Here is a 144,179-nt window from a genome sequence, read left to right as displayed (position 1 = left end):
GGGTCTCTTCCAACCTGCTTATTCTATGATTTTATGATTCTATGAAATGCTTTTGCAATTCTGTTTCTTATGGAGGATGTGTGAGGCTCTAGGCTAGTCAATGCTTTGTATTGAGTGTGAAAGTTTACTGTAAAAGGCTTTTACTAAAGTTACTGTCATGCCTTAGTTACACTAAACTTCAAGTGAAAAGCAGTCTTGATTACTTCATGCTTCCTGTGTCTGTAGGTGCTCACCTGGCCCTTTAGTATAGTCCGAGTGGAGATGCTTCACAAAATGTATCTCAGGCTTGTCGCTGGTATTCAACCAAAAACAGTTTTAAGAAAGAAAACTGCTATTCCTTGCAAATGATTGCCAGGGGATTTATAACGCTAGTATGTTTGAGCCTAAATCATCTTGATTGAGAGCAGAGACTGAACTGTTTTTCTGCACGCACCAGATCATTTGAAACAAGAAAACTGGCTATAGCTGTTCTACTTTTGTGGACCGGCTGTTTATTAGTGCAAGAAAGGCGGACTATGCCACTGCTTTGAACACACAAATGCAGTGTGGATGTTGATTGTCACATGCAAACTGTGAAACGTGAGAAAAGCTACAGTGCTGTGTCACCAAAGGAAAATACATCCTTCCTCAGCGATCCTTTAGAGATACAGGCTAACATGTATCATGAAGCAAAACTGAGTTTCAAGTAACAGGGGCTGTTAAGGGGTGCATGGGAGCCTCTTGGTGGTAAATCCATGTAAGTGTACCTTCTGGTGGAGTTTGGCACAAAATATGCTTTCTGTGTCTGAAATGGAGTCAGGACCAACATGTTGCCTGAAAAAAACTAGTCGCTCACCTGATTCTCATTCAGACTTGAGGGACCTGTCTCGTAAGTTTTTCTTCCCTCTCTCAGGAGACAAAAATGCATGAATTTGTTTTTAGAGACATGTAATTTCTCAATGCCTTCAAATGCCTCCCCATGAGTCTCAAATGTTCCTTTCCTTTACCATGACCAATCTCCAGTAAGATTGTGATGTGATATTGAACACTGAAGCTTTCTTGTCCTGAGGAAATATGGGAAAAGTAAGGTCAAGCAAAATGGAGATATTTTTTAACCTGATGAAATGCAATGCCTTATGCTATGTGAAAATATTCTTGTTGATACCTTTTCCAGAGAAAAAAAAAAGCAGAATGAATCAGGAAAGCCACTCTAAGAAAATATTAGTCAGTATGCAGCACAAAAGGTGGTTTGCTTTCTTTTTCTTCTATGTTTGGATTGAACTTGTCTTGTAGAAAGCCATATTTTCTCCCAGATGATATAATCAGCTCTCACTCATGTGGGGAAATATTCTCCTGATAGAGAAAAAGTGATTCCCTACATGTATGGATGACTCTATGGCTAGAAGAGTAGGGACTGCAAGGTTTTTTTTCAGTTTCTACTTCTGAGGTGCCTCAAGAGTATATTATTCATTAAGGGGATAAATTCACAGTGAAAAACTCAGCTAGAATAAAAATGCTATAGACAAATTAAAAAATGGCAAATACTGTCTACCCTGTCAGTTCTAATCCAGATTTTATTAGCTAGTTTATCTGTTCTGCTCTCATTAATTCTTTTTGAACACATCCTTTTCTCTCTTCATTTTGCACTTTTCCTGAGTACACTGTGCTGCAACAAGCAAGGACTACTCAGCAGATGTTTCTGCTTTGCAAACTCTGGCATTCCATATTGGTTGTTTCTTGACAACTAGAAATGAGACTGAAATGAAACATCCTGACTGGGATGTTTCATTCTTCTCACATGAGCTTTGGGAGCACCATGGAATAACATCTAATCAGTACTAATTCCTGCAGCTTGTACTAACATTAATTACTCAACTTCGGGGACAGAACGTACCCTTAGCAAAATTGCAGATGATGCTAAGTTGGGGAATGCTTAACATCCTGAACAGCAAAGTTAGAATCCAAAGAAACTTGAGTATTGGGCTAACAGGAACTTCATGAAATGCAGGAAGGGGAGTGCAAAGCTCTGCACCTAGGGAGGAATAACACCAGGCATTAATGCAAGCTGGGAACAGGACCTAGGAGTTACAGCAGATGCCAAGTCATGAGTCAGTGCAAACAATGCAAACTACGTAGTAGGCAATGTCAGGAGCAATGCAGTCAGGAGTCCAAGGGGAAGTGATAATTTGACACTAGTGAAGTCAACAACGAAACTCTAGTTCCAAGTTTGTGGTCTCTGCAGCCCAAGAGGGAATGAGAGAGACTAGAGAGGGTCAACTAGAGGACTAATAGGATGATAAGGGACCTGGAGCAAAGACCTACAAGGAGAGGTGGGGTAGCTGGGTTAGCCTAGTCTGGTGAAGAGACTAGAATTCAAACTAATGGCATACAGCTACTTGGTTGGGACCTCCAGAGATTCCTGAGACAAACACTTCTCAACAGTGGCAGATGGTCTAATAAGGACGAAGAGTAACATGTTGCAGCTGATTCAGCTTAGAGGTTAGAAAAAACTTCTCTACTGGGAGGGTGGTGCAGCACTGGAACAGGTTACTTAAAGAAGTCAGGGTCTGTCTCTCTTTGGAAGTTCTCAGGACTCAGCTAGGCAAAGCAACAGCTGACCTGATGTAGTGCTTTCAATAGCCCTACTTCTCATGGGAGACAGGACCAGAGCATCCAGAAATCCCTTCCAATTATTGTATGAATTTTAGGGATGCAGTAAGCCAATCTAAGAGGATCCTGTTGCAGCCAAACTTTAACTGAACAGCCTATGGTTATGAAGTGTTACTGAGAAGTGAACTGTGTCTTCAAGTACAATAGGGAAAATGTTATCTCAAATCATGCTTCACGTGTTATAAAGCTGCAATACAGTACATGATTCCCAGATGAGTTTAACATAAGACAAATCTTCCTACTGGCTTCTGCCTCAGTTCTAGAAGTCTTTTAGCACATGCCAAGTATGGACTTTTAAGCCTTTGCAACTATCTGTCGTTTGATTAAAGTCCAAAAGTATGTGCATAACCCTTTGATGAATAAAAGCATTTGTGAATCCTTAGCTGGCTTCTGGTGCTTGTTCAATTCCTGAGGTACCTCAGCTGTGGCTAACTCTGAAGAATTAAATCAGACAAACTGAATGCACATTTTACACTGTGCACATCTGTGTCCCATAGTCATGTTACAGGTCCACAAAATAGCATATCTGTCTTCCAAGTGAAATTTCCATGAAAACACAAGCTGCTCCCATGTACTTATGAGTGCAGTCCTTCCCAGAAGGAAAACCCCTCAACATATGCAAAAGACATAACTATTTCAGTGTTTGCAAAGTCCACCCAACAGTCCCTTGCAAAATCCGCCCTAAAACAGCTGAGAGACACTTTTAAAGTAGAACTTGCAAGAAGTTCATCATGTTCTTTACTTCTTCATCAGATTTGTGCTTTGTTGCACTAAAAAGAAGCATGTCATCACTCTGGTTGACTCATTTTTCATAGGACTGATTAACTTGCTGTCACACAGCCAAAGATACTTTTTCACAGTATCTCATGTCAGCATGAGCGAAAATTGTGGAGCCTCAATTCAATGTGTGATTCAGGCCTGTGGAGACCTTAGCTAAGTTGCTTTTGAGTAACCCTGTACAAAACATGGGAGGAGAGCACTATCTGTTGAGACACTCTCTTTTGACTGCAGCATTTAGAGGATATGTATATCCATAAATGAGTATGTTTATGTGAGTTTAAAATCTCTTAAAACTTAGATCCACACTGGGAATTTCAATGTACTTTTTCAGAATTGTTTTGGCTTTCTCTTCTTGTTTTCATAATGCTTTTTTTTTTGTATGTGTGTACTTTTCTGGTACTTTTATTCCATGGCAATAGTGTTTCCATCTAGTGCAGAACAACTCCTTGCTATATTCAAACACCATTATATGACCATTGCTTTCTAATAGGCTTGAAAGCATTGCAAGATCTCGTTTTCAGCTGAGAACAGGCAAATTAATGACACTTTCATTTGAGAAAGACTTCTTATCAGCAGAGAGGGAAAAACTACGATAAACATTACATGTATGTAACACAAAGGGAAGTTACAAGGTTCTGCTGAAAGATTGTCTTGTCTCCTTTCAAAAATATAGTACTTTGAGGTTAAAAGGTTTCCTGATTTGAACTTTAGCTTCAGAAATATGTAGAGTTCTGTGTTTTATTAACCCCAAAATCTCCTGCAAGTCTTTCAGCCAGCATCTTGTTGTCCGGTATTATATCTTTGGATTCAGTCATCATAATTTGCTTAGTGCAACCAAGTTTGCATTACTGTAATAGGAATTACTTTGTCCAGGAAAGAAAGAATAACAAAGTTCAAGTACCCTGACTTTTTGTTTTATCTTCACTCATGCTTTAATTTCCATATCAATTATATATTATAGGAAGCCAGAGACAGAATTAGTGTCAAGAGAAACCAGAAAGAAAAAAATTGCTTAAACATGCAAGATTCTCCAGAGTCAGCTCATTTGGCCATTATACTAACTACATTTGTACAAGGTTCTTTTTGTCTCATCAGTTTATCCTGAAGCTGTGATTTAGTAAAATGAAAGAATGGAAAAGTACCACAAGCTGTAGTGGATGTGTGTACAAAACACTCATTTGTGCCTTTTCTGAAGCTATTATATTGTCCTGTTCTCAGCCGAATGGACAATGTATGGGGCTTGGGCACTGTTTTATATCTCTGCAACTGCTCTCTGTGCAGTGATAGTACTCATTCCTGCCTCCTATACTGTTATAAAACAAGTAGCTAATCTGTGACAGAGGTAGTATGAATAGGAAAAACATCTGCAACCGTTGTGAGTCTCAGCAGTTACCCCTCAAAAGCACTCATGGCTGGACGCTTCAGAAAGGTTTAGATCAACATTTAAAATAGATGCAGTTACTCACCTTTTTAAGAGAGACAGCATGTGTTTTGAAAAGAAGTCATCTGTTAAACAGCAAGCAAGCAAGCATTTTTAAAAAATGTTTGGGCCTAGGCTTCCATTGAGTAATGGTGTTATTCTCTGTGAAGCTCCTGGTCTTTTTAAATTGTATAATTGCATTAATATAAAGCTATATGCAAATACCATTAGGAGACTGCTATGGGAAATACAGCTTATTTTTAAACACTCACTTACTATTGATATGAATACTTGGTGCCAGAAACACATTTTGGAGTCAGGATAAGCATAAAGACCCATAAGCAAGTTTAGAAAGAGAGGCTGGAACTGAGGATAATATTCAGATCCAGATTGTAAACACCTACATCAGAAATCTGAAAGAGATATCTCCATGTGAGTTGGAGGTGTAATCAGAAGAGAACAGTGTTTTATTTAGCTGTCATTTTTTTGTGACTATTTAACCAAGAGAAACTCCTTTAAGGTACCTGAAGTATAATCTTTGCACTAGCAAATATGACACAGGACACAAGGGAATCCTGTACTCTTCTAGAACAGCACTATGGGCTGATAGGCAGATAAATGTATGAACCCTAGATCTCTGGTGACTGTGTTAGGTGTTCAGACATCCAGACCACAGGTGAATACATACAGGTAATCCTCCAGTTTTCTGAATTTGAGTGGAATGAATAATCCAAGTGAATAGTCTTCACTGAAGTTGACAGTGGGTACAAGGCCATTTTAAATATATGCCTAAAGATCCATAAAAATTGTTCCTGAATTGTTGGACTTTTTGGTGAGGTGTTAATAGTCATTGTGATCAAAAATCTGAGCTAACAGTTGTGCAAGAGTATCCCTTCATCACAGAGCTCAGAGGGCTCTTTTGTGAAAGTCCTTGGCTTTTGTTCAGTGACTTCTTAATGGACCTCTCATATTTGGTGACTTACTAGACTATTTTGACTTGTATAGGAATAAGCTTAAGTGCTTACAAGTTTTCTTTGGTCTGAGTACATTACAATGTTCTCTTCTTTGATGTCTCTTAGAAATACCCTGGGAGTAGACTCTCTTCAGAGAGGCAGCTTTCTGGGGTTCAATTATGTCCTGCATGTATGTGGACACACGAGGTTGTTGTTGTTCTCCAGAGCGCAATACCTGTAGGCAGTCTGTTTAAAAGTTAATTTTTCCAGAAACTCAGAGTATTAGATGATTCTTACATAGTGACAAAGTTTACACTTCCAGCTGTGTGGAAGACTCATAGACCTAGGGAAAACAATGAAACATCTGAGTTTCTAACCTTACACTGAGTTCTTTGGACTAAGTACAGATGCTTCAGCATCTCTATAATTCCTCCTGTGCACGTTTTTTGTATAGCACATTTTTTTTCCTCCCTGAGTATTCCCCAGTGTATAAAACCAAATTCCTTGCCAGCTGAAACTGATGAATTTAATCCTGTGAGGTTTTTTTCAGATAACCTTAGTGTTTTTAAAGTGGCCTCTGAAAAGTCTTCTTATCTGTTGGATCTCAAAGTAAAAGAATCTGCAGTCAGGGGCAGATATCCTAATCATATTCCCATGTAGTTTTTCAGAGGCTTAAAACTCTGTCATAACCTGCTGAACTGTTTGCTCCCTTTCTCACTTGATGTCACCATGATATTCTGGCATTTGAATTGCTTATTCAAATGTCAGTGATGTTCAAAGAGTTAGTGAAGAAGAAAACAGACTCACACTGAGAAAGCATACATTAGGCACCAGGTACGATTCAGCCTGGCCCTTGTTCCTGATCTATATCTCATTGAAGAATACTGTGTTAAATCTCCAGTTTATAGAAGCTTTCAGTATTATGCAGATTTCATCAAAGCAATGGTAATTCACACTATGTGAGGGCCTGGTTGTGTCTAGATTTAAAAAAATAGCTTAGCAAACAAGTGCAATGAATGCAGAGGATTATCAAATAACCCATATTACATGTCTCACTAGTATCTGAAATGCTTGTGTACTTCTCTTTGAGGTAATAACTCCCATTTCAATTTTGGTTTCTTCATCCTACCTGCTGTGTTATTACCTTTTTCCAGAAAATTACCTTGCAGCAGAAGACCACAGTGTCTTGGGTGAAACCGTCGATGGGCAGAAACTGCAATCGGGACATTTTTAAGGGGAGATGAAATTATGCAGCTTTCTGTAGAAAGAGCAAACAAATTTTAGTCTGGTTGGTGCTTATCTATTTTTGCAAGTACATCACTTTGGAAAGAGACTTGCTCAGCTAATCTATAGCTGTCATGGAAATGTAATTTTTCCTTCCTCCAAACCAATAACAGGCACCTGGCAAGCTTGCTTGTGCACCCATGCATTCAAGTCTAGCAGTTTCCATGGAAACCCATCAAACTGTCGCATCAGTTTTCTAACATGCTGCCACTTCACAAACACAGGACAAGCTGTTTTGCACAAAACTCTTGTATAATGCTATTTTGTTTTCTCTCTGAAGACAATTCAGTGAGACTAAATGTTTGCAGACTGCAAGAATTGCTTCTTATTCTGACTAAACCAGCTCATCTCTACAAGAATATGCAGGTGAGGCTTTCACAAACTCACTGAAAAATATGTTCTAGGCTATTCAACCCCACCTCTAGATGAGAAAAAGGAAAAGATATTTTTAAAATATAAATATATTTATACAGTGATTTCATTAATACACTACCTGTGGTTTTGATTCCTTTCCAGGAAGATATTTCAGTCCCAAACTCAAGATGCCAGACATAACTTCCTCTTTTGAAAGATTCCCATGCTAACTTTTAAGTTAGTTTGATAAATTTATTAAGAACGTTATTTCTGTGAGAACAGGAAATGAGACTGTCCATTCTATGGCTTGAGGCCCATCTGATGACTAAAAACAGTGGGGCTTCTTTGATGAGGAATAATTTGGATTTCAGGCTGTGTCCTAATAAAGATTTCAGAGGAGCTTCAGAATCTCAGAGGTTCAGAATCTGGTAGTATCTCATCAAAACTATTCAGAGATGTAGGTTTCAGATGTGATACAACACACATCCTCTTAGGTTTTCCATTTGAGTAAAACTCGTGTCATATACTCTGCCATGCAATTTAACATCCATTTATCATTCAGCCAGTAGTATGATTTTCCAGTGGTCAAATGCCCTGATATGACCAGTACTCATTTTTAAAAATTATTCCTGATTCTTAGGAGCTGTCAGCTCCTGTAACTGAGGAGTATGTTACAGGACAGGTTGTCTTTTTAACAATATCAAGCCTTTTTCTGCATTTGTTTCTTCCCTGTGCAGTACTGTTTTATTGATAACAGCAGTTGGCCCTCATTTAAACTGGAGAAGCATCAAACACTGTGAATTCATCTTGTGGAACAGCAAAAAATAGTTAATGGTACATATGAGAAGAAGTTCAAAGAAAAGGTTCAAAGGAAAGGACAATTAGTTGGCAGGAACTGTAGAATTAATGCGCAGAGAAAATTGCAAGAACCGTCTTATCCAGTGAAAATTTATAATGGAGATTAGATAGAACTAGTAACTAAAGCGACATAAATGCCCATTTATCAAGAAACATCTTTCAGATGAGGAAACATGAGAATGAATAGTGCATACAGTAAAAGATTGAATAAATTTAACATTGGCCTAGTTAATGGAAAAGTTTGTCTATGCTATTTCACATTAATTTAATGTTAATGTGCCTATTTAACAACAAATTATATTAAACATTTTCCTATTTAATGTTAATTGAAAATACCTCAGATAGTATTCAATGTCTATTATTGTTGAAAAAAATCACCATCAAAGCCCTAGAAACATAATTAAACGCCACAAACCACAAAGGATACACTGAGATGATACTGCTGTGGCTGTAAACAGAGTAATACTATTTTCTTCCCCTACTTTTTTTTTTTTTTTGATTTCTGGTTGGGCACATGTAGAAAGTAGTAGTGGTAAAGAAAGGGATTCTGGTTTGACCAGCACCTTTCCCAGATTAAAGCCTGTACTTGCCTTCTGACTCTCTGGGGCAGATGCCACTGGCCTGCCAATAAAAACTACAGGAATAAACTCTTAATTTGCATTCCCTATTTGTCTGGCTCTATGATTATATACCCAAAATGTGTCTTGTGGGTTCCAGAGTGCTTGTGAACTGTACAAAGGTGCTCAGCACCTGACAGCCTCTCCTGACAGGTACCTATGGTGCTCAGTGCTCTAGGAAATAAGCTTCATTTTAGATCCAGCATCTAGCTACTTGAGATGATGTTGTCTGTCCACTTAAGGTGTGTTGCTTGTACCACATGAACTGTGTGTACAGCCTGTTCATAAATTATCTTTGTCCCTTCCCTTATGCATGTACATGCACAGAGTAAGAAACATATGTAACTTATGAAGATGGGTTCATAAAGTAAAATATTTTCATATGCCTAGTACAGTTGCTTCGTTATTTACAAGTGGTCTGCCAGTCTAGCTATTTAATCTGCTCCTGATGTCAGGGTCTTCTTACCACCCTCAGTCTTGCTATATTTCTTTTCTACCATTCTGTTCTAGAGGATTTGTGACTCCAGTTTTGCACAAGGTATCATGGTTAAGTTTTCTTTGCATTGTCTGACTTGATTATTTCGAAAACTGCAATGAGTCAAGTATACTATTGCCTGTTTTTTAAGTGCTGGAGAAAAGATCTAATTGCTTTTTGTTGGTTGACTCAGGCACAGCTATTTCCTAAGCAATTTCTCTTCACCAGCAGAATAGTTTCCCACTGAGAATACACCCTTCTTATTGCAGAAACTTGTATTTTGGTGGGTCATAATTAATAACAGTGATGTTATTAATCTTCGCTGAATTTCTAACCTTTAAGGCAAAGAAAAGCATAATTTATAATGTTAAGGAATAAAATTACGGCCCACTCCTTCCCTCAGGGGAAATAGGTTTCCTACACAATTCACAATTGTTTCCCACAGTGGATATAGGCTGCAACAGGCTTTTAAAAAGGAAAGCTAACTGTGGAAGAGTGGATGGCAATATGGACGGCATTACTTTACTGTTTGCCTGATTGCTCTTGCACATAGGAAGCGAAGAATGGATTCAGGGATATGCTAATCGTAATGGGTCCGTATTGGACAGGAGCTACATGTGCCCATTGTGAGCACCACTGACGGATCATCCTGTTTCTGATTCTGCTGACACATAAACGTCCAGATACCTGGATCAATCTAAGGCATTGCACATGTCAAACTGTTGCTCTCCCAGTGCTTGCATTGATAATTCATCTTCTGCACTAAAATCTGACAAGCATAAAATTTTGAAAAGGCCAAGTTTGGGGTCTCTTGAGATGATTTTTGACCTCAGCTTTGACAGTGAATGAAAGAAATCACTAGCTGTATGCATTTTGTGAGTCCATTAAACAACTGAGGCCTGGCAAGTTGCCGTTGTTAGCAGGATTAGAAGGGTAGCAACCTTTCCATAGCTAATGGAAGCCATCATCAACATCAGAGGCTTAGCAAACACAGAAAAGCTCGTGTCACCACTGGGGCAGAATAAATACATGCAGAAATCCATTGAGGTATTGTGTGGACAAATAGGGCCCTTCCAAACTGGAAAGCCCATTGTTCTGAAATCATGAGGCCATGCGCTACTGGGGTCCTTGATCCCTGAGGTATCAGCATTTCAGAAGGAGACATGAAGCCTTTTATGAGGTTTGATTTATGTTCTTCCTCATGGTGACCTGAAATCTCTGAAATTTGAATTGCTGGTCTGGTGACTGTGGTGTCTTATCCAGCTGGAACAGGAAATAATCCCTACCTGAACATGACTTTGCAGGATCAAATTGAAAGGTTCAAGGAAATATTCCAGACCAACATTTACCTGAGGAACATCATAGCCAAAGATGACAGTAGGGAAGGAGGTACTTCTCCAGAGGGAAATCTGTGGGGTAATCCTCCTTGTGTTTCTCTGTTATTTGCAGAAGTGTTGTAATAGCACACCTTTCTTAACCCAACCTTTGCTTGCACAATCCTCTTTCCAGTCTGATCTCTCTGTCTCTCTGCCTGCTTTCAAAAAAGTTCTTACCAAAGATCTATATTTTACCATTTCTACTAGCAATAAATTGCACCTGTATACTCTTTCTCACACTAATGGGTAACTTACCATGAAAGGATCCAGTGCCAGTGATGATGTTTACTTATGCATTAAAGATGTCAGAATCTGTTTTTACATGTACACCAGAATAAGAATGTCCAATTAATTGAAGCTTAGGAAAAATGTAAGAACAAGAACTGTACATTAGAAAATGATCATGCCTAGGAGAGTAACCGCTCAGAAACTAACAGTAGAGATGTGGATTGGAGTCCTCTTTCCCTGTTTTACCTCCTTGATATTAGCCTTTATATGATAGCTACAGAAAGAAAAGGAGGTGTGGCTGTAGCAGGAATAATGCAAACTTGGTATCAGTAATGAAAGAGCTCTGTGCTCTTCCCTTCTGAGGGCAAGAGAGAGGGAGGCAGCAAAGACAGCAAAACTAAGAGAGATTGCATTTTAATAGGTGGAAATATACTAGTTTAGCACAGGAGAAATGGAGAAACTGAGATGAAAGCTGACTGAGATGCTGACAAAGCATATATAGCACAAAGTAACATTGCAATAGATTGGGGTTTTTTGTATTTGTTAACTTTTCTATTTTATTACAGCCGTGTTTTAAGGGAATTTGCTTGTAGTTCAGGTGAAGTGATAACACAGACTGAGTCATTTGATTTGTTGTCAGGTATTTCATCCTGAGAGGATATGGAGACCATGAAAAACCCTCTGGCATAATTGAATATTCTAAGAAATCCCTTGCTCACCAGTGCTGGTCAAATAATAACTGTATGCTCTTCTACCTAACCTGCCTGGGCTGATCAGAGCATCAGTGCAGCTAAGTTGCCTGTCACTTTCACCTACAGGAAAAGGTGCTTTTTACTTGTGCCACCAAAGAGCAAACACATCAGAATTGACTAGTAATCTTGCCAAAACCAAGTGAACTGAAAATTTATGAAGGTGCTTTTGACAATTTTTAGCTACTAATGTATACTTTGGCTATATCAATATAAATATTGTTTATTAATACAACCTTTCAGAATTTTGTGTAGCGGTTTGGTTTTATGTGTTGTTTTATGGTTTCACTAAGTCTTGCTTTCAGGCAACAGAGCAGGATTTACTTTCTTGAAGATAATTTCTCTCTTTCAGAGTTTGACTTAGTCTGTTTAGAAGAGGTAATAAAGCATTTGCAATGAAAAATAACATGACATGGGAAAGACAGAGCTGGAGTCTGAGTTGGTGCAGGACCATAGTCTGGTCTATTATTTTTTTCAGAGAGTCAGAGATCTTCTGGCCACATTTCCATGCTCCAAAAGTGCAGCATCTGGAGCAGCTCTGCCCATTAACCTCATCAGTCAGCAGTGCTGGCTCCTTCTGCCTGCTAGGAAGAAAAGACAAAAAGGGACTAGGGAAAGTAAGAAGAGAGGATGGGAAACTTCAGTCAAAGAAATTTAATTGATGACATTAGAAAAACCAATCTCAACGCAATTGGGAATTTTTCTGGAATTTCAGGCAATGTTGTCCTATTTTGTTCACTACCCAACTCCTGTTTTAACTCTACAGTATGTCAGTTTATTTTTTATTTATAACTTTTTAAACACACAGCTGTCTAAGCTAAACAAGTTCATCCTCTGAAATAGGCTATAGTTTATTGAGAATTGACTTGTGTGGTGCATAAATTATCACAGTCTTAGGCATTTGTGCCCTTTGAGCATCTTATGGCACATATAGTGGTAAAACTTCCACATCTTCAAAGTCATGAACTTATTCTGTATTGTCCTAGAATCATCTAGAACTAATCCGCAATGAAGATGATCTGTGATAGGAAGGGAGGGAGGGAGGGAGATGGAAGGAAGGAAGGAAGGAAGGAAGGAAGGAAGGAAGGAAGGAAGGAAGGAAGGAAGGAAGGAAGGAAGGAAGGAAGGAAGGAAAGATAAGATTAACTTTCACTATAGCAAGAGGCCTGATACAAAGAAAATATCTCATTTAGGGAAGAAAAGGAGCAAATTTTATTTACTGGGAAAAAACAATGAAAGAAACAGGCTTTTAGGAGGTGAGATAAAACTTTGGTCCAGTTGTGAGTTCTACTGTAACTTTATTTTCCCTTGGGAAGTACTGTTATGTAAGGTTAATCTTCTGATGATGTTGAACTGTACAAGGATCTTCGACAGTTTACTTAAAGTCTGTGGAAGAGTATAAAAAGACGGTTCAGAAAATGAGGTAAGTTTTGGGCAACACTGGGCTTCAGCACAGTTAACATCTGAAGATGTCAATTAAGTCTGTTTGGAAACTATAGTAAGAGTATGCTATAGTTTCTCTTAGAATCATGCCTTTAACATGATCCTTTTTGAAGACTTCTAGTGAATACGTTTTGGTCTGATTTAAGGCTGTTTGTAGTAATTTGTAGTCACCACTCTACCATTTGCTAACATTTTACACTCACATTACGTAAAGGGAGACAGTAAGCAAACACACATTTAGCTTCCTGTTTTTGAGTTGTGGGCGTGTGGAGAAATGCCCTATGCTGTGATGTGAATTATGTCAGTGATGTAAAAATGTTGTAAGTACATGGTATAAGTTTTTAGCTCTGAGGGTTTAAACTAATACTGCATCTATGGTGGTTGATTTCATTATTGTTAATAACAACTCTCAATGACAGTGGGAGGTGACAGAGGAAAAATATCAGTTTGATCTACACTGAATTTGCTCTACTTGCAAAAAAAATCCTGTCTCCTGTCTGAAGAGTTTCCAAACAATTACTAGTACTTTGCATTGGAGAGACGCGGTTTTCCTCTTCTGTAAAGAGGAGCACAGCAACTGCATATTGTCTCCAGGCCTTATGTGAGCAGGTGCAAAGTTTTACAGAAGAATCAGTTGTCGTTTTGCTCAAAGGAAGTGCATTGCTCTGCATTCTGCATGACACTGACCTCCTTCCCTCCCCAGGCACAAACTTCAGCACCAAGTTACTTTTGAGTTGGAGGCACTTTCTCATAGGATTCTTTACTTAAACCTGAGCTCAGCAACAACCAGTTAGTTCTCTTATATCTTTGGAGTTATCTGGTTTCAGTACTCTAGGATTTGGATCACTGGCATAGGTCATTTTTTTTAGTTCCTTCTAAAATAAATTGATAGGACTGGTGTGTTGTTACATTGACTTACTATATACATAAGGACTGCAAAAGTGTATGTCTGTGCCAGAGAGTAGGATCAAGGACTACACTAGAAATTGAAAGCTTAGCTCTTTTTTATTCATAAGTCATAAACCAATTTATCACTCACTAATTTTATAGATATTTGCAATTAAATTGGATCTTGCCTTCTCTGAACCCATCTCCTCCTTTTGCTGCATTCGAACTTCATTTTAGCTTCTAGTGAAGGAAAAATTATGCTGAGCTTGTGACATCCATAGCAACATATTATCTTGACATCAAATGGAGGGTCAAACAAGGTTATGTGCTGTATTGCAAGAAGAATAAGCTTTTACAGGAAGCCTGTCCAGTGAGGTAAACATTCCCATCACTATAGATTCCTTTAGGGGAGTGTTAGCCAGCATACATATGCCAGTACCTGTTCTGAGTGGTGCAAAGACTAAAGGAAAAGCAAAGGCCCTATATGATTCTACGGCACACCTCAAATATGTAGACTGAAGGTTGGGCTGCTGTGTCAGCTTGAGAGTTATATTTTTGAAACGTTTAAAAACCAAAATAATACATAATAAGTATTCTAGGAAAGCAGTACATTCTGCCCCGCAGAAAGCTTATTTGGATTTTTTTCTGACCTTGAAAACATCTAGTAGTCTGAACATTTCAGATGGCATTCCTGAGAGATGATTCCTTAAAGTATGAAGCACACTTTAAACCATAGATGTATTTAAGCCTGGAAGAATTTCTGCTTAACTGTGATGGATTCTCCATTCTTGAAAACTGTGACATTAAAAATGGTCATTCTTTCATAGAGGACACACTTGTCCAAACAGAAACGATTCACTCCTGAAAATCTCATACCCTGTGTTGTGCTGTTAGTCAGACTAGAGTGTCACAGTGGTGTGGTACCCTGGGATTATTTATGGATGTATCTGTAAGACATTGCTTGCTAAAGAATCAGCCACTTATTTTTGGGTTTGTTTTTTTTTCTTCAAGTAACTGTGCACTAAAAATAAATTATAATCATGAATTTATGGGGAAAAGTGGGAAAATATTTGTATTATTTTCCTTATGCAGCTATTTAGCTACAAATCAGAAGAGTGGATGAGAGAGCCAGGAAACTGTAGGCAAAAACTATCCCAGCCTGTTAAGTATATTGGGTGATGGATGCTTCTTGGTACTCACCATGCTGGAAGTCTTGGCAGCTCCCATCTGAGCAAATCACAGGCACAGACAGTAGTGGCACACACATCTTAGTTAAAGGATGAGGCAATACTTCTGCTGCTGTTTCAGCTTTGGGGAAGGGTTTCATTCCTCTGTTCTCCAGATAAAGCAATGGTTAAGGGACGTGAGGGCTGCGCTGCAAGCAGAGCAAGGGCTAGGAAGGAAAGTACGGGATTAAGTAGCTTCAAAGTCTCTTCCTGACACCAGCAACAAACTGAAGTTGTACAAAGTCCATGGTGTTGGTTCTGCTTCCTCACGTGCTACGGTTTGAGAAGAAGAGTCTGTTCCTTACAACATGCTTTTCCTAGTTGTGGCTGTGAGCAAAGAGTCACATGGGCCTTTTGCTGACATAGGAGTGCTTACATAGGCTGCAGAGGAGTTCTTTGCTTTTAAATTACTGCAAGGTGCATCCAGGATGGTCTAAAATTTGGCTTTTCATGTTTGAAAGCGCAGATGGACCCATGAAATCTTTCTAGTCTTTCTTATGCCCCAAAGTTTTGGCTAGGCAAGTTCTCTTGAATATCTGGAGTATTTCTGTTTGAGGAATGATGGCATTAAAAGCATAACTTCTTTGTTAATGTCAATTTATGGCCAGAGGAATTAAACTGTTGCTATTAAAGAGAATATGTAGGGCAGGAATTTATTTATGCACATTCAGAAAGAGCCTGAGGATCGGCCTAGTGGAAAAATAAATACTGGCAAGTTCTGAAATCTCAGAGTGAAAAATGCTATGACTAAACCAGTGATGATGCTGTTTTATGTAATGTCTCTTTCAGTAAAAAAGAAAGCAGGACTCATTTTCACATTGCACTACTTTTGCCTTCCCAGATGGCCTTTCTCAGAGAGCTGGAAAATTTACTTTTGCTAGAAATTATTACTGGGTTTGCATTTTGTTTGTTTTTAAAATCTTCAATATTGTGGAGAAAAGCCAAAATTCACAGCGAATATTTCCATCTCCTACGTGAGTATATTAATGGACACATATATTCATACTATTTTCTCACCCACCTACAACTATTTGCTCCCCCTCAAAAGCTGAAGTGTTTGAGTTACCAAGGAATTTAAGAGAATGCTTTGAGAATTCTGTTGAACAAACATATTTTTCAGTGATTTGAACTAGACTTTAAGGAAGAGAAGGGAAAAGAAAGAGCAAGAAGCTAAGAGAGAAAGACAGCAAAAACTAGCTATCCATCATCTATATCAGTCCAAGTGTTTTTTTTTTTAGAGCTCTTTAGTTCAATCACTACACTGACTTCAAAATTCTGATGTCATAAATTCCCTTAATTAGTCTTGGCACAATTTTTGTAGTCTTTTTTAGATCTTTTGTAGATCTTTTACAAGGCATTGTGGCATATCCTTAAGCTGAAAGTGCACTTAATAGTTACTGAGGGATGTGTCACAACATCTTAAAAAAAAATGTGTCTCTCTGGAAATCTACTTCCTGAAACATCTGTAGTACAACAAAGATCATAACAAGTCAAAGTTGTTTCTCAAATGCCATCCTCATTGTATCCTGATGGAGTGGTAGAATCATAGAATCATAGAATCACTAGGTTGGAAAGGACCCACTGGATCATCAAGTCCAACCATTCCCATCAATCGCTAAACCATGTCCCTGAGCATCTCATACACCTGTCTTTTAAACACCTCCAGGGAAGGTGACTCAACCACCTCCGTGGGCAGCCTGTTCCTGTGCCCAATGACCCTTTCTGTGAAATATTTTTTCCTGGTGATCTCTAGCTTCTGCATCAAGAAAATCACCTAAATTGATAGGGAATTGACATAGTTCAGAGGTGATGCAAGGAGACTGAGAAAATGAAGATGAATTTCAGGCACATCATGTGGTTTTACCTGATAATATTCAAATAACTCCACCTTATTATTTCTTGCATCTCTCAAGGAAGTTGAAGTTTCTTGCAAGTCTGACAGTAAGCAAGAATGAATACAGTTCATTTGTCAACGTGTCACTGACCTATGTCAAAGTAACCTGTAGAGTAGCTACAAGTTCCAGATTTATTTCTCTGGTGAGGAAGTGAAAGCAGTTTTATTGCAGATAAACTGACACTGGAAACAAGCTCTTCCTTTCCCTTGCAGCATTGCTATGGGCAGCAAGTGTTGGCCTGCCAATAAAACCCAGACAGGGACATTGCAGCCTTTGAAGAACCGCATGGGACTGAAAGTTTTAGTGCACAACAAATAAACAGACATAAACTATCAGATGCCATGAGATATTTTGCTGAAAATGTAAGCTACAAAGAGATGCATATTGACACAGTTTCACAAGCATTAACTTGTGTCCACACCTATGCATACATGCACACGTGTGTATATGGCAAACGTGCACATACCCCTAACTGCATGTAAAATGAAGCAAAGGTTTTTCTGTGCCACTGTAAACATAAATGTACAAAAGCTTATTTTTATGCTCAGAGTTTAATACCCACATAGGAAAGAAAAATTAGCCAAGTGCTAGCCTCATACATTTATCATGTCAGTATTAGGGGCAACTTATTAACCTTGGCAGAGGATTAAAAAGGAGGTTATTACATTATATGGACTTAGCAGTTCCCTAAAGAGAGAGAAAGTGAGGAGAAATTTAGCAAGCTCTTTCCCTGTATGTTCCTGTAATTTATGGTCTCCAGGAATGAAGAGGAGAGGTGGGAATAAGCGGGGACTTTTAGATCTCTTTCTTTTCCCCTGTGGCACATGCCATCCCCAAGACAAGTGTAAGTTTAATTATCAGCTCGCTCGAAGACTAGAGCTGTTTATCAGGAAAAATCTGTTTCCCATTCTTCCTACATTTGGTGGGAACAAAATACTCGTACTAGCTTTGTGACATATAGCACACTCAATTTAAAAGTGATCTTTTATTTTCTTTTCAAATGCCTTCTCTGTTAGCCCCATGCTCTTGACACTATCCACAGAGTAACAGCACGGTGATTGTTTTCTAAAATCCTCTTGAATTTTCATTAGATTTTGCTGGATCTTGTAATAAGCTATGACAAATTCCTTGAAACCCATGAGTATAAGTGCATTTATTTTGCTAAACTTTTTTTTGTTTGTCTAAGACTAATATTTCTTTAGTATCATACCTTGTAAAAGTATTAGAAGACACAGAGGGAGGTGACTTCATTTAATTATCGACTCTCTGCATGTAGAAACAATATTAAATTTCTCCCTGATATCACCAGTGAAAGAAAAAAGAAAGGTAGGAAGAAGATGGTGACTTCAGTCTTCCTCATTAAAACTTTTAAAGGAATTATAAGTTACATTAGCTTCAGTGTTAACAGAGTAGGTGAGTTGAAGGGTAAGAAGCCAGCCCAGTGAGCAGGCTGGGACTGCACAAGATACTGGGAGGGAACACGGCCGAGAGCAGTGACCACAATGGACTAAAGGGGTATTCCATAATATATCATGTTGTGCTCAGCAATAAAAGCTAGGGGAAGAAGATGGAAAAGAGGCATTTGGAGTCTTTTGGAGGCATTTGTATGTCTTCCCAAATAACTATTAAGCATGACGGAGCCCTGTTTTCCTGGAAATGACTAAACTGCCAATGGGAAGCAGTGAATAAATTCCTTATTTTGCTCTGCTTGCATGTGCAATGTTTGCATTACCTATTAAACTGTCTTTACCTCAAGCCACAAGTTTTCTTACTTTCCTTTTTTTTTTCCTAAGAAAAGCTTTATAAGTTTTTCTAACTTTCCTTCTGAATTTCTCCAGCATCCCACTGGGAAAGTGAGCGAGTGGCTGAGTGGGCCTGAGCTGCTAAATGGAGTTGATGCACAGCCGTGTTTTGGCATGACACAAAGCCCCAGGATTAATAATCATGTGCTCCCATACAAGTAAAAGCTATCTCTTTTGGGCTTAATATATTTGTCTTGAAGTATCATTTGTTTACAGCTGTTCAAAAAAGGATGCAAATAGGACCCTTTTTATACATGGCTGTAATTACATCTCACTAATATAGGCTTAAGTGCAAGTTGTGTGTAAAACAGAGATGAGCAACACCTTTCCTTTTCAGCAACTCCTTTTATTTTAGGGAAATAATTCCACATTTTGTTTGCTGGTGAGAACTGGAAGTTGGACCCTTCTCTGCCCTTCTCCTGAATTAACTGGGGATATAGCCCATGACAATGTAGGGGCATGTTGTCTTTAGAGGTGTTATGTACCTTGGCAATTCATTATCAGTTCATTAATCAATAAAGAGCTGACTTCTTATGCAAGACCGAATTTCTAAAATTTTCATGATTTCTTAATGAAAGAAACCTGAGAAAAGCCAGCCAAAGCCTGTTGGCTATTTGGGATTTGAATATACATAAATTTCCATTCACAACTGATGCAGTGATGCACTCTGCATGAAGAACAAAATCACAGGTTGTCCCTGAAATTATTTTTAGATGATTTGGAGGCTCCTGAGTTTGTTCTTTGATTGTGTACTTAGGACAATAAAAGCCCTGAGGGATCCTAGAGGGGGCATGTCTTGGATCTTTTGTGCTAACTAATTCAAAATGAAATGTCCTAACTGCTTGACTGGAGGTGTTCATTAAGTTTGAAAATTTTCTTAATAAGTTTGTGCTATTTATTTTTGCGTTTTTCTTTTGCTCAAAAATAAATACCTCATTAGTGTAGGATAGAGAATGTTATTTTAATAACTGTCAGATTTCTAGGAAATATATTGTTAAAGATATTCATTTCATAACAGAGATAATTTGGTGGGGTTTTATGTGTTCTTGGTTTTTTATTTGTTTGGGAGTTTGTTGTTGCTGTTTTGTTGTTGTTGTTGTGGGGGTTTTTTTGGCAGGATACTGCAGATTTGCCAAGATAGCACATCAGACTAAATGGACTTCTGGTCAAAGTGCACATGTGCATCAGCAGAGCTATCATTCAATCCTAAATCTTCTGGTAGGTTTAAGTGTAAGATTTTGCATAAGACAGTGTAGGAAGCAGTATATGGAAACCAATAGGGATGGAACAAAATAAAAAATGGGGATAGTAATTTTTCAGAAATGAGTAACAGTAGAGGCAAATCATGCCAGGTTAATTTAAATTAGTGTATTAGGAAGTTAGATAACTGGGAAAATTTAAAGACACAGGTCAGAAGAGCTTGGTCTGATCACAAAGCAGCTGATAAACTTATTTCATAACTAGCTTAGATTAATATAAAGCAATATTGTAACGTTTCACCACTTCATATAAGGTATATAATGAGATAGTATTATGTCAGTATTTAAAATGAAAGACAGACCATCACGTAGAAGGTGTTCTGCTTTTAATAAGCCTGCGCTCATGTAGTTTCTCATCTATCGATACTTTAAAAATATCTTTGTGAGTTTAGCTAGTGAATTTAGGTAACTTGGGTAAGATTTCCTGTCCTACTAAGTTAATTTATTTTGGAATAATGTTTACATTTCATTTATATAGTCCTTCATATCATCTGCGCTTTTCATTTTCCTTTAACAGCATAATTTTTGGCTGCATATCCTTTATGTCTCTGTGCAACAGGATATGTACAAAATACTGTTTACTTTTTTAGTCGTTGCACCACAGTTTCAAACAAAAAGTTCCTTTTATCTTTATTTTTGCCTGGGGTCAGTTCCTTGAACTCTCTTTATTCTCAGCTAATGTCAACATATGAGACAGACAGAACCTGTCTGGTTCAAATTCTCTTTTACTTAAATCTTATTTGTTGCATGTGCAAGGAATGTGTAGCATTGCCAAATGGTTAAACCCATACAGGCTGACATTATAGCTTTCCATGGGGAACTTACACTTGGGATGAAGCAAATTGCAGAGCAGCAGGGAACTGAACTTGGGTGCTCTCCATCCTGCACTGATCTTTGATCACAATCAGTCTGATTCTGGCAATATCTCAAAGAGGTCTGTCCTTTGATCTGGTGCAGAAGGAAAGCAAGTGTTAAAGCTTCGTGTATTTCCTCAAAATGTAATTCTTCTTTGATATTAATCTAGTCCCCCATATTTTAGTGATCAGGAGAGCAATGCTGGAGGAAATGAATTACTGGATTCCACCTCCCTCCTTATCTCATTCTGCCCAACAATTTATATAATGCTTAGAAACAGCAGCTTAAGGTTGCTTTAAATGGAGGGAAACCTATACTCATATTTTCAGTAAAAATTCATCACATTTCTCCCTAGGCCATCACCTCTTTTCTGTGAAAACCTGAAAAAAAGTGTCTGAACTAAACAGGATTTCTTTCATTCAGCTCAGTTGGAGATGAATCAAATGTTCTTCCAGTGCTGTTCTCCACTGACATCATAACAAATGCAAACTGGTAAGCTAGTAGCTCTATATGACTGTTTCCACTACCCTGTTGCCATCCCGCCTTTCACAGGATTGCCAGTAATTTACCCACAATTTGTATTCAGCCTAACTCATACACTGTCCATTTTCTGCAGCATCATCAATAACTGTTTTGGGGTATGTTTGTAAAGTGTTGCTCCAAGGAGTGCAAAAGAAGTACCACAGTAAAAGAATAAATAAAATAAAATCTCAATATATATGCTTATCTGTTATAGAAGCTAAAAAATGATGAAAAAGGGATGTTAAGCTCGAGGGCGGGACACACTGTGTTTTCACCCGGAATAGTCCTCATGCTGCCCTTTGAAGATTTACTTCATCTGGGAATTGTCTCCCTGCCTTCCCCAAGAGTCTGGATCAGAGCTGTTTGCCCTTGAAGGCTGCTTATGGTTAACAGGAGTTGTCCTCCCACACTCTTGATAATGGCTTCTGGTGAGGATGAGCGAATTAAAAAAACAAAAGCACTGGAAATGTCAGAAATATGCTTTTCCTTGTGGTATTTTAATGAAGTTGCAGATTATGGTAATCAAGAAAATTCCCACTCTGGAAAATAAAAGGGGTTTATGTTAATCTGCTGTGACACTGATTGTTTTCCTAGTGTGAAACAATGTTGTGCCTGTGTAGCTATGCAATAGGCCTGCAGGCTCAGAGTCAGGCTTGCAAAACAGTTGATAGAGTTACACTTGTCTGATGCAAGCTATCTAGATGCCTTTCACAGGCATTGTATTAAAGACCCTCCCTTTGACCACCACCTCAGGGAAGGTACAGCTCTGTGTTTTCTTTTTTGCACATGCAGTGGTTTATGAGTCAAAGAATGTATTATACCTTTTAAAACATGCAATTACAGTTAGTGATAATCTTCCTGTTGAAATATAATTTCATGGGTATGTTGTCTCTCTCCCTTAAACACTGCTTGCATAAGAGCTGTCTGTTTTTCATTTCTCATTGGCTTTTATTTAGAAACTTTGAAAGACATCAGATTTGGCTTTCATTATAGTTAAATCGTGAGATTGTTGGGTAATTTGGACAGAATTTTTTTAATTGTGGGATTTGAAATAAAATTCCCAAAGACCATCACTTTGAAATTTAGACTGTATAAGTCATCAGGAACATATTTCTATGAGAAGTGGAACTGTTTTACTGGGGAAGCCTAGACCAACCTGTAGTCACAACATTTGTGTATAGTATGAATATAGTGAACACATATATAGGTTCTAGTTTTTCTGGATGGGAAAGATAGCTGGTAGGTAATTAAGAACTAGAAATCTTTTTCCTTCAATTTTCTAAGTTGACTTTCTCTATGCAAGTAAGGGCAAATGTCCTTAGCCTTCCTATTTTCATCGTCTTTGTCATGATCCCTTTCCCTTTACTCAGTTCCTTCTGTCACATCTGCTGTGGAAGCCTTGTCTCCAGCTGGAAGGATGAGATGTATGGAAAATTTCCAAAGCTGAAAGTTGATGACAGCATAGGTGACTCAGATGAATAACAAACATAATTTTTTTTTAATATAGCTAAATGCAAAGTAATTTAGCTGGGGATGAAAATTGTAGACCATATTTATATAAGATGAAGGTTGTATTTTAAAAAGCATGATTGGGATAAAGAACTGAAGGAACAGTGTAGATAATCATTGCAACATGAGCTCTACGGATGATGTAGCAGCAAGACAAGAGTCTATGCATTCCTGCATTGTGTAAACAAAAATCAGAAGCAGAGTTGCTGTTACCACTATATATTGTGAGACTGTGAACAGCTTTTGTATTTAAATCCAAGTTATCTGAAAAGCAGGAGTTCTGGAAGTTTAGCCCTGGAAACCTCAGTAGCTTGATGGATCTGTGAAAGCTAAAGAACATAATGAATGTCAAACTAGCGTGCGACAAGTAGTGGTGCCACTCCCCTGGGTCATCATGGATTTGAATTTGAGTGGCTGGACTGAGTGTCTCATGGAGTGCCCTGGAGCTTGGGTACATCTTGGCACCTGGTGTGTTTGAGCCTCTTGAGGGTCCCAAGAAACAGCCACTTCCTCTCCCTGCTACCTCAGAGCTTCCATCCCATGGAAGAGCTGCAGTGAGGCCTGGGCATTTTTGCCCTTTTGGACATCCCCTCAGAAGGGCACTGAGGACGGGGATGCTTCTTACCAGGTCATGGCCCAAGCTCTGCAGGTGTCTGCCTTGCTGGATTTGGATCAAAGATTTAAACCTGAAATTTTCGTGAAAAGAGCGGTGCCAGGATAACTCTTTCACAGCATGTTATGAAGTACTGTTTTCTCAGTTTGGATCCACTGAACTTCTGTGAGTTACAGGAACTGCAACAACTCCAACTGGAGGCAATCAACGTAAAGCACTGCTATCTTAGTGATTAGGTCATACCCTTGAATTATGGGAGTTAAAGATTCAAGATCTGCTTCTTTGAACTGAGATAACTTGAACACGTGTCAGCCACTTCCCTCGAAAATACTTTCATTGTTGGTTTAATTCTGAGGCAGTTCAGAATCTCCTGTAAATCAATATGTTTCCATAGAAAGGTTTGACTATCACTGAGGAAAGGTGTTTCTAATAAAACTGTTTTCTCAATAAGCTCTATTTAATATTTTAAGAAAGTATATTAGTAAATTGAAATGTCTACAAAAGAATTAGAAGAAATACTGGATTCCTGGAAAATCTTTACAACAAAAACTCCTGATATTCAGTCTTTTTAGTTTATCTTTAAAGGTAAATGGTGCCTGCTCACAGCAGATAAGTGCCTATAAGAAGGGTAGATTTACTAGAAGACAACATTTTAACCTCCTGAAGGCATAAAAAAATGCAAAAAGGTTCTCATGGCAGGGAGCTGAAGCTACTCGAATTCAGAACAGAAATCAATGGCAAATGTTTAATGTAGGATAATCAGTCACTGAAGCACCTTTAAGAGAAATGGATTATATCTGCCAGAAAATGCTGTCATTAAACCAGGATTATTTTAAAACTGTCTCAAGATTCAGCAGGAAGTTTTTCTATAAAAAAAGTTTTAATTCAAGTGGAATTTCTGAACTTCCTGTAGGAATCACTTGAAGGTATGCCATGATCTGTCTTCTACAGAAGGTCAGGCTAGATGATGACATTGATCTTTTCTAGATGAAGTTTTGCAATTTCTTCTTCTGTCCTATAAGTTATTGTGAATGATAATAATAAAAAATATTAGGTTAAACAAAATGATTTCTCACCAGACATCCTGTCAAAATCTATTTAAATGAAACAAATCTTTCTTTTTTCATTCCTTTCCTTAAATTTTCCACTTACTATAATATAATATAGGTGATTTTTCAAAAATATTGCTTTCTTTTGACGTTTTCATGAAAATATTTCAATTATTCATCCTAAAACTTTGCCTTTATTCTTTCCCAGCTATAATTTTTCAGAAATGTTGGAGAAACAGCTTTGCCTGACTCAAATATATATATCTCATTCCAGCACTGAAAGAGCTTGTACCTTGTCATCTGAGCTCAAATGATAGGATTTTGAGAAAATATTCTGAACTCACTCTCTTCTACTTTTCCTTGAACTGAAGGGTACGCGTGCCCTGGGCTTACATAGCAGCTTTCTCCCTTGAAGATTTGCTAAGCAACAGTCCTAGTTCTACAGAGATTACAGGAAAAAAAGTAGATTCTTGATTATGTGGATGATCACTAATTATTCTTAATAAAGAGTAGCAAATTGCCATGAAAAGACAGGTAAATAGCTGATGGAGGCAAATTAGTATCAATCTGCCTCACTGCTGAATAGGGTTTTAGCTGGCTACAAGAGAACATCAATGTTGAATCTCTCTAGTTTCAGTGTTTATTTCTGCACAGGAAATAGATTATTCTGCTTAGTTTCACCCTCTTTTCACTGAGATTTTATAGGACAGTTCCAAAGGATACACAGAGATGTTTCCATGCAACTTTCCCCAAGATGACAAATAAAGGTTATAAGAAGAATTTAATGATAAAGGTATGATAATTTGTTTTCAAAATGTCTTTGTCTTTGTTTTCTACTAAGCATGCCATAGACGAGGGAAGTTCCCAGGAATACGGAGATGCGGTGCACCTAAAAACATAGAAATAGCATTCTGAAACCTCATCTGACATGCTTTCTTACTGTGTGGCTAAACTAACGCACTGTTAAAAAATACATTTCTTTCAAACGTTCCTTCATTTAGTGTAAAAAGAGAAGCTTGCAATTGGATTAATCTTCAAAGAAGGCTCAGTACATGCTCTGGTTTATCGGAGTCTCTGCCTGAAGTGTTGTTTCTAAAATAAATAATATCATCTAAAAAACCTTTCAGATGGAAAACTGCAGTGATCATTCTTCTCAAAAATTTGCATGCTGTGATTTCAGAAGAGAAAAAGGGTTCAGAATCCACCTCCATTTGTTTTGACATCCCATTTGAGATAGTCCTAAAGATGAACTGTGGTCTCATAACGCCCAAAACTTAGTTTTCAAGGAAGATTGCTGCCTATGAGGAAGAAAGTTCATGTCCAAATGCAGCCTCTTGCACAGTAAGAACACCACCACTGGCACCTCCATGACTTCAGAAGACTGCTGCTCTCAGTACAAGGCAAAAGCTTGCCACTAGGTCTTTTCTGAGGTGAAAGCTAAGGGATGGGAAGAGAAGAAAGAGAAAGGGTGGCAGGGCTGAGGAGGGCGTGGTGAGATCAACAACTTAATTTTACTTCAAAAAATAGTGCTAAGTGATGGAACCTGATTGGACTGATTATCTTAGCTACCAGGACTTTTGCTGTGTGTAATTCTTATTTGCTTCATTTGTGTATGTGGTTGCCTGGTAAATCAGGTTACAGAGCTGCATATGAAACATCCCTCTTCTAGGGCTACAGAGAAGAAACCCTTTGGGTCTTGATTTGCACAGCCTGAAGCACTGGACAGGTGGCAGAGCATCCTGGATGACAGACTGGGATCCCCCACTGGGAGATCCTCCTGAGAAATTCCTCTGTGGGAATGATTTATTATTGCAGTGCATTTCCTTCTGATTAAACAGCAGTCAACAATCATCTTCAGCTGCAGACACATTTGTAATGATGAATGTGTCATGAGGAGTATACTGCCTTCTTGGAGCACTCACAGAAAGCATAGTTTTTTTTCTAGGCTACTGCTGCAGCTGTTATGTTGGGTTTGAATTGCTCAAATATATGTCATGGATAGGAATGGACTTTCTGGGATGTGTTCAGATGCAGACCTTCAGAACATCTATCTACCTCATTAATGAACTCGGAGCCACAGAAGGAACTGGGCACTGCAATCCCAGACCTTTTGGTACATTCCCCTTCAGTGACGGGGCCCTGAGAAACTCACTTTGTAAGGAGCTGGGTGCCACGGAGAGGAAGGATTAAAAGCAGGCTTGCTGGGCAGGAGCTGTATTTTTTTTGTTACCTAGAGGCAATAAGGAAAAAAAGAGGGCTTAATAAAACTGAACACTTTCTTCTACTTTATATTATTGGATGCATCTTTGGCCCAGCTTGTTGCTTGTTTCTCAAACTTTAAGCAATACTTTAATGGTCTAGAAATGCTTGCTTACCTCTAGAAAAGTTTAGTTCACATCCCTGTCTGTCATGTCTATGAAGATTCAAGCATCCATCTTCCAGTCGGATCTGTAAGAGCAACTGATACAGCTAAAACCCTTCTGCTTCTTGGGTTAAGCAGAGCGACCACCTAACCTTGTGACTAGAGCACTAACAAAAATGGGGAAAAGTTAGCAGTGATAGTTGGCCCAGTTACTACCTCAGCATCCACCGATATTTGCTGCCCCGGCTTAGTATCCTAACACTAGCCATCCAGTGGCTAAATAGTAATTCTTTTTCTCAAGACTAATTTAAGTAGTTCTTGAAAAGTAGGAAAATTCAGACCAGGGGTATAAGGAGACACTGCTGACAGCCCTATCTCACTGCCAGAGTGGAGCATGTCTGGGAGACACCATCCTGCATCACTGCAGGGGCATAGGAGCCCAGTCTGACAGTTGCTGCCCAAGTGCCTTGGCCATAGGGGAGAACTGCTAAGGGTGGCTTGCAGTGCCCTGTTGGCTGTGTGGGCAACAGACCTCATCTGGCAGGTTTATTCCAAGAATGCATGTTGCTTCAGGCAAGCCAGCCAGCCAGAGGAATACTTGTTCATGAGTTTTTGAATCTCAGCAGAGCTTGGGAATGAACCAAGAGGCTCCCTGGTCAGTACTCTGTAGGCAGAGACAGGTCTAGCCATGCAGCTGCAACTATTTAGGCACTAGGGATTTTTTACCAGTCCTGTACTTAGTCCTCTACCTACAGTTCTATTACTGCACAGGAAGCCTGTGTCCAATACTTCCATACTCAAAGTCCTTGCTCAGCCACCATGTAAGTTCTTCCTAGTTCCTTTAATTAGAATATTTTCCTCTGGGTTTTTTTGTATGTGTGCCTCTCTGTCCTTAAGGCAAAAAGTATGAGTATGTTGGGTATGTTTTGACATCTTCCCATATTATACCCCTTAATGAAACTTCTGAACTATTTGTTTCTTTTGTAAAGCATTTATTAACTTCTTTCTTTCGTTGTGAACTAGTGATCTGAAGTCAATCACCTTTCTCTTCTCCTTCACCATTACAGTCTCAGCATGAGAAATGTGATGAAGTCATAATGGAAGTTGCTTTACACTACAGAACATAACTGGGACTACTTAAAATAACCTATTACTAAGAAAAACAACCAGGAAAAGAAACATTGTCTTGCTTTTTCCTGAATGTAAACTGTCATATCTATCCTGCTCTTTTTTACACTAGCCTTAAAATTAAGTGAATTTGCTCTGCATTTTATTACCCTTGCCTGTTTTACATACACAGATTTGGTGCACAAGATTTTGGGGCTTATTGGTCAGCAAACAGGGTTCAGACCTTACTGGAAGACAGCTGTAGATAATTTTTTGCTGTGTTTTGTTGTCCATGCTGCTTTCAGGCTGTTCTGTTTTCCTCTCTCACTCTTGAAGACCACACAGTTGTCCGTCCATATTGCAAAACAAGGAGGCACCTGGGGAACCAATGATTCTGTGCTGAATTGCCAATCCCCATCAGACAGTGCCCACAAGGGGCTCTGTAACCCTGCTGAAACCTCCTGATTAAGACACAGCAGCTGACGTTTAATTGCTTTGTGTGGGTTTTCAGTGAAACATCCTGAGAGTGTAATAACTTTTGCAATTGATGGCACTTCTTAGAGCCCTTCTTGTTATTTAATTGATTCCAGGATGGTGCTTGCTAAGAAAAATGCTGTTTGTTGGTGCTTGAGCTGTTTATTATCCATTAATAACCACGTGGGTGGACAGCTGTATTGTGCTGATCAATACACAGAGCTGTGCTCCTGAAGTAGGGGGGTGTGAGGATTTGGCATCCAGGTCATATATAGAGAGGAGAGCTACTTTCTTGCCTTACAAGTGTCCTTCCTGTCCTTGCTCAGCTGGCATAAACCCTTAGAGGAGTCCATTGTTCCCAGATGTCTGGAGAGGTACGTTTGCACAAGGTTGTGTGTTGGTACTGAGCCACCTTCTCCCAGTTGAGAAACAACAAATACAAATACAAAAGTATTGTTTTTCTGTGTTTTCCTAAGGTTTAAACCAGCAGATTTCTTTTTTAGTCTGCTCAAACCATGCTTACTGCACAATTACATTGAAAATAAATTATAAAATAAATCACAAAATAACTATGATCTACTAAGGAGATGGTAGCTAATTATACCTCAGGTTCTGTGCCTGCTTTTTTGTCACGTCCAGCAAGTCAACATCCTGGTCTTCAGGTTTTTCAATAAGACTGGAAAATATTTTCAGTTGTACATATGTCTGTGTATATGCATATGAACAAGACATGCAAATATTAGAGATATTGAAATATAATTTTCCAATTAATGTAAAACTAGGAAATTATTATTTTGTTTTGATTTTTTTTTAAGAATTCAAACAAAAACTTATTTCTACAACTTCCTGTGACATGAGAAATTTGAAAAATTTGTTTTCAAAATTGTGTGTTACGTGGTGCATGGCTGCCACTGATTTGTCATAACACCATAGAGAATTATAAGCAAAAAACAATGAATAAGCATTCAAATTATGTTAAATGAAATTTTCATTTTTGCAAAATTTTTCATTTTTTCAAAATTTTTCATTTCTAGTTCTGAATTGCTTTTCTGATGCTTATGTCACTGCAAGTATGATACTGCAAAAAAAAAAAATCACTTTCACTCTAGTGCCATTTCCTGATAAATGCATGTATGAGGTTTATTCATAAATTGTTACTGGGCTCATATTTGCTCTGAGTTGAAGGTTAGTTTTGAATTCATTTCAAATGAGCTGCTGACCTGATGAAAATCAGTAGAAATTAAAGATAAAAGTTAAAGCCCTCCCCACCTAAGTTCTGCATTTTTATCTAGGTCCTTCCTTTAAATGTATTACTTTGATGTAGTAGTAACCATCACCATTAACATATTTTGTGTCAACAGATTGTGATCACTTTAGCCACTGGGGAGCTAGAGGTGATTTCAAGACGGTGACCTAGAGATGAGAGGTACTTTATCTCATTAGAACATAATTAGGGCTGTCTGGGCCCCTGTGGAATTACTTTTCCATGATGAGGTCCATAACCTAATGGAAAAGAAGCCCATTGAGCCCATTGGAAGAGGTAACTTTGAACAGCATTCAAGAAGTAATATGGCAGGAGATAGGCTGTGCAACTGAAATTACTTTAAACCAGGATCTCTGGGCTTCTCCTGGAAAATGAACAACAAAGGGGGATTTTTTTTTTTAATTATTCAGTATATTTGTTTCTTATGCATCACAATCACAACTGAAATGCCCAGCAAAACAGGAAGAGCAGTGTATTTTATGGAATTGAATCAAGATCTGTTTGGTTCTTTTTTTCCCTTCTGCACAAATTGCAAAGTAGGAGAGGGGGGAGAGGATGGAAATGGAAAAAGTGCACGGATACTACTGTCTGTCCCTTCTTTACCCTTTGGGGCTTTGTCACATTAGGCTTTTGCAATCAGATTAGCAGTTTCCTTTGTAAGACTTCTCTCATTTCAGGTTAGTATTCATATGCCGTAATGTTATTGCAAAGTGACTTTCCTAGCACATTCACTAAGATGCATGTTAATAGGAAGTGATGGAGATGAGCTAACATGATGGGGTTGTCAGACAGTGTTAGCAGTGCAGTTCTGCTCTGCCCTTTCCATCTTGCATTTCACCAAGCTGAAGCATCAAGGATCGGAGCATATTTCTTTGTTCACTTCATATGAAGAACCTTTGTAGCGGATGAGGAGGGCAGCTCCCTGCCAGCTGTAACCACTGCAATCAGAGCAGGGAAAAAAGACTGTTCTCATATGCCCTTGGGAAATTCATCTCAAAGGTGGCTCTGCTGTGTTCAAGGACATACAGAGCTGGACATCACAGGATCAGCAGTAGCTGTTATAGGAACTAAATGTTCTCTCAGGGGACTGTAGGCTAAAGACACTCCCGAATGCAAAGCAAAGGTATAAGAACCAATTAATTTTGTTTTCTTCCTCCATGGAATTTGCAGTTTTGCATAATGGGAAGTTATTCTCTCCCTTACTCCCATGTCTAAGTTTTATTTCATCTCTGGCACAACCCATGTCAGGAGGAGTACATTTGAGATTGTGACTGTGACCAAAAGCAACTAAATAATCATTAAGTGGTATTTTTTTCCCCAGCATAATACCATTTGCTATAATTATTGTTACAGCTGCATCTATAAGGTCTAAGAAAAACTGAAACCCTGGGGCTGTGCACACCTGGGCTGGGAAGACTTTCATTTAACTGTAGCTGTTCAAAAGCAGATCTTCTGATCTAGTCCCCATGGCTCTCTGTATCAGTATAGGCAGAAACAACTGTATCCAATGATGCCAGCAACCCATTTAAATAAGGATTCTATTCTGGAGAAAATTATGTTTCTCCATCACCCCTAGGATGATGCCCTATTTTTGACAGATGAAGTGTAACAGGCCTCATCTTTATTTCTTGCTGTGGCTTCATAGTTCTTTGCAAACACTGTTGTTTTTCACTTTTCATTCCTTTACACTCTGAATTGCCTCTACACAGGGACTGATGCATATTTTAGCATTTATCTTTGAAAATGCATATTCATCCCTTTATAAATTGTTCCCATTTGCAGGGTCCAAAGTATTACAATTGCCTAAGTGTTCATAAAAATATAACCATGCTGATTGCCTGCTTCGGAGTATGACACAAGCGTGCCCAGGACACAAATCATTGTCATTTCTATCCTCTGTGAAATGCTATGGAAATGTCCTTGTTTTAGTATAGTGCATCACTTTGATGTCTTCTGCTCAAACCTGTGCATAGATCATACTGCCTCTCCCTACAAATTTACAATTAAGTGTTTGAGTAGTAGCACTGAGCTGACTTTTTAACCATCATCTATTTGTGGCTTTCTTATATACAGTTTCTCCAGGGGGTTGCCTGAGCAGGACTGATTCCAGTGCGCTGCCTGACATGTAGCCCTCCCCGATGTCCTGTACTTGGCCACCCAAAACACCCCCTCAGACAAAGTAGCAGTGTGAGAGGACAAAGTTTGGACAGGATTTTTGATCGACCAGGAGACAGATCTATTGCAAGCACAATCCTGAGAGGTATTTTCACTACTAAATGGCTCCCTGACAGCTGTGCACAGTTGTTTACGCAGTGATGGCAGATCAGGCCTCTTGAGTCCATTGCACAAGTGAAACTGGTAATGGGCAGTTGAATGAGAGAGAATTTTTCCTGTTCTCCCACAAAATCTTGGTGGACAGTCAATCTCTGACCAGTCTTGCTTTCTACCTAGCCAAGATTGGAAAAAAGCAAAGTATTTATTTTAAAAAGCCTTTTCATTTTTCATTAATTAAGGGCATTTGAACACTAAAAATGAGAGAACGCTTTTTTAAAGAAATGTTACAATAGCTTCATGGAGACAAATTTGATTTTTTTCCTAGAATATTACAAAAGCAGCCAATCCCTTGAAATTGACTGCTTCCTATTAAAAAAAAAGAAAAAAAAGCACTATATGGTGGAAATAAACTTTCACTGGAAACTTCCCAACCAACCCCTTTTTTTCGTAATTGTCTAGCTCATGCATTCTCCCTCCCATTCTGTCTCCTTTGTGTAAAATTACAGGGTTTTTTTCCCACTTGTATAATGGAGAATATACCAGTGAAAAATATACCAGTTTTAGTTTCTTTATTTTTTCTTTTTGGGAAGACAGCATAACAAAATCTGAATTTAATGTCCATATTTGAAATACCTTATTTATATTTTCTATAGAACATCTACTATATTAATAACTAAGCTTGTATACACTTAATTCTATTCTTGTCCTTACCTGTTGGCTCCTGGAAGGAAAGTTGAAGCCTAACCCTCCTGTTATAACACATGCAGTCAATGGCAGTAGCTTAGCTGTTAGTACATTAAATGACAGCCTGTCCCCAGGTGACCCAGGAGTATCTTAATTCCTTCCAAAGAATGTAATTTTTACAGAGGGAAGCTTTCGCTTCTTTGAGCTACTGGCACTTCTCAGTCTCCCCATTTTTAAGGGGGGCTGAGCTATATCTTCTGTGCTGGAGGATTTTAACTGCTTTGACCTTGCTCCCTATTTAGGCTTGCGTTTTAGCAGAAAGAATTTATGATGCTACAGATCCATTGTGTTCACATTCCCAGAAGATGATTTGATGCCCCTGCCACCAGTCGCTCTTCCATTTGGGAGTATTGCTTCTGTGCCATATGGATCTACTCACCTCTGCTCAGCCCTGCTCCTGAGTGTTTTTCAACTGCAGGCAAAATCACAGTAGAGATTATGGTGAGTATCAAGGAAAGTCTTTGGTTTCTAGACTTAAATGAATTAACACAAGAGCTGTTTGAGGCATTCCTCCTTGCCTCCTTCCCTCATTCACTGCTTCGCTTTTTGAAGCCAAAGGCTTTTCTTTCACAGTGATTTATTCAGCACCTTTAGCAAGCCTTTAATAAGAAAATGAAACCTGGAGAGCTAACTTAGAGACTTCAGAAACGGGAGAGGAAGAAAAAGACACAGGGAGGCAGGAAGGAGCAAGGGAGGAAAGGGATGGGGGTAAGAGGGAGAAATGATTGAGGGTGAAAGGAAAGGGGTATTTCAGTTTTTCTATTTCTTTGATATCATTCTTGCTGCTTTTATTTTTTCTCCCTGGTTCTGCTTGTTAGTAGAAATGAAGTTGGCAAGCTCCATTGAGAAGGCAGCAGCAAAGTCAATTTCCTAGTGCTGCCAAGTAGGTTCCCATGTCTAGACGATGCATACAGTGGTTGGCAAAAGGCCAGAAAGAGAGTTAATAGATTTACAAAATAGCAGCATTTCTCTGTATTGATATTCTCAGGGTGTTTCCAGAACTCAGAGAGAAGTAGGTAGTCACACTTTACAATTTTTCCTGCTAATAAAAGCCCTCAGAGGGAAGCACTTAATAAAAACACTTTTGGTCTGAGGCACATTGTCTAAAGATACCTCTCCAGAGGCGAGAAGGTAAGTATTATTAGGTATTGCATTAACTGTAAATATTACTGGCTGTACTTGCAGGCTAAGGTGGCAATTTTTATTGTCATGTACAAATGTACATGTACAGATAAAAAAAATGCATATGCTGGAAACAGGACTTCTTTTGACTCCGCAGGGGATTAAGTTTTGGCCTGCCATGCTGCATTTGAAGTAAGACTGGCAACTCCACCCATAAGGGGAGTAAAACCTTGTGTTTGCACAAACCTCTTCCATCTGTTAAAACTCTAACCACTGGCATTTTCAGGCCCCCCAAAACCATATGTTGGCAATTATAGGGTGGCATAGTGTGTGTGTGAGAGAATTATTTGAACTGTAGCAGTACACCAACAATCTGAATTACACATACAATCTGTGATATCGATGGTTAGCATAGTGGGATCTGAAACTGGTAATCTGTTCTTTGGTGTAATGAATAAGTAGATATAGACTGTGGCTTGGGAAAACAGAGCTCAGGTAACTCTTTGTGTCTCTATTGCAAACTTGACAAGTGTCTCTTGACCATCAGGTTCTACCTGTAAAAAAGAGGTAGTAGTATCTTCCCACTTTACAGTTTATCAGTAAAGTCTATGCTTTGCAGAGAGCAAGGGACTTAAATACAGAGCAGGAAAAGGAATATATTCAAACATTTAAATTTATCTGATTGTTTTGGGAAAAAGCCAGATGAAAGAGTGACTTTTCTAGCTTTCATTGTGGAAAGCTTATGGAAAGCAAGGTGGTAAAATGGCTGAAGGTGAGCTTGGTTTGAAGAAACAACAGAGTAGATGGCAGTATTAGGAAGTCTTAGAAAGAACAAAGATAGGTGTAAAGTTCTGAAAAGGTCAAAACAGCAAAACAACCTCAAGTACTATAATAATAAAGGAAAAACTTAAAAAGTAGTCAATATAGAGCACCTTATTAAAATGACTTCTTTCTGTTATGGAACAACTGAGCTGAAGTATTCTGATCCTGACAGATCTGATCCATCCACTGTACTCAACACTACCACTCCTCAATAACTTGTCAAATTGCTAGACTGGCTGTGCATCAAAACCCAGATTTACCTGGGCAGGAATGGTCACCAGTCAATATCACTGACTTTATCTGTTGCATGTGAACCCTGTCTCCTCCGGAGGTGAAGGTGAGACTATATCCTGAGACCCTGGGGAGCTGAAGGTATGGAAACTATGTTCTTTATTCTACTTCCAGATGCTCTCTGAGTATGCCATGCAGCTAGGTTTGCATTCATAAGGCAAAGGGATCTCAAAATATGTTTAGTTTTTAGTGATGTCATCTCTCCCCATAATTAACTAATTTTTTTTTCTGCTCTGACATAACAGGATGGCTGCAAAAGAGTCTTACCTATTCCCTTTTAATGCTTGGATGACAGAAATATCTGGAGCCCCTTGTCAAATTTCTGAAAGGACCTTGTAGTTTAAACTGAAATCTTCTGAAGGAAGCAGAGTCTCTGGGGGAGGTGAACTGAGAGAGGAACAGAAAAGCAGACAAAGTCTAGCAAAGTGGTACTCCAGACCTCTCTTGAACTTCATGCGTGCCAAGAAGGTTGGGGAAAAGAAAGTTAGAATTTTTCCCTTATTTACTACAGAAAGCCTCGTAGCCCTGTAGCTACTGCAGGGAAACTATTTTGCTCCAATTATTATCCCAGTTCACACAGGGTAGTTCATTCATTAAAAAGAAAAAATAAAGAGAGATACCACATACAAAAACATTTTTATTATTGTTATAATTAGCTGTTTAATGCAATGCTTTAACTAGGAGTACAACTCAGTAGAAGTACATACATATATATTGCATGTAATTTTAGTTGAGTCTTCAAGGTATTTCAAGCCTTCATCATCTCAGTCCTTCATGAATTCTTTTGGTGAAGTACCTTCTTCCTTCATCCTGCATAATTTATTTGAATGTTGCTGGATAACACAGATGTTTTTCTTCCAAACAGAGCACAACATTACACCCAAATTCCCAGTTAATATGACTTTATCAGGCTTTGCTTTCACTGTATGAATGTTGTGTATAATATGTATATATCTATAGAGCATATATAAATATATATCTATAATGTATATATAATCAAGTGGGTCAGCTTTTCATAGCTAACCATAAACTTGTGCTTATCTTATTTATATGAGATCAAATGTACAACATCAAGAATTTGACCATTCCCCAAGTTGTAAGATCCTCAGTTTTACCATATGATTTTGGATATCACATACATATAATGCATTCCCTTCCTTCTTGCAGTAGTATTTTCTTTTGAAGAAAAGAATGCAGTTGGCTTTTATTATAAATGAATAACAGGTTTTCCATAACCTTAAGTTAAAAAACTTCTCAAGAAGAGATGAGGTTCTTCCTCATACATAGAACTTGAAGAGTAATTGGACATTCACTGTAGATATATTTACATTATAACTTTATCTGAATAATATTACACATAATGTATTCATTTTTTTACATGGTCAAGATATGGTGTTGGTCATATTAAAACACACTATCTAAAGGTATTTACAAACTGCTAGCCTCTAATTTACCTACCACCTCTACTAAGTGGCACCAGAATTAAGGGATAAGATATAAAGTCTGGTTTTGGCAACCATGGCACTCTTACCAATGTTTTTATTATTACAACTATTACCACCATGATGTGCTTCAGAGAAGGGCTATCTTCAGACTGAAGGTGTAGAGATGGACTCCTAGTGGGGGGGAAATCTCCCTCCCTCCCTACAACCTGTATGATCTGGAGGAGCAGGAAAGCAATCCAACCACAGCCTGTATGCCCCTTCACAAATTAGGCCATGCAAGGCTTCTCCCCTCCATGCTTTCTTCAGTGCCATCAGGTGTGACAGTCCAAATGTTAAATATTCAGTGAATTCCTTCCTTCCAAAGACCACTGTAACATGGACTCTGATCATACTGCCTGATGAACCACCCACAGCTGCTTCTTCCAGAAAACCAGAGCACTTTGGGACATCTCAAAGTAAACAGTCCCTATGTGCTTCTTGGCGAGTAAGGTGAAACAAAACCAAACAAGATAGAAGAAACTCAGTATATCAATATGAAACAGAGTAGTTATCTAATGGCACTTTTCAGGTTATGCAGAGCTTTAGAAGGTGAAAAGACACCAGAATTTTTTGCCTTTATTTGGTTAATACTGGGATTAAATGTTTATAACAAATCTACCCAGTATCCTGAAATAAGAGGCCTTGGAGGACTGATTATGCTAGTGTAGCCCACTAATTCTGCAATGTAGCAATGTAGCAAGAAGCCATAGAGGGAGGACAGTAAAAATGTAGGAGAAATAATAGCATTGGTTGTGCTAAATGGTTCATGTCCAACTTAGCCTTGCTATAATTACATTCTTAAGCTTGGTTTCCCAGTGAATACCCTGCTAGTAAGTACAGGAAAGAAAAGGAATTCAAAGGAAGGCAGGGAACCTTAATATTGCACAGGGCATAAAATTAATCTGTGCATGTTGCTGCATTAGATTCCACTACAGGAATGTTCACTCTGCCATTATCCACTGTTCTTTCTAATATGGAGATGACAAAACTGGGGAAGATAATAATCGACCTGGCTTTGTTTTACACAAGGTTTTTTTTGTTTGTTATGTTTTGTTTGTTTTTTTTTTCTATTTACAATTTAAAACTCAAGCTTCTCACTCCACACAGCATTTTTGGCTTCAGTGGAGGGCAATTTGCATACTAGGCAATAAAGTATTGTTGCTGGGATTGAAGAGTTTGAATATCAGCATTCACAGTGCCTGAAATGCAATAAAAACTGCACACCTGTAGCTGAAATGCAGGCAACATGTTAAAGTGAGGAAGGAGGAAAGATTTTTGTCAAGTCTGACAGAAGAGTAAAGACAGGCAAAAAAACCCCAAACCAAAACAAAAAAAAAACCAAAAAAAATCAAACCCAAAAAAACCAAGAAAAGAAACCACAGCAATTTTTTAGGATCATCTTCTAGCTTCCTTCAGGGAAAGATTTTCTGTAAATTAAAAAAAAAGGCTTTTAAAAGTCCAGGCATTTCACTATGTCCAAAAAGAATAAAAGCAATGCTGTATAGAAGTCACATGCCTAGCAAGTCTCTCTAGACATGTTATATAAAACATCTGTAGACCCTGGGGTTAAAAACAAGCTTACTTCTATTTAAGCTTCTCAATTTCTACCACTTGCACTGCTGTCAGCTGAGAGTACAGAGCAATCTTGGAGATCTTTAAAAATATCAAAGGCTATTAGACCCCAAACATACTACCTGTCAGCAAACACCCCCCACCCACAGGACAGATTTGTTTTCCTCCCATTTCTTTCCTGAGAACTTGCCTTCTTGCAAGAAACATCCTGACTTGTCAAAAAATAAAGATTTTTCAGAAATTATTTTAAAGGGAGGGAGGGAAAATAATATCAGCAATGCTTTTCCTGCCCCGCTCCAAGCTGCATCACACTACCTTCATGGCACAGGATGGCTGAGAAGATGCCTTATTTGTTTGGTTCTGCAAGATCAGTACCAGAATCAGTTTGGGGTAATAGAAGTGTCAGGGAGAGGTGCTGCTGGCTGAAGCGACAAATTCAAACTGTGCCTCCTTAGCACCACAGGAGAAACTAGGAGCCATATCCGCAGGCAGCATTAGGACAGCTGTCACATCCAGGAATGAAGAACAAGGATCAAAATTAATCAAAATTGTCGAAGGGATCAATGAGTTTATGAGCAAACTTCACTGTAAAGCAGACACATGGACATGTTCAAATACACCAGGAGATAAAATGAACTAAAAAATGACCATCCTGTCCTTCTCCTGTCCCAACTGTGACAGCCAGAAGCAGATGGGATACTCCAAGGGTTTCCTCACCAATATGTGGGCTGTTCTTACCACATACACACTCATTAAAGATGCCTCCTCAATATGATATGAAAATACAGAACAGAGGTCTGACAGATTTAGCACCTGCTTTTGTCTCCTTCATACTTTGTGGATTCTGAACAATATATCCCTGGGGTCCATTTGAGCACTCCCATCCTCCTGCCCCCACAGTATTTGTGAGGAAAAAAAGAAAGAAAGGAAGAAAAAGCAATCTGACCTACATGGGTATGTTTGTTGCCTTTGCACTATTTTTCATCAGACAACGTTCAAACATTTTGCTGTCTCTGAATAGGTCTTTATGATTCCTAGTAAATCAAATGAAAAATCCAAACAGAAAGAAGGCTGACAGAAATTTTTCTTAGGTTTTGTCCTCACTGGAAAACAGATTTCTCAACACTACTTCAACTGTTTTCTCTCTTTAATTTTTTCTTTCTTTATTTAATTCCTTTCTTTTTCTTTCTTTCTTTCTTTTTTTTAAAAATTTTTTGAACCACAGGTGTCTTTAATACTCAGAAAAGGTGCCAGTAGGACTGATGTATCTTCAGGCTGTTGTTCTTTCTCTGGAGAGTTAAGGCATGGCTAGCCTGTGACGATACAAGTCATTCCCTATGGGATGCCAACATGACAGATCCTGCTGCAGCAGGGCTACTGTCAGTGGTTTATTGAGCCTGTTTTAGACTGTTTCTGGAAATAATTAAAAGGAGGAAAAGGAGAGAATAAGTAATGCTAGCTGAAGTTCTTTATTACTAGTTTTTTCCTTTCCTCATGAGTCACTGGCACAGTTTGCTCAGTTTCTGTGCGAAACAAAAGTGGCCAGGGCAGCATATGGTGTGGATGAACCACCGGGATATTCTGGCCAAGCCTAGGGTGAAGATGTGGCAGCACCAGCAGCAGGGTCACCTGGGGTCTTGGGGGTGGTGGTGCGCAGGTGATAGCCAGGGAGGCTCAAGGAGGTACAGAGGAAGTGCTGCTCTTCAAGACTGACATCTAGATCTTGCAGAACTATCACTCGGAAAGTAAGTAAAACCTGGTGAATGAGGTTTGGGACACAAAGGAAAGACATGAGAGGTCAAAAGGTGTTCAATGGAACAAGTTATTTTGCAGCTCTGAATGACTACACCACATTTTGTCTTACTGAACCACAACCAGTTGAAGATCCGGGAGTTTCCCAGTATCTCAGGGCAAGGCTTTGCCCCCTCTCTGCCTTCAGATGAGGACTCGATGATCCGGTGGGTCTCTTCCAGCTTGGTTATTCTATGATTCTATGATTCTATGGGTAAATGTTGGCTCTACACTTCCCACCAACTGCTAATGATAGATGATTATTTTCTATATATATAACCCATGTTGAGGTGTGTGTTTGCGTGCCTCTGTGAACATGCATAAATGCATTATGCAACCTATTTTTAAATTGTTTAATTGGCTGCAGTTGTGGATGTTCCATAGAAATATTTTTTCATTGAACAGGCACAAGGTGGAAACACACAGAATGGAGTGTCCTGCAAGCCTTTTAAACATGCTGTAACACAAAGCAAAGCATCTTGTCCTTTAGGGTAAAAACTGAGAGGGTTTTTTTGTTTATTTAATGAATTCTGGTCCCAGATTTTTTTTTCCTGCATGGTATTTTGAGTGTCACCTCATCACATGGCAAATAAATATAATTGTAATCTATATCTTGCACTTCTTAACCTGTGGAAATGTCCTTAGCTGTTCAAGGATTTCATAATTTATGAACAAGTAACAGCTTCAAAGATTAGAATAAAGGATTTGCACACATGTTGGAGAACTGGAATTAAAAGATTAAATGAGAATATACAAGATATTATTTCTGAATTTTAGTACTTGTACTATTAATACCCACAGTAGTTGCTGAAAGAAAGAAGCAGGTGTGTTTCTTTCATGAAAATTTCTAAAGTAAGATTTAGAAAATGAACAGATTTCATTTTGTCTTTGGTGTTTTTAAAAATGTAAGAGAATGAATGGACTATAAATGATCATGTAAGTCTTTCCCTTGAGCTGTCAAGATAAGCCTAGTGAGTGTAGTTTTGAAAGACAATCAGTACTCAGTTTTGCCGGTCTTATCACTAAGTAATTTTTCTTTACAAGCAGGGAGATGAAAACAGCGATAGTAAATATGAGTCAAGGCAAGTGAGGGTTACAAAATTAAATCCTTGGCTCCACGGAGACACTTAGATATATTAGGATGGAATCATAAGGGGAATAAGATCAATGAATGTGTATTAAGACACATTAATCCTAAGTTTAACGTGGCCTTAATTTATTGCAATTTAATCCTCCTCATTTTCACTTTCTGCTAGGAACTTGTACTTCAAAACATGAAAATTGTCGTATTGCCGAAGTGCTTTGACACTGTGTTGCAGTAAGCTTGTCAAATGTAAAACTAATTATGAAAGAGTAATTTCCCTGTAATCTTGAAGGCTGTTATTTTGAAGCATATTTCATAGAATCGGAATAGTTTTATTTGGAAAGGATCTTAAAGTTCATCTAGTTCCAACCTCCCTGCCATGGGCAGGGACACCTTCCAATAGATCAGGTTGCTCATAGTGTCATCCAGCCTGGTCCTGAACACCTCCAGGGATGGGACATCTATGACTTCTCTGTGCAACCTGTGCCAGTGCCTCACCGTTTTGGAAGACTGCAATGTAGTAGCACAAAATAACAGAGTGATTTGGTGTCCTATTTGGTAGGTTGCTTTAACTCCAGAAGACAGTCTCTTGGGACACTCTCTATGCAGCAAGCTACTTTTTTTTGGGTAACAAAATCTTTAGGTGTACCTTCACTAGTGCCTGGAAGTTAGAGTTATTAAGAAAGAGGTAACTAGATTATGCATAACTCACAGACAATTACTGTTTGCAGTAATCCGATACGCTTTTTCCTGTCCACACATTGCACAGTTCTGCTACATTAAATATAAAATATTGAAATAGTAAATTCTTCTCCAGGCAGAAAGAATCTGAATTTGAGCTGGTGTGGAGTAGCAGATCATCTTTGAACCTGACCCCTGCCAGCCCCCATCCAGACTATTTCAGTATCTGGTTTTGTATAAACGCTGTTTTCCTCTTTGTCTTTTAATTAGTATTTTCCCTTGGCTTTCAGTTAAAATATTGCTCCCAGCTTCTACAAAAAATAAGGTAGCCAATATTTTTTTCTACAAAGTAAACATCTTGTCCAAGATATACCAAGGAAGAACCCTGGTTTTGCACTAACGGCTTAGGCAGAACTTGAACCATATAGGCACATCAGTCCATCTTATTTATTTTCCTCAATAAATGAGTGTAAATAATTTTTGACTGCTCTAGAGCATGGCCATCTAATATTAAGTATTCATATTGTGGAGCCTCAGCATGCCTCTTCACCTGTACATCCAACTAGAAAAGGATGTCACCTCAATTTTCCTAGTAACAATCTTGTTTTTATTGTTCAGCTGAGGCCCTTTGTTTGGCCACCATGGTGGCTGACTGGATGAGACCTTTGAATATACATCTTCTTTTGATATTCACTCTTCATACCCTGGACAAGTAAGGTACAAAAATGAAGAAAGGCTGATGGAAGTAAAAGGCAAATCCATGGGTGGGTGACATATGACAAACAAAATGAACAAAATTGTCCCAAAAGCTTTGGTTTATGTGGATGCTGAAATAGTCTTGGGATGTAGCAACCTGGAAGAGACTAATGTTTTTTCACTTTTATCGTGACATGATGAAGGAATCACAGAACAAAAGACCATTGAAGGGGACAAACAGCATACTTTGAATGATACACGTTAGGCAATCATTACATCTTGAGCATAAGTACACTTTCAGAACTGATGTAGCTTTGGAAAGGATAGTGTCATAAACAACATAAAATAACTTTCAACATGATTTACCTAACATTAAGATTCATACATGACAGTAACACAAAAGCTTCAGACAACTTTGAGCTTCAGAAACTTTCTGCCATGATTCATTTGTATGGTGTAATGATCTTCCAAACTCCTATGCCTTTTCCACAAAATTATTGATAAAATTTCCTTCATTTTTTTTCAATAGATGAAGACATATTAAAAAAAACACAGAAAAAAGAAAAAAAAAGAAACAAACCAACTATTTTACAGAGAATGACAAAAAATTGTAGACTCTAAAGCCCTTCTGCAGATTACTCTCAGAAAACAAGGAACTGTGCCTCCAGTCCATGTACTTAAATAATTCCTGAAATGTTTCCATGTCCTCAAGATTTATTTTCAACAATTAAAAAAATGTTTTAAAGTGTAGTTGTCAGGGGTGGAGCTGATGCCCCATGTCCGTATTTCCACTAACATCCTGGATTGCGCATTCTGTAGAAGAGCATAAAGTGCTATGGCATTAGGTATTTTTAAATTTAATTTGGAACTTCTTCACTCTTTTTGCTATTTTTTATTATTATTATTTTTACCTTGTAGCTCCTATATTCTTGTAATGACACATAAGAAGGTGCTTAAACGTCTTCTTGAAAGTAGCATTGCAGAGCGCATAACAAGCAGGGTTGATGGTGCTGTTGATATAACAGAGCCAGTAGCCTATGGTCCATACAGTGCCAGGGATGCACGACGTGCAGAAGCTGTTGATGAGCACCATCACGTTGTATGGGGTCCAGGTGATGATGAAGGCCAGAAGGATGGCTAAAATAGTCCTTGTCACTTTTTTCTCTCTAGAAGGAGGTGGTTTCTTTTTGGCTGGCTGCTTTGTCATCTTGACGATTTTCCGGGCTACGCTATTCTGCTTCTCCTCCCCGTTGGTGCCTACAATCTCCACAGTAGTGTTGGTGGGGGCACAGCAGTCACCTTTTTGAGACTTGGTAACTATCCTGATGCATGTCAGCTTGGAGTTCTCAACTTTGAGATGGCCTTGGGAGGCAGAAGCCTGGCTGGTGTCTTTGGCAGCTTCATCCTCTTTCATGTTGGAAGCGACCACACTGACAGAGGTGGAGTCATTGGAGCTCTCCTTCTCCTCCCCTTGAACACAGTTCTCCGTCACTGTCTCTCCGCTGGTTTTTCCATTCTGAATTTTGCTGTGCTCCAACCCGTCCCCACTTGTTGGGATGTTATTATTGTTTGGTTTCACCATTTTGCCTTGGACAAGACTGGGGGAAACTGTGTCTTGGTTTTGGGCAGCTTCCTTTTTCCCTTTCTTTATCCGACTCTTACTGGCTCGAGAGATTTGCCAGTAAAGGACAGTCATGATGATAACGGGCAAATAGAAGGCTGCAATGGCAGTGCCAAAAGTGACAGCTGCATTGGAAAAAAACTGGATGTAGCAATCCCCATCTGGGACAGTCCTTCCTCCCACAATGAACTGCCAGAAGAGAATTGCAGGGGCCCATAGGATGAAGGACAACACCCATGCAGCTGCGATCATCATGCCTGCCATCTTAGTGGTCCGCTTTACAGGATATGTCAGAGGCTTGGTGACACAAAAGTATCTGTCAAAGCTGATAATAAGGAGGTTCATTACAGAGGCATTGCTGACCACATAGTCAAGAGCCAACCAGAGATCACACACCACAGGTCCTAAGGGCCAGTATCCTATCACAGTGTAGAGGGTATATAGGTTCATTGAAAAGATGCCGATGATCAAATCAGCGCAGGCCAAGCTGAACAGGAAATAGTTGTTGACAGTCTGTAGATGCCTGTTGACTTTGATTGACACCATGACCAAGATGTTCCCAATTATGGTGACTAGACTGAGAGACCCCGCTACCAGAACGATGAAGACCACCTCAACAGTTTTATAGGGGCTTTCCAAAGCCATCACATTTTCAGTGGAAGAGTTTATGTACGTTGAATTATTCATTTCTGTTCTGCTAACAAGATACCCAGATATCACTTAAGCCTGCAGAGGAAAGAAAACAAAAACACATACTGTCATGAAATTAGTCCCTTTGTCTTTCAGAAATGTGTCCCAGAAAGCCTACTTGAGAAGAATTTAAAGTATTAAGAAGATGTGTGCAGAAGGACGAGTCAGTTTTGGGTAAAGAAAACATCTTAGAACTTACAGTATCTCCTTAGGAACAACATACTAGTAGGATACCTTTAAACATGTGATAAAGACACAATATTTGAATCCATATCTAGATTTTTAAGTTCTCAGATTTTTTCTTTGTCCTGTTATAAAACTAATATTAAGTTGAAGATTTTGGAACTAGATCTGCATATTGATTTCTTTTCTACCAACAATATAGTTAATAATGCTCAATTCAAACCTTATTCCAAATAAAAAATCCCAATCCTGAGTATATGGCATTCTTACAACCCCAGATGAAGATGTGATGTAATTTTCTTACATTGCAGTTACTATTTTGTCAGCACTTGCAAAGATTTTGGCATTGCATCAAACTGAAGTTATTCGTCTGCCAATAATCAAAAAAGAGTAGGTCAACTGAAATTGATAGAATTAGTAAGCTCGCCTCAGTCAAGAATCTGGCTATATAGCTAAATGTATACAATCTTTATTTTTATTATTTTCAGTTTCAATGAGATTAATTTTTTTTTTTGCGCCCTTTGACCTTTGGTGCCTGGAAAAGGGTTCCTGTTTGGTTGTTTTTTTAACATGATGAGGTTATCTCTTGGTGCTTCCTTGCTTGTAGTTTTCAGATTTTTTTTCAAATCATAATGTTTTTGATCTATATCACATAAAGCCACAATAAAGGTCTGAAATGGATAGCAGAGTAGTGATAAAGAAAGGAACAGAAAAAAATCAGTTCTGTTTATAAACAGTAATTCTTTTTATGCCCTGTATAGCCTACTGACAGTACTCGATAAATTAAACTACTAGCAGTACAGGCTTGATAGAAGACCAAGAAAACAGCACATGCTTTTGCCTTCAGGATATGTACTATCCTTTTGTGCACTCCCTGGAATGCAGTAGAATGCACTGGTATTGTACATCCAGACTCCAAGCACTCATTATTTATGAGCTGTGCTCAAGGGATTATTGAGGCGTGAAGGCCAGATGTGACAGAGAAGTTGGGTTGTTTCTGATTGGAATATTCTCCCTTTTCCCCCACTCATAAGGCATCACTTCCTTAAGACAGGGTTTCTAAAAGGAAGACAAAGAATTCAGTTTCATTTGGCTTCTCTGTACATAAGGGATTAAGGAATCCTCCTCTGGTCCTGTGACTAAACTGATCCATAAAATGCATGTCACTTAAATGGAGTGATGCATTTTCACTGTCATTTCAGCACTGTATATTTTCTTCTAGGTACAAAAAGAAGATGATGATGCAAAATGTCAGCACAATGGCAAAAACCCTTCTGACCTCTAGGAAAAGTAAGTCAGTCTGTCTCTGTGGAAAAGTCAAAAGGCTGTTTACCAGGGTTTGTTGACTTTGATTCTGTCTGCTGAAACTTTCTAATGCTGTAACTTATACTTAGAGAGATACAACTGGCAGAAGGCAGGATTCATGTATTTGCCTTTGTTTTTAAAACCAGCTAAGATTTGTTTGGCAATTCGTTTTGAAGTGAATGTATGGATGAATAGAGAAACAGCTGGCTGGACAATCTTTCCTACTGTTTATTCACAGGTACATCCCTACAATACTTGAGATCAGATTCAAGAGAACAAAACATAAGGAGGAATGCTTTAATTAAGTATGTGCTCTGAACGGTTAGAATAGCCTTAGTGGAATAAAACTGAATTTATAATCTGTGAAAAATAGACGCAAGAATAGCCTGGACATCTTTAATATATAGGACTGTCATTTCAGCAATTTACTGGGTACTTTTCACCCACAGACTTACAGCTGAACATCTAGCTATCCAGTTACATGTGTAAGATATTAATTGTTTGGGACAAGCTAAGAACTTCTTCCAGGCAGAGTTGCTTGTGAACATTCTTGATAGAATGCATTTTTGATGAAAACACAAAATAACTCAAGGAAATGCGCTGACTTAAAAAAAAGTCAGCTGAAAGGGTTTGTGATTCAGGGCTCTGCAGCTACCTCTGGTGACAGAGAGTGAGAGAGGGAGCAAGAAGGGAAGAGAGTGAGAGGATCAGAGCTGAAAGAGTTGTGATTTATGATAAGAAATGAAGTGTTTCTCTGCAATTCCATTTTGACCAAATGTTCAGAGGTTGTGTTTTCATTTAACTGAAGAACTAAAACTCAGTTTAAAACCATAAAACTCATTGTGAAACCAAATTACCATCTCCCAGATAACTTTGTTCCTAAGTCTTTTCAGATTATGTTTTACCCAATTCAGGTGGAAATATTGGTAATTCAGTATAAATTCCTTTGATTTTATTATCTCCTGTGTGAGGAGTGGGATAAGAGCTGAAAGCTAATTTTACATGTTAGGAATAGAATTTCACTGTGTTCTTTTGAATAGAAGCAAAGCTAAGGAGTGGCTTTCCAGTGCCAGTGATCTCTTTTTGCACAAAACTTTCCTGACGTGAAAGGGCTGGTAGTTCTGGACTGCAAATTACATTGACACTTATGGGGAAACATATCTGCTACCGCTTACTCCAGTAAAATCATCCTTTGTTTATATCAATATGATTGTAAAGTTAACTCGTATTTTGCTTCATGTGTTGATGAGAAGGGTATGGGGCTGGAGAAACATCTGTGTTCAAATGACATGTATCATCACTGGTGATAGTACTACCATTATGTGAGCAGTGGCAGGGGTACACATGCTTCCTAATCCAAGACCCCCTGAAATCTGCTAAAGTCTTTTTGCTCCAGTATGGTTTGAATCAGGCTGTAGTGAGGCTTTTGTTTCTCATTGTGGCTGCTTGTTCCCTAGGTACAAGACTGCCTGTGCACTACCTTTGTTTTTGGCATGCCATGAAGCCCATCTCTCCTGCTGGAGAGGAAGTTATTATGGAAACAGATGTCATACATCAGGCAGACCTAACAGTCAGAGGCATTTTAAGGTGATATGACCTCCTGTTATGAGAAGTACCAGATCGCATTCTTGAACAAATAGAAGTCTCCTCTGCAATCCCATGGGTGTTTGTGGGAGTTACACAATATGGCACTGACTCCCATGGGCTACTGTAGTTTATCCTCATATACTAAGTGCATTCTTGCTAAGCAGAGAATACCAAGAAAAGGCATGAAGTTTCTCTTGTGATCTGAAAATCAACCAAATTAATTTTCTGAAATATACTTTGAAATATATCTGACTTTGTGGAATGCAAACACCATAATAATTGCAAGGAAAATGTTCAAAGCCAAGAAATCCACATATAAAACTATTTGCTTTTTGATATTTGATATGTAATTGGGAAACATTTCTACTGCAGTAGTTTCTCCCCTCTAAAGAATTATTTTATCGTGCAGAAAATAATTTTCTCCCCTTTGCTTGACTAGACAAGAGTTTAGGGCAGAACTGGAGTATTTGATGGGCTACATGGTATGTGTACTTTTGGCCTAGTGTGATGCCAGGTCTTTTTGCAGTGAGTAGTAGACAGAAGCAGGGCACAGATGGCTTGACCTGGACCGCCAACATTGCTTGCAAGGAGAAACGTAGTCCAGGCTGTCACAGTCTGGAGCAAACCTTCATAGGGCATCCTGGCAGTCACTGACTGTTTCACTCTCGTTCCTTTGCCTCTATAACAGTCACTGAGAACAGCTAAACAGGTCTGATGGGTGAATTCTGTAAGCTGGTTCATAGTAAAAGGGAAACACAATGATTGTGAGTAAGAAAAATGAGGATCTTCATTCTATTCCATTGCAGACCCTGAGGAAGAGGCCTACAGAAATGGGAGGGCAAGGAGAAGGGTCAAGGACTGCTTGTCATCCTTCGGATCATGATCCTCAAACAGGAGGTACTTAGGTACTATATCCATCTGAATCTGCTTTCCACTTGCCCTTAGAGGATTGCATCCCTTTGGTGTAGATGAATCTTGTAGCAATCATTGTGATTTTAAGTTTACAATAAATCTCCAACATCTGTCACAAAACACACTATGTAAATGTTGTGTATACTGAAAAAAAAATGGTTGATATTCCATGCCTGTCAAAGTTTGTTGGACAAATCCTTCCTCTGAATTGTGCATATTGCCAAGTTAAATAAGGTAAGGATTTAATGGCTTCTTTGAATCCACTGAAACCATATAAAGGTGAAGACATGAAAGTGGAAATAAATGATCTGTACCTGAAAGCTATGTTTGTGGTTTAAATGGGATTAGCCAGGAAATTATGTGCATTGCTACTCTGAGCAATTTTCAGCATTTAACTCTCAAACAAAAGTAAAATATACTTAATTAACTTCTCTTTGTTCCAGTTCCTCTCTAGTGGAAACCTATGTAAAATAGATTTGATTTTTGTTGTAGCAATTTCCTAAATTCCTTCCTGCACCATTTAAAGCCGCAGTCTGAAAAAAAAAGAGAGAAACAAAACTCCAAAACCTGAGACAAATATACTGGGCACGATAATCAGAATTTATTACAGACTTAAGAGAGATTGTAGATATACTCTGAGCTTTTAGTAAAAATTTAATTCCAGAAAATTCACAAATACGTGAAGACTATAATCTTAAAAAAATAGGTTACATTCTGCAATACATTTGAAACAGAAACACCTTTGCAAAGTGTTTCTGCATTGGTGTGCTCCACTCTTCTCATTTTCATGTGCCTTTATTTTTCTCAATCAACACATTTCCTGCAAAAAAACCCTAACAGATCTGCTTTCCCCCATCTCATCAGGAAAGGTACATAAGGGCAAAATAAACAGTTTCTGCACATATCTTGAAACAAGCAGATCAGAGTTGGAGAGCAATAAAAAAACCTGGCTAACACTGTGCCACTAAAACCAACTGAAATAAGGAAAAAGAACATTCCTCCAAAATCAGTAGGAAACTATATGAGTAGGTGCAATGCTGGCATCAACATTTTTGCCTCGGCTCTGTTGTTAGGCGCTGAGGATTTGTACAGCTATTTAACTTGCTCACTGCTGTTCAAATAATCTAAAACTGGGTAATATAGTGCTATGAGCCCTAATGGTTTGTATCCAACATCACAGAAACATAGAATAGTTGAGATTGGAAAAGACCTTTAATATCACAAAATCCAGCCGTAAACCTAAAACTGCCAAGTCCACCACTGAACTATGCCCCTAAGCACCATGTCTACATGTCTTTTAATTACCTCCAGGGATGGCTTCTACAGGTACATCAATCAGAAAGGGAAGGTTAAAGAGAGTGTACTCCCACTGATGGGTGAAAATGGTGACCTTGTATCAATAGATGAGGAGAAGGTTGAGGTGCTTAACAACTTTTTGCCTCAGTTTTCATGGACAACTGGTCTTCTCATCCCCCCCACATCAATGGACAAAAGATGGGTATCAGAGGGGTAAAGCCCCTTCCGCTGTAGAGGAGGATCCGATTTGTAACCACATGAGGAATCTGGACATATATAAGTCTATGGGACCTGATGAGATGCATCCCAGAGTCCTGAGGGGATTGGCTGATGCAGCTGCCAAGCCACTCTCCAGGATATTTGAAAAGTCATGGCAATCAGGAGAAGTCCCTAGTGACTGGAAGAAGGGTAACATTGTCCCCATTTTTAAAAAGGGTAGAAAAGACAAGCCTGGGAACTGTCAGCCTCACCTCTGTGCTTGGGAAGATCATGGAACAGATCCTCCTAGAAGCCATGTTAAAGCACATGGAGAACGGGGAGGTGATTAATGGCAGCCAGCATGGTTTCACCAAGTGCAAGTCCTGTCTGACCAACCTAGTGGCTTTCTATGGTGGGGTAACCACCGCAGTGGACATGGAAAAACCAACAGATGTGAACTATCTGAACTTCTATAAAGCCTTTGACACAGTCCCCCACCACATCCTTCTCTCTAAATTGGCGAGATATGGATTTGATGGTTAGGTGGATAAGAAATTGGCTGGAAAGTCATATTCAGAGAGTAAATGGTCAACGACTTGTTGTCCAGATGGAGATCCGTGATAAGTGGCGTCCTTCAGGGGTCTGTACTGGGACAGTTGCTGTTTAATATTTTCATCAATGATATTGGCAGTGAGATTGAGTGCACCCTGAGCAAGTTCGCAGATGACACCAAGCTGAGTGGTGCAGTTGCCACACTGGAAGGATGGGATGCCATCCAGAGGGACCTGGACAAGCTGGAGAAGTGGGTCTATATGAACATCATGAGGTTCAACAAAGCCAAGTGCAAGGTCCTACAGCTGGGTCGGGGCAATCTGTAGTTTCAATACAGGATGGGAGACAATGTGATTGAAAGCTGCCCTGCAGAGACTTGGGGGTACTGACTGATGAGAAGCTCGACATGAGCCAGCACTGAGCTCTCGCGGCCCAGAAGGCCAACCGTATCCTGGGTTGCATCAGAAGAAGTGTGGCCAGCAGGTCAAGGGAGGGGATTCTGCCCTTTTATTCCTCTCTTGTGAGACCTCACCTGGAGTATTGTGTCCAGTTCTGGAATCCTCAACATAAGAAGGTTATGGAGCTGCTGGAATGAGTCCAAAGGAGGGCTACAAAGATAATCAGAAGGCTGGAGTACCTCTCATATCAAAAGAGCCTGAGAGAGTTGGGGTTGTTCAGCCCAGAGAAGAGAAGGCTCCAAGGAGACCTTATAGTGACCTTCCAGTACCTGAAGGGGGCCTACAAGAAAGCTGGGGAGGGACTGTTTACAAAGGCATGTAGTGATAGGATGAGGGGCAATGGCTATAAATTGGAGAGGGGCAGATTTAGACTAGGCATAAGGGAGAATTTCTTCACTATGAAAGTGGTGAGGCACTGGAACAAATTGCCCAGGGAAGTTGCACATGCCCTCTCCCTGGAGGTGTTCAAGGCCAGGCTGGATGGGGCCTTGAGCAGCCTGGTCTAGTGGGAAGTCCCTGCCCCAGCCAGGGGGACTGGAATTAGATGATATTTAAGGTCCCTTCCAACCCAAACCATTCTATGCTTCTATGATTCTATGGTGACACCCACTTCCCTGGGCAGCCTGTTCCAATACTTGACAATCCTTTCGGGTAAGTAATATTTCCTAATGTGGAGCCTAAACCTCCCCTGGCACAATTTGAGACCACTTCCTCTTACCTTATTGCTTGTTATTCAGGAAAAGAGACTGACACTCACCTTGCTACACCTCCTTTAAATTAGTTGTAGAGAGCAACAAGGTCTCCCCTCAGCCTCCTTTTCTCCAGAATAAACAACCCTAATTGCCTCAGCTGCTCCTAATAGGACTCGTGCTCCAAACCCTTCACCAGCTTTGTTGCCCTTCTCTGGACATGCTCCAGCACCTCAATGTCTTTCTCTTAGTGAGGAGCCCAAAACTGAAAATGGAATTCAAGGTGTGGCCTCAACCAGTGCTGAGTACAGGGGGACGATCACATCCCTTGTCCTGTTGGCCACACTGTTTCTGATACAAAATCACACAAGAAAAAGCATAAGCAATTTAGACAAAAAATGCAATAATGTCTCTAGTTTCAGGAAATAGCTAAAAAGAAAATGTTTTTTTCCTCAGAGGTCTGGGTAATTGTGGATTTCTACTATATCGGTACTGTTGTTGTTACTGTTACTATTATGCTGATTGTCACCCACTAGTACTAGGATGCTTAATCTGTTATCTTTCTGGAAGCATACATTTAGCTGCAGATGTATCTTTGCTTTTCAGGACCTGTGTAATCAAGCGAGAATTTGCATTTGGTCTTTGGGCAGCTGACATCTTTCCAAGTTAAATTCTGCATCTTAATGCATTGGGCAAACCTGAAAAATATGTTTAATAGACATGGTTTTATCTAACTGGTTTTGATCCAAAACCCAGGATTTTTACATCCTGGACTAGAGGTGATAACTTCAGTCATGTGCCTCCTCATTCTTGCTAGAATTGCACAGAAAGGATCTTTTGTCCAAAACCAGTGAGCAAATAGCCAAGTCTTTTGATGAAGTTATGGCACAGATTTTCTCTGTTTTTTGGTGAAAATATATGATATGGTTGCTCATATGGTAAAAGTGGCTGACCTTAGCTTGTTAGAGCTGCTTACATATTAGAAGGGACTTGTAGAATGGCAATTGGAAAGGTGAGTGTTTCACTATTACATTTCAGGCAAAATAAATGGTTCAGGATGTTTTTGATGTGGAAAGCTAGAATAGAATAGTGTTTTATTTTTGCTTTTTAAGTAATCTGGGAAGTATGTAATCTGGAAATCTAGTTATTAAGATCAAAAGAATTTTATAACCCAGAAATCAGAGTACGAAAGCCAAAATGGAGCTCTTACTGAAGCATCCTACAGTTCTCTAGAGGGTTGAGTTAAATGGATGGGATCTCCATCTAGAGGCACAAAGAGGTAGCTACCACATAAAGCAGTCATTTCCAGTGGTAGGACAGCTTTGATATGTCCTAAAAATTTAGGTGCAACTTAAATTTCTCTTAGGTGGAGAAGCTTCATACTTAAATATCATTTACAATTTGTTATAATTAAGGAGCAGCTATATAATTTGATGACATTCCAAAACCGTTACAGTTAGATATTCTTGTAGCAAACAGTCTGAATACTGGTGTATAATTAGATTGGGGTAGCCACTGTACAGATGCGTATGCTCAGGCCTGAGTTTACCCACTACAATCAGTACTATTTAGTAATCACTTTAGGCATGATCCAACTCAAAATGTTGTTTGAGAAGTTGTTGTAAATGGGTCAGAAGAGCCTGATGTCATCAAAAGGGGCTGGGTCATACCACACACACGTTTCATCAGCAGACCTATGCTAATTTCCAGTTGCAGAGGCTTTAGGCTAGCTCATCAAAGTGATAGATTTTAGTTTTACCTCCTTGCCCTGCACCACTATTGCTGGAAGTTGAATGAAGCTCCTCAGACCAGTAAATACAACAAGACAACAAGAAAAGTTTTAACTGACTATAATTATCTTCTTCAAGCACTTTGCATAAAACACTCACACAAGAATGCAACTTAAAATTATACTCAGCCCTGAGAAAGGTTCCCTCAGCAGAAGAGTTATTTCAACTCCTGTTAAGACTGAACTGAATATTAGATTCCAGAATATATTCTCTGAAGGAACAGTGCCGTAATAGGTAAATACTCCCTCTGCAGCCCAGCACGAATAGGAGGCACAGTTCTTCATTATCCTCGTATCAGCTATTATGCATGTGTTATTAAATAGAAAAACCCTATAAGAGTTACTCATATTCCCTGGGTGACAAATGGCAAAGCTCAGAAAAAAGAACGTTTAGAAGGCTGATTGAAAACAGCTCCCAATTTGTCCTCACCACGTTGAGCTAGTGCATAACAGAAACACTTCTTATTTAAAGCATGTACAGATAAATCTAAAAAACCCCAAACCCCACAACAAACAAAAATAAAAAAGTAAAACAAACAAAACCCCAAACCACCCTGTTTCTACTTTTTTTCCTGGTTTAAACGATGATTTTTGTGCCAAAGCCTGAAGGACTGTTGGTGTTGAAATAACAGAGAACTATAGTCCAGTACAAGGGAGCCTCTCAATTCTACCAGTGAACCCAGAAAAGATGCTGTGATGTTTCAGTGAATTTCTGCAAATCCCTCCAAGTCATCAAGGTCCTTTTGGGACTCTGAATAAACCCATGGGGATTCTCACTGTTCCTTAGATATTTTGCAGTAGTATTGTTGACAGGAATATTAACATTCTGAGGGCCCTAAGGGGCTCTTACTGAAGTTCAAAATCTTTCCTTTTCTCCTTATTGGAAGTAGCATTAGGATACCGCTTTTATAAGTGATATTCTTATTTGCAAACTTATCTATCAGACTTACTTACGATCCCTCTAGATAATCCTCTAACTGGCTTTGGAAAGTACCCAGTTTCTTTACTCAGCAAATACTTCTAAAATTCTTGTTTGAGGTTCTCAAAGTGATTTCATTAATATCCTGAAATTATGTAATTATTTTGTAGATTTCTCACTCCCTTGCTTGGGCAGGCTTAGCTGTCACACTTTTGCAAGACTGCGGTTTCTGCTTCCTCATCTCAGGCCACCTTTCCACAGCAAAAGTGTGAGAAGAAATAGACTACTAACTAGTATATTTTGTTTCCTAAGCTTATACTTTACTCATCTTCTGCAGTGTCACCTACACTGTCCAGTTCTCTCAATCTAATTCCACCTTTACTTAACAACTCTTTAAATTGGGACTTGATGGTAAAGTAAACTTACAGTAACTGAAATGCTATCTAGATAGGAATACTATCTAATAAGGTACTTAGGAAAAAAAACTCCTTCATCAAACTACTGAGTCCCTGGGGTGTCATGTCTGAGATTAAATCCCTCCCAGTGTGCCTTGCAACAGCAGCAGAATCACTCAGCAGCAACTGCTGCATTGCAACGTGCCTCCACACAGCATGAACCTATTTGATGGGCACCAGTACATGCCTAAAGAAAGACATATTAAGAGGTATGAGGCAAGAGAGAAGAGAGAAATAAATAGAGTAAAAGCAAGAGAAAGGAAATGGGGACAATACTGAAATATGAATTAAAAAGAAAGGAAGTTAATCAGGAGAAAGTAAGAAAGAGTGACCAAGAGATCTGTGAGAGCATTCACCTGGGATCTTTGAGAAATATGAATGAATTTCTACAACCTGTGGATGAAAAGACAATTTCCATGATTTGCAGTACTCGTGACACTTTTTGTTTTTCAAGGAAGTAATGTTTGTCTTTTCTTTTAGAACTGAATAACAACAAAATTAATATTTTTTAAAATTTGTTTGAACACTTGTGCCCTTTTATTACTCTTTACCTGTTTTCTTCTCAGTGGAAAAGAAACAAATAAACAAACATGTAAGCAAAACCTCCTAAATAAGATCTCCTTAATTCTCCCTACTGAACAAGGCCGATTTTCATTTAGTCTTGAACTGCTTCTTTGAAAGAGTGGAACATTTAAAACAATAAGAAAATAATTGACAAACATTTACATGCAGCCCAAGCAAAACCTTAACTTTAATTGTCATACCGTATTTCCTATTTTCTTTAGAAATTCCTCACTGAGCCTAGTTATGGTGCCTATGTTATCCCATTGCAGCCCATGAAGAGATCAGCCATCATCCTTCTTGTCTTGCACGTCGAGCAATATTGTCAAAGCACTGAAGTAACTTGAAGGTCTGAAATCTCATCTCCAATAGTAATTCAAACATTTAATTTCCTAAATCCTGATACCATTCACTGAGACTTGGGCCCTATAACCTCTTTGGAGAACAGAATTGAATTTTTTTAAAGTTACCCTTCTTTCACCAATTAGAAATTCCAGTGGATTCAATTTTCCTGTAGAGATGATTTTTCCCCTGTAGACTGCTTTTGTTTTTTCCTGTGCTATAATTTATGTTTTGGATGTGAACCTATTTCCCTTTTGCCTTGCAATTCTTTTCTGTCTCAGTTCTGCAGCAAAGTAATGATGTTGGGTCGGGGACCACAAGCAATCAATTCCATGATGAGTCTGCCTCCAAAAGGCATGATATTCAGATAATCGAGCAGGATTCAGGAGCTTATCTCCAGATAAAGCCGGCATTTCGTACAGGGTTTCTGTATTTCTGCCTGTGATCCTTGGGAATAAGAGTCATATGCAAAAATACAATGGAAAGAAATCACATAAAGTAAGCAACAAAGAGAAACTGTGACTGAAACCTTGGTGTCCAGCACCTCATGTCCCAGCTGTGTCAGCTGAAATGGCAGAGACATAGCTTAGTGCTACGGAACAGCCACGGTTTTCCATGAACTCACGTCCTGGGTATCTGAGTTGCCTTAGTGTCTTTTTTTTCCCTGCTTCTGATTGTATCACTAAATGCTGACTTCACATGTCCTGTCCTTAACAGCAATGCTCAGATCTTTACAACAGCCCTGCTTTATGGAGAAGCAGTATCTGATGTGTAACCTGTGGCTGGGGGCAGACCCACATCACTTTTCTTGCTCATTCGCTTTTCATCTTTTCTTGCTCCCTGCTGCAACGCCTGCTTATCTCTCTGTTGTTCAGATCAGTGTTCTGGCTATCACTTTTCCCTAGGTTACACTGTGTTGCTTTTCTCATCTTCTGGTCTAACAGTTACTTCCTTTGCCAGCAGCACTCACCTCCTGTTTCTCCAAGGACTTCAAAATGCAGGAAACCGAAGAGGTTCATGGAGTCTCCCAGTGTGTCTAACAGGAAGCAATGCTGTAATGACACAGTATGTTGCTGTTCTCCCACTCTAGATAAATATGTGGTGAGGCTGATCAGTGGCTTTACAAGACAAGTTACAGAAATAGTCCTAGCTTTCATTAGCTTTCCTCTGAAGTTTGCTTGAAACTGATACGTCACACTGATTATTCCAAAATCATTAGTTTTGCTCCCTGTTATTTGAGTATTACCAGTGGGATGCAGTATCCTTTGTATAATATCCTTTATGTAAGAGAAGTAACAGAAATTGTTTCGGATGAGAAATGCAGGAGACCTGTGAGTGAAAAATCAGGAGCTATAACCAGTGAGGACTGAGGTTTTCTGCAATTGTGTATGCTTAATTATGAAGTGAATCAGATCCATCTGAGAAGGAATTGTTTTCAGTAAGTAGAAAGAATGGTATATTGTGAGGGCAGTTTGAAGGGGCAACCTTACAACATCAGAGAAGTGGCAGTACATTTTTAACAATATGAAAGCATCCAGTAATAGCAAAGCAATAACAAGGCTCAGCGGAAAAGAAAATAGTAACTATACTTAATTTATGCACATATAATAAATAATTACAATACACGTAGAATGTATGTACATGTTTGACTATTTCTTAATAAACATATTACACCAACTCAGTCACTGCACACAGCAGCAGTGAGACCTCTCAAGTGGGAAGGTAGAATCAGGATGGGAGGAATGATTTTCCCTTGCTGAAGTTTTTGGTTCTCTGTAGCTCCCAGAGTTTGAGGGTTGAACAAAACCTCAATAATGCCACGCTGATTTGCAGGTGTTGTGTAGCGCAGTCATATGTGCCTTGTGCTACTCTTTTAGAAGTCTATAGCTCAAAGGCGCATTTCACAGCTCCTTGCTCTCTGTCACTCACAATATAAGCTTGTGACTTCAAAGAGACATATGAAAGGAACTATTTGGAGGAAAAAAGCGAGGGAGAGAAAATCTTTCTCCTTGTCCCTATTTTTCTACTCATGATATAACAGGCTTAATTCACTTCGGTATAACTGCTTCTCAGTGGGTTATTTTTTCCTTCTTACTTTACAAAGACCACAAAAAAAATGGCAATGAAGAAGAAAACAGCTGTGTGAGTCCAATCCAGATGCTGTCACCTTAGAGTGGGCTTGTCAGAGAGCAAGCAAGCAACTTTCCATCTCTAAGCAGTCTCCTTGTGTCAGCTGGAATGATGCCCAAGATAGTGACTTTCAGATCTTTTCATATCAGGACTTCCAGTAGTAGCATTTGCAAAAACATACATTGCTCCCTGCTGTATATCCAGTCATAAAATAAATAAGAAAAATCTCTGAGGGTTGTTAGTGACCTTTCAGGCTGTAAGTAACATCACTAAGATGACATTTTCTCTTGTTTCTGAATGCAAATTATTCAAGATTCTAAATATGCTATCCATAGCAACAATATCGTCCACATATATGAAGCCCTGAATGGTTTTCATGAACTGTCTGATGCATATATTTGGGAGGTGTGTGTGTATAAAACAATATGTAAAGTAGGATCAGAATTTTTTTTACAATTTAAATGAGTTAATTTGGATTTTTTTTTGTCTGTGAAATGCAATTCAGTCATATTGAATGTTTGATGCACTGAATGACACTGAATAGTTAAAATGCAGACAGTCTTGTTTGTTGAAGGACATAATGGAGGGATTTACAGTCATGTTAATATTTAACCTCTTAATCTTTCTAATGTTATGGTTGCAAAATGACCTTTAAATTTAATTATCTGCTTCTTTACATTTACTACTGTGCAAATGAGCATTTAAAAATGTCAGTCATGTCTCTTTATAGAGATCTATAACAATTTTGTATCCACTCATAATGATGCTGGTCATCCTAAGCAAATGCCACCCAGCACACCATGCCACTAACAGCATCATTTATTTTCTTCTTGATTGTCTGAGGTTTGAATATCTTGGACCATGTAACCAAAGGGATATTGTGCTTTTTCCTTTACTACACCATATAGCAGAAGCAATTCATACCTTAATAGATTACGGTCTTATATCTAATTTAAGAGCCTTTTAGTAACCCAGGCTACTAAAAATCTCAGTAACCCAGGTTACTAAAATCCTCAGTAACTAAATAGGGATGTTTGGCATTGTCCTGAGGAAAGATTTATTCTAGAAAGACGTCTAAATTATTAATGTTTTGACAAATACAATATAAATCTCAGGAAGTAACTTAGGATGGATTTTGCAAAGATACAAACTATGTCAACACATTATTTATACTTTCATATCAATTTCTAAAATGTTTAGAAAAACAAATAACCATTTTTTATTTTCTTTTCAAAGGGGGCATTTTAGAGGCCTGCTGCTTTTTGAAACAGCTGCCATTGTGACTGTCAGGTCAAGAGAAAACTGAAACAGGTTTTGGTGTAACTATGTGTATGTATTCCCTGTAGGAATAGGTGGCAAGGAAATATTTATCTACACAGTTATCAGGTATGGCTGATAACATGAGGTAAGGGTGTTAGATTAGTTATCAGCCAATGTGATCCAGGCTGACTACTATCATCAGCTAGGTGGTCAATGGAGTATGATAGCACAAGTAGATAAAAAAGTAACTGGATATCCCCCCACTTCTCATACTTCTACATACAGCATTAAGAGGCCCCATGGGGGCCTTGGAACTCTCGACTGAGACAAAAAGTTACCATCACTGCTTTATTAATATCAGCAATCTTGCTAGCACTGCTAAGTCTTGACATAAGGGATGTTTCAGTTGTCCACACAGGCTAGAAACAGGCAAGGGACAGAAAAAGTGTGGAATGTGGAAAAATACAAGACAATTACTTACTTACATCTTACACAGAAGTATATTTGTTCTTTCTTTCATTATCTCCAAGGTAGGTATTGCAAATGCTTAATCCTTTTAGATCAAAGATAGCATATTTGCATTTCATCACCTGTGCAAAGAAGATCAAACATCCAAAAGACGGCATTCCCAAATAACACAATTATATCTGGTAATAAGACAAATGTCTTTTCCAGCTACTCCTGCTGGGTCTTTTGATTTACTTAATCAATACCCCATACTTCTGCACAATGTGTTTATAACTGAACATAGTAACACAGTTCATAACTATTTTCAACTACAGATTTGGCAGAGAGATGAAAAGAACTGAATTCTTACACCTTTCCTGGAAGAATTTCTTCTTGGTGCCTTGTAGTCTTCTCAGGTAAAAGAGGTTTGTTGCTTTACATTAATGGGTTGATTTAGTGCTCCTGACAGAGAGAAAGTGATGCAATTCGCCTTGAACTAAGCAGAACTATATGCCTTAAACTCCCATGTAAATACACATGGACTTCAAACACAAATAGGAATTTGAATTTCAGGCATTCTATCAGATTTGTCATGAACTTGCTGCACTCAGCTTGAGATACCTTCTGTTCTTTCAATACAGGGAAACAGGGTGACGCTTGAGAAAATAGCAAGCCAAAGATGCAAAGAGTGTACTGGTATTTGACTAACAATAAAAACAATGTAGTAAGAAGAGGAGAAGCTCATAAGTTTCATAGTCTCCCTTTTGCAATCTTGTGATGAACATTGTGCTTCCGTAATCAGAAATCAACCTGTGTTCATTACAATCAGTTTAAAAATAAAGCTTATGTAGTAAATTTGAATGGGTGTGCAGAAAGTTTTGGTTTTGTAATGCTCTATAGAGGAAATAATAAAAGGTGTTTGATATTTTCCTTTTTCTGAAAAGGAAACTCATAAAATTGTTTGAATGGTACGAGCAAATTGACCAGTATTAAAGATGGGAAATGCCAAGAAGTTTATTGCTTCACATTATATGAACAGTTGATCACTAAGATGGTCGCGTATTACTTTCTCAAGCCTATGAACTCCACTCATAAGAAGGTGGCATTTCTTGTTCCCAGATAGCTGAGAAACACTGAGGCTTCCTCACTTTCATCACCTTGGACCCTAGGAAAGAGGTGTAGGAAAGTCCTGGGACAAAAGCTAAACAAAAGCTTTCTTTAGCCTCAAAAGTACAGCTTTAAAAAGTTTGCCATAAATAAGGTATATTTGTTTCTCCTGACCCAGGCAGGTTAAAATCAGCTTTGAGGTTTAAGGAATTATTTGAATTCTTGTGAGTCTTTTTTTTCTAAAGCTTTTGTCAGCTATGAAAGAGTCAGCCCACATGATTTTGCCTCACCAGCCTAAGTGGTTAACAGTGTTCTGACTCTGATGTGACTGTTTCCTTCAGAGTGAGAAACTGGTGACACAAGACAACTGTTTCTTCTTATTTAGAGGAGTCATTTCTATTTCTCTTCTCTGTGCTAACACAAGCACAAACAAACTCTCTTCCTGGGAGGTACTTTGCTGGGGCCTCTGCGTCCCAGAAGCCGCCTCCTTGATTTCCACGAAAAACACATTAAGGAAGCATCAGTCTCTCCCTGACTCCAGCCCAAGCACAGCCTTTCAGCAGCAGCTCAGCCATTGAGACCGCAGCTGGGGTACTGCCTCACATCATGTATTTCCCCCCTCTTGTACAGTGTAAGTCAGAGGTTTGGGGAAGAACTTCAATAACCAATAGGTTGCTGTGCTCCATTCATTGCACTTAGAATCATAGAATAGGAAAAGGAAAGGTTGGAAAGCACTTGCTGGATCACTGAGTCCAACCATTCCTATCAATCTCTAAACCATGCCCCTCAGCACCTCGTCCACCTGTCTTTTAAACTCCTCCAGGGAAGGTGACTCAACCACCTCCCTGAGCAGCCTGTTCCAGTGTCCAGTGACCCTTTCCAAGAAATTTGTTTCCCTGATGTCAAGCCTGAACCTCCTCTGGCAGAGCGTGAGGCCATTCCCTCTTGTCCTGTCCCCTGTCGCTTGGGAGAAGAGGCCAGCTTCCTGCTCTCCACAACCTCCTTTCAGGTAGTTGTAGAGAGCAATAAGGTCTCCCCTCAGCCTTCTCTTCTCCAGGCTAAAAACATTGTGTCTCATCCTGCTTGTCATTAACTTGGTTTGATGTTATCTTTGGGGACAATGGGCAACTGCTGGCTAATGGTTTCCTTTAGGAAGTGTTAGCCCTTAACACCTTAATTTGAACTAAGCATATTATAGTAAGCCACTGTACAGTTTCACTGAATTTATGAGTTTCAGATGGATTTTTTTGTACAGTGCCCAAGGACAGCAGGGTCCTTACCCTGTCTGAAGCCTCATTCTGTAACAAAGGTATTGAATAGGGAATAATTGTGTTCATAACAGAGAGATTGTAGAATCATAGCAAAGTTATATGGAGAAATATTCTGGTCCCCAAAAGAGCTACAAATGTATTACACTCAAAGTAAAGTTCTTAGAGTTCTTAAAAGCATACATCACTTGTCTACTGAGTAGTCTTGGCAGATTAGACTTTGTTATTCATATAGTTTCACTTACTGTATTATTAACATTGGGCAACTGTTACTCTCCAAGATTTCTCTCACTTCCTATTTTCACTGTTGGAAACATTCGCTGGCTAGAGGAGGAGATTTTAAACAGGTGGTTGTGGGGAACTTTCAGTATAACCTAAGCAGCACAACTACCTAAGCAGCACAGCCAATATCCTGCTATTTTGAGAATATTCAGAAGAGACCTGTGTGCCTTTCTCTCTCCCAGGGCACAAACAGGAAGTCTGTGAACAAAAGGCAAAGACATCCCAGTGTCAGATATCTCTGACACCTGCTCTTTCACACAGCAGGAATATTCTCTTCTGCATTTTATATCTGATCCAACTCAGCTCAACTGACAACATCCTAATTCAGCATTGAATGTTTCCTTCCTTTTAAGGAATGGAGTTAAATGATTTCCTTCCTTTCTTCCTCTGGCTACTTGGACCCTAATGCTCTATTCCTGTTGTGTTGTCTTGGTTATCTCCTTTTGTCCACCTGTTTTTATTTGAGGAGCTATTATATAACGAACAGTGACAGCATCTACTCCAGAAAATATAAAAGCTAGTTTGGGCTAATCACTATTCAAGCAAATATTTTTCCTGCTTCCTAGAGAGGTACCTGTTCTACAACAGAGAGAAAATCCCATAATGCCTGCAAAGCATAATCTCTCTTTCTCAGTATGCATATATATGGAACACCTTTTTATATTCTATTGTTGTTTTGTTATTTCCTATTCTTTTTGTTATTTACTGATATATTTCTTGATATGGTTGATCTATATTGCATTTTTTCCTGTTTATCTGTCTTGTCATGGTGTACACAAGCATTTTGACAGAACTGTGAATATTAGACAAAGACAGTAAATCCAATATAATCCAAATTATACAGGCTAATCAGCAATAACCAGTGTTTCTGTCAGAAAGTGCACACCCATTGAATGTGAAGTGTCTCCAATGTCTTTTCCTCTATATTGTTTGGTTTTGAGATTCACAGAATTAATCTGAGCTCCCTCTGTAACTAACTGAGCTATCTATTCATGACAAAAATGCACAGATAATATTTGCTTGTGTTAGATTCACTTCATCTGCTCTCCAAACATGCTACTTTTGTGTGGGTTTATAATCTTAAGAATTAATTAAATATCAGGCTGCTCATGAAAACAGCAACCACTGAGAAGATATTACAGAATTTTCATGAAGTTGTGAATTTCCACAAGCCAGCATTGGCAGTGGAAACTTGACTCAGAGAGCGCTGAGAACAGGAGTCTACTGTATAGGCTACATTACTCATCCCAACTCCAATTTCAAAGTCTGAAATCCCATGGCAAATTGCTCTGAAAAAAATCAATAGGTCAAAACCCCTGTGTATGCCAATGGCAAAACTTCTGTTCCTTTTGGAAGGTTCAGGATTTTTCTGAAAAAAAAAAGAAAAAAAAGACCAGGATTGATGTCTGGGGACTAGTCCCAATTCATTGTTTTATTGGATTCAGAGTTATATTCTTCTGTTCCCTTCTGTAAACCATCCTGATATCGTGCTTGCTTCTTGTAGCTGTAAGGAGAAGTCTGCTTCCAGTACCACTTTGTAACATCCAGAGCATCCAACAATATATTTCCTCCTTCTAAAGGACACTTCCCTTTTCTCCCCTTACCACAGAGTCAGGCAAAACTATGTAAGAGTTGTGACTGTTGCCAGCCTGTTGGCACACATAATTAATTGCAAAACAAATCCACAAAGTATAAAGTTAGGCTGAAGTCTGAGACCTAATGGACTTCAAAGTATCCCAGAGCTGTAGATGCAGTCTGCTGTGCAGACTTTTTTCCATGTGTGTTTTCTGGGCAGTGCCTCCTTACTTTTAAGCACTTGCTGCACATTAACCCGGCATATTCTGTTTATGGCCAAATGGATGTCTATGTATATAATCACTTTAAGTTCATAAAATAAGAAGGAATCCAAAATTAGCTCTTTATACATCGCACAGGCTAGCAAGAGTATTGCAACAAAGAGCATAGCAACAGTATTATGAACAGACATCATAAGCAACAGAATAGCTAACGAATAAAAGAGCATCTTTGTTATTAATCTGTTCTATATAGCAGATGTGGATAACAGACATTCCTTTATAAACTGGAAAGTAAAACTGTGGAAATAGCTGCTGGGAGAAGAGCTACTGGAAAGATACGGGATGGAAGAGGTCCTGACAAAGACAAGATCGTCATCTGCAGTAGCAAACGGAAGGAGGGGAAAGAAATTATGACTGCCATGGGCAAGTGTTTCTCTGAATGAAACAAAATAGTTCTAAATCATCACCATTTTTACTCAGCTCTTGTTATTGAGTGAAGAGGACAAAAGAATAAATAAATATCAGCAAAACAAATAGAAATCCTCCACATTTGTCCTCCCACTGACAAAAAAAAAGAGAAACAATGTTTTCTGTAGTAGAAACATTAGGCTTTTCTTTAGCTCCTTTATGCCACTCCTGTGGTGTAAGGTAATGGAAAAGCTGTCAGACAACTGAATATTTTTCTCCTGCTGGAAAATCTCTGGGTGGCTTAGACCCAACATTTAAAAGCACTTAAAAAGTGAATAACTTCAGGATACCACAGGTGGTCACATCTAATGTTTTAACACAAAGGGTACTAATCAAAGTCCTCTTTGTGTAAAAGGAAAGGCAAAAGGCAATGCTATATATATATGTTTCCCTCTCCAAACAAATCAATGGAGACTACAGGAATTTTCTAAGAGAACAGTTGGATGGAAGACTGGTTTTTTCAGTTCACTTACTGAATTCATACAGAGTGCCAGAAGTGATGTAGTATTCCAGGAGCAACTTGACTGCCTACAAGACTGGGGGTAAGAATCACTGTTGGGAGACATGTACTGTTTCCTCCTTCAACCCAGATTGCTTTGCGCCTTGTTATCACTGTGATGATGGTGGCTGTCATCCAGTGGGCAGTGCCTTCAGATATTTCCTTACTTCATATTATCCATGAAACTATTGGTGGGTCCAGGGAGGACTGTGTCCAGCAGATTGGAAATATCTGTAATCTAGCAGACATTTCTGATAACAAATGCTTTTGTCAAGTGACTGATATGTCTTGGAAAGTGGTTTGAGATCAATGATATAAGATATACTATTTCGTAACCTGAAGTATGTGGTCTGTTTGGGAAGGCTGAGGGAAATGGGCTTGTTAAGCCTGAAGGAGAGATGCCTTTGAGGTTGCCGGATAGCAATACTTATAAGGAAGCTATTGAGAAGACAGGACATATCTTTTTATGGTGCTGAGAAAACAGCCATAAGGTTTTAATGGGATTTAAGGAAAAATTCTTTCACTATGAGTACACCAAAGCAGTGTACCCGGCTGCCCAGAGGTTGTATACAAGTTACAACATTGGAGTTTTTCAGGACACAACAAATAACACCCTGAGCAAACTGGTCTGAGCATGGCACTGGCCCTACTTTGAGCACAAAGTTGGAATAGAGACCTCCTGAGGGAGGTCTGCTTGAACTATTCTGGTCTTCTGTGTTTATGTGATTCTATGCTATGAAGTTCACAAGGTACTATTGACCAGGGAAGCAGGAACACACATACCTTTGTCTAATATGGAGTTAGATATTATGAAAGCAACCCACATGTTGGCACAGAAAGAAGTCTAGGGGTCTGGCTAAAGCACACTAGAGAAAAAGAAATCAGTATAATGCAGATTCATAGCTTCTTACTCGGAGGTGACACATACAAGTCAAGGCTCCCACAACATCTGTTCTTCACTACAATACACTGCCCCAGGGTTTGCTGAGAGGGAGTCATCAGCTTGTCCTGCAGTGTGAAATGTCTTCAGCTTCCCAGGAGCTGAAGCTAAAGATTGCCTCATAGAATCAGAAAGAAATTGCCCCTGGCCTGATTTCCACGGTTCTGACTTGTTGATGACCCCCAGGTACCCTTTGCAACCAGTCTGAAAGAAAGGAGCCCAAGGGTGGATGGAAAGGTCCATATAGAGCAGCTTAAGGAGCACAGATCAGACTGTTCCAGTTCTGCTCCACGTCTAGGGTTTTCAAGGTGAGAGGCACAATGTGATCAGGGTATATATGATGGGAGTAAAGCTGTATGCTAGTGAAACTCAGCCAGGAGAGTGACTAATCATGTACATACCTCAGTTCATACTAAAGTCAAAGGCCTTCAAGCACAGGTGAATCAGGCACAATATTTGCCTTTAACCCTTATTTCTTCTCTTGTCCCACCACAAGTTCATATACCTGTTGTAATGAAGCAAATTAGAAGATTCCAAGCTCTGTACTGTATTCCAAACAAATGCTAGCTTACACATAAGCTAAAAAATCAATTGTTTTACCAGGCTCTAATAGACCCACAGGATACTGACAAACGGGGTCATATAGTAGTAAGACTTTCCATCCCTATTACATGATGTGTATTTTTTCTCTCCCCTTCAAATTGCTTTTACCAGGGATTACAGCTGTCCATCTCTGGTCCCAAGCATTCAGGCCTTGAAGGAGCAGCTGTTTCCTCTCTGAGTATAATAGCCTTGACATGAATGCAGTCTTCAATGATGATTCCACTTAGATTCATTTTCCAGTGTAAAGGCTCAACATAGAAGCATCAAGAAGATTAAATACATACAGTTCAACCACAAAGGCTTGCAGGAAAGTAGCCAGGCTCATTGTATTATCATTTCAGCTGTTAACATGGTGGACCTGATTTTCATCCATGGTTGAAGAGGATGAGGAAATGTAGATTCACTCCATTTGAAGAATAGTCCAAAAAAGATACTGATGTTCAGTGAATAGTTACCTCCATAATTAGTTCAGCTCTAATTATGACCCTGCCAGATAAGTATTCTCATTTTTTTTGGCTGTCCTAACAGTATCAGAAATATACTTTGCAAAATACTTGAGTATGAAAGAACGGGGAGGATATGTCAGGGCAGAAACATTACACTGGAGTGATGAGGATAATGTACATGGTGACACATAGCTTTGAAGGAACAAGGGTTTTGCTCTAAAGAACGTGAATCATTGCTTGTCCCTGACAAATGTGGACACAGCAGGTCACCCCGACCTCAAAGGCACCTCATGCACCCAAATACTATTGATTATGGCAATCTGTTTCTCCATTTCAGTTTTCCATCTGACCATTTTACCTTTCTCCTTCTCCAAGCTTATTCTGCAAGTCAGAGCTGAAAAATCTACAGGGCATGGGTAATGTCTTCATCACATTTGAGTAATGCCATGTCTTCAAGACGTTGGAGCTAGCATACAACTACATTGTATGCCACAGTTCAAAGTACGAGAGGGAGATAAAGGTTTGTTCACCTTTTCATTTGCTTATTTGTTTTCAGGCAGGGTGTGCAGTGAAATGGGCAAAGACTGAGTTTATTTTTAGTTCTGTGCTTCCTTATTGTTACACAGATTGTGTGCTTACTGGGTAGTGATGGGATTTCTGGGCACTTCCATACCTATTTCCATATACACACCCAGAGCTTTTGCTAAGGGACAGCTAGAACAATGCTCAAAGACAAAGGAGAAAGCAAGGTATGAGAAAGGAGTAAGGGAAGATAAGAGGATTGATTTAATCCAGTGGAGCTGAGCTAAAACCTGGATCAAAGCCTTGAAATGATACCATGAAGTTGGTGTGAGCCTGGCAGAAATGGCCCAAGCAAGACTGCTAAATAATAAGTGATTCATGATTATTATTCCCCTTCTCTTTCATCTATATAAGCTTGTGTAAGCGAGCCCTTTTTCCATATTTCCCTGTTGAGTGAAACAGTAAATAAGCAAGCATTGAGCTCCAGCTGTAACAAGAACTAGAAAGAGCCTGTCAGGTTTGCAGTATTTTCCCTAAAAAGAGCAAGAAAAAATGAAAACACCCCCACCCTCACCTGCCGTCATCTTCTTTATGTATTAAACTAGTCTGGAAACAGATAATCTCTTAAATACTTATATATTATTGCTTCACCTGCCTTGAAATGGGAGCCATGGGCGCTTTGATAAATGGGCTGTAAAGTTTCTGATATTCACTGTACATTATTTCACACTCCTGTATCCCCAGCCAATATGCAGTTTTGTAACTCTGCAGTAATTTAATTCCCAGTGAATCCCTGCAAGGGGAATTCAGTCTCCTGCAGAGAGTCACTGGGTGGTAGTGTCTCTTTCATCCCTATTCAGGGTGAAATTAAACCAATAACACAAGTGTTTGACCAGTCTGCCTGAAGATAGAGCCCTAGTAAGTCCTAATTTTAAAGATGAATTTCCATTATGTCCCAGAGTCAGGTTCTAGCATCTCTTAGCTTTTCTGTGTTGGATGTATAGACTGCTTAGGCATTTTTGTAGCCCCTGTTAAATGGCTACATCTTAAGGTATATGAATAAAACCTTATCCTAAGCCTGAACGTAATACCAGTGCTGTCAACTGGACTGCTTGTGAACAGAGGCTTATTTCAGTGTGTTCCATAGGACCTATATGAGGATAATATCTGCAAAAGCACAGGATGGAACAGTTCTGGGATATTTTCATCCAGTCAAAATATACTGGGAAATATCAGAAGGCAGATTCTATGGGGTGAAGGGAGGGGAGGAAACCCTGAGGCTTAAAAATATCCTCCTTTTTCTAATTGCATTGAAATTGAGGACTTTTACCACATAAATGTGATTTTAGCTTAGGTTTCTTTTTAGTGTTTTAATTCACCTTTAAATTGTGGATCTAGCATGCAGATTTTTTTCTAAATACTGAGAAAATATCACATCCTCATATTTGCAGTAGCAGGCTAGCTAATTATCAAGACTTCTTTTTGAGGACCTATTTTAATATTATTGTAAAGAAAAAGGCTTGCAAACCCAGAGAAGATTTTTCTCACAGATGACAGCACATCTCAGGTGCTGTTTTAAGAGGTCAGCTCATGACTCATCCAGAAGCTACTTTATCTCATTACTTCACGAAGGTCTTTCCAATACAATTTGCATGAGTGCTCCATAAGATAGACTAATGATAACAAGGATTTCAATATTTTTTTTTCTGTTACTGCGTATTCATGAGTAATTCTGTATTCTATACAAGTATTTTAAAACATAGTTTCTTGTTAAAGCCTTTCCATTGCACATTCATCCCACACCAAAATTGCTAGCATGCTCTTAGATTAATCTTATATTTCACTAAAGAGCTTTGTAATTACACAAGATATTCCTATGAAGAGGAAAACAGCAAAGTAATGAGGCAATGGGTAGATATTATACAGTGTTGCCAATTTGAATATTACTGTTGAGGCATTATAATGTGCCACTATTTCAGTCCTAAAGAAAGGTGAAGATCAATTTTTCTAGAAGAGCTGTATCCTTCCAAAAATGAAAAGCAACCCCAAAAGGTGATCTTTCATCAGCCACAATGTGAGTAAATCATTGCATACAGTCTCCTATCCCAGAGGGGCTTGCAGGCTTAATGTCTCTAAAAGTAACTGTTGCTGTTTGCTACAGGGTCTTAGATTTGCCAGATCTCATTTATTTTGAGAAAATTATCTCTATCCCAGGGCAGTTACTGTGGAAAAAGTGACATTCAACAAGTTGCATTTGTGACTTTCTTTTCTACAACATCATGTGCTCTTCTTTCCTGTGTTGCCTACATACTTTTATCACTGTTATTATTTGCTCATAAATAATTTTCTATTGTGGTCTGATGTATACTGGAATCTGTTTCTTATCGATATTTTGGTGAAGTTTGTCTCCATTGAGACAAAATTGTGTGGCTAACAGTGATTGGTGGTCAGAGTGTGTGACGTGGAGCCAGCAGCGTGATGGAAGGAATATGAGGAATGGTTGTGCCCCCATAGTGCATAGAAAATTTAGGGTGATTCATTACCAGGCATGAAATGGCAACAAGGAGAACAAACTGTTCAGAGGAGGGACGCACAGGCATGGTAAAGAGGTGAAGAGCAGTAATGTTAGGATGATTATGAAAGAAATGCTAAAGGATATGCTGGACAGCAGAAGGACAAAAGAAGGAATGTAGTAGAATAAAAATAAATAAAAGAATTAAAAAACAAGAGGCCAAGGAGAGGTAGAGGAGAGGTAAACCACAGTTGAAAACCATGTGATACACAGGGAGAACAAAAGTGGAAAGAAAATTCAGAGTGAGATACAGGTATAAATTGGGTTTTTAAAACGTGTTATTGGCTTATGGCTAGTATGTACAGAGGCCAGGTTATGTTGCTGCTTCTTATTATAAGAAGGGTCATAGATGATAGTTTCACAGTTGAACAAATTCTTTACTTCCTCCCTTCATAAAAACCCTCACCCACCGAAATACCTCCCAAAACAAAAACTCCCAGATGCTTACGTTGTGTTAGCATTATAAAGATTGCAAAGATAATTAAATAAATAAAGTATTTCTGGAATCAAATCTACCTTCACCTCTATTAGTCAGGCAGGCACAGGAATATTGTTTTATGCAGGGTTCCTATATGTTTATGCTGAGGACTAGAGCAGCCCTAGGAGATCAAATATTGTGTAGGAATTGGTGCTGGGAAAGCACCTGGTATATGCAACAAACCCCTAGCTTTATGCCTAGTATGATGCCTGGAATACCTTATTTTTTATCGTTACGTATTCATATTTGCTGTGCTTTAGGAAAGACATTGGAAAGCATAACACACAACACAGAAGGAGAAGATTAGAAACATCTTGAGGAATTTCTACTTTTCTTGATCAATTATAGCACGCTTTGACAGCACTGGTATGGTAGTTTTTAGCATGGATACCAGCTAGACTGTGTTGTTATAACCACCCCTCTCTTGCCTTAAATAATCTATCAGTGAATCTAGTTACAAAAAAAACTCCTAAGAATGTCTATACATCCTGCCTCATTAATTCATCCCTTTCACTTACTGGTCTTCTGACAGCATTTGAAATAAGACTGCTGAAAATATTCAAATCCATTTGCTTCCCTAAAGATTGTTTGATGCACACCACAGTGTGTTCCATCATTTGTATCCACTAAGCTGTGCACTGGCTCTCTCTGTTCTGTTGTTTGCTGTCCTCCCAGAAGATTAGCAAAGATAAGTTATTTAGATATTGATGACTCAACAAAGCTTCTTTCAAAGTGGTTTTTTTTTTCACAGTCATTATTTCTACTAAGAGAACTATCTTTCCTTCTGAAACACATTCTACTTGATATTTGCTTTTCCTGTTAATCTCTACCTCTAATTTTGTAGACATTCAGGAAATGAAAGTGCCAGTTCTGAGACATGAAGGTCTATGGGGCTTAGAGGACATTTAAGATGTCTTGTTAAAGTATTAGCACTCATTGGTTTCAAAGCAAGTTCCCTGCCTTTAGCTGTTCCTTCTAAAAACATTTGTACACATTTTCTGAAGAGCTCTCCAAGCCCAGAAAAAGGCTTTAGCAGCAAATGCTTCAGTCTGTCACTCATAACTGCTCAATACTATGTCTTTAGTTCCAGTCCTCCACCATTAGTGTGCACTGAGTGAGCTTAGGCAGCTTTTTGCAATATACTTACATCCCCAAATTGTTGAACTCACAGATCATACCAGCCCTGTTCAAGCACCCTTCCCACCTGTTACTGAAACCAGTAAACTGGGGCACCAGATATGTGAAGGAATCTCTCACCTCAGCTATCTGCAAAAACACATGGCAGCAGCAGCATTGGGCTGTGTAAATGGTGTTCTTTGATCACTGAGCCACTCCCTTTGATCAGTGTTACATTAATTGGCAGATGCCTGCTAGAAAACTACTTGGTTATCTCCTCCTTCTATCTCTTCTGCCTTTCAGTTATTGTGTAATCAAGGGCCTTACTACATCTTGCTTTTCTGCTGTTATTCTGTGGTCTGCCAGGCTCTGCTGGGAATCTATCAGCTAAGATTCCTCAACAATTTCATTGTCTAACATTCACGTTCTCTATTATTTGATATGTCAGAAAGTTTGAAACAGATTGTCCCACTGAAGCTTCCTTTACTGTGAACAGTCTATGACTACCACACATCCTGTTCTTCGTATGCTTATTCATTTATTTAATACATTTTCAGAGACTCAAGAATTGCTCCAGGTGATTATTGCTTCTTGTTACAAATTCTAAAAATATTTGTAAGTTTACTAGAAAACTTGTTAAACTCATGGTCTAAAATCTCCTTTATGACACTTAGACCATTTCATTCCTAAATATTATAAATACCTGAAATATCACTTTAAAGTATACCTTAAATGGGGAAGCTTACAACCTTAAAGGAAGTTACAGCTATCATATTCCTTATAAGAAATTGTACATTATGCTAACCAATTTGGATCTTGTATAGAAGTCAAAGTATGTGTGCCTGGAGTAGTATGATTTTATTTTTTTCTAATTTCCTGACATTTCTGATAATAATCAATACAAACCTGCAAATTCTGCAAGGAATATTCCAGTTAATAGTAACACTGGTTCTTCCACCTCACAATTAAACAACCCCTGGTTTTCTGAACCCCATTGTGTTTGAGTGGCCAAAACTGTACACTGAATTGTTGCTATTTAGTATTCATATTCCTTCTCAACAATAGAACACCCAAGAACGTGAACAAAGGTTTGCATGAAAAGAAGCAGATGAATTGCCTTTGTCCAGATACTTCTACAGTTCTATGATTCTATAACTGTTACACAGGTTGCCCTGTTTTGGTTACTAGGACCCAGTGCAACAATTTTAAAAGGAAGAGATGCTGCATCAAAACCCAATAAGGAAAAGGAAAAAGATGCAAGCCTGAGTCTGCTGTGACAACATTTTCTGTTTTCACACCAATAGTGATGGTGATACATTGTGCACAAGAATGGGAAGGGTAATTCTCTTTAGTGCATTCCCATGAGACATAAGTTACCACAACACAGTAATATCAGTCCAAAACTTTTCAGTGTGGTGGACTTAAGATTTGACAGGAAAGAATCCATTCTGGATTACCCCAGGAAATTGTGATGTGCTGTCACATGCCTTCAAACAGGAGTCATATTTTTTGGCAATGGAGTAATGTCTGAAAAATCCAAGTAGTGATAACTCGTGTTCACTGTTACTGTTACATAAGTCAATGACACACATTAGCTTATAAGACTAAATCTAATTGAAATTTGTAAAGCTTTGAAGAGCAGTTGACAAGCATCTAAGATTTTTGAACTTTGGCCTAATCTGGTCAGATCACCTAGTTCTGCTGACTTGCTTTTATTGTGTGTCAGAACTGTATACAAAGCTTCACAAATTTCAACTAGATTTAGTTTCAAATCTATCTGGAAATAGAGAAGAACATACAGGGCAGGACATAGCAAATGAGATGTGTGATGCCTGTCAGCTTCGAGGAGATTCCATATCTGTTAGCAAGCAGGAGTGATTGTGCTACCTTCATGCTTTGAAGTAATTTCTACATTGATTGTAGTGGTGATGATAACTTTTACTGATATTTTCAGCCTTGTGAAGGATGAGAAATGAGCAGTTCCCTTTTGTGAAATTTCATAAGCCTACTCAGGATTCTCCACTCCAGGATTATGCAACTAAGTTGTAGGAAATATAGAAACGAAGAATATGAAAATATGAAAGTCAAAGAGAAGATAAAAAAAGAAAAAATTGTTGTCCATGTGTAAAATAAAAACCATGCAGGTAGAATGGTGTCATGGTATAGGAACTTGATATACCCGTGTGCAGGTCAATGTCTGTCTGCTAGTGATGTTTACTGGTGAATTACTGCAGAACAAAAGAAGGATGGAGGAGATAGTTTTCAAGTCTGCAGACTTATCTTCATCTCTGCAATGAAAAAAGACACAGAGGTTCTATTGTAGTGATTTGGCTTTTCAGAGCTCTGGATTAGTCTCCTGAAGTCTCTCTCTGCTTTCTTTTAGGTTTCTGATCCGAGCACTTCAGCTGGATGCCTGGGGATCTGGAACATGAATCTAAAGAGTGAACCATGCCACTTAGCCTCTGTTATCCGGTTTAATCCTAGGGAGTGTTTCAATCTCTCCGCTTCATCTCATCTCCCCTACATGACTTATTTTGCAATCTCATCTGGAGAAAAAATGATAGTCAAGAATGTTATAAATACTTTGAAACGAGTGGAGTAAACAGCATGGTAATAAAGCTGACCAGCCATCCTCCCTTGTGAGATGTTTTTTATTATGTTTATTACGGAGCACCTTCCCTATGAGGACAGGCGGAGACAGCTGGGCTTGCTCAGCCTGGAGAAGAGAAGGCTCCGAGGAGATCTTATAGAGACATTCCAGTACCAGAAAGGAGCCTCAAAGGAAGCTGGAGAGGGACTTTCCATGAAAGCTTGTGGTGATAGGACAAGGGGGAATGGATATAGGCTGGAGAAGGGCAGATTTAGACTAGACATTAGGAAGAATTTCTTCACCATGAGAGTGGTGAGACACTGGCACAGGTTGCCCAGGGAAGTTGTGGATGCCCCATCCCTGGAGGTGTTCAAGGCCAAGTTGGATGGGGCCTTGGGCAGCCTGATCTAGTGGAAGGTGTCCCTGCCCATGGCAGGGGGGTTGGAACAAGATGATCTTTAAGGTCCCTTCCAACCCTAACTATTCTATGATTCTATGTTCAGCTGCAAGCGTCATTTCCCTAATGCCATCCAATCATTTTGTGCTGGGTTACAAGTCAAATCTATGTGCAGATTTCTTGGGAGTGGAGAGATTAAAACTGCAAGAGTTCGTCCATAACTTTTTCTCCTGACTTTTTGTTTGGTTGCTATAGAGCAGATGACTGCAACTGGATATTCCTCAAATGCATTGCCTTAGCATGTCAGGCAGCTATGTGTCATTTATTCGAGGGAGAAATAGCAGAAAGATTCAGGGTGTGGAATAAAAGCTCTACTATAGTCTAAGCAGTATACAGTGGTAACATAGTTAAGGGTAGATACTGGTAATCTGAGAAGTGCATATTTGCTGGTAGTCTATTAGTGTGGTAACATTCACCAGTGAGGAAAAATGGTATATTTGTGTGTTTTGTGAAAGGAAGGGGAATATAAAAAATTCAAACACATTGCTGTAGAAGATAAAGGTGGAAATTTCTATGAAAGCATTTGCTCAATTTCTCACCCTGAGTCAAACTGAGGCATAAAGTCAGTGAATGCAGTGGTGGCAGCCATGATGGCAATTCAGTATCTATTTCAAAAAGCAGCAAGGTGACTTTACCCTCTTCAGTCTTTCGACATGGAGAAAGACCACCTTGATATTTAGCACTTAATGAAACTAAACCATTCTCAACCCTTGAAAGGTCAATAAACCTTTCTGGTTAATACATTTCAAAAACTCAATTCAAATCGTCTAACTAACCTCACATCCTAAAGCAGCTACTTCTGCAACTCTACAATATTTACATCTTCTAATCCTGTCATTACAGCAGGCAGAGACTTTTAGCTTTTTACTACGGAAAGCTTTCCTGCTCTTTGATTTTCTGTTGTGTCATGAAAAATTCCCTGCTAGAAAAGATACAAATAGAACTTACACCACTCTTTTAATACCCTGTTTTTAATTACCACAGAATTTAGCTTAAATGCTCCCTGTTGTCAACAAGTAAGTGAGTAAATAAATAAATAAGCAATTTAACTGAAGGGAAAATGAAAGCTTAATTCCAGCACTTACCAGAAAGTGATTTAAGCTACTGTTTCCAAGCTGTATAATGGCTACACCGAATTAAGATTCTTTCCCCCGAACATTTCAGATAGAAACTTCTTTCACCTCTTCTGTCTCTAGCAAGGTTTATTCAGTTGACGTACTGAGACATCAGAGACTGCTACTGTCTACTTTGGAGAAAAAAATAAGGAAGGGATCCAGCAATCACATGAAAGGCACTCTGCGACAGACAAAGGTTAAACTGGGTGCCTATTATACCCCATCCCTCTCAAATAGGGGAACTTCAAAGACATTTGTAACTCCAGAGATACAAATCTGGTACAAGGAGGTGGATTTTTGCGTACTGCAGATGTAGCTGCAGGGCTCACTGCCACAAGCAAGGCTTGTGATCAAGGATTCATCAGTATTTGGAAAGGATTGAATGTCTGTTCTTATATCAAGTATATGTAAAATGTTCATAATACAAGATTAAAGGTGCAGAGGCAGACAGAGTATTGGTCTTCTGAATCACCTGTGGCTGGATTTCAGATTAGGACTATTTCTAAGCATATGATCTTTTTTTTTCCTTTCCTTCCTGGTTAGGAGCCTCTGATATCTCTGGTAAGATTATTTGAAGCACTATAAGTCACTAGCAGATGTAGGATTAGAAATTCATTGGCCAAGTCCTATGTTCCTATGGCCCAACACTGTTTAACTGGCACAGGGGATGCTGAGATTACCCCTGACCATGCACGTTTCAGCCTTTGTTAGACCATTAGATTACTCAAACATGCTGTTTTCTTAAAGAAATATGCTTTCTATTTGCACCCGTATGTGCTCTAGGGACCTTTGTTTAGTCCTGCTCTGAAGATGAGGCAGGAAATCTTGGAGGGGATAACGTATTGGCTTTTGTAATTGTAGGTCCTTGCACTGACGTACCTGCAATTATTAATAGTGATGAAAGCACATTTCCATTCTATAATTTGAGGTGATGTTTGGCAACTTGAGCAATATGAATCATAGATTGTTCATTAACTAAGTAATGCTTTGAAATAGTTAGAATTATTTTTTAAGATGTCCTCGTATTTAGTTGTGTAATTTAAGATCATTATCATTATTTTTTTGTATGCTATAATTACATTGAGGATTACATGCAATTCCCACCTTATAAAAAAATATGCTATTTGCTTTAGTTCAAACTAATTTTGTGCTTAGGTAAAAGACTTTGGGAATAGTGGAGAATCTTAAAGATGAAGCTTGTGTTATCTCCTCAGTTCTATATGAAGCATCATTCCTGTGCTACCAGGTCTGAGAGCCATGATGCTGAGACATCTGAGGCTGTAAAGAGAAGGGAAGTGATATACCTGCCTACTTGATGTTTCAGATTCTCTTTGACTGTAAATAGCCAGTGCTGCATTGAAGCTAGCAGAATCCTACCAACTAAAAAAAAGTGACAATATGGCTTGGAGCAGGGGTCCATTCCCCAGTCAGCAGGTTTCCAGGTTGCCCAACACTCAGCCAGAAACCACTACATTCAAATTAGGACGTGGCATTATTATGCTGTTAACCCAAAATGGAGAGGTTTGGGTCGAGGAATCTATCTTTTCAGAAATATGAGTAGGCCATATTTTTCCCACATTGACTTAGCTTCCATTTTCCTTCCAGTATATCTGAATAAGTAACTGAGAAATCCCCTCTCTTCTGCACAGTCCCATAGTTTACATTCTACTTGTACATGCTCTCTCTGTCTCTGGAGACAACCATCCCCACACTCCATCACCAGAGGAATGAACACAAAACTCCAGCTTCCTGAGAAAGTGCTAAGACATCTTTAACTGCGTAATAATTGATGTTTTTATGGAGTTCCAGATCATTTACTGATATTGAACACTTCAGTGGCTTAATCTTTCGTCACACAATGTGTAGACAATAATAGCTTGATAGACTTCATCATTCATGAAAGGCAGACAGAGCAGGCAAGACAGCGTGAAAATATTTTAATCATACTTTGTCAGAAGTATATCACAGGAGATAAAAGCTCTCTTTCTTCACCACTTTCATTTGGGGAATTTATCCAAGTCTAAATTTATTTGCTATTAAAAATCACACTTGAGCCCAAAGACTGGACTTCCAGAAGCTAAGAAGAAAGAGAAACAAGAGAGAACAATTATAAGAATGAAGAGTGGTAGAAAAACACAGAGCTTTAGGAGAGCATTCCTCACTTGAGCTGGGCTTGGAAAAAAGAAAAAAAAAACTTCCTAGAAAATGGTAAGTATTATGGAAAAGAAGATGTAATTTTTCACTAACTCTTTGTTTTGTGCAAGTTTAATCTGGGACAATATGCAGCACCACTGGACAGACATTGGTGGGTTAACTTACTGCAGAAAAATTTCCATTAGCAAATGTTTTCCAGACTAGTATATATTTTCCAGGCATTTATCCCTACCTTCCCCAACCTCTGTTTATAAAGTATAAGTATCCAGAAATACAAATGTATGCCACGTGGCAATAATAAAGAACATAAAAAACCTAGTTTTCTGATCAAATTAAAAGGTTATGTCATAAATTAAACTTATTTATGGAGCTGAATCTAAGCTTACTAAAGTCAGATGGATTTTCTCACTGTTTTTCAAATAGTTTAGGAACTGAGGCCTTGTGAAACTGTAAAATAGAATAGGGCATATTGCAAGACAGTTTTGTGATTGTTAGAATGCTCACTTTCTGCTTCTGTGGGTGTTAATTTTTTGTTGTGTAAAACAGCAGTTGATAAGGTTTGTTAAAATTATTTTGTCTTCAGCATAAACCTAGTATTGCTTCTACATGTGACTGCCGATTTGTTACTGGTGGCTTATCTTCTATGAGCTTGTCATGGTAGGAAATGTGCTAAAAAATCAGCAATAACAATCCATATAAAAAGTTATATTTTCTTTCTTTTCAGCTAGTGTTATGGACTGCCAAGTTGTCATCCTGCTGAGGTGGATTGTATTGAAGGAATAGAGACAAGAAGTATTTTGCTGTAAAGGGTCAATAGTTTGTCTTCCACCTTTGTTGCCATTGAATGCCTCAGAGTGAAAATTGAAGGAGGGATTTCCAAAAAGTGCCAAGAGTTTGCTTTCATTACAATATAAAGTCAATAACAAAGTACTTTTTACATTTATAATAGTGGGTTTGAAATTCTTCCCATCCCAAAAGCTCTACACATACTATGCCAAGCCCCAATTTTCTAGCCATGTATCTTGTTCAGCAATAATGTATCTTCTGTAATGAACCAATTTCCAAAACACAGAAATAGATACTCCATCTAATTCATACAAACACAATCTTTTTTTAAAAAAATCTTGTCAAGCTTTCAGCGTTAGTAAATTTCCCCTGCATTGAGAAGCTCCAATTAAATGTTGCATGAAACTGTATTTCCTTTCCCTTCTTATGTATTTGCAGCCTATTAATGCATCTTGTATTATTGAACTCAAGGTATTCTCCATACAATTCATTTGGTTTTATAACTCTGTCTTGGTCAATATAATTCTGTTCTGTTCAGAGTGTACTCTCCTAGCTTCTCCAATTCCTTCTTGTATGGATGCGTTCCCTCAATGTCTTTAGACATTCTGATTTTTCTATCTTAAAGACAAGACAACCGAAACCAAAGATGAGAGGGCTGAAATCCCTGTGGATGAGACACTTGACATTTCATTTTATTCACTCCCTTCCTTTTCAGTGTTCTGTTTGTGATTAACTAGATGTTCTTAATTGTTATATTCTTTCTCTAGAAATGTTACTTTGATTTCAGAGCCTATCAATGCCCATGGACAGTCTCAGGTGTGTCTGTATTTACCACCTTGGTGTGTAATGTAATTCTTTAGAGGTACTTTGGAACCCTACCTATTCTGTCTTGGCTAACCTAACCGCTGCCGTCAGCTAATTTTGCTAACTCAACAAGAGCCCTTTAGGGTATTGACTTCTTTAGGGTGTTAATAATAGCAACTAATTAAGAGGAACTAATCCAGGTTGTAGTCCATTTATCTGTCCAATCTTGTACTGAGGTTTGATATTATATTATTTCTGAGACTTTTTTTTCCTTGAGAGTGTTGGGTGTGAGGAGAGCTGAAGGGTGGAGGTGAAGAGTCTGCTTTCACAAAACATAAACCAAGTCTTAAGAGGACATGAAGGTATTCAAGTATTTCAAAGCCTGCATGTTATAAAATTGCATGCTGGTATGAATTGCTTTTCAGTCAGAGAAACTTGGAAAACTAAATTGTCTTCTGGTAGGAAATATTAATAATCTGTTTTCAACCTTCACTGATGAAATTTTGACATATCAACTATTTTCACATAAAAGAAAGTGGAAAACAATCTCAATTCAGAAATACCGGACTGCAATAGTTTACTCTATTGATCAAAGTTAAGATTATTAAACTTGAAAGACTGAAGTATTTGATACTCAAAAATTTCTGCAATACTTCTTACAACTTGAAATATCAGCGTGGGGTGTAGATCAAGATTTTTGTTTGAAATGTTCTACTCGAAATATTCTGTAACTACTGTTATTGGAAAAGAAACTTGTTTTGTGTTTTTTCTTTTAATTTGTGTTTTGTTTCTTTGATATACTAGGTCTTTAAGGAAAAGATTCAGACAGAAGTTTATAGATTTCTCTCTTCTTTCCTACTGTATGTTTATTTTCTAGCAGAAAAAAACAGAAGGAACATCTTTGAAAGGAACATCCTTGAAAGGAACATCTTACTTGGCTCACTGGAGATACGGAGATCATCCATGCAAGTACTCTTCCTGCAGTGTGACAAGCAAGGGGTATTTTAAAGAGATGTGCCTTTTAGAAGGACACCACAGCTTTCTGCATGAACTCAAAAAATCACTTGTTTTCATTTAATAATCTTGGGCCAGGGATTATTTCCGACAATCTGCTTAACAGGTTTTCTTAACTGTGTCTAGTTTTCATTTTTATTAAAATACTTTTGATAAATTACAGTAGTACTGTCTTTATTTACTGTTGTTGTTAATTTAATACTGGGGGAAATATAGAAGGAGAAGATCTTGTTTTGATATGGAAGTGGAGCCTAGTACCCTGGTAACAGGAACCAAAATCTTGGTTTTGATTGCAAGTAAACATCTGTAGAAGTGGAATATCTTTTATATAGCAACAACCACAAAAAGAGAAAGTTGATGAAATTAAATTTCCAGTCACCTTAGCTTATTTGGATAAGTGTTCTGCAGCAAAATACATGCCACTTTTCAGACTTCAAGGGGGCTTCATCTCATCCCTATCACCATAAGCAAGTAGCTCATGGTGCGCTAACCCTCAGCACAGGCTTGTCTATCTGGGGACGTGCAGCAAAGGCAAATTGAATCAGATGTTGGTGTGAATCAAAGTGTATTAAAAATCCTGCAGGTGCTCTCTTTTGAGTGTTAAGAGGCTGTCAATGCAGTTTAATCTTTCTTAAGGATGAGGGCTTGTCCTCAGTGAGGTTTTAGCATAAGGTATAATTCCAGCATTGTTCTTGGCTGAACTCCTCCACATACAGAGTAGCCTCTAACTTGAATTAAGCAATGATTTAGATGCCTTTGCTGTGTTTTGCATCTGTGCTGGTGGATGAACTGAAGTGCCTGATGTTTTGCTTCTCTGGCTGTGGGAGCTTGCTAACAGCTGGTGCACAGCCTGCCATACTGCAATAGAGCTGAATTAGCTGGTTTATCACAGGCCCAGGCTAAAGGTTGAGTAATGCTTATTTTCAGTCAGCAAGGGGGAATTCAGCCACTCGCTGCTAATCTCTGCACGGAGTGTGTCACTAGCCAGTTTCCCTGCAGCTTTGGTGTTTGCAGTGTGACCATGTTTTCCCAAGGGAGACCAGCTCCAAGGGAATCAAATGGCATCTAAGAGTACATGCACATGACCGGAAGAAATAGAGTTACTGAGGCTTAACAAGTTACCTTTAATCAGCTGATGAGCTGTATCTCAATAAGACACGAAGATTTTATTCCTTTTAATTGCATATCTCCACCTTTAGTAACCTGCGTTAACCCTGAACTAGCGATGTTCCCTGAGAAACTCTAATAATATATGAGCAGAGAGACATGAATGGGGAGGAGGGGGACTCATCACTCCTGATTTCAGTCACATGAATTAGCTGTCTTGTCTCTGCAGTCTTCTCTAGAGCCAAAAGAAAGAGGAGCCTCTCTAAGGTGGCTTTGAGCACGCAAATTAGGCACTTCCTTGGAGTCTCTTTCTGGAGACATTTATCTCTGCATTGGTTACAGAAGTCGTCAGGAAGAATTGATAGCTAACAGGCAGAAATGCTTCTTTTGGGTATTGTGCCTACGTGAAATGTGAAGTGGAGTTTCAGAACACCTTGCCATAAGTGTCTTCTCTGCCAACAAACAATACATGTTTCCTCCATAAGTTGGTGTTTGATGCCAGCAGAAGCTACGTATGTATGTATTCACAGATTTTGGTTAAATTACATTGACATTTCATATAACAGAAATTTAATATTTTAATTAAACTTTTTCTACACCCCATCCCCCCAGTTGTTTTTTTTCTCCCTAAATTTGGCCTGTACATAACTCTGAAGTGTTTCATGCTGGCAAGCAACTTTCCACTCATCCTGGAAGAGGCCGTTTTATGCTGATTATTAATAGTGTGAATGAATGGCACCAGATGAGGCACAAGGATACCCCACAGTGCTGCCCTCCAGCAGAGCCATCTGAGATATTTGAGAGGGATTTTTCATTTTTTAGTTATGAAATATAAGGACATCAGATTAAGGAAACCAGATGAGATGTGACTGACAAATCTGGCCAAACAGTAAACTGTAATTAGGATTTTATTTTTTCATTCTCCCAGCTGCATGCTACAGCTACTCTGTTTCAGACATTATCAAACTGCACAATGAAATAATATCAAGAAGTCATTTCATTTTCTGAATTAGCATTGGCCTTTTGTTCACTTTTCCATCCTCTTGGGTTAACCACCTCCACATCAGAGATGTTCGTCTGCAATACTTCTATCCCCCTTCACTGTTTGTGTAATTGAAAGAAGTCAGTACAACAGGGCTTTTGTGATTTGGTTTTAGTTGGTCTTACTGCCGACTGTGTAGAATATTGCTATATATGACAGTTTAGAAAATCACTTGTATACAAATGCCTTTCACAATAATCAGCTCTGAAAGCTCTTCTTTAACTGCATGGGGTAGATGAGTTCAAATTTGCACATTCTGCAGCCAAGTTACAAGAACTGGTGAAGGTTATGGCAACCCAAAATAAGTTAAATGTATTTTAACAACAGCAATGCAAGCAATTCTCTGCAAAGATCTAACCATGCAACTTGCCTCTGACTTTGTTTCACAACATATTCAAAGCCTGATTCTTACTTATCATGTCTTTTATACTGCTTTTGCAAATATAAAGCCTGCTTCAAACAAGCTAGACTTCCCAGTGAAAACTGTGTGAAATTAAATATTCCATTTTGATTTTTTGGGACATTTAACTACTATATTAAAAATTAAAGTAATAGGAAATAAAAATGCAGGAGTCTGTCACAGTTTACAAGTGAAACACTCATATGCTCTCCTAGTTTGAATCCCGGTGGCTCACTTCTTGCTATCTCTATGTGAAAAACAAGCACATCTCTGAATGCTTTGCCACTTGAGAAATGTCAATTTTATCAGCATAGATAAAGATCCAGATACTTTAGACACTAGTAATGCCCCTCTCCTCCTTAAATCAGTTGAATTCTGTTTTGATTATGGTTTAAACTCCATCTGAATTCTCCTCTATGGGAATTTGTTTGAGGAAAAACATTGCAAGCTGACCATCTGTTGGACTAGACAACTGCTTCACTCCCAAACTGCAGCATCCCCCATTGCCTCCTTTTGCCTGCCTCCTGCAATTTCGTGCAGCACATTTCAAAGGCTAAACAAGCAACACTGAAACTTCTTTACCCCAGAAACTCAACCACACGTCCTGAAGAGATGGCTTCTCCTCTGGGAGAAAATCCCTTCTGTTCTAATTCCCATACTGGTTTGTTTTCCTTCTTTTCTGCTATACCTGGACTAGATGCTGGTGTTCATTGTTACTCTCCATGGGTTATCCTTGCTCCACTTTTAAAACCTCAAGTGCTTTTCAGCAGATGTGAGAGCCTCAGGCTCACTTGCCCTCTGAGCCACAGAGAAATCCTGATTATACAGAACCAGATATTATATGTCAACAGCAGGCATTGTAGGTTGGAGGTGTATTTTCAACAATGAGCTGCCAAATCTGTAAAGATTTCTAATCGAATTGCTAAAATGCCACGAGGGAGGGCTAGTCAATGCAATATAATTCCCTCCAAAGCTGTTTTTCCACACCTAGTGTTTTTCTTTTTAAAACTTGTTTTAATTTTCCTGACAGCAATTCTATTGTCTAACCCTATTACTGCAGTTTCTCTTCAGTGGTTATTTGGATTAAGCAGTTTGATTAAAATTCTTTTCCATTAAGCTCCAGAGCTTTCAGCTGTGTAAATGGTAGGGGTGTATTAAAAGAAGTGTAAATTCCCGTAGCCCCCAAAGAAGTGCCTCTTGCTGATAGAGAGAGCAATGGATATCCATCTGTTATGCTGACCAACACACTTTGACACATGAACTATCTTTTGTCAGAGACAATACTGGAAATAAATGTCTGCTATGCCCTTGGTCTACATCCTATGATTACAGTATGACAGCATTAGGTACAATGACTTCTACTTCCAAGCCACCCACTCCTTGCACAGTTACACCACCCAGAAAGGCTGCTGGGAGAGGGGTGGCACTAGAGCTGCTACTGTCTTTCACAAAGTTTCATGCGAAGAAAAAGATGATACAAGCAGCTTCAGCAACTCTGAGTCCTGTTTATTACAGTCCTATTACCTTGAAATCTTAACACTGAGTAGGTACCTTGACACTCCTTAAGTTTTTGACAATGAAAATTTGAGGCTTGGCACACAAAATTAGAAGCACACAAATGCACGTACCAGCTTAACCTTCAAAATCATGAGACAAACTAATGCATCATCAGATGCCAGATAGCTGGATTATAGTCTCTTTAATTTTCAGTGCCAATATAAAAATTAAAAAAAAACCAAAACCCAACATGATACTTTTATTAAAGACCAATATGAGGGTGGTTTACTAGCATTAAGAAAATGACCATAGAAACACAGAATGGTTGAGTTTCAAGGAGGCTCTGAAGGTCATCTTACCTACTCTCCCACTCAAGTAGGGTCACGTAGAGAAGGTGACACTTGATGGATGACTTTTATTTTTAAGGTTTTGGGTTGGATTTGCAGTAGGTGACCCTCTGAGTGCTGCACTGAGTTTAGATAAACATCCAAGAGTTCAGAATTCTGCCTGAACAGATACTGACTTTTCTCAACCTTGGTAAACAAATCCTACTGAAAATCTGATGAAAACCACTTATTTTATCACAATGAATCAAAACGTAATAGAAATTTGTTTACTGAATAGCTCTTCAGTTTATCTACCAGAATTCAAAATGTTACTGGCCTCATTCCTTGAAATTTTGATCACTTCTTTCCTTGTTATTTCTGAGAGTTCCTATTTCTTCTGTCCTTTGAACTAAATTGATGAGAACAGTCTTTATTTCACTCTGTTAGTATATTCATCTGTGGATAAATTACAAAAGGAGAAATGCACACATGAACCAAATCTTTTCGTAATTGAAAATGCATTTAGTTTGAGGTTTAGGTTAATATTAAGGTCATTTCTCATTTAAGATAAACCATTTACTTCCACTAATCAAACTCCAATCTTCACTCAGCATGAATAACTTTCTGAGAGCTTGGGGACTGAGAGGGAGTTACAGTTTATTAGCATTCTCCTGTATTCACAACCACAACTTTCTCCAAGCTTCACTTACTTTCAGGTAACAAAGTTCACAGCCAAACAATGGTTCTAATAGACAAATTAATCTAAGTCTCCAATGTATATAGACAGCACACTTGCTCCAAAAGTAAAACAGGATAGGGGAAAGACATAGGAACTAACGCTGTCTTGCCACTGCACGATTGTCTTGACCGTGTTATTAATTTTACAAAATCTGAAAAACCTGCAAATAAAAAGACTGAGAGTGGATCTTATCAATGGTTATAAATAACTACGGGGCAAGGGTCAAGAGGATGGGGTCAGACTCTTCTCAATGGTGTCCAACAACAGGACAAGGGGCAATGGATATAAACCGGAACTCAGGAAGTTCCACATCAATATAAGGAAATCTTCTTTACTGTGATGTTGAAAAGTAGTGGAAAAGGCTGCCCAGAGACTTTGTGGTTCAAAACCCACCTAGACACGACCCTGTGCAACCTGCTGTGGGTGAACCTGCTTTAGCAGGGGAGTTGGACTGGATGATCTCCAGATGTCCCTTTCAACCCCTACCACTCTGTGATTCTGTAATGGAAAGTAACAAGGTGAAGAAGTGTCAGGTTACTGCAGAAGGTGACATTATACACATCAAAGGCCTGGAGAGGGTAGAGTTTTCAACACACTTCTTGTCTGAACCAATGGAAGTACTTACAGACTTCTTCATTTCTTTGGGATCAGAGATCGAGGTGGAACAGGATGTGTTCCATCAAAATTTTCAAGACAAAATCTCCAGCTCAGATAAATCAGTTTAATTCCATTACACCTGTGCCTGAGCATCTTGCCCTTGAATATATGAAGAAGGAAACTCTTCCCTCACAATGAGTCTATTAACTAAATAGATAGGATGGAAGAAATGAAATATTACTGTCTGTAATAAAACTTACATATCAGAGGCAAGTAATTAAGAGAGAATTTCGAAGAGAGCTACATTTAATTCCTCACCAAGAATTTTCTGCAGAGTATTTGAGGAAGACATCAAGGGCACGGTTGGAGTACACTAATTACATGGTTAGTCATAGACAAGTAGTATCTTAGAGTAGTGCTTGTACTTGGTGTCCCCTAAAAGGGGACTTTTAGGTGACAGATGCAAGAGGTGACAGATGCAAAATCCTATTGCAGTTAATTTGCACTGAGGAATTCCCTTTGTGTATGAACAGAAAGGACATTAATCTTTTTTGCATGTAGTGTGAATTAAAACAAAAATAAGAAAACTTTGCTCTGAACTTTTTTCCAAAGGAAAGCCTAGGAAGGCAATGACAGAGTACAGTTTGGAACCCAGTTTTGACAATGATTCTAACTCTGCTGTCCAGGGAATTGTCCTTGCTCCTTATTTTATTTCTTATATAATTATTACTGGTTATGGGGGTACCTTGTAATTCTCCAAAATATTTTTGTGTAAAATAAAAATGTGCATGGTGACATTTTGCAAATAAGATAGAGATACAAAGGAATCAGAGGTTGCAAGAATAATTCCGTGACACATTTGCAGATTTCTTAGCCACTGCTGGATCTGTGTCCTGATACTCTTCAATGCAGCTTCCCTTCAGTTTACATCACAGAAATGCAGGTTTTTCTCGGCTACATACTCTTCCTACTAATCTTTTGGTTTGATCATGTCTGCCTATATTTCAAGGTCTTTGTCTCTTCTGTATGCAAACTCTTAAATTTCCTCTTGACTTCTCCTTTTCCCTCTACTTCTAGTCATTCACTTCGTTATTAAGGTCGTTTTATTCACAGATAAATGCATCCTTTACAGCTATCTGAAATATCTCACTAAAACCAAGTTGTATTTTGGCTATTCCTCCTATATGTGCTTGACTCTGCAATATTATCATGTGCCGAAAGGTATGGAAACCCACCCTAAATAGGGTGACATTTTCTGAATTTCAGTTCATGTAAGTCCATTTATTGTACACAGGGAACTCATCTGGCATGTTCTTTCCCCCTTTTCAGAAGGAAACCATTCTGTTTGAGGGCAGCTTTGATGGTCTTAATACTGTTTTTCATTCTGCACTGAAACAGAACTAGGACTCTTCAAATGTTCCTACCAAAGTGAAACTGCCAAAATAGCTATGATTAGACCAGGATGCCTCTGATTCAGGAAGCCTGCTAAGTATATTAACTATTTGCTCCTTATAATCCTAGCTGCTGACATTATGAGGCTATTATGTGACTCTGTGGAGTCACCGATAAAACACGTAGTGAACCACAAGATAATATTCCTTTTCAAATGCTAGCAGGTATGAAAGCTCTAACTTTATTTCACCATCCTACCAGAACCCCTCACTGCAGTTTGCATAGGAAATGATGGTAAGAAAACCTCTGTCAGTACTCCCCCTTGCCCAAGAAGAGTTTCTCTTCTTCCTACAAGAAGGAGGCTGTCTTTGCCTAGCATTAGATTTCAAAATATTTTGTATCTACTTATTGCAGAAATAAGACTGCAATTAAAGGGTAGCTTAGAGTCAGGTGGCACTGGTTTGAAACTGTCACAGCTGCATGAATGCCTGTTCTATATAGGAAACCTGCATTTCAAATGACCAAACTATGCAAAGGTGCAAAAAAGATGAAGAAGAGAAGAATGATAAAGAAAGCCTCGTTCCCACAGAAAAATAAGACCAGTTAAGCACAAAGGAAAAGCTACCATGGCCCTGTCAGTGACCTACAGCTGCCAGGGGATGGATCTAAGATGCTGACATTATGGATGTCTGGATCTGGGTTGAGGTAAGTATAGTTTTGTTTTCTACCTCATAGAGACAGTTCCCATTACAGGAAGAGGAAAGAATGTGCTCGTCAAAATGTGCAGGCATCTCATATAAAAGCTGAGGTTTGGAATTATGGCATTCTTTGCAGCCTGTTGGCAGAAATTTGGAAATTGCAAAACCAAAGCCCAGTGGAGCAGCCATGGATGGCTGATGACCGGAACATCCTTCTGGTGCTGCTCTCAGCTGCTAAGCAGTGTTGCTGCTAGGATCTCTGGAGCTGGATGGGTACACCATGGGAACTACAGAATGCACCACAAACCATGGACCTCCTTGTCCAACCTCCTGCTTCATATTTGCAGCGAAGCAACCAGCTCTACCAGCCTTTCTGGGTGGCCTAGGTTGGAAGTTTCATTCTTCCTGAAAAAAACCCATGATACCCGACTGCAGTGCTGCAAAAGAGAAACGCTGTGGGTTAGTGAGAGAACTCACTGCTTCGTTTAACTGCAACTGCCTACATCGCTGGAAATGTCTGTTAAACTGCCATTCCTTGGGGAGAAACGAATAATGAAGAAGGAAAATGGTCAAGTTTAGCAGTACAAATGGTAAAATTGCAAAGCATGCTAAAGAGGTATTATTAAGCGAAGTGGGCTGGATGATTTACCTGAAATCTGCTCAGCGAAAATTTTACACTGAGACACATAGGACAATGCCAATGCTAATCATCTGCATGTCTTGTCCATAGCAAACACTCCCTGAATAAACATCTATCTACTCTTTAAAAATAAAGAAACTATAGGGTGTAATTAGGGAGGAAGAAAGAAAGATCACTCTCTCTGCATCATGTATTCAATATAAAAAGTAATGTTTTAAATAGCCACATGGTACTAATGAAACTATGATGTTAATAGAGTGTAAAACATGAAGCTTGCACTTTAAAATATCCTAGAACACATGTCTTTATATCTACAGGACTTCATAGAAAATAACTGAAAAGTGTTTTATATGTCAAAACTTCTCCTCTACTATTATACTGATCATTAAAAATACAAACGAATGCCACACTCTTCCAGACTACTGGATTTCTTAAAGTTGATTTGTCATCACTATTTATGACTAGTTTCATATTTGTCAGGGAAAATACAATCAATAGTGGTAAAAGTTCCTTAAAGTATAAAATTCAGTACAATGCCAGACACTGCATCTGGTCAAAAATGGTGAATGTATTATTTGGATTCTTGTCAGTGTCAGAGAATCAGAAGTTTGACACAGTTCATTTCACAGAGGCATCCAGGTTAGTTCTATGGTTTACAGCAATTGTCAAATTCAGGTCTGATTTACCAAGGCTTAAGCATTTGGAATTAAATAAGTGTCTATATCTAGTTGAGATATATTTTCCCACTTATCTTGTCTTTAGAAAAATGAATTTTATGGTTCACAATCCAGCATCCTTATATTCATATTAGAAAAATATTTATCTTGCAATAATTTCCTATCTTCAAAATAATCGGTGAACATGAGGAACCAAGAAACACAAGAATGTAAGAATGGACCTTGTATGCTGCTATGACAGAAATATCTTAAAAGTTCAGAAAGTATTTTGAGGTCATTTTTAGTTAGAAGTTATGGAAGAGTCTATTTCAATAATTTAAGTGTACGTGAGAATTTATGAGATTATAGTGTAAATTTCCTTTTAGAAGGGTAAAAAATACATTTTTGTTTTAAAAGATATTTGAAAAAAAATGTCCGTACAAAACAAAATATTGGAGGAAAATCTTCCACTGAATTTGACGTAAATTGAAAAATCCTCTGTTTCTGTTACTTTAAAAATCTTCACCGAGATGCAGAATTTAGGATTTTGATAAAGCAAATGATGGTGTTTGTTTATGATGTTAGGCCTTAGTATTTGAAATCTGGTTTCAGACACTATAGGGATAACAGAGAACTACGAGAAAACATCATGTTCCCTGTGGAAAACAATGTTCCCTGTGGAGGTTGTTTTTCCAAGAAATAATTCTCAGCAGTCACATCTTAAACACACATGCTGTGGCTGGCCAGGGAGAAGCTACATACCAAAGCAAGGAAATGCTTGGGAATCATTTGTTCTTTCAGCTTTTTGCTACAGGGGGTGATAAAGGATGGATGAACCTGGGGAATTTTAATAGTCAGGGATCCTTGACTATATTATATGCAGACTGAGTGACATCTGAACTCTGATTAATATGCTTCTAGCAGAGAAGGGCTGGTCCAACACACTTAACTTTTGAGCAATCCTATCGGTTACCAGTTTGTCCCTAAAATCGTGATGGGTGGCAGGGTCAGCATGCTTCAAAACAGGTTTCTGCTTGCAATTCTTAGCACAATTTTGACTTTTTTATTCCAGCTGAATTGCGCAGAGGAATTTCACAGTGTGAAACCTTCCTGCCTGCATGCAAGGCTGAAGGCCATCTCTCTCCAAAGCCCTGCATGCTAGGCACAGGCAAAACAACAGTATTCGTACGATAGGGATCATACTTTACATAAAGCTAAGGAAATGGCCTTATAAAGATAAGGCTTCATTACAAGTGAACAGCTCATTTCTTTGTCCTTTTATTTGTTCTCAAAAGTTGTCAAAGAAAATGTGGCTGCAACCAACACCAGCTCTAAGGAGGGCAAAAAATTTCCTTTTCAATGAGCAGTGATGCCTGGAAGAGGGAACTGTTAGTTATGCCCTAAGAGAACGTGTGGTACTGCATTATAACTAAGCTTAGTGTTTCTGGTCACAGACCCCTTTCTCGGGAAAGTTGTGTGATTAAAGATCTAATTATGTTGTTTTCCCTGTATTAAGTTGGTATGCCCTGACCTGACATTAGAAGTCTAATTTGTTTAAGCAAATGAAAGATGCCTGTCCCAGGCAATTTATATTTGGCAACACTGTTGTAGAAATTTTTCAAAGAGAGCATTGCTTCTCTTTTCTTGCCAGAGGCAGGTAAATGTGATGTGAGTGAAAACCTGATTGCTGGTTCCAGGTTAAGAATAAGGTGGGGGAGGCTGAAACCCTGCTGTGGAAACACAGGGGACAAAATATCAGTAGTAACAACCACATAGCAAACTCTACACCACCAAGGTCAGTGTTTCAAGGCTATATGAAATTTGAGGGAAAAGGTGACTACAAAGAGTCAATTGTGGAATTTGAATGAGCCTTTTCTGAGAAATTGAGTCTCATTAAAATAGAAGCCTAGGTTTCTGTCTGATTGTGAATGAAATGAAATCAGATCTTACAGTTGGCCATTTTTTTCCTCCCCTCTTCTCTAACAATAAATATAAGGATACTCTGTTAAATTCTGTTATGATTTCTCTCTAATTGTGGCAACCTGAATCTCTGCCAAATCTGTTGGCAAAATTCCACATGCAACTGGAGAAATCCATTGGTTATATGAGCAGAAAGCTTGGCTCATAATCCCCAGTCATAAACAGATGTAATTGCAATTTCTGAGCTGTGCCCAAGAGGAGAGAGGTTATCAAAGTGCAGCACTAGAACTAATGCTGCTATTTTAGATAGGAGTTTTAATAACTTTTTTCTATTCAAGCTCAGGAGAAGTGAATAAATATATTTGAAAGTCAGGAGGAAAAAGGGGACAATACTAATTTCATGAAATTGCCCAGGACAAAGAGACCTTTCTGAACACAAAGGGAGGAAAATGTTAACTATTGTTCATAGAACAAGGAATTATTCCCTTTAAAAACAGAAATGTGGCAAGAATGAGAAAGAAGTCCTTCTAGAAGGTTCACAAGTGTTGAAGTAGAGAATTCAGTGTTAATTTAAGCTGAAATACCAGCAGTTATTTCTGTTCCACCACCAAGCAAATGTCTTATTTAGTTGAATGACATTTTTCAATATCAAAATTCAGCAAAGATTATGTTATGGATCTGTAAGTTTAGAAATGTTACTTGTGCTAGTGTATACCTGTTTTCCTGCTGTTATTTTATTTAAACAAATTTGTTAGTCTAAAATCGGTGCCTTTTCTCTTTTTTTCTTTTTACTGTCCTTTAGTTTAAAGGCTTGACTGGTGTAAACAGCTTTATCACTATTCATCTTACAGGTTAATATCCATGTATAAGTTTCAAAATAATACATCATTAGGAAAGAAATAAAACCACCACAGAAGAAGAATGAAATGGAAATGTTTCTAAAGGGCATCAGGCTCTGATTTGTCCCATTTATTGGCACCAGAAATATGGTGTCATAAAAAGATTTGGAAAGGAGTACTGAGATACTAAAACCCAGAAACTGATTGGTGATGGTAAATGGGAATTTAAGATTCCAGCACTGAGAAAGCTATTAATTGGGAGTGTGAGTAAGCTGTAAATGAGAAGGAAGAAGCAGAAGATGGGTGTCTGTGTTTTGTGTAGCCTCTATGTCGCTATTAATCTGAACATTTCACAACTTCACCATAAGATGAATTAGTTCATCTTACCACACTCCTGAAAACTGAGTCATGAGAACTTAACTGGATGGTGGAAATGAAAAAGCTAGAATAGAGTGCCTAGTGTACCCTTCACTGTATTTTTTGGATTTATGTAGTTTAATTTTGATGTTATGCTGTATGCCTTGAATAAATAGTTGGACAAAGAGGAACTGTTTGGAGTAAATTTTGATTTATTTGCTTGATACTTTCTATTGAGCTGTGTTGTACTAAAGCACATCTTCTGTGGAAGAACCAATAAATAATTTACTTCCTCTGCTCTCTAGATGTTTTTCCCCCAACTCTCAGCCACTTGCTGATAATGCTCAGATTCCATGCTTGGTCTCATCATTTCTGAGGGTATGGCTGATAAACCTTTCATTTTGTGAAGGCAATGTGGAGGTGTCACTGACTCTAACAAAAGCATGTGAGGACTGGATGCCCTGGTGTCTCCCCCTGAGACCCACAACTTGGGCACCTTCCTCGTGCACCAGGCTCATTCCCCATCCTGCGATATTTTGACTGCGTGACTTGCATAACATCCAGGCAGAAGACAAGATGGTCCACTTCTAGCCAGGTGAAGTGAGGAGAATAGAGCAAAGAGGAGGCTAACAGAAATAATTTAGCCATCTCCCACCTCACTTCATGCCCATTTCTGAAATCCCTTAAGTCTAAATCACAGCCTGAGTTATCTGCTTTAAAGGTCATGCCCTGCCTAAGGGTTATGTAGAGATGATGGACTAAAGCATATGCATATTATCTTTGACTTTGAGGATTATCCCAGGATGAGGGTTTGAACCCTGCTGGTCATGTAGTCCTGCTAAATATGCAAAAATTTGTTACACCTACATTATTTAAGCTGTAGGCAGAGGACTTTGTTTCTCAGAGTCATCAGCCTGAGACTTTCGCCAGCACTGAACAACCTTAAAGAAGAAGTGTGGTTAGTTTTTTTCAGAAAAAATTGTCACCTTAAGAATGTTAGAAGACCATCAGTACCTGCCTGTTGTAATCATCTTTTACAGGAGGAATGACATGTCCCAATCAGACAACCCTTGGGGACATGACCTCTTCTATCAAAACAGTTATTAGAGGGGACCGGTATTTCTAATAAATACAAATCTTCTTGCAAAGTAAAAACATTCCTGTTGAAACCCTTCCACAGCCACTGGCAGATTTGAACACGGATTTGCTCTCCTGCAATAAATGGACCTATCCTGCAACTGCATCTCAGGAAGTTTCCGCAAAAATTCATAGCAATCTTCTGAGGTCCCTGGCTGTACCTTGCTGGGTCCCCACCAGGGATGCAGACTTTGAAGTCACTGAGGGTCTCTGGAGTACCAGGAAATGAACTGCAATGAGTAGCTTCCCAATCCTGGCTGAATACTTGCATCTGAGAGATTTTACTTTATAGTGTGTTGGAAGCCTCTAAACTGCTTGGAGTTCCTTCTGTGAGATCATCTACTCCCTCCCTACCACAGGATTGAAACCCTCACATAAAACTGTGAAGGTAATGGGAAGTCTATGATGATAGGGGAATGAAAAGAAGGTGAGAGGAAGGAAGATTAGGGTAAAAGGGAGAGAAAAAAAGGAAGTTAAAGGCATGAAAAGGAAAGAGAAAAAATGAAAACCAGGAAAAAAAAAGAAAACAAGATGTTCTGAAATTTTTACAGATACAGGAATGAATGTGTTGATAAAGACTGATGTTTTTTTTCTCCTTTGTCTTTTTTTTCTCCTTTTTCTTTTTTTTTCAACCTAACAGAAGTTAAAAGCAAAAATTGCTGTTGCATGCACATCATTAAATAACAGAGCTCTGTGACCTGTCTCTACTTTTGACAGATCACCATAAATTCTACGTTAGTAAAGGTATATGGTAGATCTTGATAACGGATATTGATGGAAGGATGAAGTACCATTAAAAACTTACTTTCTCACTGTCCTATAGAATGTTCCTTTTCATCCTAGTGCTTTTAAGTACAGGTAAGTCTAGTACCATATTACCATCTAACAGTAACTCTAAGAGGAGACTGCATCTTGCCCCCAAAGCAATTAGCAGTATTGTATTTTCTATCTGTAAGTGATATGAGCTAGTATATGACATGAGAAAACAGCATTATACCACTCCTTTTTGAGACTGTTAGACCACCACTGCACTGAGTTACAGTCCCATGGTATTATCATGTTGTTGAGCTTAGTCCTGAAAATAAACTCTCTAAAGGTTACAACTATAAATAGACATGGTACTCTGCCTTATCACCTCCATAGCCTGAGCTGAGGGGTAGCATCTGGTGCTCACAATGAAATGAGATTGACTGCATATTCCCAGCCTGCCAGAGCACATCACAGGAGTGCCACTAGGGCCCTGGTTTTTGCCAGCTGTATGAGAAATCGGACATTTCATGTGCTGGAATCTGAGGTGAATCCTATCTGTACTAGAGACTGGGATAGTTTTAATCAGCTCAATAAAGATCTAATAAATACTTAGTTGTTGTACTCTTAGGGACAGATCTTGTAATGGACAGAACCACCCACTGTGTGCATGTCGGAAAACCACAACAGTAACATAGCTCAAGTCTTGCTATCTGCTTTAGCAGTGCCGCAGCTCTGGAAATTCCTGGTTCCTGCTGCCTAGGGAGAGAGTAAAAACAACCTAAAAGCAGGTACCACTGCAATGATGTCTCCTGACAGAAGCAGTAGCTCCTGACTGCTTCCCCAAGGCTTTCACCCTGTGGCTCCCTCTCTTAATTCTAACTCTCTTCTCTACCTGAACCTGGCCTCTATATTAGAGGCAGCAAGCTATAGTCTTAACTGAGAAGCTATAACCCAGCTCCGAGTTATGTACAACAACACTACGTAGTTTCGCTGAAAGGTCACAGTGTGTTTAATGAGTACATAATCCTTATTTCAATATCTATAGATACTAAAAGATAAATGAGTAATAGATTTTTTAATTTGTATTCATATCATATGTCTTATCTGCATATTAATTTTGCATATAACGCTCTAGGAGACAGAATATAAAATAGTTTTCCAAAAGGAAGGCATATTATATTAAAGTATCTAATGCAGATTTCCGTGAAGTGTTGCTTTCCGCAGAAATTTCATCTCACTTAAGTAGGAACACTACTGCCTGTGAACTGAGAAAAAAGAGAAACCGGCCAATAAAGATAACAGTTTTGTGATGTTTCTGATCTGGTGAGTGATATCCTCTAATGTGGTTGCTGAGAGAGCCGTTTGATTTAATTTTACTTAACATATTCATTAATGCAGCAACATAAAGAGCTTAGAAATCAAACAATGTGAATGTATTATAGGAAAAAATAGAGCAGATGGAATAATAATACAAATTGGCTTGAGCTCTGATTGGGGAAAACTCTTAAGCAGTTGCTTATTCAGTAAAACACTTAAAATCACATGTCAAATCTTAGGAATATATCTCTAGAGCTGAAAATGGCCAGGATGTTGATGGGAGACTGCACAATGACACCTCTTATTATCATGCGTCTTTATGAATGCACGCAGGAATGAGAGAAGGGGAGAAGTTATTTTCCCATTAGCTGTGAAATCTGGTGCTGTTATGTTGACTTCAAACTCAGGATTAAACTTTTAAACACTTTCTTCAAGGGGACATTTTCAAGACTTGGATACCCAGAAGGATTGAAACAAGAGCGGAAGAAGAGCTATATCAATTTTCAAGTATGATGAAAAATAGACAGAATACAAATATGCAATGAAAATGAGAAAAATAATATATTAAGAGGCCTGAGCAATAGGGAATATTAATGAGACAGTGTATTGCACCGCATTATAGATACCATGAAACAACGTGATTTAACACTTCTCTTAGGAAGTTTGTTTACCAAACAAAAAGCAGCACTTGCTCTCCTACACCACTGTGATGAAACCACAGCATGGATGCACATTTCTTTCAGTGGGCCAGGTGGAGACAAACTACAGAGAGCTTCACAAAGATGACAATCTTTCTCCCCCAAACCTTGCATATGTTAATGAGAACAGATCAGACACACACTTTGGCAATGTTAGTGTATGGGTAAGAATGATAAGTACTCAGCATAAGGATCAGAATTCAAATGATCCAGTACACTGGAAAAAATCATAAAATAAAAATTTAATATAGGTAAGAATGAACTGTTATATAAAGGAAGTCAAAATTAAAAGGACAAACACAAAAATGGAGAATAAAGAGCTTGTGGTGAAGACCTGGGTATTAGTAAAAGCTAATAAGCAGTGTCGTTATGGAAAGATAAATTTGATTACTGAATGTGTAAATCTGCAAGCTGAGGAAAATAATTATTCCAATATGTTACAATAATGAGCACTTCTCTGGAATACTAGACTCTATTTAGCATAGCACTTTCAGAAATGTACAAATGTATTATCAGGGATCCAGGACTGTAGAATTAAACTGATCAAAGGTCAAGAAATCATGCAATAGAGGCAAAGTTTGGAGAATTGGATTTTTTTATTCTCAAAAGCTTGAATTCTAGAAGGCTGTTTCAAAGGTGAGAAACTCTTCTCTACACTCATGAGCAATAGTACAAGGCACAATCATTTTGATGTGCAGCAAAAGAAATTTTCTTCCTAATTAGGAAAAAACTCTAACTAAAAGGAGAGTTAAACAACGGATCAGTGTACCAAAAGAGTTTTGTAGCATCTCAGTCCATGAAAATTGCTAGTATCAGGGTATGCAAACATCTGTCAAGGATAATCAAGATATCCTTGCTACTGCTTCCAGGGAGGAAGGGTAAAAGCATTATGAGTTCCATTCGAGAATCTAGCAGTTCTGTTTATAAAAGGTCTAACCATGACACTATTAAAATGCATGCAGGAAAACCTTGAAAATGAAGACACACTGGGTTTTTTAATCACTTTTTTCCATTTTTACTCACTGTGATTTTCAACTTCACTTTATTGAGCTTGTTTGGCGTTCTTAACTACGACTAGGAAATTCACACAAAATTTTAATACAGTGAAAATCTATGAATGCACAGAACAACAATGCTATTCTATATCAGAGTGTGCTAAATTATATAAGGAACAGTAATTCTTGCATATGAAGAGGGGATTCTCTCATATAACATATGAACATATGGGAAGAAGCAAAGATCTCTTTCACAATTTCAGCGCAGCTACATAACACTATCTGAATGCACCTCTTAGTAGAAAATTCTGGAGTGAGCTCAGGAAGAATAAATTGGAGGAACCAATTGTAAATGACCCACAGATGTGGTAATGTCTGAAAAAGTGAGAAGAACAAAACAGAAAAGTACTTCTGATGTGGGAATGATTGAGTTTGTTATCCATATTGACATAATTTGAGGAAGTTCTTGCATGTGTCTTCTAAAAGGTAACTAAAATGACTTGCAGTTACTGGAAGAAGAATTATGTTCACTGGTCAAACTGTACTTTCTGAGCTTCTGGAAATATTATGGGATAGTTTCTTGGCTACAGGAAACTGTTCTATTGACAGTAATGGACCTGTGTCACGTAACAGTTGCTAAGACTCTATCATTAGGGCTGCCTAAAGACAAGATGCCTTTTGACTAAATGTGATTTCTACTCATAGTCATTTACCTTTACATGTAGTCTAAAAATACAAACATTTATCTATTTACCTTTTTGTCAATCAAGTCACTTTGTCCTTTTACTGGACTCCCCTAATACTTTTGCCAAGATCAAATAAAGTATTAAATGGGTCAAAGAGTAAAAGGAAATAATGTAAAACCTCCTGCACAGATCTTTGCAATCTGAAACCAAATGCCAGTTTCAATACTTGTAAAATGCCACTGACAAGAAAGGTGAATGACCTCAGAATAAAGCAACTCGTCAAGTACTTTTATTGTTAAGATACAGTTATTTGCTAACAGAGCATCTAAAACGTATTCACATGTCCATTTTTGAAAGCCTCTTGGGAGAAATAGGAATTGAAAGCAATCCTTCACAGCAGGAGAAGAAGTGCAAACTCCAGAATTTATCAGTATACATATATTAAGGTAGTACATGGAACTTAACAAGACTGTAAGTTTAAATCTGTCTGGCTTTGTAACATGGAACTCACCTGTTCTAGAGTACACAGAAGAAGGCATTTTGTAGCCTTTAGTAATTCTTCAATATTTTATATTAAAGCAATTTTATTTTGGGATAACCTAAAACCTCATGGAGAGAAGGCAGTATAGAATTTTAGCACTGAGGCAAGCTTCAGCTGATTCAAGAGAAAGGATAGATAAAAATGGAACTACACATACTTCTGGCCCTGTTCGATGGCATTTTTTAGAAATCTGTACATTGCAAAAGGAAGACAATGACTCACTTGCTGCTTTTTTGCCTAGTATCAGGAAAAAAAAAAAGTTAGAAATCCAGAATTCATTGACTGAAATCTTTCTTGGATGGATTTATTTTAAAAATAATATGTGATCAAACCAGAATCCTCATGTGGTATTTATTAATTTGAAATCTAATTTCTTTGCTGGGAAAAGAAATCCTTTGACACACCAGATATATTTTTATATAGGTAAATATAATTGTTATTGATAAACAATGTAAATGCAGCTGCAACATGTCTTAGTTTTATGAAATAACATGACTTAGAAAAAGAGGCACAAAGAAAAAAACCAAGAAACCGCAACACTTCTTTCCTCTCCCGAAGATCGGCTTTCACATTAAATATTGCAAAGGCACAGAGAACATCAACTTAGAAAAGAGGATTAGATCATTGACAGCAGTATCTCTGTGGGACATTGGCTATCTACACATCTCTGAAAATAATTTACTTGTGGTGCTTTAATGTCGAGGGAATTAAGCTGTCTGGAGGTGAGCTGCAACTGATTGCTGGTTCAGAATCTAGTACAAGGGACTTTTTCTTGGGAACTTTGAACTCTCCTCTAAAGGCACCATTAATTAAATGGGAATTAGGTATGGCAATTTTGGGCATACCTTTATTTGACAGAAAAAAAAAATACACTCAAGAAACTTGCTCAGAATACTAGCTAGCAAATATTGTGCTGCTGCTTAGGATATGTTCCAGGCTCCCAGACACTTTCTTATTCAAAAGCAGAGGCTACTAAAATGATTGCCATAGTGTAAATGCATAACAAATTCTTCAGAGACATATCTTGCCCTGTTGATAAAACTACTGCAAAAAAACAACAAATCAACTTCCACTAACTTCCACAGAGCAATTTAAAGTCTTAACAAACCAGGTTGAAAGGCAGAACAAGCACAATCTCTTCTTTCAAGTACCAAGGGAAAGACGCACATCCTGAGTATCTGTCTCCTTGGCAATATCCTATGGGAACGGTCAAACCTATCTGAAGATAACCATCCTCATTCTCCTCCTAGCAGACAGTTCCTTATCAATATATAAGCAATTAGGCAGGACAAGTGTTCATTAAGAACCATGTTTGTCACCTAAACCAGCACATCTTCATGTTAATGTCTAGGCAAAAGTAACTTCTTATAGCTGTCTGCAAAGAACATCCTTGTGATCCATATTTCAGTCCTAACAAAACAGTTTGCAATGTCCTTTGAGTAGGCAAGCACAGAGATTTTTGAGATAGAAAAGTTTGCTGGAAGTAGACTAGTTATCTTCTCCACTCTTATCAAAACCCATTGCTTTCTTAAGTAAGGAGATCTTCGGATGCCAGCAGGCATAGTCCATTAGAAACAACAGCCTAACCAAGTTGCAGTGAAGTATGCCCTGTAATTAAAGCATATTCTGTAATTTACTCACAGGCAGTCATGCTATCATTTGCACTCTGACATGATCCAAGGCCTATTAAGGGTGCACTGGACAAACGGGAACGTATGGATCACAGTTCAGAGCTCAAGTCTCTTATCTCACCCTCAAAATTACTGTGCAAAATAACCTGATGGAAATTCTGGACTGTTGGCAGCTGAGCTGCTGTTATTATCTACTGTCTGTTGAGCGACGAGCATCAGGTCTTTGTCACTGGGATATTCTGCCTATCACTCCTTGCTCTTCGTACTTCATCATAAGCCTTATAATAAGGGCTGTGGGAAGGTACCCCTTTCCAGATGAAACAAATATTCATTGGAATTTGGGGCTGGAAAGAGATCAGAGCATGCAACACTGACTTTCAAAGTGATTCTTTCTCCTTCAGTGGTATAATGCTTGCCTGATTTTAGTGCTTTTAATGTTCTATATCTTATGAAAGCTACTTATCTATGGAAGTTCAATGATAAAAAAACCCACAGATATGCCTCTAGATGGGAAATAATCTCCTCTTCCTTAGCCCTACCATAGGATGGAATTAATTGCACCCAGGAGATGTTTCTTTACTGTAGAAAAATCCTAGTCAGATCTTGCAGACTAGAAACCCAGCTTGTAAGCAGACTTTGAAATCTAACTGGGAGGAATCCCACTTCCAGTACTAAAATGGAGTACCTCACTGAACTGGGTAGATGTCACTTGTGGAGCTTCTCACTGCAATAAAGAGACACCATCACAAATATGTTATTAAAGTCTTGGTGCATACTGAATAGTGAAGCTATTATTCAGTTTCTTTGACATTAGCAAGGGCTCTTAAAGCACATAGATTTCTTTGGCTATTGTTAGGTAAAATGTCAATCCTCCAGCCTGTGATTAGAAAGCTTTCAAGCTAAAGGTGTTATTTCCTTCTCTCTGTTATGTGTGTAAGATAGAACTCACAGCTGGTGGAAATGAGATGGAAGGTAAGTCTGGAAACAAAACAAAATAATTACAGATTTTTTTTTTACCCTTACTCCAAAGATCAGTAACACAAACCCACACTGTAAAAGTATCGAGTAGGGTTCTAGTTTGTGTTTGCTGGTTTATGCAGATTTCTATGTTATATTCCCTCAGGGTACAAGTAAACAGACAATGTGAGTGTCTACAAACCCTGCAAACCCAGCCTCATGTCTAAAACCTCCTATAATAAAAGTGGAGTGACTAAGACACAACTGACAATTTTGCTGATGGTGCATACATCAGAACAGCATACAGATCATTCATTCAAATTATAATAGCTCTGCATTGCTATCAATAGAAAATCTTGATTTGGTCAGTAAATGAAGCAGAAATCTTCAGAGACGTGTGCATAATGTGGATCAAGAAGTGCCTTTTTCATACTTTGGACTGAGACTACATTAACTGTGTAGACTTATGCTCTGCTGTTTTTTCATGGCATTGGTAATGGTATTGCTCCACCACAGTCCATCAAAAGCACCTGCTGATGAGTGCCTATAATGAAGATCTTTGATGTAGAGAATCAAAAAATCTCCTTCCGTATATCTTCAAGAAGGCAGCAAGCAGTATAAGCATGAGTGACCTGATATTAGCTCAGGCTGGGAATTTAACATGCAAATTCTCCTCTCAACTAGCTCTCAAAGAAACAACATGCATCACAGATGCTGTAATTAGAATTAGGAAGGAACACACATGGTGGTTACAGTTTCCAGTCTTTTATTTTAAAAGCTGCTTGAGGAGGGGCACTCTTCAGCAAGACTGGTCTCGGGAGATCCCAGGGCTGAGATGAGGCTGAGTCCATATCTGATGTTTGTAGAAAGGAATCACGAAGGAGCCATCTAATTCTAGATGAAACCTTAATACTGTGTGAAGGTTTCTGTGTCACTGTCTAGTGTGCTGAATTGTCTTGTACTTCTAGCAAAGAAAGACAGCAGCAATTACTGTGGTGAGGTGACATGATTTAAAACCCATACTCTATTATTTTACATTCTAGAAGATGAGATTTCCTTCACTTGCTTCTATTCCTTTTTCTTTCCATGTGTATATGATTAAAGGAGGGAAGGGAAAAAGTTAACTCTAACCTGTATCAACATGCGCTATTCTCAATAGATTTTGAAGCATCCCCATTGCCGTATTAAACTGGATTAGTCTGATGGATAAGTTTTGCACTTTGTTGTACCCAGTTCTTTATCGACCAGTTTCGAACAGTTGCTACATTGTTTACCCAGTCATACCAGAAGGGAAATGATAGATTTATTACTCTTATAAAATTAGCAGATTGAAAAGGGCAACTTGATTAGCCATTTTGCAGCATGCCTTACACTTTGCAAACTAAATATACCAGCTGGAACTACTTAACCTGCTAAAAAATATTCATATGCCATGAAATTTCATAAACAATGAAAATGGTCTTTTTTCCCCCCTTTGGTTCTAAATGTAATCTACTTTTTAAGTATGTTTGCATTTTTAAGGGACTGTTGCAGTGAGAAAGAGAGCAACTGGAGATAAAGCTACAGCTACAACATGTGAATGAGCAGCTGTCATGATGTATTGTAATTCAGTACCAACCACAGTCTAAAAATAAAAGCCATAAATAAGGGGGGGAAAAGCCCTAAACCCATAAAAGTTAGTACAGAGTTTCTTAAAGGAACCTGAGGGAGTAGGAATATATTTTCTTCTTCAGAAGGCAGGAGAAAAACAAGGACAATGATTGCACCCTACTCTCTCTGGGCATGTCTAGACAGATGGGTACAGACAGATCTGAGCCCTTCTGCCTCGCAAGGTCCCACTCTGCTTCAGGAGTTGTTTGAGGACAACAAGAGCTACATTACTGGGTGAACATTGTTTTCAAAAACATCAATGGTCTGCTTGAGATCCACAATTCCCTCACACAACTAGAATTTAACACACTACACCACAAAGCTCTTTTGTTTAAGGAGGAGCAATTGTTTGTTCTTAATTGGAAATACTTTGCTTCCTAACAATGATACAGTGACTCCTGGCCACTTTGGAATCCAAAACGTTTCTTTTATGACATTAGGATATGAGTGAAAAAATGACACCGCATGTGCTTTCTTGCTCTCTGCTGCTGGCAGCTCGCACTACTGCAGATTGCTTTGGAGAGGGCTGCTACCTCTGTGTCAGCTCAGCCATATGCTAATACAGCACTTGAAAGTGAGTAATATACTGCTTCCGTTCTCTCTGTTTATCAGTTCCCCACTCTTTCCAATTATTACCAGCAGCTTTGAGGGCTTGGGTAGAAGAATAAAACAAATGGCCATTTAGCTGTAGGTCCCATATCAATACATAACACATGGAATGGCCTTAGTGAAACAGAGAGCAAGGGAGTTTGTAATTCCATGTAATGTACAGGCACATCATAGTCAGTACTGTATAATACAGTTGCATTGTTTGTATGCAAAAGTCATTTTAGTCCCCAAAGAATTTGTTCTCTCTCTTTTTCTATTTAATGTATTTATATTTTCCTAAAGAAAAGAGAAAAGCCTTGTGGAAAGCATATGAGATAGGTGAAAATTCCATCACTTTTAAACTCCTCATCAGTGGCAGCTCAGAAATATTTAAATTACAGTTCAGTGCAACATGCATAATGATACATCCTGCTTTATAGAGTTTTTGCTCATGTCTATTCTTCCAACCTCCTACTCAACCCTCAAATAGGAATCCTGTAAAGTAAATGCAAAATGTAAATAAGTCCAGTAAGTAATGGTACAAGTTTTACCACTGACAATTCCTGAGAAAGGAACTTATTTGCAATGGTTCATTCTCAACATCTCTAAAGAGTCTTGGTGTTCTCAGGTACATCAAGTGTGATCCAACAGCACCAAGGTTTTTGACCTGAGCTGACATCTTAGTCTCTGAGGTAATTCCCCTCTTACAATATGACAAGACTTTATCCAAGTGAACAACAGAGGATTCAACAGTGAGTTATACCAATGCTTATAAATTTAATAGTACCATGCAGAAAACATGATCCTCTATAGGTATGTCTACACTTCCAGGTGAAAAGGAGGCTAAAAGGTAGACGTAAGGATGCCATTCCCCATGACCTCACAGCTTTCCATCCACACTGGTATTTATAGTTTAAATGTCGGCACTATATATGGTAAAAGCTCTACTTCACAAGTCTGCTGAAGCTGTGGGAGAGTAACATGCTCTGCCTCACCTCAGCCTGATCTGTCTGTATCACTTAAACAAGAGTTTCAGTTCATGCAGAGGCTAGAAATGGGCTTGGGCTCTCCTTTCAGAAAAATCAGAGAATTACCTAAATCCAGAGCTGTTAACTTCCTTGCAGGTAATCACTGTGGATGGAAGGCAGGTATGGGTTTGAGAATGGGCTCATACCCATAAATACTTCATAATGCAGGCTTACCCTTTTCAGAACATGCCTGATTTATTTTCTTTAGATAGCTATCCACTTAGTATTTTAACTGCTTCACAGAGGATATAATTTGCTCATTCAACTTCTCCTTTTGCAATGAATAGAAATTTACAACATTCACAGAAAAATGTGTGAAATCCACTGCAGAAGCAAGTATATACATGTGCATACACATGCACATACTTAGTAGCAATCTGGAAATCTCCTTAGTTGTGTATTAGCATTAATTGTGCTTTAGTCTCCAATAGAAAGATGGTTTGCTCCTTCTTGTCAGTTGTGGAAGGTTTTTGGTTTTCTCCGTGGGTGATTTCCTCCAAAGTGAGTGCAAACAATGCTGTCAGAAAAACTCCTGAGGCAGACAGGGGAAATAACCTGGTAGCCGAGAAGAGTTTACTGGCTTCCGCTGCTTATGAACAGCTCAACAGCATGGAGTCCTCCAGGTTGGTGTATCTCTATAATCTTGACCCACCTGGAGATCCATGGTGTCGAACCATGAACTTATGAAGACAGCACTGCCTTCGGTGGGTGGTGGAGATCCTCTTCATCCTCAGAGCGCTGAACAGTCCAGGAATTGCTGAATCCTTTACCATTTCTTCTACAAGAGGCAAGTTCCTTTGTTTCTTTTACTAACTCTTTTCCACCATTGCACAGTTTAATACACATGGACTAGAGGTGATGCATGCCTTTTATTTCAGCATTTGACAAATAGCAGACACTCTACACCTTCCATGCTCAGTAGATTCTGTATCCATTTAAGTATCAAGGCAGGGACCCCCAACAGGAATTACATAACCTCTGAATCCCTTCACTTCCTAACCATCTCTGAATAAGTTTGCTGGGTGACTTCTTTATTTTGCAGGGATGGTGAAGGAAGTGAAGGAAGTGAGAAATTATTATGAAACACATTACTGGTCGGCCAAGAAAGTTTTATAAAAAAAGGAGGTTTCTCAGTATATCTCAAAAATGGACAGATTCTGGATTGTATTTCTGCCTGCTGAATGAGTCTTTCCAGCCCCAAATCACATGCTTATGTCCAAGGAAGATTAGATGCTGTCACATAGCGATGATTTTCTTCCAATAGAATTTCCTACCGATGCCAAATATGCAAGTACAATGTCATGAACTGTTTTTCAGTTCCACTGACTCTGAACCTCACTTTTGTGCCCCTAATGAGATCTCTTTTACCACATATGGCTATTATTTTCCACCCTTCTGGTTTGCCCATTTCTCTCCTATGGTTTGTTTTTGATGTATAAATAATAAATGGTCAGCATGATGGCTACAGGAGCTTTATGAAAAGTATTAAGAAATATTCTTCTTGCGAAGGTTTAGATAAATTAATTTTGCTTAAAGAGCAAATTTCAGCTGACTGCTTGACATTAATTAGCTTAGCTTTACAAAACCCCTGCAAGGTAGTATATGAATTTTACAACACACTATGCATTTTACAGATGGGTATGCTGAGGTCCACAGAAAGACTAAATGCTACATTACTATTTTATGCACACAGTCATCCAATGCGTTGATTAAGTTGTGTGGTGATGCACTCTTGGCAAAAGTCTTAAGCTTGCTCCACTGGGGAGTGATAGCAGGACATTTTGAACAAAGAGGCATCTATTTTTGAACTTATCTCTATTACTGATTCACACTCTCAGTTTCTTAATTTTTTCAGTGCCTGCACAAAAGCAATCTGTTTAAGCTGTGCTCATCTTTTTTTTCTTTTGAAACGATAATGTGAAGAAAAAGAGGGGGGAAAATCACCCCAAGAGATAATTACTGGAGACTTCATGCCTCACAGATATCTTCTGAGGTTATGGACAGAAGTGTGGAAAGGCAAACATTGAGAGGTAGATTTAGGATAAATTGTGCAGCTGTACACAAACAAGTCAACTACACATAGAAAAGCAGGAACTAGAAAGCCCCAATAACTGTAAATTTGCAGGTGGGTTTGCCATTCATTTTTCTGTGCCTCAAACAATCTTTTTCTTTTCCTTTTTGGGGAGAAGGTGGCAGTAATTATTCAGTAACAATATATAATGACAACACATGACAGCATTTCCTGGTAAGTGGAGAAAACCTACAGACAAGACTCCTGTGCATGCCCTACCAGCCTGTGACAGGGAAGAAGCACATACAGCCAGCTTACCCTGTAAAAGCCTGGATAACTTGGGAAAGGCTTAAGAGAAAACCTTGCACTCATTAAGGCTTCTGTTCAATAGCACAGTAAACATTACTCTCTAATCTGCTCTTTTTCTGAAGCTGTCTAAAAGGATGCTACATTATCATGACAAGAAAGCAGAATCTAACATTTAATATAGTTATATATTTTATTTATTTCTAAAAATATAGAATGAGATGCCCGTGACAACTCAGTTTTGAAAACTACACTGCATGAAGAAGCTGCTATTTAGAACAAAGAAGTTATTTCTGTGTCTTGCAGTGCATCCCTGTAAAGATGCCTCATATGTATGTCTTTCATGTATTTGATTTGAAGAGATTTCTGGTTTCCACAATAGATGTTTGGCGTTTATTTTCTTGCAACATATTGCAGTAAATGTTTGCTCAGAGACAAAATACATGAGCTAAAGCTGAGGGTTTTTAGTGATGTGTATCTTTTCTTGATGTTTACACTTCATTTGAAATTACAAGGCCATAAACTTTAGTTGCCATTAACTTTAGTTGCAACAGAGATGCTTATGATGTCACAGCAGAGGCAAACACTGAATATAAGCAGAAGGAATGAACTCTTTTTCCTTGATTTCATGCGCTTGCAATAACCATTTCAAGCAAACATATGCACAATAATTCAAATAATGTTGATGACGTACTTGGTTTATATAGCAAATAGTGCATTACTTCCTGAGTTGCTGTACGGAAATGTATGGGATTCTTGCTTACTAAGACATTATTCTTCAGGAGGATGACTTAGAATATATAGACTGCTGCTGAGTAAACCCACAGAAATATGAGAGTCTGATGGAAAAAGCAGTGCTTCTCAGAATGAAAATATGTGGCAGAATCTAACTGCAAGAAAAAAAAGAATAAAAGACACAGTATCTGATAGATCAACTAAATTACAAGACTGTGTGTTTCTGAAAGTGACAGGTTACAAGGCATGAACCGTCCTTTTATCACTTTACTGTGTAACATCACTGTAGTCTTATTGTTTTCTGTTTCATTTCCAACAAGCATAAATCTGAAACAAAAATTTACTAAAGCATTTTACATGAGAAAATCTTCAAATAATGGCATAGTGAGCAACCATAAGGTACTAGGGAAGGTGAAAGACATTAAAATTAAATTTGTAGTCCCACCTTGCTCATTTCAGTTCTGCATACCTCTCCTGCCTCCTTCACTGTTCTTGTAGGGCTGTAAACCTATACTTCAAATATGCTGCAGTGATGACTGACAAGATGATACCATAGTACTGTGGAAAGGTAACTGATGTTACATTCAGTTACTGTCCCTTATAATATTACCACCATAAAAGCAAATTTCACTGCACCACCAGAGAAAGTTTCTTAAGAACTTCCTGACTGTCAACAACAGAGCAGATTGATAAATATGTCAATAAAAGCTTGAAATGTTCTTTCTTGGGAATGGGACATAGAAAATATTTACATTTTATTTCTGCTTGTGTCAAAGATCCTGGCTGGGTATCTGCTCAAAGATTTCTTTAACATGCCTAATTATACATAGTTACTGCTTGCTGACTGTCCATCTCATATATTAAGCAGAATTTGTTGCTATGGAGAAGTGGACAAAACTCTTTTGCAAATCTCAAAAGGTAACCTAGTCTTTGTGATTTCCTCTCTTCAGAAGGCAAAGGAGAGTTTTAGACAGTGTATCCCTTCCAAAAGCCATGAATTCTGTAAGTGGGTTTTGGTTTGGAGTATAAAGTTCATTTTCACTACACTTCAGCTGCATGTTATTGATTCGAGGTTATGGGGAAGACATTCTTCAAAGTGCATTTTCTTTTGTTCCTCAATTGTTCCTTTAAACGGTTCTGGGTTTGGTTCTATCTCTTTTAACATTACAAGGGCTGGATAAAACTGCCTCCAGAGACCACTGGTATCACCGGCAGTTAATTACCAGCAATTGTGCTGGACTTGGAAATCTCTTCTCTCAAATGATAATGAGCTGGATTAAAGGAGATGGAGAACTGCTACCCTCATATGACTTGAGTAATTAAATTCCAATACTTAGAATTCTACCTGACATTGCAATGGGATACTATACTTTATTTCTTATCCTTTGACAGCTTGTAATTCTGCTAAATACTCTTAACCAGCTGGCACATTTCAGCCCAGAAGTGTATGGAAAACAGAGCAGTGGGGATATTTTAGTGCACCGAAGTCCAATGAATTAGTAATGTATTTTGTTACTCTGTTGAGGTGATAAATAACATGAAAATGTAAACTATTTCCAGTAGCTTCCACTAAAGATAACAGAGAATCTAACATGATTTTTTGAAGTATTGAGCTCTTAACAGATCCAGCTGAAGGCTACGAAAGCAAGAGATTCCCAAAAATTTCAGAAAATCAGCCTCATAGTCTTCCCTAAAGTGCTGCTCAAGATTTTCCTATAATTATTGCTAGTAACATGAGGGAATACAGCACAGATAAGATGAAAGCTCTGTTTAGACAGTGTTTTTTATAATCATCACAGAAGTGAAAGTTGCAGAGTGAAAGTTATGCATATAAGATTAAAATCCTGTCAAGGCAAGGCTTTTCCTGTCTATGTAAAGTTAGTAGTCGAAGGGGCATGTCAGAGAAATTTATCAGCATTTGTTTAAAATTTTTACTAAGTGGAATCTTGGCTGAGTGAACTCAAGTAAAAAATTTCTATTAATTTCTGTAGAGAACTCGATCAGGGCAGATACTTGTTTTATAAAGATGTGACCTTCTCACAAGCTTAAAAAAATCCCTTATCTCTTAGCATCTCTGGGAATGTGAGTCTGCTGGTTTGTTTTAATCTGGGGTAAGATGTTGTCTAATACTTCCTGTCTTCAAAGGCATATGATGAAGTTTTGTGAGGACCAGAAGTGAAAGGAGATCTACTTTGACCTGCGTGGAAGCATGATTTCATCGTTGACAGCTGATTGTAAGTTAAGATTTGTATCTAATGGGCAAAGCCAGGCAGAATTTATTTAATGTGAACTGTATACAGCGTACTATTGAACTAATGAATAGTTGCTGAGGGATATTATATCTAGAGGGAATTTCACTCTGCTGAGTCATATAGTTTTTGCAATATGTCAAAAATGAAATGATTCTCCTAAGGGCCAGCATTTTTCTGAAGACAAATAGAGACCAACATGCAGCTAAAATCTTTTTAAGGAACAGCACAATCCATCATTTCGGACATGATTTTGACATTATGCAATATCTTAGCAACAGACCATGCAAACTGGCTGTCCCCAGAATACTGCTACATGCCCTCTTCCATTGAACAGTTATAAACAATACTAAAATGAATAACTTACTACAATTTCTCTTAATTGTCTTGTAAAACTAGGCAGTTGTCTGGCAACACTATGACAGAAACCAAGAGAAAAGAGAGGCCAGAGCCACACTGTGATGTGTAATTAAAAACATCACCATTGTGAAACAATTGATCATCAGCTATAACTATCAAAGGAGAGCAGAGAATTTGGGTCCTGAAGTATTTTACATAGGGCAGCATTCTAAGCTATTTCTAGATTGACAGTTACCCACAGGAAAATCAGGGGCTTCAGCCACTAGAAGAATTTGTTTGCAACATAAGAGACTACATATTTGCATCTAAGAGACAATCTTACTGCAACCCATGGGTGGTCATTTCCTCTAGGAATCTAAATTAGACAACACTTTGAACGAAACTCCTACCAACACTGTATCATTACATATTGAAAACAAATTACCTGTTGGGGTCAGCTACAAAAAATATGCCTTTTCTATGACTTCAGCTTCTACTGCGAGAAATATGGGATGTTTAATCTTGATCAACTGGAACAAGGCACACCTTGGTGCCCCTGGTATTTTCAAGAAAGATTATCTTTCGCACTAAGTTTTTTAACTCCTTGGCAACTCACTCGTGAATGTGCTAGTCGTTTGCTTAATGCTAGAGGGTGAGCCACCTACGTGCATAAAAATCTCAAGCACAGCATAAGCCATTTGATGCACTAAAAGGCTGAACTTCAGATTTGAGAGAGCCACATGGTATTTTAGCAAACTGCACTCTATCTATTGCAACATCAAAGCTTTTTTTCATAGTGTTGTTATAGAAATAGTGTGCTTCATCAGTCCTCATGTATAGAGGACACTTTTTCACAGAACGTAACAGTGCTCTCAAAACAGCAAGGGTTTTCACGAGGGTCCTGGCCTATTAAGAATTCAACACCACCTTTTATAGAAATCAGTGATCTTGCCTGAAGAGCAAATGGCTTTAACAGTAGGATTTTGATTAATAATATTGGAGTTATGTTTCTTATGCTACTTTTGATGCTTGTTTGTTTTCTTGTTTGTTTAACTGGGCAAACAGTCATAATGCCAGAAAGAAACTGGTGAGAGTGAGAGGAAGGTAAGAAAGCATATTTCACTCCCTTGTATCAGAGCTTTGTGATTCTCCTGTAATGATGAGCTCAGGAAATTAGGTTAATTTTCAGGGAGGCGTGCTGCTTTGCCAGTGTCTGAAAGCTTCTAATTTCTAGAAGTCTGCTACACATCATTCATGACAGATTGCAAAGAGAAAGAACACTTACTAAAACAGGAAGAACAATCTAAGGGGCAGCAGTAAAATTCCCCAGCCCAGTAAAAATCATGTGCTGCTTACTACAGAATGCATAAAATGAAAAATGGATATGTAGAGTATGATCATCTTTTTTCCTGTTAATTATACTGACCAAACCAAACAGAAAATCAGACATTTGTCTAAAGAGAAGGTTGCTATTTTCAAAACAGAAATAGCTCCTATAGGATGTTCCTATTGAGAGATAATCTTGTTTGGATACTTAATTTGAAATGCAATATTGATTTGGTATATTTTTCTTCTGTTTTTTCCTAGTTTGCATTAATTTTCTCTAAAATCTAAAGGGGAAAGACAGGCAGGCAGAGAAATGCCATGGTCAAAGTATAAACTGATTAAATGGAGGAAACAAAATTACATTAAAGGGCTGTGATATGTTGCAGGACAAAAAGAAAACAAAAACAACAACAGAAGAAAAACCTTGGAGAACAAGTTGTTTACTACGTTTTGCTCCCAGAAAGTGATTGTTCTTCCTACCAGTTGAAACATTGATTTAGAAGTGATTTTTCCTAGTTAAAAGGATGGAAACCTGATTTCCTCTCTGATTGTTGAAACTCCCAAGAAATACAGTATATTCGGAAAAGGCTGCTGTGCATATCGGAGGTAACTAGGTAGAACAGCTTGGTAGAATACAGGATATCACTGAGAATTTCAGAAAGCAACTCATCTCAGTGTGTATCAACATAAGAACCAGAACAGATATTGATTGCTTCTGCCACTGTCATGTTAATTCCTAGAAGAACTGCATTGCACCAAGTTAGTTCAGCCATATCGTGAAATACTTTGCATCTTCTCAGAAAGCAAACAATGGACAGCAAGTAACCTGATGGTAATATCCTGGAACAACAAACTCTTTAAATGTGTTTTGATTATTCATGCTCTTTGGGGACTTTTTGCTATCCCCAGCTTCAAGTCACTTTGCTTTAATAAACAGCAGGATAATGCGTCACACAGAAGCACCATTCACCAGCTGTCAGGTAATTTCCCAGCATACCACAAAGTTATTCTCCTGAGCAGAGTGCTCTCTGTAAATCTTTGTGGGTATTTATATTGCCCGTGTACTCCAGTTAATTTGTAAACTATTTTCCTGCTCCAATCAAACTACTGGAGCATTTCCCTAACTAGTTTCAGGGTAAACTGGAAGACTTGTTCCCACTCTTCTTGGAGAAAAGGATGCCAGCTGCAAGCATCCATGAATAACAAAAAGATTCTTATTAAAACTTTTTCATTAACAAGAAAAATTCTTCTGCAGAGCACCACTAGGTGAACAGCAAGCAGAGCTTTAATATTAATATTTTTACTTTTCCTAAGCTTTCCAGGAGCTTCTTCAGTAAAACTCAAAGAAAATTCATACACATATGCAGAATAAAAGTGAAAAACGAAAAGGAGAAAGAAAGGCTAAGGAGCTAGGGCTTCTTAGCGTGCTTTTTTTTTGCTGTGTTTTGTTTTAAATCTTTTTATAGATACACACGAAATCTATCTTTTGCTGAAGAGCACATGAAGATTAAAACAGATAAAAACATAAAGAATAGAGCTGTGTTCCCTTTTACTTCCAGAGCAGCCTGGGATTTGAGAACAATTTCCTTCCCATCTCTACAGCTGAAAGGTCCTTCTGTTCACTCCAGAGGACCATGACCACAGAGAAATCCCCCTCTACCAGCTCTGCTGCAGCACATTCTGAGCGATTGGGTCTAAGCAGGCTAACATAGAGACACTCACAGAAGCAGCATCAGGTGAATAAAACACATCTGGGCAGTCCAGAGCCTGGAAATACCCTGGACTCAAAAGCTGTGCTGAGGTAATATGGCATGAATGGAGCAGACACATGTATGCTCCCATTTCTGTTCCAAGCACTGGGGCTCTTCAAGACTTGTTATGAAGTGCTTAATGTAAAAGATCTTTGAAGTGCCTCTGGCCTGCAATTGCCAGTTTGTCTAATTTAACATTCATTATATTATTGCAATTGTGGCCACTGCTGGTAAGTTGTTTTCTGTAGGTGTAAGTGTGGTGGAAGCAGGCAGGAAAAGGTTGTTCATCAGCATCTGAAGCCACTGAAACAATTGTTATTATTAGTAGCTAACCATGTGATGGAGACAGATTGCATTTACCCTGTTATTATGCCTGGATATTTCTAAAATAAATACAAAGGAAAATGCTCTGACAGAAACGGCCATTAGAGTCAGAAAATGAAAAAATTATGTTGTACTTTCAAAAGTATACAACAAAAAGTAAAGTAAAAAACAAGTCCCATATTTGTGAACAACAACCTAGCCACTTCACTTGTTTTTAGAATTCCCTCTGTGACACTCACAGCTTACAATGGGTTGGAGGACAGAATTGTGCCATTCCATTCACTCTGCAAAATCACTACAAATAAACATACACCTATATAGTATAAGACATGAGGTAGCAAAGTAGAGAAGAGAAAGCAGAGGCAGGAAAAAGGTGGAAAGCAGCCTGTGTGTGAGTGTTCAAAAAAAGAAAAAGCTCCTCAAACATGAAAAAGAAGAATGTAAAAGAAACATTAAACAGAAATGTAATAGGAAAAATAAATTTAATAGAAAAATATGGTAAAGTCTAGTAAAGCAGTTAACATACACAACTTCCTTATGAATCCAAAACAAAAATGTAGGCTAGTTTAAAGAAAAATGTGGTAGGGAGGAAAACAGCTGAAGAAGGAATGACTCACAGCTAAACAGAGTTTAAGAGGCAAATCAGAATTTGGCCCAAAGCATTTGGATGGTTCTATCCTTAATCTATGTTTCTCAAAAAAAATTAAAAAATATAATGTGCTAACATCATTCATTTCCCATTTAACTGACTTTCCTGTGTTTTGTTGGAGGGATACAGCAATTATATCAAACTGTGTCTTCTTAATCCATTCCTTCATCTTTAATTTAAATTCTTTGTGGCCAGATATTGGGAAGAATTCTGATGTTTTTATTTGTTTTTATACAATTTTGCAAAAAAAAACCCCAATATATGTGTCTGTTACTCATTTTATCTCAGAATGGAGAGGCATAATTACTTAGTTTGGGATTGTGTTTAAAACGCAGTGGAAGCTAGATAAGTTTTCTGAAGGTATAATTTTTTATTTATGAATGTATGGGTGAGCTCCTCTGGATCCAATAATGATTTTCTTTCAGCTGCAAACAGAAAATAAATTTCTAGACTGAATTATTTCCTGGAGAAGCAGAGTTTATTATTCCAGGCTTTCTCCCTTCTATCTTGCTTGCACTTGCTATTCTAGAGCCAGTCACAAAGTAGAAACCATAAACTAGCTATGTCATTAACAGGATTTTATTCTCCCCATCCCACAGAGATGGCTTTAGCTTTTGCTTAGCCCAAAAAGTGTTGTCTCAGTATTACTCTCTCCAGCAATATGGTCTGTCCTCTCCATCTTTTGAATGGCATCTGTTCCTACTGGTATTGTTGCAAGCTTACAGGTCCTTTCATTTTGTCACGTTTCTCTCTGACTGTTGGTGAAAATCCCATTTATCAGCACTGTCAGATCTCTCTGCATCTTGAAGGCTCCTCGCACCTTCGTGCCCACACCAAGGCAGGCATGTCCCACAACCTGCTAGACACTTACCCACCCATGTGCTCCTACTGGCTTTGATGCAAGTGATGGTTTTGTCAGGATGCTCTGTTTTCTCCTGTATTCACTAGTCTCTCTGCCCAAAAAACTTCTCCCACAGGAATCCCATTGCAGAATGTTGGATGAACTTTCAGTAAAGAAACTGAACCAGATGACAATTTGAAGAAAATTAACCTGGAATGCAATTGCCTAGTAGACAAAGCCCTGACACAGCTAGGCAATTGCGAGCAACTGTGACAATACTTCGTTCTACACAAGCACTTATGTTTCATGGTCATATTGATAGAAAGGTGACTCCACAGGACTTTCAATGGGAAAAGATGGAACCAGGGGTATTTTCAAACTTGTAGGTACGCACTTTGCCCAAAAGAAGGGACAGTCCCACAGAAGGCCCCCAAATGTATTTCTGTTCAAAGTCTGACATGCAAAAGTGCATTCAGGTTCAGAAAGTGCATTTGTAGATGAAGTCTGTTGTGAGACATTCTCATAGTAGACTATTCACTAAAAAAAAATAAATTACCTACTGTAGAGGAAATTGCAAGACATTCCAAATGTGAATGTGTTCAGACAAATAAAATCTGTACTCTGTTTTTCTCAAGAAAATGTCCAACTTTTTGATTGCAACCTTATAATTTAATGGACTACATCACAGTAGTAGCACATATATTTTTATAAAATGACCATTATTTGCTAGGGGCATATACGTCCTTATTCTTTTCTTTGCCTGCACTTATTTGATCTAGAGTTGTATTTGATTTCTCCACATATACCTTGCACACTGCTGAGCTGGCACTATCATCTTGCAAAACATTAATAAGCAAAAAAAGAGCAGCAAAGTTTTAAAAACTGTACTTAAAAATGAAAGAAATTAAACAGAGAAAATCCATATGTTTGAATTTCTAATGAAGGAATTAATATTTTCTTTTTTTTTAAAAAAAAAGAAAGTATATTTGTATATTAAAGAAATAACTTCCTTGAGTTTCTGTAGGGTTTGGTACTCACCGGTTTTTAATACAAATAAATTACACTCATTGTCAGTTTTAGCTGTTTATATCCCTATCTTCATCTCCTATGAATTTTCTAGTGCTGATATATAGGAAATTACTACATCTGAAAAGAAAATAAAATCTTACGCTTCAGTTCCATGTAGAGAGTGAAAACATATCTCAGGCAATAAACAGGTACATGAGACACAACTAATGAATGTTTTTGATTCCTGTTGTTGCCATGAGGTTTCATGTTAACCTATAGCAACACTTCATTAAAGTACCAAAATAAGGTTATTTTGGCCTCAAATAGCCTATTGTAAAACATGGAGTGTACATTTTTAGTTCCAGGCCCAGTGATGCACTGAAAACATTAAGACTATGGCTAATGGGACCAGAGGACAAAACTTCAGCATTAGTGAAGTGCAGTGACACCGATGCATAACTGTCATAAACAAACTGTTCATTAACAGTGAGCAGATACAAAATGCTAGCAGATTTTCTCATGCTCGTACATATACACTTGCATTCTTAAATTTCTAAAAAATAATAATTCCTGTGCCATGTCATTAGAAGCCTTCCTCCATGGAGTTAGAACACAGGCTGGATAATTCCCTCACTGTTTGGAAACAGCTGTTTTTCATGCAAAGAGAGCTCTACATTTGCAGCTAAAGAGTCCAGCGTGGTAGTTTTTTGCTTAAACAAACCACTGTTACTCACACAAATTTCCTACCTACATTCAAGGAACTGCTTGAGTGGCGTTTTCAGAACTGTAAATGAGAGAAAAACACCAGTTATACTTCAGGCTGAGGGCACCTAGGCTGCTTTAAAGACTGCAGGTGCTCAAAAAGTATAGCCTAAAAGCACTTTGCTGTTCACAGAGCACAGGGAAATTGGGCCTCCCTGCTAATTCATGAGCTGTACTGCAAATTTTACTACAGTTGCCATCAAATAGAACTTCTAAATAACACACACAGGAATATTGTGCCGGCTGTGTAAGTAGTGGGTCTAACAGTTATAGCTGTTGCTGCTATAAAGATCAGTTGTTGTTTAACACATTGGTTTTAGAATAAAAATATATTTATCCTAAGGAGAATTTTTTTTTACTTATTATTTTTTAACAGAGCAAAAGGCAGTCCCACCATAGTTTATTCTGCCTTTTCACATGGTTGAGTTCTTTCTTTCTCAGTTCCACCTCAGCATGAACCATTGGGAGGTCCTATGTAGCCCTCAAACTCTCTCTCGCTGCTTTACAGTAAAGATGGAATCATAGAACAGTTAGAAGGGTTGGAAGGGGCCTTAAAGATCATCTTGTTCCAACTGCCCTGCCATGGGCCCAGACATCCCACTACATCAGGCTGCCTGAGGCCCCATCCAACCCGGCCTTAAATACCTCCAAGGACAGGGCAGCCACAGCTTCCCTGGGTAGCCTTTTCCAGTGCCTCAACACTCTCATAGTGAAGAAATTCCTCCTTACATCAAGCCTAAATTTGCCCTTCTCCAGTTTATATCCATTCCCCCTTGTCCCATCACCACAAGCTTTTATGAATAGTCCCTCTCCAGCTTTCTTGTAGGCTCCTTTCAGGTACTGGAAGGTCGCTATAAGTTCTCCTCAGAGCCTTCTCTTCTCCAGACTGAATAAGCCCAGCTTTCTAAGCCTGTCCTTGTATGGAAGTTGCTCCAGCCCTCAGATCATCCTTGTAGCCCTCCTCTGGACATATTCCAGCAGTTCCATATCTTTCTTACGTTAAGGATTCCAGAACTGGATACAGTACTCCAGATGAAGTCTCACAAGAGAGGAGTAGAGGGGCAGAATCACTTCCCTCGACCTGCTGGCCACACTTCTTTTGATGCAGCCCAGGATACAGTTGGCCTTCTGGGCTGCGAGTGCACATTGTGTCTCATGTCGAGCTTCTCATCAACCAGCACCCCCAAATCCTTCTCTGCACGGCAGCTCTCAATCACATTATCCCCCATTGTGTACTGAAAATGGGGATTGCCCCAACCCAGATGTAGGACCTTGCACTTGGCCTTGTTGAACCTCATGAGGTTCTCACAGGCCCACTTCTCCAGCCTGTCCAGGTCCCTCTGGATTACATCCTGTCCTTCTGGTGTGGCAACTACACCACTCAGCTTGGTGTCACCTGCAAACTTGCTAAGGGTGCACTCAATCTCGCTGTCAATATCATTGATGAAGATATTAAACAGCACCAGTTCCAGTACGGACCCCTGAGGGACACCACTTGTCACGGATCTGCATCTGGACTTTGAGCCATTGACCACTACTCTCTGAATACGAGCATGCAACCAGTTTCTTATCCACTGTACCATCCACCCACTAAATCTACATTTCTCCACTTTATGGAGGAGGATATTGTGGGGGACCATGTCAAAGGCTTTACAGAAGTCCAGATAGACCACATCTGTCGGCTTACCCATGTCCACTGCTGCAGTCACCCCATCACATAAAGCCACTAAGTTGGTCATACAGGATTTGCCCCTGGGGAAGCCGAGATGGATGCCATTAGTCATCTCCCTGCCCTCAGTGCGCTTTAGCATAGCTTCTAGTAGGGTCTGTTCCATGATCTTCCCAGGCACAGAGGTGAAGCTGACAGGTCAGTAGTTTGCAGGGTCGTCTTTTCTGCCATTTTTAAAAATGGGCACAACATTACCCTTCTTGCAGTCACCAGGGACTTCTCTTGATTGCCATGATTTTTCAAATATCATGGAGAGTGGCTTGGCAACCACATCTGCCAATTCTCTCAGGTCTCTGGGATGCATCTCACCAGGTCCCACAAGTATACCACAAATATAAAATTACATTTTACTTGAAAAATATGGAGACCTGTAAACATTAAATGTGAGTACAGTGAGGAGATTTATAAAGCAAGTGGATAAATGGCTTTTATTTCAGATCAAGATCTGCATCAGTCAGGAGCTGGAAAATAAAAACAGCTTGTGACAGGCAATAACCTGTTCCGATGGTACAATGGCCTTTGTAATGAAGCTGCAATCACTCTTCTGATCTCCCGCGGTCTTGTTTCTTTCTTTTCCTTCTTGAGGACCTGGCACTTCCAATCTATTCTAATTTCCCTGATTCTGGACTTTGATTTATACTGTTCTGGCTATTGTGCACTCTGTCAGAGGAAGGAGGAGTTAAGGATTCAAGGGGGAGATGGAGGCGGCACTGACATGAGAGTGAATAAGAACAGAGAATAATACCACGGATTAAATGATTCTGATGGCTGTCATTTTAACCTGTCTCACTCTGTAATTATACATAATATTTTTATGTTTTTTCCTTCAGTCCTGGCTGATGTGAACAAATACTTCTTTCCCCCCCCCCAAACAAAACAAAAAAAAAGAAGTTCTATGTAAAATGATTGTCCAATAATAAGACAATGGTGCGGAATTCAGAGTTGAGACATTTGGGTTCTAATCCCCTTGACATCAACATGAGACTAGGTAGAAGCCATTTATTCTTCCTCCTGCCTTTGTTCACTCTGATGCAGAGAAACAGATGCTTTATAAGCTCTCTTTTGCTAACAAAATGCCCAAAATGAAGAACAGACACTTTAGAAGTGAGAAATTATTGAAATTCTGTATTGTTCTAGCTGTGACACTTCTCTCTCTCTGTTTACAGACCCCTGGTACCCTGTGTGTATCCCACGCTCTATTCAGTTGTCATTTTATGCATCTGAGACATTTTTGAAATATAAGAGTATCCATGTAGGCAGAAATCACTGATTCCCCTACCCAACATTACAGTAATTATACATGCTGACATGTAGTAATAATTTGTGTTTCATGCATCAAGGAAAATCATGCACTTTGTTCATCAATTAGCAATATTTTTTTAAGTGTAAGGATACCTCTTTGAACTCTGACTTGACAATCAATGTAAAACCAGGCACATAAGATCTGATACCACTAGACATTTTAATCACAGGAGACGTAACAATTAGTATACCTGGACGTGATGGCTATTTCTTTGTGGCTGGCCAATGCTTCTTAATAATATATTGCACTGCTTAGTTCAGTAACTGCCTGTAGTCTGCCACCTAACAGCATGAAAGTCATTGAGTAAAGTATCACTTGCAAACATTTTCAAACGTGCTGCCCCATATTTTCAGCATGTGTAAAGAGATTGTATGTGTGGGAGAAGAAATGCTAAGACATGTAGGTAAGACAGATCATGAAAGGTTTTTCAGTCTTTTATCAGACTGGATACTATTTCATTCCATTAGTATTTTGTTCCAGATGTGGGGACCATCACTCACAATACATAGCAGTTTATATGACAAATATTTCTGAGGAGTTTCTTCAGATGCTCAAAGTGAATACAAGAGCAATATCATCTCTCCTGCAGTGAGCAGAAGAAACAATGGGTGATATGAAAAAAGGCAGTGCTAAATCAGCAGAAAAGATGTAAGACTGATATCCCTTTGTTTGCTCTAAGGGTCCAAAGCATTCAGGTCAAGAAAATTCTTCACACGCTTTCCCTTGGGACACTTGCAGGCAGCCTGCTTTGTACTTCTGAAGTGGACTGAACGCTGTGCTGCTACCAGGGTGGAGGAGATGCAGCACAGTTTCTATCCTATGTAGTGGCAGTTCTTTTGTAGGCAATAAAAAAACATCCCCAGAGGTTGTTTCTAGTACTTCCACTGTTGTGGAAGTACAAGTCCCAGCACAGACTGGCACTTGGCCATAATAATGCCTCCTTAAAGGCACTTACTTTTGCCTTTAGAAAGACAAGAAGACAATGAAAAATCATGCCCTCTCTAGCCACATATCAGCAATAAGTTCAGACGTATTGAACTGAATGATCTTGTTGCAAGCCATCATCGAGAACAAGTTGAGGTATGGAGTCAGCCACCAGAGATTCACAGTAAGTGTCTGATGTAGGAAAAAGGACAATAAATATAGCCCCTGCTGTACAGCTCACTCCTCTGCTTTTGTCTTTTCTCCAAAATCTTTCTGTCCCCTCAGCTATGCTGCTCTTGACACCTCCTTAGAGCAAAAGGGAATAGCTGTTGGCCAGCTTATCTGCCTGTCCAACCATCTAGAGCATCTTCAGCTTCTGCTTGTAAATATCAGATAATTAAGTTAGAAGTATGAAAATATGTCATGTGAATTAAACGAATAGTCACATGCAAAAAATACAGAATTCTCAACACTGAACATGAAAAGCTTACATGAAACAAGACTCTCTTGGCCTTGACGTGATCATTGAAACTATTAATCAGACTGCTAAGCTCAGCCAGCACACTTGCAGATGGACAATTCAAAATACAGGGGGACAATATCCAGTGGACAAATTAATAATAATTAACAGATTGTTTGGCAGAGGTCATTTTATTTTCAATGATTAGAAAGCAAAAGAGGGTATCAGCTGTCTGATGAGGCCAGTGTCCTGCCACTCATGACTGAGCAAATGTATGTTCTCAGAAAAGCCCATCTTCACACAGCTGTCTTTAAGGCTGTTGTAAAACCAAAGAATTTTCTCATATCTTTCAGGTTAATGGCAGTCAACAATTTACAGCTATTTTCTCGCATAATGTGTCCCCATAATAACAACAACTTGTGTTGGTATTACACTCCGGCACACCAGCCTGATTAGATGACTTGCTTGCAAACAATTTTCTTCACCATTACTCTGGAGAATGGTACAGGCTTATAATGACCAAAATATGCAAGGCTGAGCAGGGAAGGTAGCTGGCTAGTATACCAGTGAATGTGTGGTTTTGTCTCACATCTATTCTTCACCTACAGCTTGATAGCTTTTTATGTCCTGCTCCTAACATCTAGACAACTCCCTCAAGAGAAACAGGTTACAAACTGTTCAGAACAGCAAAGCTGTCCCACTGTGGACTTGTGATACCAAGTGAAAGAGTAATTCTATGCATGACTAGGGCTTTTTAGGTTATCATGTAACTTGTTGACTCAAAGACATAAGCAGCAGATGACGTCGCTTGATGACTATCTAGGCTGTCTCTTTTAGAAGAATAAAGTGCATGGTGGAACAAAGAAGAATATGGTGGAGAGAACAGTAAGAAAGAAAAAGACTGAATGGGAGAGTCCTCTGTTTTCAGTCTACTGGGTGTAGACCGAAGACAGAGACGTTCCTCTCTTTCTTAATCCCTTGGTCACTGTCTTGCATCAGCTCTGGTCACCAAAGTGCTGTTTTCTGTAAAATAATGTCTTTTAGTTGTTTTCAGAAAAATAATACTCCCTTCAGTTAGATGTTAAATTATAGAATTAATAGATTATTTTTTAAAAGCTAAATATGGAGCAATATTGACAAAAGTCTATTCTTTGAAGAAACACCAGAAAAAAAGTTATTTGATTTTCATATTAATTCTCCAGTTAAGCCCTTCATTTCACACTGTATGTTAGATAGCATAATCATCTCTGTATAAATAAGAGTAAGAATAACTGCATGATGTGATTTGCTCTGTTATGGAGAATAAGGAAGGTTTTGTTATTTTTTTAAATTTTATTTTCCCCTTGAGAAACTGTAGGCACCATTTGCAGCAAGAAGCAAAATTAAAATAAATAAATAAATGTGGGTATTGTATCAAATCCCAGCTATGTGTGAACTGAACTAGCTGCAAAGGGTTTAGTTCTGCATCTTTCAGCAAGCAGGACTGAACCTAAAGCTGGGATAGTAGTACATAATTTCCTGTAGGAATACAAAAAGCTATGCCATTATTTTGTAGATTTGCTTGGAGAATGCTTAGCTAAGCAAAGACCAGCTCTCATTTTCCTCGCTGTGCAATTCACGTCAAAGTTCAAGAACAGTGGGAGAGCAGACAACGTGCAGCTCTTCTCTCTTCTCCCCACGGGGACATTCCCATCACTTTAAAGCAAAGGCAGTGATGTTTTCACTTTCTAGCTAAGCAGTTCTCCTCCCAAAAAGGACCAACAGCCAGGTTAAGATTCTTTCAGCAGCAGCACTGAGAAGTAACTGGAAAGACACCTTCCCTACTACAAGTGCAAATAAATGCATCTGCTTTCTCTACGAGGTGCTGCCTCAATTTAACATCTCTTCCCCTCCTTTCATGCATCTCTCTTAAACACCCATCAAGTCCTAGCTTTCCAGGCCTGGGTATCAGAGGAAATGGTGCTGCCAACTGACAAGCACTGGATTAGGCTCCTTCTGAGGCTGCACTTTATACACCCAGAGGGCTTCACTGCAGAGCAGCAAGAAGTCTGACACTCAGGATGCATATTAATCCTCTCAGACCGTGGCAGGAAAGCTCGAGCTGACCAAGAGATAGCAATCTTTTAAAATCCCTGCACCTGTACACATGAGTTGACATCGTGTGCTCTTCTATTGTCTAGGGTGCAGTGAAAACAGAATGGGAGGTACACAGCCTGACTGCCTCCCAACACACACCCTTGGCTGATTGTTGCAGCAGAATCGAGTGGGTTAAATCAGGATGGTGGAGAGAGTTAGCATGATGACTGCAGAATTCTTCTACATGGCCTGTGCAATAACTAATCATTTCAGAGTAAAGGGTAATAATTACTTCCTAATGCTGCAGTGCAGGAACTGGCTTCATAGCAGAGCACAGTAAGTCAAAGAGACAAGGTGCTTGTCAGTGTAACAAAAATAAATAAATTGCTTTGATCCCTATCAAAGAGGTCTTAATAGACCTTGAAAATAAATAAATGATTCCTCTTTATTTAGTTGTTATATCTTCTCTGTCTATGTACTGAGATGCAAAAAAAATAAGTATTTCTTCCTTCACGGTTGTTATGATTTTAGTTTTCTTCTTTCATTTATGAAGAAATAAGCTACAACTAATGAAACGTTGGTACAGAGCTCTTTTTGTGAAATAAGCAAACAAACAAACAAATAAATAGGTAAGACACAACAGAAACTCAAAAAAACCCCTAAAACAACCAAACAAATAATACCCCCCCTACATCCAGACAAATACAAATAGAAGAGCACTCCTCAGTACTTCTTTTTCTTTTTTTTATTGCTGTGTTTCATTAACAATACTGCCAGACACTTAGGAAACAAATTCAGCCACAGCATCCTCATGCCTTGAAGTAAAAGGCTGAAGACTTTCTTCTTTGTTCTATCTACCCTATCTAGAATAAAAGCTAAAAGAAAAGTTTTTCACCTGCTAAAATGTGCGATCAGGAAACTCTGCTCCTCTGAGTTGAGTTGAATTCAACATATCATCTATAGTGTATCAGAAAATGAAATGCAGAGGATGCATTTCTCCTTTGCTGTTGTGATGTAGGTATTTGTTATGCTATTATCATTAGCACAGAATCAGGATGTCCTTAGCTGGTCTTGTCTGCTGACCTGCAGTGAGGAAACCTGAAGGTTCAACTGTTACTTAAATAATAGTGCGAAAAAGAGGGGAAAGGGGTTGGTTCTCAACCAAATCACCAGAAAGAAGAACCCGTTTGAGAGAGAAACTAGCCACCAGCTGTGAGTCTTCAGAAACTGCACCTTTGTCCAAAACAGCTAGATCCAATGCCTCTACCTGAATTGCAGCACATTTGACTCCAAGGGTGCCACTATATTCCCCCATCACCTAGTCACCTTCCCATACTAGGCAAATATTGCTGTTGTTCTTTTCTGTGGCTAAGGGCCTTCTCTCTACAGCATTGCAGCCTGCCTTTTCCTCACAGCTCTATACCCTCCCATCCAGGTTGCTGGGTCAACATTTTCAGAGCTGAGCCGCCGGGGCAGTGTTTTCCCCTCTCTGTTCCCATGCTGCTGTTCTCACACTGCTAGCCATATAGTCTTGCACCTGCACACCTCAATAGTTTTTCTGTGGTGGGTTCTCATGGGCAGTGATTGCCGCCTGTGAGAGAGTCAGTCTTCTCTCTCCATTTTCTCTACATGCTTGTTGCAACTTTTGGTTTATGCAAGGGACATAATAAAGTTCACATGCACAGGAGCAGCTGGCCATGCAGCACCCCTGTCTTGACCAATGCATGCTCCAATCAACACTAATAGTAAACAAGCACAACTAACTGAAACTTTGAGCACGTCACAGAGGAAAATGTATTGTTACTGTGGAATGAGTGCTATGGGGGGAACCAGGTATTGCACAGCACAGGATGCCCAGGAAAGGCCTGGGAACCATGGTGGCTTCTCTTCCCAGCTAAATGCCATGAGGAGAGCTTTGTTTTTCCCTTCTGCCTCTCCTGTTTGTTTTATTTTTCCCTGGCTTCCCCAGTTTTTCAGTTAGAGACAGTATAAGCCATCAGCTATGGACTCCACCAATAAATATTCATGCATGTGAACTTGTCTCAACATTGCTTGAGCAAACCAGCCATAGTGGGAGGGAATTTCTATTACACCAACATATATAGCATATATCCTGTATTGGTTTACAGTGTTTATTTAGTTTACATATGTATTACCAAATACATTTAGGAAATGTTAGGCTGAAATAGGCTGGGAAGAGTATAAATGTCAGATCAGGTGATAGATCATGGAAACTGATAACTTACAGCTGAACGGCAGTGCTAAACTGTTAAATAGTTGGAAACAATGTCTTCCATAACCAATAGTGGCAAAGCAAGGATATGTGTCCCAAAACTTAGCTTCTTCTCCTTGTCCTCTTTTCAGAATAACTTCAGAATATCACTGAAATATTTGGAGAAAAACTCCAGCTCGCTGCGGTCTGTCATAACCTACCTGCAAAGTTGATCACTGCTTTCTAAAACCCACAGATGCTGCCTCCAGAAAAAAATGCATTGGTAATTTGTGTGCCCTGGCTTTCCTTTGCCTCTGGTATTTTGCAGTCGTCGGTATGTATATAAAATAGCTTTGAAGTGTAGCCCAAGCAGAGCTGCGGTTTTTTACATCCTTGTGGGTAGCAAAGAAAGAAATTAGGTTCCAGATAGAATGGAACCAAGCCCACAATTTCCTTGAGGTTTATTTTGCTTTGCTTGTTAAAGATTTTGGCTTAGAGTTAAAAATATTGTACTTAAACTCGGATTTCTAAAGCTATAGTAAAGAATATACACTAACAGCTTGATTTTTAAGCAAGCAAAGTGCCTAGAAATCATTTCTACAGTTATTCAGTAGAAAATGTGGGGGCCTCAGCTATTATGAGCTTGGAAATGTAATTTTAACACTACTGTTGTGTGGGTTTCTTAATAAACAGAAAGCTTGCTTTCTGCTCATTTCAAAGTTTTTCAACTCACCTTTAAGTTCATGCCTTTGAATCGGCATGTATTTGCAGTACAGAGAAATCCTGCATTGGTGGAAGAATGAGTTGTGATTCCCATGGGACCATGATCATAACAGGAAAACTGTGGCCTAGAGAGATTTCCAGTGAACCCCTGTCACAGCACTTACAGATGTAAATCATATCAGCAAAGTAGAGATCATCTTCAGGAAGTATGCCCTTCATCATAAGTTCAGCTTTAGTTTTCTGTTCTTTAAAGTTCTGGGCTTTTTTTTTTTTTCTTTTTGGTAGGACTCGCAAGTTAAAAGGCTGTTGTCTAAATCCTGATACAGCACATGAACGGATATAGAGCTTTGAAATGGCTATGATTTTGGAGCTTTCAAGTGAAAAGCAATAATTAATCATCTCTTTTTTGTCATTTAGGAGGGGTAGGCCTGCTCTAATGAGGTAAGAAATTATATACATGCAACTGCTGGGGGAGGTTTTCTCATGTCACATTTACAGGAACGCAAAGGTCTTTTTCAATGCCTGTCACATCCTTCCTTATTTTTGGCATATGTAGACTATTTGTTCCAGTTTACTCATTGGAAGCAGAAGGCTGAATGACAAGAAAGACTAAAGGCAAAACTGTGACCACATTTTCTCTTTCTCAACTCACTTCCCTTGTAAAAGGAACACCTAGAAAGAGAACACAAAGGTATTAAGCTGAAAAGCAAGTGTGTTGCAAGGAGGTTATCTCAGGCAGCTATGTCAGAGTTACAAACACTGGGACAGGAAAGCACACTCTCTAGCTACCATCAACATCTGCCTGGGAACCACATGTATGTTAAAATTTTCCAACTCTTACAATGAACAAGTAAAAGAAAGTGTCTTTTAATTTATTTTTAGGAGGTCTTTCTTGCAACTCAGGTGTTAATTAAACAGCTTTCCAAAGTATTTTATAGTCGTCACCTAGCCGAGAAGGATAAAAAATTTTCAGTGAGCAACAAAAGTAAAAGAGATTGAGCATTGTCCACAGGAGATGGCTACCTTAATGCCTCCAAGTGAGGCTTTGAGTACAAGAGCAACTCTGCTTTAGCCAGCATGCCCCCTTGTCCTCTCTCAAAAGTGGCCAGTAGCAAAGAGCAAGCAAAGGTAATAGACATTCAGTGATACCAACCCAGAATACAATTCTTAAGTCTAAGCAATTAGTGGTGTAGGGAGCTCCCTGCAACTTTATTTGCACCACAAAGCATTTGGTAGAGTTTTCTTGCAGTATTTTGTCTAGTTGGATAATTTTTTTGCTCATTTATACCTTTGGAATCAGCGAAACATCATAGGGCTCTAAGTGCCACAGGTCAATCACACAGTGATTTTTTAAACTTATGCCAGTTGATATCCACCTGAGAGCTCTGAGTCTGACATTGTAAAAAAATGTAATAGCCACCTGTTCATTCTCTTACTCTCTTCAAGATTGCTTAGACCTTCAAGTATTCCTTATAAGTCATATAATTTCTGGGATGATGAATCCTAGCCTACCGAACTCTTCTCATCTGGAAGATGGGAAATTTTCACCACCTTTGTCACATTCCTGTGTACCTTTTCCAGTTCCTCTGTACCCTTGCAGCACTAGCATGGGCAGAAGATCTCTCAGAGTTTAAACAGATCTATCACAGACCTGCTCCAGGTAGAAGCTGCTGAGAGGTATCCAATATACAGCTGCCTGTATCAGCAACATCCAGGGCTGAATGGTAAGGCTCTTACTCTCTAAAGAAGAGAAAGATCAGATCTGTGTTATAAGCTAATTTTCATATGGAGTAAATAGCAATCAGGTGTCTGAAAGATACCATATAATTAATTTCTTTCTTGCATGCCCAAATTTAGGTATGATTCCTCTGTGCAGACTGTTACAGAAATGCTGCTAAAAAATAAAATCAAAAAAGGAAGGGCAGACAAAACACGTAAGAATGCAAATGCTATTTTAAACAATTTCAGTGTTTGAAGTTGAGGTACAGGAGTTTACAGAGATTGTCCGAGGACACATCAGCAGTCTGTCTTCCCAAAGAAGTAACAAGAAAACTGCTCCCCGTATTTTTAGTTATGTGCAACTTCCATATACCACTTTGATTTTTAAAAGGCATTAAATACAATAGTGTGGAATATTAATTATCAAATTTATCATTCAGTAGAACTGCAATACTTGAGTTATCTGGGTTTTTTTAAAACCAGGTATTTTGCATTCTCCTGTGCTACAAAGTAGGAGATACACAGTCTCACTCTGCTAAAGAAAGGAAAAGAGCTTTCTTCAGACAAAACACACCGAACTCTTTTCTTCTTTTTCTTCCTTCCTGCCTTCAAATTTTATACTTCTGGGTTATTTTCCCTTTACTGAATCACATCACAAAATTATTGTAACAGTAAGATATTCCTCACAGGGAACTGTTTCTGATGTCAAAACCTTTCAGTAAAGATCCCTATGTTTACTCCCAGCGGGCAAGATTGCAAAAATGACTTGCAGACATCAAACAGATGTTTTTAATGAGAATTTAATAGTGAGTCCTTCATGTACTCTTTCCTTCTAGTGACAGCTAAGTGTGCTGGCTATCACAAATGTCAAAAGTAGAAGGGTAACTTGTATTGCCTTGCTTCTTCCCTGCTTTTCCTTATACTTAAGAGACTTCTATGTTTGGCTTAAAAGGAGAAACTTTACAACCAAGATGTTTATATGCTCGCTGCTGGGGCTCAAGGTCAGACCTGAGAAGTCATGACATTGCCAGGTTAAATATAGCACTTTGTTTTGTGATGGCCTCTCATGTCACTAATGTGACACCACCTTTCATCAGCAGAGAATACACTGCTTGAAAAGTGAAATTAGCATGGGTAAAAGATGCCAGTAATAGATCAGGAGATCAGTTTGCAGTTAAACTTCAACATGGAAAAGCAATATCTTTTTCAGACAGAAAGACAGAAGACATCTCCCCGGCTAGTCCCCTTTTCTTAAAAGCCACTCTTCCCTGAACATCCGTGTTAAGCAACAGTTCTAAAGTTCAGTGAGGAGAAAGTTGTCTATATGTTTGTTTCATACTAGGACCCTCCTTAAGGTTCCCACTACCAGCCCTCACCTGCCTTCATTTTCCACATATATATTAATTTTCAGTCATGCAATATTATATATAAAATGGAGTAAACTGAATTTCCCACAATGGCATGATGCTGCTGGACACATAGGAAAATGAGTCTCAGAGGCAACATTTTTTAATACATCATATGGCCTTAGTATCAACTGAAGTGTGAAGCACTACAGTTAATCTACCACAGTAACAATAATGTAAGTCCTTGAGGACCCTAGGTAATGGTGGAGGACACACGTGCTCCACACGTGCCCAGCTCTCAGAGTTCACTAACTGTTTTACATGAGAAATTAGTATTGTGGCAGAGGGGAGCAGAAGGTTCTTCTTACTTTTGTCAACAGGTCTGATGCAGCATATGATCTGAGCAAGGTCATGGCATTGTAAACCCTAATTTGGTGATCTTATCCCTACTAAACACTGGTTAAGCTGAAAATGCAAAGACTTGAATAAAAGCCCAGACTTAAATCCAGTTTTTAAAAATTACCTTCAGTTTATACCTCTCTTCGTTAATTTTTTCATATAAACTGAGATTATAACATCTATTTTCTTCCACGTGAAACTGACATCATTAGCCATTTTTTTTCTTTTGTTCCTCACCAGATTCCCAGCATTTAGGAGCTTCAGTAACTTTTTGTTTGGAGGATGCAGAACGTTTATCTCATCTTCTACTCTGAACAGAAACTTTCCTGATAATCACCTCATAGAGGCTCAATTTTGTAATATCTCAGTGCAAAGAAAGCTCCTGCAGATGGATTCTGTCTGTTCCTGTTTCATACGGCAGTACCACAGCTGGATCTCAATCCCTGATAAACTATGGTAAGTGAATCCTCACAACATTGGCATGAAAGCAGTAAGAGCTACTCTCCCCTTCTCAGGAAGCTAAGCCAAAGCCTACCCAAAGGAAATAAGAGTTTGTCTCTGACCTCAGCAGGCTTTGTGCCAGGCAGTAGGAACTTGTCAAATGTCAGACAGGAGGCTAGTGGCATGATCAGGAGCTTATCCGTGATCTCCTTGGTCTCAGTCCAGTGTGCTAAGCATAAAGAATATTCTACTTTAATTAAATCCTAATGCTTTCATAAAGCATTAACATGCTTAGTCCAGGGAGTATCTGGGATATTTGATGGGTTATATAGAGAGATCAAAGAAGTGACTAAGTCCAATAAAATGGCAATCATAGATGACTTCACCTACCTGTACGTTGGTATGTAAATGGTAAAAACAGATTAAAAAAACCAATTTCTAAGTGGTTTCTAGAATATAACAGTGTATATTCTTAACTCAGTCTTAAGTAGCTGAAGAAACGATACAGTGAGGCCACTGAATAATAATGAACTTGTTACTACATTAAAAGTGTGAGTTTTAAACTGATGATAAGTAGTGAACAAATTAAAAAGTATTGAAGATAAGATAGAAAGAGAATAGTGGAAAATAGGAAAAGTAAACAATGGAAGAAAAAGAATGTAAAATCCATAGATTCAAAAAAACAGGTATATTAACAGTTTCTGATTCAGTGAAGTCATGCAGAAAGCAAACTGAAAAGCAAGATAGCTAAAAAAAGTGATATTGTGAAATGTTAAGGTCTGAGAGGTTGTTTGAGCCAAGCAACCAGCTTTCAGGAAATGACACTTCAGCTTTGGTGAAGCCTCTGGCTAGGGGAGGAAAATTATAATAACACACAAACAAAATGTCAGCTGTAAATGAAGAGGGTCAAGGATGCGTTAACTGACAAGAGACTGGGAGAGGGATGGGCAGAGGGGGTAACTGCAGGACATATGTGCAAGTTCTTATATTTCCACAGTTTAGGAGGGAATCAATGGGATCTGCTGCACTTCCATGGGGTAATAGGAATAATTAATGGACAAAAGGACTTTGCAGAGGTTCTGAATGATTCATTTGAGTAAATCCTCCCCACAAATGATACTGTGCCAATGTCCATACTAGACGTATTTTTTCAAGACAAGAAAGGATACGAGCTGTCAGAATGTGAGATGTTGGAAGAGGGAACACTGGAATGAACTGATAAACTAAATAGCAGCGTGTCACAAGGACCTCATAGTTATATATGCAAGGATTTGGAAAGCATTTGAAAATTAAGTGGCTGTGCTGATAGCAAAAATATGCAAGCTGTTGCTGAAGTCAGATACTCTATAGAAGGACTGGAGGGTAGAAACTAGCATACCTGTCTTTAGGACAGGCACTGGATTGATCTTAGGTGTTATATAATTAAAAGTCTTATTTTGCTTCTAGGTAAATTGATTGAAACTAACAAAAACTAGAATTGCATAAAGAAAAGAAAAAAAAGCATAACCACGGTTTCTTTCAATGAAATGTTGCCTCTTCCATATATTCTTTGAAGCATCAATGTAATAGACCAAGAAAAACAACCTGGGAAAGTATATATATAGTTATTTATATATCTTAAGTTCTTTGACAAATCTTCTTTGAAGAATATAAGTAATTGTAGAATAAGTAGCTTATTATTATAAGGTGGTAAATGTTTAAGAGGGAGGAACCAGAACTATAAATGAATGATCATTTTTCACTGCAAAATATTAACAGTTGTGTTGTCCAAGATTCTGTACCATGTACCTCTTTACTGAAAATATTGCTGTTAGGAAAAGGGAATAAGGACTGAAATATTTCCAAGTATGCTAATTAAGTTAGGTGAACCCAGCATCCAGATCGCAAATGGAAACAAGTGTTGACTGATGCAGGACAGTCACGGGTGGAGTGAAATACTTAGAAACTTCCTGAATTCTAAGCCATCTGTGAACTCAACAAAGAATATTGGCTAACTGTGGACTACCCAGTTGAAGTTCTGCTCAGTTACAGCAGTGGTCAAAAAAAAAAAACCAAACCCAACAAAGAGAACAAATTTTCTATTAGGGCATAGAAGAAGTAAAAGTTGTTAAAATGAAAACATTTCCACTATATAAGCCAATTATCCTTACCTGAAAAACAGCATTGGTCAATCAACCACCAAAAAACGAGCTAGAAGAATTAGCTGGGGTTTTTTTAAGACATGCAAAGAAAGAGAAGCGGAACACTGGAGCTGTTTAAGAGAAGAACAGAACAAGAGGGTTCATGGTTGAATGGCACCTATACAATGATCAAGGTGATCCTGCTGGCCTTTTCACATCTTGTGACAGAGGTAGCAATAACATTGAAAGGCAACTAATTTAAGCAGATGAAAGGTTGCTTAAAGTGTGGTTTTCCCAAGAAAATACGCAATTAACCTACTGAAGTCACTGTTACATGATGTCACTAAGGTAGTGAACTGGGAGGCAAAACTCGATTAGCTGCTTATCTGCAGTTTGCCTAGAATTGCTAGAGATTTACATATGGTGAGAAAGGTGGGTATCTGTTTTCATTTAGAAAAGGTGTCCGAGCAGAAAACAAACACAAGCTGGTGGGTACAAAAAACATTTTACTTGAGGGCAGCGCATTTATCTAGGGCATCATTTCCTGCACTTGCCTCTGAAGCATGTGGTAAGGGACATTGATAGAGACACTATAGTGAACAAGACAGAATACCTGCCCAATACAATGTTGCAATCATTATTTTCTAATGTTCCTTAATAGGATGACTGATGTCTTTTTGAATAGGAAAATAATGAGTAACGATAACAAGTAACACAATTACTGCTAATTATTCATGCTAACATTCATGAAACTTTTGAGATGTATGAATATTTTCATGAATAAATCATTGGTCACTGGCTTGCACTAAATGACCTCAGAAACCATAAAGGAATGAAATAGTTGTTGTTATTCATGAACAGATTTGTGAATAATTTTCAATATATGACCTCTCTGCTTTGAAATTGCCTAAATATGAGATAGATGAGTATAAAATAGACATCAGTCATTCATTGCAAAGCTGAGAAAAAAATTGTCAGGAAATTGCTACGGGCTGTACCAGATACTTTTTCCCATGGACAGATTCTGTTAATCTTTATTTCTCACATGGTGGAATGTGTTATAAGAACTGAGGGTCTGATCATAAGAGTTAACAGATCGTCCTATCTCCACTGAAATTAAGAGAGCTTTATATATTCAGACTACCTGAGAATCCTGACCCGGAGAAATTACTAAGCAAGAGAATAGTTTTAAATGGCTAGGTTTATTTTATCACCTTAGTTTCCAACACTCATTTTCACAATGATTCAGAAGAAAGATTTATGAAGATATTTTTTGTCTTGTTCCAGCCCTTTTTCAAAAAAAGAAAGAAAAAAATGAAGAAAAAACTAATAATCCCACACCTGTTCACAGTTTACTCAGAGCTTTTCTAAGAGCTTGAGGAAAACCCTTGGAGATGCTAGTTTACAGAATTTCTCACCTATTTGTGTTGTGGTCTCTTGTAAATATCTTTATTGTCATCCCTGTCAGAGGAGCCCCATACTGTTCCCAATGCCCATTATCACATTGTATTTCCCTTTTGGCAAAGGCTGATGAAACAGAGCTGTTCTATGAACAGTTGTCAAAACATTGGTGTATTCTAATTACAACACTTACTATGTTTTTTTTTCAAAGTCAAATTTTGAGCTCTATTGCACTAGAATAAACCAGAAGTAATTAAAGTCAGTGGAGTCATCCTTGATTTGAAAGAATGTAATTAAGATCAGAATCTAGCCCATGAAGTCAAAAGAGATACTGGAAAGACATCTAGTCAAAAAGAAAACATGCAGAAGGCTCTCAACAAAGCAGCTGGCCCTAACCGGTGGTCTGTTTCATGTTATCCTTATCCTATTCTTAAAAATGAATGCACGAAGCACATGGACTACCAAAATCCCATGGCTTATCTTATTGTGTATCATTGGCAAGTATTCTTTAGGAAGTGTTTGACGGAAACGAGACGACACTCACTTAAACCTGTCCCACCGTATTATATGAGAAATGCCTCTTTGGAACACCTACTGATTTGTATCTCTGTCTACAGGGAACAGTTGTTGTTAGATATAGGAAATGATACAGCTTTAATGATGTGACAGACAGTCAAAAATAACAGGTTGCTCCATAGCCAAAAACATTTTTACATTGAAACAAGCTCAGGGCTCATGAGAAAGGGATGCAGCCTTTTGATACAACTCCAGGAGTGGACTCATGTTTTAATTCTGCTCATTTTTATCAGGGAGATGCAGGAAGATAGAGGGATAAATCGTCAAGAGATCCCTACTCAACTTGGTACAGAGGACTAGGCACTGCAATCCGCTAGGCAGAGTTGGTTGGCATTCAGCTGGTAGGATGAAGACAAGCGAGTAGACAACTACATCTTTCGGGCAGCTTTGACACAGGAAAACCTGTGAAGACCCTGGAAAACTGAAAGCTATCTTGGCCAAAATACAGCAACTGGAAAAGATGGCTAGGCTGTTATGTGGGTAGTGTGTTTAATTGTTTAATTTAATTGCAGCAGTTCTTAGTGCTTCATCCTTTGTGAAGACTGGTTCTTAAAAAAACAGAATTCGGGCTCAGTTTTAACACAGCCTGAAATGCTACCATGCAGTTTAAGCCTTTTAAGATTTAAGGCAACAAGCATTTGTGAAAACCTTATTCCTGTCATTCATACGAGCTGGATCTAAGCCCCTTCAGCTTTTCTTAGCCTGATTACAGTTGTCCACCCATCCACCCACCTAAAGAGCCCATAGAAGGTCAGGGTAGCATTTTCACAAATAAGTAATCCTCTTCCACACCTCCAAATCTCTGAGAATTAGCTGCAAGTTGTTGCAAGCTGAGAAGCTCAAAACCAGAGGTATCCAAAATTTGTGAATAAATAGTGAGATACAGACTGGGCTTCCCAGCTCTAATTTCTTCCTACCTATTCCTCCGTAGTTTAACCCGCCTCACAGGACCTGGAGTGTTAGCCTTTGGGTGACTGAACAAGGATCAGCTGAACCCCATCTGCCCTTTTTTTGACAGCTTGTGATTTAAAAAAGGGAAGAATTGGCTGGAAAGAGACTTGTACCTTATCTTGTACCACTTGTTTCTCTCCCATCCCTGTAACTTGCTACCAAACCTCGCATTCCTGTGCCCCAGGACACTCTCCCTAACCTGCCTCTGGCACTAGAGAGCACAGAGTTCTGGGCTTAGAGCTGGAAATCCAACTCTCCATGGATTCCTACTTTCCCTTAAATTAAACTCAACTTTCAAAGAGGTCTTGATTTCACAGAAAGGCAATCTGATTCATTATTACTAGTTTGTCTGTGTTCCTCATGCTGCATTGCTATGGAAACAGGACCAGAAAATAAGTCTTTTGCATGTAGGTCATGATATTAGTGGAGAAGAGAAAGTCTGGGTTGAACGAGTGAGTGGGTTACAGGAGTGAAATGGGATAGAGTAACTGCCTGGGACTGGGGACTGTATCAACAACAGTAGGGGATTTCATAGCAGATGTCCTCAGAAGACTATTGAACCAGACACCCAACGGGCTGAAAGATCCAAGCACTTAAAACAAAGGAAAGCCATGAAACACACACAAGGAGTCATCCCTAAAATGACAATCAAAATGATAGTGAGGCATGGGATTGAACACACAGGCAAAAAAAAAATGCTTCTTTTTGCAGACACTGTATTTTGCTGATGGCCTTGGTTTCCCCCTTTCTGTGTCCTGATCTCCCTCCAGAGTGATGCTACAGCACAGCATGGCTGCTGCCCCTTCTACCTCCTCAGGACACTCCCAGTTACACATGGTCCAGATCTCCCCAAACTCAACCCAGGTGTAGAGTTACAACCCTTTGAGTAGAGGACATTACTTAAAATCTTGGGTTTAGACAGGAGAAGAGCACCATCTCTCCTTTTTATAATTTTGGCCTGCATCTAAACCAACTTGGGGACATCCTAGATCCTTCTCCCCCATGCACAGAGCCCCTTCCTTGAGCAGACTGCAATGCAGAATTCACAGAGAGCTGTGGGAAGAGGCAGAGAGGGCAACTTGGTGGGGCACGTGCTCGCTAAATCAGCAAGCTGTCTGTACTTGTCGCTCTCCTGATGCAAAATTAAACAGAGCTGCCTTTGCAGTCCAAGGCCCCTGCAGAGGGGAAGTTTGACCAAAGTTATGGTCAAAAAGAACCTAAGGGAGAGAGGGAAGAATACTTTGTGTAGCTTAACGCAGTTTATAGATGAGTCACTGAGAGCAGCTGGTGTCATAAACCATGCAATCAAGGCTAGTATGTATTTAGACAGGGGCTGTGATTGCAGGCGATGCAATACCATAAAAGCAGACAGCGTACATACTTCTGATCTCCCTTATTAACCTTCCTCATTATCAGTACTTTTTTGTTGTTAGTTTTTTGGGGTTTTTCCCCCAGAAAACTGCAAGAGTAACCTGTCAAGCAGAGGTTGGCCTCTCTCCTTTTTTTTTTCCCCTCTTGCCTTTTTTCCTTCTGCAAAGGGAAGATCTTCCTTAATGGATAGGGACAAGACAATATTTGCACATGCACTGGTTGACACATAAAAATGGGGAGAGACATTTGTTATTCTGGTTAGATTTGTAACAAGAATCACCCTCTCCCCAGTGTCCTCTTGCATTTAAAAAAACTAAATCTCCTTACCCTAAAGGAACTTTAGCACATGAAAACAGCAGGAAAAAACGATCTTACAGGGCAGGGAGGAAAAGTCCCTTGTCTTTTCCCTAGAGAAGGGGTAAGGACACCCCTAGGCCGGCGGGAATGAGTTACAAACCCTGTCAGCCCCTTCTCGGAGCTGGCAGCGGGCTGCACTGTGGAGCCAAAGCCGCTCTCCGGGAACATCGCACCAGCCGGTGCGGGGCCCCGCGGGCCCTTGCGGGAACACCAGCCGAGGGGAGAAGCCGGTCTTGCCCCTTCCAGCCTGGTCTCTCAACGGGGCATCACCCTGGCACTTGGACAGCCGCGGGGAGGGGGCATCAGGACCTGGGTGGCTTGAAGCTGATCCTGGGAGGCAGCTCTCCTCGCACAGCTTGGTCTGAGCTCCCTCTCAAAGCATCGGCTTACCCCTTCTGGCCACAACCGCTCCGTGGTGGAAGCACGGAGGGAAAGGATCCCGGAGAGGTACGCTCGGCACCAGGTCAGCCCCGCCGGGGGCTCAGTCGGGCCGGGAGAGCGGGGAGAGCCAGACCCGGCCCCGGAGCATCCCCGCCCGCCGCTCAGCCGGCTCCCTGACCGCAGCGGCACCAAGCCAGGGAAGCGAGTTCGGAAATGAGCCGAGGAAACCCCACACCTTCCCTGCCTCCCGCCCTGAGATGGGAGACGGCAGAGACCGGCGCTGACCCCGGGAAGGCGCACGCTCCTCAGGAGGGATGCTGAGGAGGGCGAGCGACCGCGCTGACGCAGCTGAGCCCTCCTCACCTGGTACCCCGCGTCCCTGCAGGACAGAGATTCTCCCGTTCCCATCTCTGCCTTCCCTCCCGCGGGCAAACTCCGCTCCCGGTGACATTTTGCAGGAGTCGCCAAGAAATGTGTCAGAGGACGATTTAGGAAGGGTAGTCTAGGAGATATCCCTGTGGCGGAATGCAGCATCTACATAGAAAACCCGTGGACAGGTGCTTGGAAAACGCGAGGGTTTCTCCCAATCCAGCCACTGTGTCTCCCCTTCCCCGCTACACCACACTCGATTCTGGCATCAATATAACAGCTGTAACTCGACAGAGACAGGCGATCTCATTGCCTTCCCTCCTCTCGCTGCCTTTCCCTCGGTGACCCGCACTGCTATGGACTCTTTCAGCAAAAGTTTCCCTAGGTTTTTTTCTGTTCCTTCTGCCAGGAAGTAAAACGTAAGCAGCTCTCTTCTTGGACGTTATTTTCTCGGCTGGAGCTTTCCTGCGAGAGCAGCGGATGAAATCATAGGTGCGGCGGAGAGGGGGGAGGAGAAATAAAATAAAATAGAACTTAAAAAAGGAAAAAAAAAAAAAGAGAGAGAGAAAGAGGAAATGAAACAAAACCAGAAGAAACGTCAGTAAGAAAGCTTTCCTACCTGTGTTCCAGTTAGCAGAAGTTGCCTGCCATCCCGCAGAAAGCGGCTGGTTGCGAGCGGCGGCTGCGGAGTCGCTCTGGCAGCAGAAGCGTGCGGGCTGCGCGCAGTCAGAGCCCAGAGGCAGCCGCTTTATCTTTCTCTTCCATATCTTCCAAGGGGAGGGAGGAGGGGGCTGGGGTGGGGGAAAGACAGATTACTTGGTACCGTGATAATGGAGGGAAAGCGTAATGGTTTGGAAGCTTTAAACAAGAGGTGGCATTGTCCGGAGCTGATGGAGTTTTTTGTCTCTCCCTCGCTCGTTCTCTCCCTCCCACGGGCACAGACACGCACATCTACACGCACACCCTCCGTGGCCCTTGGGAGTCTCTGCTTCAGTTCATCCAAGTTGAAATTTAAAAAAAAACCCACAAACAAAAACCAGAAAGGTAGAGCAATAGTGCTATCAAGCCTGGGTTCCTGGCTTAACGGTTTAGACAAAACTGGGGAAATTAAAAATAGCAGAAGCTGGGACTCCTAAGTGAGCCGGTAATAATTCATACTTCCCCCAGCTCTTCTGAGGAAACGAGGGCAAGCTGCCACCTTTATGAGGGTGGTGGTGAGGGAGGGAGGGAAACGGGACGCCTAGGTGAGCATCCCGGTGAATGTCCCTGCTGGGGAGCTGCAGCTGCAGGTCTGCTTGCTGCTCGCCTGCGGGGGTGTGCTGGTGGTGTCTGGAGGGGGTGAGCGCGAAGTGGGCTCTATTAGCTGCAATGGGCAGGCAATTTCTGCAGAGAACACTTACAATTTTCTTTCAATATGACAGGATTAGTTGCTGTTGAAGGCTCTCCTCCAATAAGATCAGCAGTGTTCTCTGATTTGGTAGCTTTGCTGAATAGAAATGACTGGTACTCGGTATCTCTCAACACACTCTCCCTCATCAGACACTCCCCTCTTCCTCATCACAAGTCTTTATCTACAATTTGCACATCAGAATTGGGTTTGGGAGAGGACGTTGGGGTGTTTTTAGGGGTCTTTTTGGTTTGGGCTGGATTTTTTTTTTGTTTGTTTGGTGTTATTTTCAATTACCTCTTCTCCTTCTTACCTTGCAACATTCTCCACTTCTGATTACTTTTTTTTTTTGCACAGTTCCATGGCAGCTGTAGGTCTCAAGTGATGTATAGGAGAAGAGAGAAAGGAGATCTCGCTTTTTGGTTATTGCGGTAATCAGAGTCTCCACGCACTGTGGGAAAATGTTGTTACAATAAATCCTGTTTAGTTTTTAAAAATTATTATTGTGCTCAAGTATTAGTGGAAAGTTGCTACCCCAGCACAATAACAAACAGATTAGGGGAAGCAGATACATTTTAAGAACAAAAGTTAATTCTCCTTGGATGTAAAGCATTCCCCTTTAATTACTAGTCATTAGGCTGAGAAGTATTTACTTTACTTAAGGGAATTTGCCAGTTCAATGGAAATAATCTAGATATAAACACCTTTAGGTTTGCTTTGTCTTTATTTGCCTCTTTCCGGGATTGGAATTGATTTGTGGTCTGGGGTGATGCTTTTTCCACAACATGTCTGTCGTAGTGGAAAGCAGGAGAGAGGAGCCCTTTTCACCAGTTTTTGAAGAATAATAGAAGGAAGTGATAGGAAGTGAAGAGGAAAAAGAGATGCACCTTATGAAGGTGAACCTGGTTTCTGGCTATTTCCTGACCTGCTTCTTCTGCCCCTTCACTCTTCTTGCAGGACGGACAGAGCCAGTGCCAAACCACTCCCTTCTCCACTCCAAAACCCCCTTCACTTTGCAGAAAATATGTCTTGGCCTAGGTTTGCCCCAGGCAGAGGAGCTGCTTGCACTACTTGCACACATTTAGCTATTGCATTTAGAAGGATCTCAGGGGTGAATTACCTTCAGGGTAGCAGGACTCTGGAAATCCTCTGCTCCATCCTGGGATGGGTATTTCCCTTGGGTGGCAGGCATAGATTGAAGGCCAGAAGCTCTGGATTTTTGAGGTAGTCATACTTCAGTGTTGCACAAGTCTGTGTTTCTCTAACTGAAAACACTTTCCCAGGGTTTAAAGGTTGGATTGCTCGTAGCTCTTCAAGAGCAGCAAGGCAGCTGGGACCCGATGTCTGCTTCTTGGTTTCTTTTCTCACAGAAAATTTTGCTTGGACTTCACGGCAGAGTTAGAAGACAGTTGTGTGGGTGACTCAAAGGAGATTTGATACCGGGAGGTTTGAAGCAAGTCATGAGAAGGCTGTAGCCCTGTGGGGCTGCTCTGCCACAGGCACAGCCACCCCAGGGCAGGGGACAGTCACTGATATAGTGCGGCCACTCTGTCCTTTGCGAGACAGCCCGGCCACCCCCTCCCCTGCACCTCCCACGGGCCGTCTCCGAGTCGTCGGCGTTTAACATATTTTAACATTCATTAATCATCATCAGACTCAAAAGGGACAATACCTGCCTCCTCCTCCCTTTAGTAACATTATTGTTATTGCGCACCCCTCCCAGAGACGTCGCGAGTGTTTGTGCGCGTTGATTTCTGGAGATTTAATTAGAATTCAATAACCTCGGCCACGAAACAGCCCAAAGCGAGGAGCAAAGTTGGGGGTGTGTGTGGGTGGCCCTGACCCGGGGCAACCCCAGCAGCGCACAGCAGTCTTCGGGACCGTCTCCCCCTCCGTCTCAGAATAGGGGCAGGGTCCTCTCCAAGCCGCTTCCCACGGCGGGAGCGAAGGCAGGAGAAGCCTCTGGGCTGGGGCTGGGGCTCGGCGCGGCTCTGCCCGGCTGCAGGGGGCTCCCCAATTCCGCGCTGCTCCGCGCTGTGCGCTCTGCGGGAGAGGCATCCTCCGCCGTGCAAAACTCCCTCAAGTCAGGGAGCATCTCCCCTCCTGGCTTGCACACTCCCCCTCTGTGATCTCCCTAGGATATGTAAGGCCGTAGCTAAAATCCTTGCCGTGTGACCCCCCCGCTCCAGCTTTCCCTGTCTGCAGCCCGTCTGGGGAGATGGAGGTTCCCCTCCCACCGAAATGCGAACGCGTAGCCCCGTCTTCCCGAGCCCGCGGAGCCCCGCTCTTAATCAATCTCAGCAGATAACATCTTGATGGCACCCAGCGGCTCCGTGGTAAACAGCGCCTTTTAAGTTTAACAGAGCATCTGTCATTACCGGCTCCTTTCTTTAGAGCACTACGTGCTAGACACGCCTCCCGAGGGGAAAAAAAAAATGCTATTCCCGAGCTTAAAACATTTAAAATGCATTCCCGTCTTCGCCCCCAGCTCAAGCAAGAGGACGAAGGGCGGGGGAGCCGAGTAATTTACAACGTGCTAAACAGCTGTAGAGATAAAGCCATCGTATAACCACAGAACAAAGCGCTCAGCCCTTCGCTCGCAGAAAAAAAAAAAAGGAAGACGCGTGAGGAAGCGAATGTTTGCCAATGATGATCTTTCCCTCCCGCGGAGGGACTGAGAGCAGCTCCCGGGGCCGGGAGGCAAAAATAGCAACTTTCAGCGAGGGGATTTCCAAAAGAAATCGTGTCCGTATCCAATCATGCTGAGTGATGTCTAGTGATACTTTGCTGTGGACCATGTCCCTTCCCTTAACTTCATGTCTCCCAAATGGCCCCTTCCCTGGGCACTGAGCTGCCTCCTTGGGGTGCGCTCCGTGAGAGCGAACGCCCTGTCCCGAGGGTTTTGTAGTATGGATGAACTCGGAGTGGATGGAGAGGACAGGTGTCCCCGAGGACCATTTCCGAGGTGATCTTTTCCCTGTTATACTCCAGGGGGTGCAACCCCTCTCCAATTCAGCCCTAACCCTCGCCCGGAGACCATGGAGATGCCTGCAGAGACTTAAGGTCCCTTCAAGAGTGAGGGAGGCCACCTGCGACCTGGGGACAAGGTGCCGTAGACGAGACGCCTCCACTCTCCTAGTCCCTTCTTCAGCATCCCTTCACGTCTACTTCACTCCTGTACAACAGGGTTAAGGTTGGGGGAGAAGGAGGGTCGGTATGAGAAAAGAACAGACATCAGGCAAAACTACCGTCTTCCCTCTCACTCGGAGAGGCATTCACATCCATTTTGAGCCAGCTTCACTCCTGCTAGCCCCTTTCTATGTCCAGATGGATAAGAATGGCTAAAGAGGGCAGCCCAGTTCCCCTTGCTTGTTGTTTCTGACTTGCCATGTTTCCTAGGAGGATGGAAGGGAGGGTGCACCCTTAGGCACAAGGTGGAGAGGGCTCTGAAGGCTTGGCTACCTCACTACTCATTTACCATGCCTTAAGCAATTGACTTCCTGGCTAGCAGACAGATTCTTGGGGGACTGAGAGAGCAAGCCCAGGAGACAACCAGATCTGTAAACTTTAATACCTGATTTCCCTTCAGAGGTCTTGTCCCCTTCCTGGTCCCTGCTGGAGGTGGGCACATCACCTCCCAGGGGAAAAAAATAGTTCTGAGAGCCATGTTTATTCAGGGTGCCTCACTAGTGCTGGGGAACTAAGAGTGTCTCTGTTTCTTCTTCCCACTTGAAACCTGTAAGCCCTCCAGCACAGCTAGCAAGGAGGTGTATTGCTTTTACCTGCCAGCAATATTAAGCATTGCCTTATTACCTCAAAATTGTGAAGCTTTTCTTTCACTTGCCCCCTGCATGAAGACGGTGTTTCTGTGGCCCCTTTGAGTCTTCATGACTGACTTATTAGGAGTTATTCAAAATAAACCACACTGATGAAATGGAAATTTCCAGCAGGTTTAGACAGGGGTCAGAATCTAATTTTCAAAGCCAAACTGATCCTCCGTCTTGTAGAGCAGCTAGGTGGCGAACTGGAAAATCGAATCTACTGTTTTATTAAGGATAAACACAGTATCTGGAAGGCATCCTGCCAGACGTCGCAAGCTGAGGGTGTATTTTTTTAATGTAAACATGCAAGTAGTTTGCCTATCAATAAAGCCCTATAAATTGCAGATCTGCACTTTTGTTTTAATGTGTAGAAATAATTCCTCTTTAAAAAACTGTCACAAGGTCCCAGGTGAGTGAGTAAGCATATAGGTGGGCAGGTATTAAAACAGTTTCAGAACAATTTGCAAAATGTATTTGCTGAAAACTGGTGTCACCTTTGTCCAGGCTTGGTAAGACAGCTACTGAAAATCATGATTTAGCGTGGATTCAAGGCTGTCAGACATGCTTCTGTGTACAGATAGTGAAGTGACTTTCAGGAGAAAGAAAACAAGATGGAAGTATTTATGTGACGTAAGAGTTAA

The 144,179-nt window shown here is 39.3% G+C and overlaps 1 protein-coding gene across 3 annotated transcripts; it reads right to left on the bottom strand.

Annotated features, from left to right (window-relative positions):
• Window positions 1-43,133: 43,133 nt before the first annotated feature.
• CHRM2 (cholinergic receptor muscarinic 2) lies at window positions 43,134-139,180 on the bottom strand. 3 transcript variants are annotated; one of them, XM_069859083.1, is made up of 2 exons: window positions 138,950-139,180; window positions 43,134-44,919 (listed from the first exon to the last, which is right to left on the bottom strand). In XM_069859083.1, the coding sequence occupies exon 2, from the start codon at window positions 44,878-44,880 to the stop codon at window positions 43,480-43,482; it is 1,401 nt and encodes a 466-aa protein (XP_069715184.1). In that variant the 5' UTR covers window positions 44,881-44,919; window positions 138,950-139,180; the 3' UTR covers window positions 43,134-43,479. The 3 variants fall into 3 exon arrangements, with proteins under 3 accessions (XP_069715184.1, XP_069715190.1, XP_069715199.1); XM_069859089.1 differs by having other exon boundaries at window positions 43,134-44,948; window positions 138,950-139,045; XM_069859098.1 differs by lacking the exon at window positions 138,950-139,180 and adding an exon at window positions 60,339-60,359.
• Between the last annotated feature and the right edge of the window lie 4,999 nt (window positions 139,181-144,179).

This window comes from Phaenicophaeus curvirostris, chromosome 1 (assembly GCF_032191515.1).
Source record: "Phaenicophaeus curvirostris isolate KB17595 chromosome 1, BPBGC_Pcur_1.0, whole genome shotgun sequence".
In the NCBI taxonomy this organism is placed as follows: domain Eukaryota; kingdom Metazoa; phylum Chordata; class Aves; order Cuculiformes; family Cuculidae; genus Phaenicophaeus; species Phaenicophaeus curvirostris.
This window is presented reverse-complemented; position numbering and strand designations above follow the sequence as displayed.

Coding starts and splice junctions, on each gene's coding strand:
- CHRM2 (XM_069859083.1), bottom strand. CDS start 44,880: ATGAATAATTCAACGTACATAAACTCTTCCACTGAAAATGTGATGGCT.